Here is a 144,179-nt window from a genome sequence, read left to right on the forward strand (position 1 = left end):
CAAATGTAGCTGGAGTGTGTACTTGGTTAAGATGGTGAACACTCAGTTCTCAGAATCTCACTCTTGTGAAATTATTTTGAGCGTTTCCTGTTATTTCAGAGACGTTGAAAAACTGGGCTTTCGTTGTGTGTTTGAACTTTGAAGCAGTTGTGTAGATTGTATTTAAAGTTAAAAATTAAATAAATGTTTTATAACAGATTAATCATTTGCTTTAACTCACAACATGATTTGGGCTTGAGCATTAGTAAGCTTTTGTGTGTGTGTGATAAATAAAAAAATCCTCTGCCCCAGGTTCTTGCTAATATCTCAAGAGCAATGCCATACAATGAAGGAAAAGCAAAATGAGATCAAAACAGCATCCGTAGCTGATCCAGGGCACTCGCGATGTCACTTATTAACATGTGAGAGGAAAATACATGGCACATGCTGGAAGTTCTCTGGGACAAAAACACATTCTAATGTAGAAGAATGTTCAGTATGATGATGAGCGTGTGAGGGCGGAACGCAGATTATTGAATAAGAGTGGGACGACCCAAACTTGAAGGATGAGTAGGTGAAGATTAATGCTAAATAATTTGACAGTTCTATAATGGCTGATTGTTAGGCAGAACAGAAGCCCGCTGACCACAGATACCAAAAGTAGGCCTATATAGATTCCACAGATGGGGCTGAGCTCACATCAGACCTGTGACTTCACAATATACACTGCTCTCAGATGGTTCCCACTCCTCTTTAGGCAAAAATGTGACCCAGGGTCCTACTTGTTGACACAAAAACAATCGCATCCATAAACTAACACCAACACACACATCAAACACACAAAAGGGACTTGTTTGTAGTTGTATAATCTTAACGACTGCTCAAATATATTATACTAAGAAATTAGGCTATTCATCAAACAGTAAAAGTATCATTGCATCTATTTCATTTTGAACTGACTGCAGGTCCTGGTAACCACTCCTAGTAACCACCAAGCAATGACCTAACAATTAGGGCTGCACAATATATCGTTTCAGCATCGATATCACAATGTGATCATTCGCAATAGTCACATCATGAGCATTCTCAATTTTGAGTCTGGATTATAATTGATCATTTTACAAGTGTTTTGGAGACATGTGACCATGTGAAGGTTTAAAAAGCATTCAGGCCTAAGAAACTGTACCGTTTGCAACTTTGACAAATTATTATCGACTGAATTGTTTATAAAACGAAGACTATGCGGTATTATTTGACATTTAATTATTCAATTTCTGTATACCTAAATACAGCTTAAATAATCAGAAAACAATCAAATGCTGTTTATTTAATTAGTATCTTTTTTACTGAATTTATCAATTCTTGTAGATTGTTTTTTTGTATTTTGTATATGTACTTTAGCCTCCTTGTTAGAGCAACGGGCTCCCATGCGGAAGGTTGCAGGTTCGATCCCATTTCAAAGAGGGATCGAACCTGCGGGATAATGACATGGATTTTATTGAGTAAATAGCTGTCTTTATGTGCTTTATGAAGGCTGAAACCAGCATTGATTCGTTTGAAGCAGTGTCTGAGTCCACTAGATCCATTCAGAGGTGCACCCAGTTATGTGAGGCCATAAATTCATCCAGAAACTATACCTGGGTGATGGAAGCTTTCAACCATGCTTCAGACTAAGGTGATCCTAGTTTGAAGAACTGTTGTCTGTGTCGGGACTCGGCAGGAGGATTTTCCCCCAGGACACCATCAACAGGCGCTATGTCACAATCACTCCCCTACGAAAGAAAATTCCCGATTGTTTACCCAGCGCGAATGTCCACTGAAGTTCATATTTTCCAACTCGAGCAATTCATGCGATACGCATGTTAAGCATATCAATTGTGCAAAACAATCAACTCCCACCGCTTTATTTGCGCGAATCGCGTCATTTGCACCGCCTCATTAGTGCGTATAGGTCTATTCGTGCCTTTGCATTGACTTAAATCACTCATGCTTGATGCTTCTTCCGCGTCTTGTGTGAACGGAGTTTTAGGTTTAGGGTGGTGAGTGTAGTGGAGGCTAGCTAGTGAAGTGCTGTGCAGGTAAACCTAATTTCTCTGACTTCTAACATTAGAGGCCATGGTCTTTAGCCTCCTTGTTAGAGAAACCGGCAGGGTTACATATGCATATGTACTCCCCTACAGAATCATACCAATCAAATTAAATGACAATTCTTCCAAATGTCTTAGTTATTCAACTCGTATAGTGAAATTTTATTTATATTGCAATATATAATTAATATCATGCAGCCCAACTAACAACCACCCAGAACTTTCTAGCAAGTGCCTAGCAACCTCCCAGAGTACCCTAGCAACTATTTAGCAACCACTCACATTACCCAAGCAATCGCACTGCAACAGCCACATTACTACCTACCTATAGTATCCTATCAACTGCCTAGCAATGACCTAAAATACTCTACAAACAGCTTAGCAACACCCTAGCAACTGCACAGCAACCACCCAGAACATCTTAGTAACATTTTCATAAATAAATGAAAAAAAACATGTCACTTACCTGTTTTTAAGAAGATACATGTTTGTACCTAAAGAGTGCATATAGCCACGTTATAGCAACTCTATGTAGTTTTTGGACCTTAAACTGATTTCTCTGATAATGTTCCACACACACACACACACACACACACACACACACACACACACACACACACACACACACACACACACACACACACACACACACACACACACACACACACTCTTTAAAAAATTAAAAATTTAGGGATTTTTCAAAATTGACTTAACAAATCCAAAGATCATTCTCAACTGATTCAATTATATTGCCTCCTGCTGCCAAAAACCTTAATAACCTCTGTAACTCTGTAGTCCGGGTTGGTACACACACACAGTTCTGCACATCTCCTGCCAGTGGGAGAGTATGCTCTGCTTTACAGCATACGTCACATATTTTACATGTAGCTTAGCTAACAGCTGACTTGAAGGAAACAATCTAATATTCAAGTCTCAAAACTAATGCTACAGCAGAACCAGGATGAAATCAAAGAGACAGAGTAATGACATGAGCCCGAACAATAACCGATATCAGATGGGCTTACACTTGGTTTACTTCATGTCTGAACAGTTGTTTTAATGAAGATTATGAATAAATTAAGATTATAACAATGCAAAATGCAGAGGCTATTAGCATAATATGTGTAACAAACATTACTTTACGTTGTTGATAGACATTTTTCCAAAACAAGCTGGGAACGCTTAAGGCTGATTTATACTTCTGCGTCAAACGCCGGCATATGCTACGGCGCTGACGCATAGCCCTTCGCCGTGACGTGCACCTCTCAAAAAATGTAACTACACGTCGCAACTACGCGTAGCGTAAGCTCTGTGATTGGTCGGCTTGGTAGCGCTGACGAGTCTGGGCGGGACCGAGAGCCGAGCGAATGGCGCGAGCGATTGTTTACAAGTCTGGAGTCCCGTGAAGGAGATCCGGATGGAAAGTTTTGTTTTGTGTTTACCTCATAGTTAAAGTTGTTGCACATCCGCCGGTTCCTGCCTCAAAATGAGCGAGTTTAAGCCACTTGTACATCCCGAATGTGTTCAGGAAAAGCAAAAAAGCAGCGAAGAAACTAGACACAGAGGAACATTTACACTGCCAACTAGCGTTTCGGAAGTGTTAATGCAGACCAACAGAGACAGCACGCAGAAGTATAAATGCACAGCTACGCGCGTTGCATGCGCCGTTGGTTACGCCGGTCACCTGACGCAGAAGTATAAATCAGGCTTTATACAGCAACTGTATTCACAGTACCGGTAGTGGACAATTACACTTTTCAACCACACGGGAGAGTGTGAGCAAAATGTTGCATAGTGTTGTTGCTTTAAATTTGTCTTTAAACAGATGTTAAGATCGTCCTTTTCCCCTTATTGTGACATACCTTCAATTGAAACTCTTTCCGAAATGAGAAAAAAATGTGGGCGGTGCACAATTGAATCCCTTGAGAACCGATTGGATCATTGGAAGATGTGTATTACTGAGAAAATGAAGGAAGATTAGAATGCCAGTTTGTAGTCAGTTGTGGAGGATTTTACTGTCTCTGATGCAAAATATTTTGATGCCTGATGATAACGAGAACGAGGAGCTAAGCTTTGCAGTGATAGCCCCACACTATGGACATTCGTATGACCAGATGTATAGAATAAATTCTGGTATTTGATAAAGGATTTTGAGGGCAAATTTTTTATTTATTATATATATATATATATATATATATATATATATATATATATATATATATATATATATATATATATATTACAAAATAATGAAGTGTTTGAATGTGTAAATTTGAACAAGCACTAATATACATACATTTGACATTTTGATTTGAAGTGACTTTAAGGTACATATTAGTCAGGGTGTGAATTATACATTGGCGATCAGGGTGTCAATTATTTTGTTAAGTTTTCGGTGAATTAAATTTATCTATTTATTTAAATAACATCAAATTTGTTACTAAGATGTATTTAAGTTTTCAGTGTTTTGATTGATATTAAATGTATTCTGATTATTTCAGAGGATACCAGCTCAAACTATTCAAATTATGCATCCAACTTTACTTTAAGGCTATATGTAAATATAAATACCTATTTTGAAAAAACAAAAACTGTCTTGTGAGCACTTATGATATCCATTGCTGCTCTAGATCTGCTTGTTTAGACACTGTTGAATAATTCTTGCAAAGACTGATTTGTGCGATTATGCATGAACCCCTAAAATGGTATAAACCTTTATCAGGGAGGTCAAATTTATATTTGTTTTATTTATTACTTTAATTAATAATATTATTATTTAAGATACAGATCAGGGAAAACTATTTCTCACTATTAAAGAGCTGACGCCCCTATAAATCTTGTTTTGATGTCCTTCAGGAAGGATCAAGCAATAATTAGGGAAGTCAATCCCCTTAAACCCCACCCTGATATTAATACCAAAAACAATGTTTTAGTACTTTTTTGAAAAGGTATTTTTGAAGCAGTGACAGCTTTTTAACTTATATTTTTAAAAAGTGTATAAATCACCCAGCAATTACACTAATATCCATCATATCAACTCCCTAGCAACTAGTTAACATTGCAACAACTAAGCCTTAGCAACTGTCTAGCATGATTGGACCCAGAGTACTCCAGCAAACACAGACAACTCAACAGCCTAGCCACATAGCTAAACTACTTCAAATCCAACTATTTAAACTACAAAATATTTAAAGTAAGGGGGTTTCAACAAAGAAACGTTAAAACACGTTCTATCTTTTACAACTAATAAACAACTATTTATTTACATTTTAATCTCTAAATATTAGACAGAAATGAGCATGTGAGTTTTGCTTTTTTAAAGAAAACCAGAGTACAATGGCTCCATATTTAACGAAGCACGTGCAGATTACCTGAACCATAAGCGATGAAAACTTCTATAAACGACATGGGAATTTACAGGATTAAACACCGTTGTGCAGAATCAAGAGTTCTCACACGAGTCACTTTCTTTGGTTTGTCATCTCAGCCAGCACAAATTGGGACACAGCGGTCTCTAGTGGTCACACTGGAAAATTTTCCTTTGAGTAGAATAGTTTTTATTACTAAGTTCAATAAATGCTTAAAAATAAAATATATTTATATAAGCAAATGAACAATTCAAGTAAAAAATAATACAAATTTTACTTTATTAGATATTAAATTATAAAAAGAAAACTTAAATTATGCTTAATAATATAATATAAACTTAATAATATAAATAAATACATTATTTATTAATGGCCATCAATCAGATTAAGTTTCCCTTTAATACACTAAAAAATATCAATAATATATATATATATATATATATATATATATATATATATATATATATATATATATATATATATATATATATATATATATGTATATATATAATAACTACAAATAACTTAATGTGCAATAACTTTTTTCCCTCAGTTTAGTCTCGTTTATTAATTAGGGGTCACCACAGCAGACTGAACTGCCAACTTATCCAGCAGATGTTTTACACAGCGATGCCCTTCCAGCTGCAATCCAGAACTGGTAAACATCCATACATATTCACATGCACACATATACACAACGGCCCATTTAGTTTATCCAATTCATCTGGACTGCATGTCTTTGGTCTGTGGGAAAAACCGGAGCACCCGGAGGAAACCCATGTGAACAAGGAGATTACATACAAATTCAGACAGTAATGCCAACTCACCAAGCCGGGACTCGGGTCAGAGACCTTCTTACTATGAGGGGACACTGACAACCACTGAACCACCATGCTGCCCTATAGGGAGAAAAAAACTATCAGAAATAAACATTTAAAGTCAAATATAAGTTCAAGATCTTTGCCTAATAAATAATTGTCTCTGAAAACATACCTTTCAATAGTTTGGAAGCAATAATGTTTCTGAATGCTTTATGCAATATCTTATCATCAGCAATACATTTTATTTGATGAACAACGTATTAAAAGCTACAATTTATTTGTTTTAACATATTTTAGATTTGCTTTTTGTTTATTGATTACTTATTTTTCATGCAAAGATGGTAAGTGAGAAGGATGACAATTTAACCCACAGATTCACATATTGCTGTTTATCACAGCTTAAACAAACAAACAAGCAAACAAACAAACAAAAAAGCCAGATTTAAAAAAAACATTTTAAATATGTTTTCAATTATAATAAACATTTTCATTTTTAAATTTAATTTATTCAATTCACTGTGGCGACCCCGGATTAATAAAGGGACTAAGCCGAAAAAAAAAAAATTAATGAATTTTCAATTATAAGAAAAATAAAATGTTTCTTGAGCAGCAAATCAGCTTATTTCAGAAAAATATCTGCAGGATCATCTGACAGCTTTGGCAAATTGCCATCTTTGAAGATTTTGCTTTGCCATCACAAAAAATAAACTACAAATAAAGTTTACAAATAAATACATATTTAAACTTATTAACACAGAAAGAAGTTACTTTAAACTATATCAATATTTCTGTTTGACTGTAGTTTTGATCAAATAAATGCTGCCCTTTGATGAAATAAATATTAAACATATTAAAACTGCTATGTTCAAATTTTGATTTCACATATATATATATATATACATACATACACACACACACACATATATATATATATATATATATATATATATATATATATATATATATATATATATATATATATATACATACATATATATATATATATATATATATATATATATATATATATATATATATATATATATATATATATATATATATATATATATACATACATACATACACACACACACACATATATATATATATATATATATATACATACATACACACACACATATATATATATATATATATATATATATATATATATATATATATATATATATGTGTGTGTGTGTATATAAGCAAAACTTTATTTATATATATATATATATATATATATATATATATATATATATATATATATATATATATATATAAAGTTGTGCTCATATTTAAAGCATTAGGGGTCATTAATGGTCGCCACAGTGGAATGAACCACCAACTTATCCAGCATATGCTTTACACAGCAGATGCCATTTCAGCTGCAACCCAATACTGGAAACATACACACTCACTCACACTCATACCCTATGGCCAATTCAGTTAATTCAATTATTCTATACTGTGTCTTTGGACTGTGGGGGAAACCGGAGCACCCGGCGGAAACCCACGCAAACACGACGAGGACATTCACTCTCCACACAGAAATGCCAACTGACCTTCTTTCTATGAGGCGACATTGCTAACCACTGAGCCACAGTGTCGCCCCTAAGGGAAAATATATTTGCTTTAATCAAATTGAAAACAAGTGCATTAAAAGAGAGTACATCTTAAAAGGACGTGTTTAGCATTGCGTGTTAATACTCCTTGTTCTACACAGGTGCATTAAGATCTCGCACATGCGCCTTGGCATCAGTGCAGTCTGCAGCAGTGTACGTCCTGCGCGTGCCCACCAGACTCAAGCAGCGAGGCGTCACAACAAAGCTGGTAAGCAATGCACAGGTACAGCATATTTAATACAGAGAGCATAAGGCAGACATAATCTAAATTATGGCATTAAATGTTTTTCCTAAGCGTTGCGACGTAAATCTCCGTTGTGTTGTCAGAGAGCACTTGGGCTAACTGCGCGTGCAGTTTTAATAATTGTGGCAAGTATTAACGCTATTAAAAACAAACATGGATATAAGGGGCTTAACCTAAATGCACGTCGAAGCAACGTGAAGCGTGTGTTTGTGACCTTAACCTACCCCGTCAGAAACTGCTTAGCGACAGTGCCAAACGGGGTTTGTTTTATTTAAAGGGCTGTCAGACATCGCAACATGTGCGCTCTGACTGCTCAACAGACATGTTTACGCGATAATACCCCATTTAAATACTTTAACGTAATCGCTAAGCAATGCATTATGTGGTGTAGTAAATATTTGCGCAGCAGTATAATTTTAAATAGGCCTGTATGATATTATAAACCGCTGCTTGCGTGTTTAATCGATTACCCGCATATGTACATGAATGCGGCAGTTATGGGTGCATTACGTTATTTATTGACCATTGAAGACAATTGATTCGCGCGTTGTCATTGTTTTGACAGTGTGTTGTTTGTTTACTTAATTGGGACGCCCTGTGAATGTGACCCCAAAGTGCGTCTGTGAAATGAGATTATTAATATTAGCTTGGCTAAGGTTGTCTGACCCCACCCACACCTCCACAGGTAGACTACAAATTGTAACTTCTTTTACGGTCTGTAGATCTTCAGCCACGTGTGATTTCATTTTGTAATACAGCAACGTTTATGGATATTGCATATAATATATGAAATTACACCAGATATCTGTCATTTTACATAAATTATTCAGATATCAAATTGAATTGATAATGTGGTCTCACTAAACGTGTTGGAAAAACACTGCTGTGTGGTGTGTTTTCCCTACAATTTGCTCAACTCATCTTATTGTCCTACCTGTGTTTAAATTAAGAGCCATTGACGGTATTATGATTTCTTAAGTAATTTATGCTTAGCTGTTATTCGCTCATTAATTAATGATGAGATTGCTTTTATGACAGTGTGTTTCCCTGGTTTAGTAAAAGTCGCTTTTTTATCTGACACCCAAATATTAAATTATCCATTACACAGACAACAGACGTACATTCTGACATAAATCGATACAGTGCTTAGCATATATAAGTACACCCCTCACAAATCTCTCTTTTAAATTAATATTTTTAATAAGAAGATATACAATGTTATATTTGTGCATATACATTAGATTAGTCTGTACTAAAGCCAAATCCTTTGCTTATTTAACAAAATAACTTACGATAACGGTCCAAAAATGAGTACACCCAAATTTATGTGTTGTAGAAAAATATTAATAAAGAGGAAAAATCAAGAGAAAAAAAATATGGAAAAACTTGGTTGAATTTTTGTAGGTTGTAATTTATCTTTTGCAATATTTTGCTTGATTTAAATTGTATCATCTTTCAATTTCCTAATATGTTTGGTGACTAAAATTTTATTTTTATTTTAATATATCTGTTTGATAAACATTGCATTTATTAACAGAGAAATGGATACAAATATTCATTTTTAAAATGGGGATGTACTTAATTTTGCAGAGCACTGTACATATTGTCATTTTAGTGCAGATTTGCCTTATTTTTATCTTTGAACGCTTTGTTCTTGGGGTTAGTTCAACCAAAAATTAAAATTCTGCCATCATTTACTCAACCTCTACCTGTTCCACATAACATATATTTCGACTTGTACAAAACATATCAATAAATTAAGTTTTCCTTTTAACCAACAGGGGGCCTCGCCTGCAAATCCAAGATAGAGGACAATTAAGACATGTGGAGATCATATAACAGTAAGTTCGTTTATATCAGGGGTGTGCAAACTTGTTCCTGGAGGGCCGGTGTTCTGTATAGTGTACCTCCAACTTCCTTCAACACACCTCCCTGGATGTTTCTTGTATAAGAAAGAGCTTGATTAGCTGGTTCAGGTGTGTTTAATTGTGGTTGGAACAGAAAAAGATAGATAGATAGATAGATAGATAGATAGATAGATAGATAGATAGATAGATAGATAGATAGATAGATAGATAGATAGATAGATAGATAGATAGATAGATAGATATTTTCCATGTTTTGGACAATAATAACACTGTAAAATTCTTCAGTGTTATCACTGGCATATTCATATTTTTCAGGTGTGGAAGAAAAGAAACATACTATGCCAACAGAGGTTTTCCTTCAAGATGCTCATCACTCTGATGAAGCTGCACTTCATAGCATCTCAGAGCAAGAAAATTGTGAGACAGAAAGAGGAATAGAGGGAGGAACTGATGAGAAGATGGATTGCAAAGACAAACAGAACACCCAATTGTTCCAGAGCACAAGCCAGCCTGTGTCCCCAAATCTAGCTAATGAAAATCAAGCTTGTCAGCCAAGTCTGACTGAGCATGCAAGCATGATTACACAGAAATATAGGACTGATTTGCCTTTAAATGTCATTAAGGCTGACCTTGACCCTGGTAGTAAACCCCAGGGGGAAATAGCCTGTCCTCGCTGTGAGAGAAGGTTTACGAGTAGTCAAGACCTTGACCGCCACATACAAACACATGCTCTTTCAACATACCACACACAGCGGTTTAAATGCAGTCGATGCAGAAGGACCTTCAGTACATTGTTTAGTCGTCGACGACATGAGAAAAGACATGAAAATGGAAATAAAAAGATAGATTCTCACATAAATACAGCTTGCACTGCTAATCAGAATATCCCTGGCAGAGGTGAGCCTTTGAAAACATCACTAAACCCAGAGCCAAAGAAATGCATTAATGCAGCTGATGCTGAACAAAAGAATGATAAAAACAGTGATATAAAAGCCTCACACATCTGCAAGTACTGCAAAAAGGCATTTAGGACTTATATTAGTCAAAGAAGACATCAGTGCAGGATCCATGAGCGCCAGCTTCTTCCTAGAGGAGAATTTAAGAAAGTTACAGTAACTCAAGAATCTGAAGTACAGCAGCTTGTTGAGACAGCACAGGATTCCCAGACTGCTACCCCTGAACATACAGATATTCAGGAAAGGGAGTACATGGTTGACATCTCCAGTAATATCTCTGAAAACCTCAGCTTCTACATAGATGGTAAAATTGTCTCAACAAGCGCTGTAAGTAACTGCGAGGTGATAGAGATGAACTCTGGGGGCTCTGCTGTCATTGGATTGAATGCTGTTATAATCAGTCCAGCTCAAATAACACAAGCTCTTAAATTAGAAACTAGTACCAGCAGTTTTACCAGTGACCCTTCTGAACAGCCCTCAACCAGGCGTAGGACGTCAACTCCACCTTTACTCCCACAAATAAAAACAGAATTAGAGTCTGAATCCATCCTGAGCACCTCATCGTCTTCCTTGTCAACTTTAACTCTGGCTTCTACATCTGGAGCTCCACTAGTCACTGCTCATTTACCTCAGTCCATTGAGACAGTTGCCTTTTCCAAAGAAAAAACTGTTTATCTGTCACCCAAACTCAAGCAGCTACTTCAAAACCAAGATGGAAGTAAATCAACATTTGCACTGATTGCTGATGGCCACAAAATGAGTCCACCCTTATCTCTGACTGTTTTACCAGCAACAACAACAGCTGCTAAATTTAAGAGGAGGACAACTTCCCCTCCAAGCTCACCTCAGCAAACCCATGATCTGAGTGTAGAAGATCAGGATCAGGATTCTACAAAAGCAAAGATCCCAAAAATGGAGAGCTATGGGTTAAACCTCTTGAGCGATGAAGAAACAGAGCCTTTGAATTCACCCATGGATAGCTCAAATGAAGCTCAAATGCAGCAACAGATCTTGCCAATGGACTGCTCATTATTAAGAACTGGTGGAAGCTCCTGTAATCAACAACCACTAGACCTCTCTAACTCTGTGGGTAAGAAAGAAGGAAATGAAGAATTTGTGGAGTCCATTCTGGACTTGAGTATAAGTGGAAAGAATTTAGACTATGACTCAGCAGGCATCTACCTTTCTCAGTCTACTTTGAGGAAGAGTAAACCTAACTCTAGCATGCTTAAAAAGGTGCTTATGAATGAGTATGGTGGGGTAGATATCCCTTCTGTTGAGGATCCAGCTGGTGCTGGAGTCTTCAGTGTTAATGACATAACAAACATTTCTGTTGTGGCAGTGTCTGATGCAGATCTACTAAACCCTGAAAAGCTTTTGTTTGAGTTGGCTCTTCCTCCTGCCTCCATCAATTCGACCCCTCCATTGCTCACTCCTATCAATATTCATCCAGGGCCCCAAGTCCCTCCGACTCAGTCTTCACCTTCTTCATCCCCAACCTTTGTATCCTTCCTTTCAAATCCAACAGTGGAACCCAGTAAGGACATTCAAACTCTTCATTCTACCATCTTGGTACCTGATAGTGTACCACCCACAGGGTCTGACGAAGGCTGCATTGATAATTCTGTACATCTCTCACAGGGTGATCTGAATATGACAATCCCTGACTGGGTATCCTCTGCAACTGGTGCTCTGGAAACTCTAATACCTGCAACCCATTCTCTGAGCTTACAAAGTCCTCAATGGGTCACTGATCCTTGTGAACTAGCTCAAAGAACATTAGTTGTAGACTCTGTTTTGGCTTCTGATTCCCAGATATTTTCTCCATCTTTGCCTGTAAACCAGTCCAACGTCACATCTTTGGCCTTTCCCCCAAACACTGTTATCATTGAGTATACAGTTGCATTACAATCTACAGAAAATATTCTCCCAGTTCTCCAAGCTAATTCTGTTCAGAATCTTTCAGATAAAATTCCTGTTGATGCATTAAAAGAAGACCATTATGTCTCATCTGAGCCACAACCTCTTAGTCCAGAAACCAACCTATTGCCAGAAACTTCCACACAGCTGGCACCCGCAGAACAGACATTAAGCTTTACAAATGATACACCAACCCTTTCTGCTTTAACCAGTGTTTTGAAAGGAGAAAGCAACAAGGAAGGACAGGAAGATTTTGAGCCCTCTGATTGTTCTAAGCAAGTAAACAAAGTCAAAGAGGAATTACCTTCCATGCAACCTTTTTGCAAGAACTTTACATGCAATGTTTGTGAAAAGCCTTTCCAGTCAATGAAGATTCTCAGTCAGCACATCAGCGAACACTCTAAGGAGTGGCCCTATAAATGTGAATTTTGTGTGCAGTTGTTTGAGAGCGACACAAGCTTGCTGGAGCACCGTTCCAGTTATCACGGCATTGGTAAAATTTATGTCTGTAAAACATGTTCTAAGGAATTTGCATTCCTTTGCAATTTGGAACAGCACCAGCGCGATCTCCATCCGGGTCAAGAATGCTTGCATTCTGATGTAATACATGGTAAGTTAAGACCTGAAAACCATAACAGTCCTAAAACTGAGACATCTGATCCAGGCATCCCAATTGCAGAACTTAAGCAAGAATCTGAAAACTCAACCTCAAAAGTGGAGGAGAATGAACTGGACAATACCTCTGAAGAGCTGTTCACAACGATTAAAAGCATGGCATCTGGAGGTGTTAAACCAAAAGGCATAGATGTACGCTTGGGCATTAACCAACACTACCCAAGCTTTAAACCTCCTCCATTTCCATATCACAATAGGACACTTACTGAGACAACATCTGCATCAGCCACCAACTTTACCACCCACAACATCCCTCAGACCTTCAGCACGGCCATTCGTTGCACTAAGTGTGGTAAGAGCTTTGACAACATGCCTGAACTGCACAAGCACATCTTAGCCTGTGCTAATGCAAGCGACAAAAAGCGATACACTCCTAAAAAGAACCCTATACCACTCCAGCAGTTTGCAAAATGCCAACATGGTGTTTTATCACCTGCAAAGTATGTTAACAGTAGGCATAATCTCTATCAAAAATTTGGACAGTTGAAAAAACTGAACTTTCACGAATCACCCGTTAAGATAAAAATGAGTATCTTGAATAAGAAGAAGTCTCAGCTGGTGCAAAGGGGTAGGCCTGCTGGAGGGAGAAAGGCCTTTGCTCAGGGTGACCTGAATGTTTTTGCATGCCCTCATTGCAGCAGAGAGTTCACATACAACGCTAGCTTAAAGAAACATGTAGCGTTTAGCTGCCCCATGAGGCCGGCCAATAGAAACTCGAAGAAGAGAACATTGAGTATCGTTTCAACCCAGGAGAACAATGGGAACCTTCAGAGACAAATTGCAAATATGAGCTCAAAACCACATGGGTCAACCCATGGGCCAAAAACTATAACAAAAAGTCAGATCATTAAGCAAAATGAAGCAGTTGTTACCACTCAGGATTTTAGGCTCAAAAGGTCTACCATTCTGTCAACATCTGTGGTTGAACCCAGTAAAAAACGCAAGCCTATTTTAAGCAGTGGGTTTGCACCGCAGTTGGCTTCAAATACAATAGAACTCTCCCCTGAAGCTCAGGTTAACTCTCAGGAGCCAGGTGTTGGTGTACATATCTTACGTAGAAAAATGGAGCTGAGAGTTGGTGATGTAAAGCCCAGAAGAGAGGACCATATGTCTCAGAGGCTGAGAGAGAGAGTTGGAGGACCTGTTACTCGCAGCGTCCAGCAAGCCACCACCACAACAACAGTCCTGAAACAGCCAGACAGTCACAACATCATGCGTCCCGTCATTCTAGAAGTCAAGAAATGAGAATTATGAAATGATTATGATGTCAACAACGTTTTCCTAAATGCTTCCTTAGTTAAACACTGTAAATATGGTCCATCTAAATATTGGACCTTGTTTAAATTCATGCAAAATGATGGGTAACATGAGATTGACCTTTGTTTTTTCTGGTCATTTACATTGTATGTTTTATGACATGTCATTATTTAATGATAAGAGAACTCAATCAACATATCAACGTTTGCACATGCTTTTGCCATGACAGAGGGCGCTGTTTGGCTTTACACTTTTCATGTGCACCTTACTGTAGTTTTGACATGATTTGAGGAGATGGTTTAGGTGTTTTAGATTTAAGTCTAACAGAAATATAGATGATCAAAATTGGAAAACATAAATATCAAGCCCAATGTCATGTTAAATCAGAGTATGCATGTTTTAAAAATGCTTGAAAAGTTAAGGGATTGAGGGGGCGGGGTTTGTGCACTTTATGCTGTAGTTCTTTTTTGCTGGTGTCAAAATATATGGCAATACATTTAATCATTGACTACTATTTATTACTGTACATATTCTGTGTTTAACCGAAGGTCTGTGAGTTTCACACTCAAAAAAGGTAACCGTTATAGTAACTTGCTTCTATTTTTGTAGATTGTGATTTTTGTGTTTTATTTATTGTATAAATAGTTTGGTCTATTCATGCATGTCAGAGTTTTCATGTATGATTGATAGTGTGATGGTTTATTTATTGGATTCTGCACTGTACCAGAAAAACAGGAGAATTAATAAAGGATACTGTTTACTTGAAAACACCAGGACATTAATAGGCAGAAAAAAAATTAAGTCCTATTCACAAGGAAGATTAATAAATAGTGTTAAAAGTCTCTCTCTTTGCATTTTTTGTTAATCTGAAATCAGATTTGAGTCCCCATTTGGTGTATCGATTAAATGATTTATGACATAAGACAGGCTACTGTTATATTGTGCTTCACTTATTCTTTGCTGATGGTAAACATGGTATTAAACTAAACAGAAATTCCTAATAGGATCAGCGATTGCCAATCATTGTGATACAGATATGTGTTGTAGTAGATCAAAAAGGCTGTTCCTTATTTAAGTCTACTGTAATAAGAACAAGTTAACGGGTGAACACGAAGGCAAATATGTACACTGTGAAATACACTATGATGGATTGTTTGGACTGAAAATGTTACCAAAGCTTGCAAGCATTAAGTCACTTAGGCTACTTTGTAATCTATCAAAATTGATCATATATCTGAACTTGTCTTTTGTACTATAAGTAGTCATGACATGTTACAAAGGATCCATTGTCATTTTGTTAGAAATTGTGATAGTGGTGTAAATTTCAGCACAAACCAACTTTAATCTTTATACTATTGTAAGCCTACTGACATTTATTTTGTAATATTGTTCACATTTTTAACCCCCTGTTAATCTCCAGATAAAAATAACATTTCGTTGTAAATGTGATTTGGAAAGAGGTAAAATACTGTTGAACATCTCCAGAGTTTAGTTGCATTAATATACTTGTTCTTGAATGATTAAACTACTCTGTTTTAAAGTTCATTTGATGGATTTGTGTTTGTTCAATTGACAAACTGCTTCATAAACACTTAAATGTACCAGTTTTTAAATGTATTAGCACTCACAAGCCTTATAAACATTATCTGAATTGGGATAGTGCATTTTGTATTTCTTAATTTGACAACAATTTATTTGGTCATTTAAAAATCTATCAATGAAATCAAAATGCTTTTAAAAAAACATGACATTGCTTATTGATTAGTCCACTATTGTACAATGTTTATTTACACATTAAACCACAGATTAAACCAGAGAAAGTGGAGATGCAAATAAACCACAATCAAATTTCTTTTCATAAAATGTAGAGCTGATTATTCAGAAAAATCCTAAATGTAGGAAATATGGACCAGTTTGAGTTATGCGAACAATAACAATGGCCCTATTTATTTCCTGATTTACATTTTGAATTTCCATAGCTTCCAAGAATTAAAAAAAGTCCACATATTGCTAAATAATGTTATGGCAGCCGTTTTTAACATTAAGAATTTGTCAAATTGTCTCTTGTTACAGTTATGAAGTAGTTTGGCAACAAGCAGGAAATGTTCATGGGCCAGTGACATCGTCACAATGAAACGGTCTATATGTATAATTATTATACACTTCACACGCACGACTTATTTCTATGTTAACAAGCTTAGAGCCAATACATTATAATGTGGTGTAAATGATGTTTTACAAAAAACATCCACTGAGTGGCAGCATTGACTTGCCGCATAATCGCAGCACCGCCACATTTACATCACCTCGCCCACATCACTGGCGTCTTGTACTTTTCATTGTTTAGAAATGATGTATTTGTAACCAATTTGATTAAGAAAAACTTACATTTGTCCATCAGATCAAATGACATAGGTAAGGTGAGAGGGTCACCTTTCTTAAGGCTGACCGATGTGCAATGTAGGTAAAGATATATGAGAAATAAATAACATGTATCACGCCATAACGGTTCCGCCCCAAAAGTATTTAATGAAATCTGATTGGCTAAGGAATTTGGCGCTGGGGGTTGATGGACGTGTTATGTCGAAATAAGGCGGGACAAACGGGTGAAATAAGGATTTTACTGCACCGTTCTATTACAGTGTGAACTTTCCTGATCATATTTCACAGCGTAGAGAGAAAATTTCATTTGAGTCAGCTTTGATTTTACTTAAACACCTCTCTTATTTACCAGCCAGATTAATGGCTTTTATATGCTGTAATGCCTATTCTCTCCCCCCCCCCGCCCCTCCCGTCTCTCTGGGAGTAAACAAAGCCGAAGTGGGTCATTTGTTGCGGTATGAAAATATTAAGGGTTCTGCATCCCTGAAACGCATTTTGTGAACAGCCTTGAGTTATATGTCGGTCATTAAAACACAGCAGGATTTAAACAAAACCTAGACGTTGCTATGAGGCATAGTTATACATTGACCCAAAATGTCTATCCTGATAAACTATCCATATCCACTTACAAGAAATTGATCATTGTTTAGTTGTTAGGGGGATGCCACAGCACCAAGAAAGCGCGAGTCGAGCAACACAAAAGAGCGAGGATGCGCCTCGGACGCGCTCATTCTCCGCCTCCACGGGCGTGGGGATTCTTCTCTCAACCGCTTTTTCTTTGACCGTTTCAACACGTAGCATGAGTGAGACAGAGGCGTTGATATCCAAACTAAACCAAACCAAACCTCCCCGCGCCCGGTCTGAACCGGTTCGGGGGCAGTGCGCGCTCTTGCGGACTCCCTCCCTCTCCCGTCTCTGAAATATCTGCCACGCGCTCACACATGCACAGAAAAATCCTAGCATTGAGCGAACACGCGCGCGTTCACGCATACGTCAAGCCCTCCCCTCTGCCTCGTTCCCTTCGCATCTGCCATTGGCTCGCGGGGACTCTTCGAGCCTCCTCTTGTTCTCTTTTCTGATTGGATCGCGCCTAAGACTCTAGTCGATGCGAGTGCGAAATCTGCTCGCTCATTGGCTGGCGAGGGCCGTGCATGAGTGCGAGGGAAAGAGTTGTAAACGCAAAGCGCGTGCTGGAAAAGCCGAGGCGTAGCGTTGAGAGAGCAGCGCGAGCACCGGAGATCAGCAGGGGCATCACTCGTCACAACATCCAGCCTCTCATCCGCCCTCGCTCCATTTTGTCGGGGTTTTTTATCGTTTAAGTCTAAATCGTATTGAGCGACAGGACCCGAGGCTTTTGTTAGCCCGTGACGGGGGCAGTTACTGTTGCCCCTCAGTGGGGGAGCGCGCTATCATCTTTCGGTTATTTGGGAGGCAATACCGCGACCCCTCAACCTGTTTTCTTTAACAGTCGATTTTAGCTGCGTTTTTTGAGCAGTCTCGCATCTTTGTAGACCGGAGGATTTGGATTTTTTTAACAACCGCTTTGCGGCTCTTTGTGTGGCATCAGCTTCGTGTCCCTGTTGCAGCCAGCGTTCCCCGAAGTTCCGCACTCCAGAAACATGTGCTCCCGGGTGTGGTTCATCACTGACCGGCGGATCAGCCAGGAGTATCCGCAGATCCAGATCCTGCGGGCTCTGAAGGAGCGCTGCGTCGAGGATGATGTTGAATTCCGCTATCTACTGATGGATGAGATCGTCCTGACCATCACCGACGGCCAGCTCGGTAAAGAGAGCGCGCACACACATAAGCATACCATCTGCACTGAAATTGTTTTGTGTTTAAACTGTCGAGTTGGCTGAATATCTGGTCAGTGTGTACGGCTGGCGCGCATGATTGAGCGGATGTGCATCACCGTGCGAGTGTGTTTTGTGTAGATGTGCGTGTGGGTGACCGCCTAACCCAGTTTTCAGCCAGTCAGCTACCACAGGATGAGAGGCCGTTGAGAATATTTGAGAAATCGTTGTAATCTTTCATCAATGACTTGATATGCAAATGCTGGCGCGAATGTATCGATATTACCGTTTATTGTTGCACCATGTGCGCGCGAACAGTCACGAGTGTGCGGCGCGAGCGCGTTCATTATCAACACATAAAGCCTCGAGCGCAGATGGCGCGACGTTCACAAAGACCCGTTATATTCAGCCGGTACACTCGCGATTATTTAATGAGTTTTATCTCATCTTTACGAGGTTTATATTTGATTTGGTCGAAATGAATGAAACAGGCGTTGTGACGCATTCGCTCGAGCTTCCACATACAAAGGGCTTTAATCGAGATCATCGATTCGTCACGTGCACACCTCACCATTAAAATGTTTAATCAGCCGGAAGATGTTTGCATCGTCTTTTAGACGATTATTTATGTATTAGCATAATGGGCTGGTAGCAACAGCAAGCACATAGCCTGATGAACATGTGGTGTCTTGGATGCTTTAATGTACTCACACCTATGCTGAATCATTTAAGTCATAAATATGATCTAGTTTAACCAGATTTAATAGCTACTTAATCATCTGAAACGACTATTCTAACCAAGTTGATTCAGGTAACCTTGATGCCAATAGAACATACAATGTGTACAGTATAAAACAATGGAAACCTATGTCCCCACAATTCACAAAAACAAACGTGTCTGTGTGGGGGAGAAACTGGAGCATATATATATGTATATGTGTGTGTGTGTGTTGTTACAGGGACAAAACACAAATAAATCCATCATTTAATGAACCTTTCTGTTTCAAACCTCATTTATGTTGCACAAAAGATGTTGGCCAGTTTGTTAGACCTGAATTTTGTTCACCTGAATTTTTTTTCCCCCATATTAAAGTGACCGTTTTTAGAAGTTATTTACAAACATGAGGCTGAATGATGGGGATATTCTCATCTCAACTATCCCTATGATAATATAAGCTCACCGCGAGTTACAAAGTGTTTCATAAGACAATGATCTGAGTCATTGACACCAGGGTTGCCATTGTGGGTGGGTGGGGCTGTTTTGCTTTGGCCCAACAGCATATTTTGAAGGGGGTGGCAGATGGGGACTGGGACGGTGCATTTTGCATGGGCCTGAGTTAAAGGGAGTGGCTATGCACCAATGCAGCTTTGCTTTGAATCAGCTACTTTAAGTTTAGTGGTGTGACTGCAACATGCATAACAACAACGAGACCTGAACAAACAAAAGTGTTGTTGACCGTATTGACCTACTTTAATGCAAAGGTAGACAGCTGTCTGGACTGCATGACCGCAGCACAAGTGGAGCAAGTTGTTGGCCTGTCATGTATGTTTGTGTGTGTGTGTGTGCGCATGTTTAATCTGCTGGCCTGGATCCTGTCTTGGTCCGATTAGGTGGTGGTTGACAGTTGGTCAGCTCTGGGATTTAAACCCCTAGAGATCCTGACATACTGCTGAGTTACATCATCAGCGTGAGACACATAGACTAGGTCAGCACATAATCATGATCTTTTGTGTCAGTCAGACATTGCTGTTAAAGAGCAGGATTTGAAGATGGATTCTTCGAATGTGCTTGGGAATCTGTTGACATGCGGCAGAAGAGTGTATAGTTATCTTATCTCCTGCTGTGCGTGTTGCGCCACATGCGGCAATCAACCAATCAATAGGCAATCAGGATTCAGGACTTAGCAGCGTGATTTTTCACTTCATATGATGGTGTGAACCAAGTGTGTGCGTGTTAGTTCTTGATGTCAAGTGTCCATTCCTCTAAGAGATGCGAAATCTATCACTGGTTTACTGTGCACTGGAAAATACAATAGAAAAACATGCAGATAACGCACATGTGACTGTTTTGGACTCTAGTTGGTGATAAGTGAAACTTCACACCAGTATCATTTAATCAGCCACTTCCCAAGACCATTCATTTTATCAATTGAGAGGTGAAGTGTTTAATTGATATCTGCTGTCTACCAAGGCTTTGTTTACATCTAGCATTAAAGTGCATTTGGTCAATCAAATCATGGATTTAAGAGGGAGATACATTCTCTGTTGTTAAATCAGAATTTTTTTTTCTCAGTGTAGTGGACACTTGCACTTTTTTCCTGATCTTCCAATCTAATATATCAAAACAAACCTACTTATTTGTGTATGGATGCAAAAGACGGCTCTGGAATGCAGTTCTGAGAGTGTGGTTTTGTGTTCGAAGAATTTGTAAATGAACATGGTGCTTTTTATAATTTGTTGCCTTGAATTTAGGATTTCATGTAGCAAAGTGTTATTCCCATCTGGTTAGTGTGCTTCAAAAGCACGTAAGTAATGTTTAGGAAGTGGGTCAGTAGGTGGACTTTTGTGGCTGAATGCATTCAACTACATGAGCATTTAACCTAATTGCTTCAGCAGCATGAATTCAATTCTGACTACCTTTCTGAAGTGCTGTTTAAGTCAGATTTAGATTGGGTTAGGATCTTCCTTGTGTGACACTTGTGAATGTGGTGGCTTCAGTTAAGAGTTTCTGTTATGTATGCTAACGTAATAAAGCCTTGGTCAGAATTGAACTGGAATGAATGCCAATTCTAGTCTCGTGTTTGGGGCTGTATGTTTTATGCAGTTGTTTACAGTGATCAAGCTTGATGTTGGATGGTCAATCTAACCCTTTTATTTTTAATATGTAGTTCTTCATAATGGATTTAAATTGGCAACTCATTGGCACATTTTAATTCATGAAGCATTTTGATTAACAAAAACAAATGTACAATAGAGTTAAATAAGTTCAAATTAGTAGAAAGTTTATCCTTTTTCGTGAGGATGCACTGTCAAGTCCATTTTTAAGTTAAAAAAAAAAAAAAAAAATATATATATATATATATATATATATATATATATATATAATTATTTTTTTCTGTTTATCAAAGAATCTTAAAAGTTTTCACACACATATTTGCAGTATGTTTTCAACATTGATTATGGACTTATGCACTTAATCAATATACTATTAGGTGTTTACAATATTTGTTTTGCATTTATTGTTGTAATCATTTTAAGATTGAGCTGATATTGAGTTTTCATTTAAGATCAGTTAGTTACCTTAATAAAGACACTGTATTGTTTAAATAAATGTAATCATTCTAACCCCAAACAATTTAATGATCGTTTATTTATTAATTGTGTGGTATTTGCCCAGACACTGATTAGCCGTGGTGTCTGTTAATGAGGATTACTTACCTTGTGTTTGTTTTGTCTGTTTAGCTACCTGTATCTAAACCAGCTCACCTCACCCTCCCAGAATTCTTCTGAAGTAGGTTAAACCTCTGTCTATACTGTTCTTAACATAGTAGGTTATCCTGAAATTCTCACTTGCTCTGGATTCGTTGTGTATGTATGTGTGTTTGTGTGTGTGTGTCACCCTGTTAGTCATGTTTCTTAACCAGCTGCCACAGAAAGGGAAGTGAGCGAGCTAGACGCATGTGTGCTACAGTATATGTTCTGACTCGATGAATGCAATTATGATTGTGCCTTGGGCAAATACAAAAAAAAAAAAAACTTAATACTAAACAAATTTGTCAACCATCATGTAGTGGTGTATACACACCTTTTGATTGTTTTCTAACAAGTGCTCGAGGGCAGATTCTTGATAATGCAGTGAGTGCATGACTGTCATTTCCTCAGGAAATTAGTCAGATCAGAATGAGGGTTCGATCGTAAGATAATCTTTTTGCTTTAAGTTGGTCTATAAATTGTACCCCAAATTTATTTTTTGCAAAGTTACCTTTTTAAGGTTGGGATAAAGTTAGCCCAAACAAAAAATAAATGTGCTGCCATGTTTATGGGTTTTGTGAAATGGGTGACATAGAATTTTTTTTTTGGTAGTTCTTCCAAAAATGAAAATGAACTCACAATTTACTCACCCTCAAGTGGGTGTATAAAACCTTTTATAAGTACTTTTTATAAGTATAAACCTTTCTTTATTCCATGGAAAGCAAAACAAATATTCTTAAAGCTGAAAATTTGTAACCATTGCCTTCCCTTGTAGAAAAAACAAATACCATGGAAGTCAAAGGTTAGGTTTCCAGCTTTCTTCAAGCAGGAACAAGTGAAGGGAGAGTAAAGGATTACAAAATAAAAAAAAAATGGGTGAACTATACCTTTATGGTAACTACACTACTGCTTTTATTTATTTATTTTCATTTTAAGAGTACAGGGTATCCATGGGGTCTTAGTCTTAAAATGTCTTAAATTTCAAAAAACAAAAGTTTAGGCCTTAAAAGGCTGAAAAATAAAAGCTTAAAAGACTTTTTTAGCGGGTCATAATTTCCCAATGTCCATGTAAAGCTACCCCATCAGGCTAACACCTGTATAGAGTATACAGTCACCAACTGTACAGCTCATTAAAACTTAGTAAAACTCTATTTACAACTCTATCTAACAATATGGTTATTCACAATAACATTTGTAAGTTCAAAAGGACACTGACCTAAACAGACTGTCGTACATTTAGTTCATTTTAGTTTTTAAAGCTTGTCAAAGAAAAGTATATATGGTTTGCTTCTTTTGACACATTAAGTATTATTCAAGTAAATACATTTATTTTATTCAAGTAGAAATTCTTACGGTTTAGCCCTGTGTAAGTATGAAATTTCATTTATAATGGTCTTAATTTCTTAAATTTGACTTGGTGAAACCCTAAAGTATCATTTTCAGCAAGAACATAAAATTGATAATTGTTGTTAAAAATATATATTTAAAAAAAAAAACGTTGAATGTATTTTCAATTAACTATTAAGATGAACACAACTTGAATATATTACTTTACATTTTGAATCACACACACATCTTAGACTCTTTAAAAGCATATGATGTGAATCATAGTGAAATTTGCCTTTTATCTTAGTTTGTTGTAATTAAATTAATTATTACACCTAATATGTGTTTTCTTTCTAATGATTATTACACTTTTAGATTACACATTGCAGGTTGATCACAGGTAATGCATCAACCATAGTTGCTGTCTAACATTGGCTAACGTTTGAGAGGCTGTCTATATAGAGAATGCACTAGGTTTTGGGATAAGGTGCAGTTCAGCTAGGTGGAACAGAAAATTCAAAGCAGATGACTGTCTGTTCAGTCGGTATTAAAAATTCAAATCTAACCCGTGTTGTATAACATTATTTTTTTTTCTTCATTTAGTTCTTTGCCCCTATAGTTCCGTCATGTCTCTTTAACTGCATGCATTGAAGTGCTCTCCGCTCTGATCCATGAGAGGAAGAGGGAGTGCTGATGTAGCAGTTGCGACTGAAGATGCTGAGTCGTGCTGTGTGTGTGTGTGTGTGTGTGTGTGTTGCTCCATCCTAAGATGGCGGAGAAGCAGGAGAGATGAGAAATTCTGTGACGCATTCATGTTTTGTTTGTCTCAAGCCTCCCCTGTTTTATATTTCTCAAAATACGCATGCTTGGCTTAATGTAGTCTCTGAAATCGCTTCTCAACGTCATCTGCTGTTTTGTGTTCTGTTCCAGCCATACACCAGACATATTTGTGATTTTTCTTAATGTTCGACAGCTTTAATCTGCTCTTGAATTGGTGATCTGTGTCAAAAGGCATGATTTTTGAACCCTTATTCAATCCGCATCTGTGTTTAAAACCAGATTTTTAGATTTTATAAGTAAAGTCTGGTGTTAATTGAGCATAAAACCAAACTGGCATCTTAATTAAAAGCAGAAAGCAACGCAAACTGGGTTACTAGGTCAGCAAGAACGTTGCAATAGTGAAGCAAAGCGACAACCTTCTGCATTATTGTGTAACGGCTCTCAGAAAGAGATCAGCTATTTAGTATTACACAGACGCCGTCATGTGTTGTTTTGTGAACTAAGGCCAGCTAATCTGTCATACTGAGCGTTTCTAAGCGTGTGTATGTGTGTGTTTTAGAGAAAGGGGCGACGCATCATAATGAAAGTCTGGCTCTTATTGGTTGCTCGGATACACAAGTGTAATCCTTCCACACAATACTGTGGCGGCCAAAACACAGACTGCACTGCCTGTCCTGCAACATGTGATTTATCTTCCTTTTGCTTTCTCTCTCTGTCTCTTTCAGGTCTGCGGGTTGGGCAGGAGATTGTTACCTCATACCCGCAGGTTGCTGTGGTGCGCGTTCCTACCCCATGGGTCCAGTCGGACAGCGACATCACAGTCCTGCGTCACCTGGAGAAGATGGGCTGTCGTCTGGTCAACCGCCCTCAGGCTATTCTCAACTGTGTCAACAAGTTTTGGACCTTCCAGGAGCTCGCTGGGCATGGAGTCCCTCTGCCAGACACGTACTCGTATGGTGAGAGCTCATCTTTGTGTTGGAAACAAGTCCATGACTAGTCTGTGAAGTAATCAAGCAATTAGGTTTTCTGTTTTTACTGGGAAAAATGTGCTGCGATTGGTTGTAGTATTTCTGATTAAGTTGCTTATGGGAGAAATGACTAGGAATACTAAACATTATCATAACAATATAATACAAAGATATCAGTTTGCAAAATCAAGCAGCATAACAAGCTGTTTTTAATGTCTAGAAATCAATGGAAGTGAATGAGACCAGAAATCTTGAGCCAAAAAGATTCCAGTGGCTGCTGTCAATAGAAATTGTGGCGTATAAAGCTGACTAAGTTTACATGGTTAAACTTTTTAAACAATTACATTTAGGCCATTTATTTGCTCTTAAATTGGTATGTTAGAGGGCTGAAACTAGGGCGGTGCTGATAAACTATATTATATTGAATCGCAATAAAATGTATGTCTTTAACAATAATAAGCTTTGGACTTTTTGACTCCATGTTGATCAAAGAGCCAATCACAGAGCAGAAATGTGCATCAATGGAAGTCTAAAAGGGTGTTGATACTAGAGATGCACTGATTTTTCGGGCACCAAAAATTTATCGGCCGAAAATATGTTTTGCTATTTAATGGACCTTTCATTTTTGTGGCTTCAGTCATTGTTGGGGTACTCTTAAATCTGGAAGCATTAACACTTTTTTTTTTAAAATCTGTATCATCATTGTTCAATATGGAAAATAATTTTTGAGATTGCATTTTCAAATGGCAAGTTTCTGAAAACGATACCATTATTGTGTCCATGTAAAATACAAAAACAAATTTGTAAAAACACTGGAGTATGAGTCATAAAAACTCAAACACAGGAGGACTATAGGACTGTATGTGTGTAGTCGTGTAGGGTTTCCTCACAAGGTGACATCACCCGCTATTGGCCTGTCATTAATAATACAGCAGTTTTAGCGGTTTTCATGGATCAGTATGAAAGAACGTTTTCACATATCCCTATGCTTTGGAGAGATCTTTCACATCACACTTTTATGTCCTTTTTTATATTGATAAATGTTTACTGACCCCAAAATCGACATATTATAGGGATTTTATGAAGGGCTTGTAAATGTAAATACTAAAATGATAAGTAAAATACTTAATGATAAAAATACTTTAAACTATATAAAAAAATAAGTTATTTACATGTGTTGTTGAAATACCGTTTTTTACAGTTTTTATAGTCACACACTGTAAAAATGCAGGGTTTCACAGGCTTAATTAAATTTTTTTGAGACATCATGAAATAAGTTAACAAATCTAAGTGAATTAAACTTAAAACAATTAAGTTGGCCCAAAGAAATCTCAAGAATTGTTGAAGCTGCTTATTTACAATAAGCTAAAACAAGAAAGAAAGGGCTTTTTTATTTTAATTTTTTAATTGACTAATAATGGTCACTTACTCTAAAAGTGACTAAATATTTGAATGGTTGCATGTGTATGTATTTTACATTCATTCAGCCAGACAATGGTTTATGTGACAGTCTCTTGTTTGCAGAATGAGAGGGGAAGCCCTATTGATTAACCAAAGAAACCCAAAAAGAAAAAGCAGCAAGGCAAAGAGAGAAAAAAGAGGAGAGGGGGTTTAGAGCGGCAGTTACAGCTGCTGTACGGACGTGTTGCTGGCAGAGCCACTTGGACATTGCCTTTATTTTCTTTTCTCGACCCTTGTATACACATGGGTGTCCAAACACAATATTTCAGTGAATTTAAGACTTTTTAAGGGCTAAAATTTTTTTGTCATTTTAAATGGGTCAAGCTACAAGTAAAGCTACCCAATCCGGCTGACACCCAAAAACCATTAATGTATCTCAAAGCTTTTTTAATTATAAAATTTTTAATGCAAAGAGTTACACTTCACAACAACTGTTAGACATTTTTACAGCAAATTCTTCAAATTAACTTTTCTAATCTGGGAAAGAAAACTAAAGAGACACATGAACTTCCAATAATACAAAAACATTATTGAAACATTGGGGAAAAAATCACTAGTGTTTAGCCGTGTAAGTGTTAAATTTCATTCATAACTTAAAGTCTTAAATTTGACTTGAAGAAACCTGTAGAAACCCTGCATTCAACATTTCTGGTGCTCATCTGCTCTGCTCTGAAAAAATACATATTTCAGCAGAAGACTGAGGGATATGCATATACAGGGTATAGATGTATCCAGTAGTTATACTTACTGTGGTTTGGGTTTGAGCTTAAATTATATTTCTGCCCACTGCTTAGCCTTTTCTTCTGTCTATGAATGCACATTGTCTTGTTTGTTTCATCTTAGGCTGAATGAAACCAGTGGTTGTGTGTTAACTGAAAATGCTGGTCTTTACCAAACACTGAAAGCTAAATGCAAATAAAAAAAATTTCATATAAACTCAAGAAATGAAAAAAAAAGTTCTGCAGTTTTCTTAAAGTTTTCTATAACTTAAAACCTGTTTGTCAGATTCTGGTTGTTGAAATCCTAAACAGGCTGACATAAAACATACAGTTTTGTAGTTTTTAGTGTTAAAATAAATAACTGATCGTTTATGTTCCAAGATGGAGTAACAGACTAACTGAACTAGGCATGGGCCAGTACAAGATTCTGACGGCATAATAACCTTGCTAGGTTAGATCTTTAAATTGCTGCCATTCAAGCTAAAAACAAGCATGTTCACCATACTCCATTAACAAACAATTTAACTTATTTTAAGTAAAAACTTGCTTAATGTTGACTCGTTTTTTTATGAAAACAGTTTTTTTTTTTTTGTAGAAAATGCTCCTTGATTTTAATGTTTAGACTACAAACAAGACAAAAATATTATTTGCAGTGTAGTGTTAATGTTAATAGCTGACTTAAAATGACATAAGTTGGCTATGCAGATTAATGCAAGTTATGCAAAAACTATTCAAATTAATATTGTGCATTGTTTTAGAACTTTGTTGGTAATTACAGAAATCTTGTCATCAATTAATTGCACAGGATTCAGTCAGTATTTGTGTGTGCACTAAAAATCCAAGCATTGTCAGTTTGTCAGTGGTGACTAAACTGAAGGCCTCTGATTGGCTACTGCATTCATCACTCAAAAATGTGGGTGAATGATTGTCACAGCAATGCACTCTGTTTAAAAAAAAATAAAATAAAAAACACACCCTGCAAATTCACTTTTCAGTTTAGCTGTGATGGCCATAACAGGTTTTGTTTAACTGTGTGTCTGCGGGGTCTACTTAAGTATTAAAAGTTGATGAATCAATTTAGAAAAATGTAAGGCCCTTAAAGTCTAATGCTGTTTTGCATGTTATTCAATTTGATATGTTTATGCAAAGTATCGTTGTATGCTTAAGTTTGCCTGAGTTAAATCTGCGAATATCAGGATGCTGTGTAGTTTATAAAATTGATGAAATCCTGCTAAATTTGACATCATGCTGCTTTATTTACTGCAGTAACCAAAGGAACACCGTTATTTCTGCAGATCCATGGGCACCACCTGCAGAATTAGCTAGATTTAAAAGATTTTTATTCAGTAAATGAAGAATGTTTTAGTTCTGGATTAGTTTCTTACATTAATATTTAGTAAATATACTGTTAAAAAATAAAATCTTGCCAGTGTTTCCGGTTGAACTGGCAATTTTGCTCTTTTTACCTGCTGAAAGTGCTATTTTTAAAATTGACATGAAGACAAATAGAACAGCATATCTGTCTTTGAATGAAGAATTTTAATTTAAATGAAAATGAAACTCGAGTACAAAAATAGACCATGAGAGGAGTTTTTCAAAGTGACGTACAATAATTGTTTATATTGCAGCCTCTGGGTCAAACATGTGGTCATGGTGTTTCATCTGAAGCACGTATTTTCCAAAAGAACATCTGAGCTGTTGACCTTCAGAAACTGGCCACGTAGCTGGACGGAGTGTAGTTTAGGAAACATTGTACGAGGCAAAAAACAATCTGTCAGTACTGCAGTCCTTCTCATGTGGATATTGAATGTCTCAGTGTTGCTCATTTCATTAGAGCTGTTTGCATCTCACTCAGGAATTTTGCACTCCAATTGGATCTCACTTTTTTTAATTACATTGTCACTAACCTGTGTCTGTGTTTGTGATTCCAGGAGGACATGACAACTTCCGCAAGATGATTGATGAAGCTGAGCCGCTGGGTTACCCTGTGGTGGTGAAGAATGCTCGCGGACATAGAGGTAAATCACTGATCCTAAAACAGCCGCTGTGCATAATGGGCCCTTTGGGGACTGAAAGAAACAAGGCCACATTAGACTTCAGATCTGAGCGCTGACAAACCTTCAGGAGCCCTGAGAACATAAATGGATCTCCAAATAAAGAAATCGGGCAGCTTAGAAACATCATCTCTTTTTACCTTTAAAACAAAGGTTGTCTTTATATGCACTGGAAGAAGGAAAGAAAGCGTCTTTGTGCTATTTTCTCTTTTTTTCAAACAAATTTGAGGTCTGTGAGTGCTGAAAGAGCAATTATTTTACAACTGCTGTTGTTTTCAGGGTATTTGCTGATCAGCGATCTTCCAGAATTACGCAAATGGCTCTGAATGAGCTTAGTCTCTAAGATGAGATCTCGCTTCTTTCATGATAAAACTAAAAGTTATAAAGCTATCAATGCCATTCACTTTTCTGTGATTTAATATGTGACCATGCAGCACAAAATTGTCTATTGTGTTTTAATTTTATTACTATTATTACAATTTAATTATTTATTTATTTATTTTTTTTGCTATAGTGTAAAATACATTGTCACAATTATTGTTTTTTGTTTTGTTTTGTTTTTTCTTCATGGCAAAAATAATTAGATTATTAAGTGAATATAATGTTCCATGGATATATATTTAGTACATTTTTTTTTTACTGGAAATGACAAGTTAAATGAGATTTTCCTCAATATTTAATTTTTTTAACTGTCAGATTTAAAAAAAAAAAAAAAAAACACTTTGAGTGGTCAAATAAAAAATAATTTGGTCGTTTGGCTTAAAATCTTTCAGATTAATCCAACCAGTCTGTACATGGACGGGTTCAAGCTTGCTGAGTAAATAATTTATTGCATCCTCTTCCATTCATTATGCAAGTGACTCCCAAAGAGGTAAAAAAAAGAGAAAATCTATTTAAAGTATAAAGTAAATTGCTATTTTTAGTTGTTAGCACGAATAAAAAAAAATCTTGCTGTAGTAGTTTGTAAATGAAAACACCATCTATAAAATACAAATGGTCCCAAATGTGTGAGAAATGGGCGGGAAAAGCTAATCGCTTATGAACGTTATTTTTGTCACTGATATAACAAGATAAATTTGACTGACAATTATAAAGCTGCTTTAATCATACATGCCTATATCTAAAATGTATTGTTTTATTTGCTTTTTTATACAAAAAAGTTTAATATAAATATGCATAATAATTTTTTTAATCCATTTATTCTGCTGGGTCAATGTGACTGGAATGCATTGAAAGTTAATAAGTGTCCGGTAATGACCATAAATTGTGAATGTATTGGTTAAAGGGAGTGGTTTGTTAAGCAGAGCTTGCGCACACATTTTAGCAATTTGTTAAAAGGCTATCAGTTCACTAGAATTGCAGAAGTAAAACGACACACAACGCTGACCTTTGTCAGACTGTAGCATGTTTTGGAAGGTTTCCTCTGACCAATGGGAAATTGAGTGGAGTGACTGCAGCCTGATGGTTGAACATCTGCAGATTTCCCAGTCCTGCTGAATCACATTTGCACCTTTTAGCAAAAGGCTTGACCCTTGGTTTCTATAGGGCCTCCCTGCTGTCTAACATGTCTTTTCTGAGCTGATAGATTACACTTACCTAAATCTCTTCTTTTGTCCCTCCTCCCAACTGTGTAAAACCTCAACACTGATAAATCATAGCTGGTGCCATGTTTTAATCTGTACAGGTAAAGCCGTGTTCCTGGCCCGGGATAAGCACCATCTCTCTGACCTTTGTCATCTGATTCGCCATGAAGCCCCATACTTGTTCCAGGAGTATGTGAAGGAAAGTCACGGTCGAGATGTGCGGGTGGTTTTGGTTGGCGGGAGAGTGATCGGCTCTATGCTGCGCTGCTCTACTGACGGACGCATGCAGAGCAACTGCTCACTAGGTATGTAGTCATGCAGTTCTACTGAAATATTCAAAATGTTGTAGTTAAAATTTCATCATCTTGAATAATGTAGTGTAAAATTAATTTTAGCCAGGCAAGTAGTATGCTACATTAAGTGCATTTTAATGTTATTTTAAATAAACAGTTTAAGACAGAATTATTAGCCCTTCTGAAATATTAGCTCCCTGTATATATGTGTGTGTGTGTATATGTATATATGTGTGTGTGTGTGTGTGTGTATATATGTATGTATATATACTTTTTTTCCCTCAATTTCTGTTTAACGGAAAGATTTAAAAAAAAAAAAAAAAACACACACACACACACACACAATTCTAAACATATTTTTAATAGTTAATTTCTAATAACTGATTTCATTGACCTTAAGTTTTTTTTTTGAAAACTTTTAATTCTAGGCGACATAAAACAAGACTTTTTCCAGAGGAAAAAAAAAAGGAAAATACTGTAAACAATTTTAAAAAGAAAAGGTAAAAATTTTGACGATGATGATTGCTGTAGTACTAATAATATTTATTTATTTGTCTTTTTTTTATTACCTTTAAGTTGCAATTAACTAAGTTACAGTTTATAGATTTGGGTAGTTTTATGCGACTTTTTATTTATACGAGCAAATTTGTGCAACAATTTTTTTTAATTAAACAATAGGAATTGGTGTACTTCAACTGACACCATTTACACCTTCTGTTAGGGTGGTAAGCTAAACTAAAGCTTTTTGTGCCTGTTCACTTTTAATTACGTCCAAAGTGTAGTCAAAAACTGATTAGATTGCTTTCGTATTGTACACATATGATCATGTGGTCATATGCATTCGAAAAACCACAAAGGTAAACTCCATCTACCAGTGTTGGGGGTAACACGTTATAAGTAGGCCCACACGGAATCTGCGCATACAGAAGTCCACAGATTTTCCACAGATTTCCGCAGATTTTTAGCCCATCAATAATTCTTTTTATTCACTTTAAGTTAATGTGTGTAAATCTATTTTTATTAAATTTTTTATTTACAGTAATATTATTGACTAATATGAAAATGTTCATCTGATTTATGTACAATGCAGTTTGTACAGTAATATTTTCTGTCTTTTAGTAGATATATGAGAGATTTGCTTTGTTTAAAATGAAGTTAATCTAATTGGATTTGCATTTTAAACATTAAATAAGATATTATTTTTAATTTTACATATTAAGGTGTTCGTTATGATACTCCCAAAATAATTCTGCAGAAATCTGCAGATTTTTAACTAAATTCTCCACAGTAATAGCAAAAAATGTTCACAGATTCTGTCTGGCTCTAGTTATAAGTAATACATGTTACATAATAATATTACTTTTCCAAAGTAACAAGTAAGCAAGTTACTTTTTATCTTGCTTAATTGGCTTTTAAAAAATATTTTGCTAAATAAAAATGACGTAGTCAGGTTGAATCACACTCCATGAAAGAGCGTGCTGCGAGGGAACATAGTTGATTCGCACTCATCATCATCATCATCATCATCAGGTCTCCTTTTTCACAGCAGATGAGTCAGTGTACTGTTCTAGTAACTGAATAACTCGGGATTTAGGTTTATTTCGAGTCAGAGGGGTATCCGGTATTTTAAGTATTTACTGAAGCCGCAAATTGTTTACGAAAACTGTTCAATTTAATGAACTTATTCGACCGGTTTACTAGAAGGTCCGGTTAAAACAAATGATTCATTCGCGAATCACCCGTCATCACTACAGACAGTCAGAAAGAGAAACAATTGCAGGCCGGGGACTTAAATTTTCTTACATCTTATTATTTTGAACTCATCTAAGAGAAGAAGTAAATTGTTTTCAAGTGTAGATTATGTGCAAGTAAAACTTTTGACAACTGCAAGATCCAACTGGATGCAAAACACACCCACACCCCACCTTTAGCTAAACAACAAAAGATAGACATCAGTTCATGTTTTCCAGGTAAAACAATTATTTAGACTTAAACCTCCTAAAAAATGGTTATTGCTTTTATTGTTGAGGAGATGCAGCCACTGACTAATGTAGAAGCAACTAAATTTTGTAATTTAGTACATTTTTTTTTTCTTTTGGGAAACGATTTACACATTTATTAAGGCCACGTAAAGCAATTTATTCAATGTATAAAGCTCAGATTTATTTTGATTTAGGGATTTTTTTATGGTCTTGCCATTTTGTTATTTAACATTTTAAAGGTTTAAAATCTGTTTTTGCCTTAATATAAATGATTTCATGTTAGTACTCTTTGGCTCTACAGCAGTCTTTATCTCAGTGGACAGTGAATTTACTTAATTAATAACACAAAACACACAAGTAGCAAACACATTACTTTACATGCTTCATATAATCTGTATACAGCATGCATAGCTTTGGACTCAGGTCTCAGAATGTAATTTTATCCTACATTTTTTTTAAGGAAAATGAAGGTGGAGGTTCTGTACTGTAGGTGGTTGTTAAATGCAGAGCTTCCCTATAAAGAGGTGAAAAAACACCTGCAAGTTCTTAAAGAGTTCAAACCTTAGCCAGGTAAGGAAAAGTAGCGCCAAAGTAACTCAAAAGTAATATAACGCATTACTTCTATAAAAAGTAACTACGTAACACAATTAGTAAATTTATTTAGGGGAGTAACTCGATATTGTAATGCATTACTTTCAAAAGTAACTTTCCCCAACACTGCCTTCACTGTCATGGTGCATAATTGTTATGGCATGCTTGCAAAAAAAAAAAGTTTTAATAACAGCATTGTCCATAATCTCTCATCAGCTTCTTTGCTCATGATTTCCCTCTTCTTTCTTTTGTCTTCTAGGTGGGGTGGGAATGATGTGCCCTCTCAGCGAGCAGGGGAAGCAGCTGGCCGTGCAGGTGTGTAATATTTTGGGGATGGACGTCTGCGGAATTGACCTGCTGCAGAAAAATGACGGTTCTTTTGTAGTGTGCGAGGCCAATGCCAACGTGGGCTTTATCGCGTTCGACCAGGCCTGCGGAATGGACGTGGCGGGCATCGTGGCAGACTTTGTGCTCTCCCTCCTGCCTAGCCGCCTCAGCAGGAAGATGTCGCTGCTCTCTGTGGTCTCCAGCACCAGCGAAACCAGCAGCGAGCCCGAGGTGTGCATCCCCACTGAGGTGATCATCCCCTCAGAGGTGTGTATTCCCAACGAGATCTGCCCACTCGGCACTACCTGTCCCATTCCGGACGCCATGTCCACCATGAGCACAAGCTCCACCTCCAGCGAGAGCGAGGCGGATCTAACCGAAACGGGTCCCACCCCTGTTGGCGCAAACCCCGCCTACAATATCAACTCCCTCCTCGCTAGTGAGATGAAACTGTTGACTGAGTGAGCTGGAATCACAGCCACAAACGCACACACTTACAAACACATCATACACACGCATTCAAGAGCGACACACTTACTCAAAGTGGACATTTATACATACACATTCACATGTGTAATCATACTAACCCTCCCTGTAAACCCGCACCTGAGGCTGCTCCCCTGATGTTTCTTCTCCATTGACAAACTATAGAATCATACAGCGCAGTTTTGGAAGCACACTAGATGGTGTATACCTTCCAGCCTGGCTGTAGTGCACCAGCTGAATATGCATTTGCCACTATTTGAAGGTGCATGCACTATAGAGTGGTTTTATCAGGACAAGATTCCCAGATGTAACCTTTCAGCCAACTGGATTCTGATGTACATTCATATTGTGGGTTTTAGGGTACAAACACACTGACATACACATTAAAGTCTGTAGTATAGAGAGCGAGAAGGAATGAATGAATGAATTTTTGTCTGTTACTTGTGGTAAAGCCTGGCTGAAGGTATAACGCATTGCTTGGGGCAAGAGTAAAAACACAATGGACCCAAATATCAACTGCCCACCAGGATATACAAAGGCACATACCTCCTTGCCCTCAAAATGACCCCCCCCCAACACACATATATAGAGGGACAGAAAGAACAAAAACTGGAAAGCTGTGAATATTTTCATTCATCCCCACTCTTTTTAAAGCATGAGTGAGTTATTTTAGTCTGTTGCAAAGGCTGCCTGTAGTAAATGAATTACTGCTGATCAGACAAGTGTAAAGGTTTCATTTGCTTTGCCGGTAAAATTGAACGACTGAAGTGGCAACCGTTTTGAATTACCCTCCCTAATGGGTCAGCAAGGATTTGGCCCTTAGGAACTTGACTCTCATGTGCATCATCTGCTCGGTAATTCTGTAAATGAGGCGGCCATTTTAGAACGTCCACCATTTTAAAGTGGTTAATGCACTTTGTTTACAGATCAATAATCTGCTAATGACCACATGCCAGTCTGCATGTCTGCCACCCCGAAAAGCAAACCTCCCACATATTAGAGAGTCTGACCGGTGAGTTGCTTAGGAATAGAGCAAGTAGACTTTTAAATACTAATGTTTTTACCACAAGGGCTGAACGGTTTGCCAACACTAAGCGCTGATGATGAATAAGCTATTTGTCTTCAACGATTTGTTTGTACAAATTTACTGCAACAATAAAACTGATGTGTCAACTGAAATGGGTGCTACAACTTCTCTTAATTCAGCCCGGTGGTCGAAAAAAAGCCAATCGTAACTCGAAAGAGAACCAGGAACTGTATTGATTTGAGCTAAATATACATTCGCTGTAATCTTTTGTTTAACGTAAGCAACCCGATTTGATCTGGAATGTCTTAAAGTCCTGTATTTGCATATCGAAAGTCTTACAGATCACAAAACCTCAAGTGGACCAAACTCACGATCCAAACCAGCTCGGAATGGTTTACAGTGTTAGATGCCGTAGAGTTTAGATCAATTGAATGCGAGTTCGACTTTAGATGAAATCTAGTTTACATTTTTAAAATGCAATATAGATTTAAAGTTTAGAGTTAACTCAGGGAAGCAGCCTTGATCAAATTCCTCTCCTTTGAAACATGACACATTCATGCGAGACGGTCCTGCCTATGTGTACCAATAAACAGAAGGACAAAGCGTTATACAATATTGAGAAATAGATGCTGTGAGACCATGCTCTCTTGTTCGTTTTATAATTTTTTAGCGTTCTGATGTCTCTTGTTGTCCTAATTTATAATTATTATTTTTCTTTGTTAGCGGAAAAGGAAAAATAAACTGGTTTATTAGCGAAAATCTTGCTTGGGGAGAGTCTGAAGAGTGACGAAGGATTTTAGTGTGGGTTTGTCTGAACAGATGTAGTTCACCTGAGACATGCACACTCTTCACACCTCCACCCCCTCTCAAACGTTGTGATTTGCCGTCTTGTGTGTGTGCGTGTGTGATGTGATCCATCAGTCCACGCAACCAGAGACTTGCACCCTCAACCCACACAAGAACGAGTGTCCCTGAAAACTCTTGACACTTGGCATTTGCTGTAACACGTCATATGGTCTCTACGAACTCTTACACACTCTGCCTCCACTTCCAGTAGAATGCAACAGGAAGTTTCTTCACCCCTTATGTTTAGCATCAAACCTGTGTGACTCTAAATCTCAGTTCTTAATCAAACACAGAGTCTGACAGCAGCTCAGAAGCCCAATATGTCTTCATCAGATCTACAGGAGTGGAAAACACTGACTATATGAAGTAGAGCTCATTCTCATTGTCCTCTGGCTTATGTGAGCTGCCGATTATTTTAGCGTCTCATGTCTAAAAATGACAAACAACAGTTGCTGCTAATGAACACTTAGCTCTCTGGTATGGAAAAGGGAAATGTTTTAAGACTCAATCTGTTCATTGCTTCTTCTTTTCTCCTGTTTTTTATTTTAGTGGGAAACTAAATGCCAAAAACCAAGCAATGTTGTATAATTTAAAACAAGAAATTACTAGTGATAGAACGCTAACGTTGATGTTATGTGTTATTACGTAATAATACCGATAATACCAATAAAGACATTTTAAAAATGTCCAAAACATGAAATTGTGTCGGCTTGTCTGTTTATCACACATTACATTTTACAGTGGTCTGGTCTTTTACAAGAACTTTTGTATTTTACCTTATTTTAAGGTGCAGTTGTCATGTATTCTAGATTAAGATCCAGTCACAGCTGGGCAAGTATGGCTTTAAGCAGTGTTTGAAACATTTTAGGCTTGTTCACTGTAAAGATTGAGTGACTTTCAGTGTAAACGCTAGGGCTGTGCCATTTAGGGAAAATGTCTAATTGTAAAATATTATTTTATTTTTGTGACAGATATTGTGATTGCAATTTGTTTTGCAAAACATTTTTTGTCAAGCTTCAGCTCAGTAATGTGTGTGCTGTGGCAACGACAGCTCTTAAAAATGACCAGTTTTTGTTTGGTGTCTGAGTATGAAACCAAAATATTCCCATATTTCCCATATTTTTTTGTTGACATTATTCGTCAAAGCAACAACCAAGCAGCGGAACCATGCATGAGTTTATCTCCTTAACCAATCACCAACTCCCTGAAAACCTGTTTAGGCAGACCAGCCCTCTAGCACTGTTCTTCGTATTCCCTCAAACCCTCCCTCCATTTTCTTGCTTCCCATTAACAATCCTATAACCCTCTTTTCACTCCTAGGTTGAATTGGGGGTTCCAATCACTCTGAGTCTCTGAGCATCATCATCATAGGATGCCAATCAACCCACCTACCTGTTTACTGTTTATCCTCTTACTTCCCATTTATCCCACTGTTTCCTTAGGGCAGGGGTATACAAACTTGGTCCTGGAGGGCCGGTGTCCTGCAGATTTTAGCTCCAACTTGCCTCAACACACCTGCAAGAATGTTTCTAGATAGCCTAGTAAGAGCTTGATTAGCTAGCCCAGGTGGGTCTGATTGGGGTTGGAACTAAACTTTGCAGAACACCGGCCCTCCAGGACCAAGTTTGGACATGTCTGCCTTAGGGCTTACTCACACTATGCTATCCGAACTGTGCCCAGGCCTCTTTCCCAGATCGTTTGAGACGTGCAAGTGCTCTGATTCGGGTTCAGGCACTGTTCAGTTGGCCTTGGCCCGGTTGGAAGAGGTGTGCCAGAACGCGGTTCACTTGGGCTTTGGCGTGGTATGCTACGCTTGACGTGTGAGTGCAAATCACGCCTGAGCCCGAAACTGAAGACACAACGTGATTTTTACATACTGTTTTATATGGATCATATGGGTTTATTAATCAATCTTACTGTTTAAACTCAAACTGTCATAGATTATTAAAGACGCAAACCCCTTACTGCACAACAGCTGCACCTTCAGCAAACCTCCTTATTCCTGAGGACTTAGCGTCAAAAGTGGCTGATTTGTTTGGTGAAATATTTGCGTGTCTCCACATCCCAAACGACTAAAACAATATAACTAAAGAAATCTCGACTGTGTTGAGTGAGAGTGCTTCTGAACAGCGCATCATCGATGACGTAAGCATGCTCGGGTGCAAATGCAATGTGAGTGCTGGCCGTTGGAGAAGATGGAAGGGGGGACTGAATTGAATTGAATTTTATTTTATTTGACAGATTTTAGACAAACTGTATAAAAAGTATTCCATACACTTTGTTAAAAAAAACTGTCGAGGATAAAAACACAATAAAGCCCTGGGCTTATTTTCCTCTGTTAAATAAAAACAATGTATGGCTTCAAAATACTAATGAAGAAATAAAACAAACAGACGCCACAGCGGTACGAACAGCCAACCTATCCAGCACATGTTCCACACAGCCAATGGCCTTCCAGCCGCAAACCTATTCACACTCAAGTAACATATAATTTAAAAGATCCTCATCCACCATGCAAACTTATTATCCTCATCAAACAACCATCTTTTGATAGCTTTTTTGAACAACCTTAAATGTTTTATTTCTTAATTGATTTTGGTAGTTTGTTCCACATGATTGCACTTGTATATAAAAACATATTTTTCCCCACTAAGTGAAGTTTAGTTTTAAACTAATTTCGAGAGAAGCATGTGCTCATGATTTACCCAGCTGGTCCACATTAACTAATTATGATCCTCCAATCAAAGGATCCCAAACCACTATATATATCCTCATTTCCTTTCTACAACTATCTTCGTCTGGAAGAAAGCTTCCTGCTTCTAAAAAGCTTTAGCTCTAAAAGCTTTTACAGCATTGCACTTTTTAGCCCATCAATATGGAAATAACCAACAATATCTACAACTGCAACCAGAGCCCTGCTCTCCCTGAGACTTCAGCCACTGCAATGAAGCCAAACTCTCACCGCTCTTCGCGGTCCACCTGTGGTAACGTAGTATGCTTTAAGGGGAAACTTCTCTCTTTAAGGAGAAACTACTCTCCAAAAGACTAAATATTTCTTATGTCTTTAGAAAAGCAAGACTCTCATAAATAAAAAATAATTTAAACCATTTTAAAGACACAAACACTATGGACAACGTCCTCCTATAATCTGTAAACAAGCAGAGATTATAACAAACCAAATAAACCCACCTTTCAAGCTTGCTGTCTGTTCACAGGTCCATAACATTTTAACAGCCTGGCTGATTTGACTGCAAGGATCAAAGCAATCCAATCCATAAAACTTTAGTCCACAACATGTTTACATGTTTATAAACATACATGGATACACTGCTGTCATCCAAACTTGTTGCTGGAGTGCTTTCAGTAAAGTAGTATCTTTCAGACAAAAACACTTGTATTATGGTCTAACAAAATGGCTGCAGACCTTTTGATTGACACTTCATTGAGCCAATAGCTGAAAAGAGAAGTGTCACCATCCAAGCTGTCAGAACATGAGATGGTCCCGCCCTCTTTTATGATAGTTATGAACAGACTTGGTTGCAAAGACCTTGTGAATGAATTGGGCCAATTATGCTTCTGATTTCATTCATGTTAAGATTCCAAATGTAATGTTATTTAATCAATCAGATTAAAGTAAAGCCCATAGTAAACATTTAATTGACACAGTTTAATAAGTATTGTTCAAGTGCAAATTAAATGACAACATCATTTTAGAAGTTAAATAAATAAATTAATTAAACAAATAACTAACATAAATAAATAAACATGCATATAAATAAATAAACCCTGCCACTTCCAATAGCTATTTAACTTCTAAAATAAAATCACCCACCTAATGACAATAAGCATCCATCGATCATAGAAGTCCGATCGTAATATGTCACAGGAATTTAAACTTATCACTTCACCTACTCCACTTTAAAGAGGTATTTTTAAGATCACCAGCCAAGCCATGCTCAATATCCTTGGCCCTCCACTATCCTGGGGGGGAATGAACGTCTACCAAAACATTTAAAACACTATCTGTCTGTCGATTCCTCACCTCGCTAGAGAACTGCGTTCTCACCACTAATTTTTCTGATTTTCTCATTTCAGGTCTAAACTATGGATTCCACCCGGGCACCTCAGCTCTCCCTTCCTATCCTAATATTCAGTCAGCTTTTGCTGATTGAACCAGAAATTGTGGATCATCTTATTTAAAAAGAGATCGACAACCACTTTATGTTTGACCATTCTCTGCCCCACCACTCAAGGTTTCACGCATTTGTCCCATAAGCAGTGCAACTCGCAAATTCTCCATCACTGGCTTCTTTCTAACAATCGCAGAATCCCCCACCTTATCCAACTTTAGATGATATTCTAATCACCCCCCCCCCCCCCCCCCACACACACACACACACACACATTGCCTCCAGCCAAACACCTAGAGATCACCAAAAGGTTTTCGCCAATCTAGGTATTCTGCTCGCAGAAGGCTGGACCCAATACATTTATCGAATTTCTAGGCATCAACTTCGATTTGCTCAAATTCCAAGCTTCTCTTCCTAAAGAGAAAATTGGCTGAATAATTTCTCTTTATCTTGTATTATAAGAAAGAGACTTGAATTAAACACATACTGTTATCCATCCTCGGCCACCTAAAATTCACAGTGCAAATTTACCTCAAACTTGCCTACTCCAGCTCCCTACCACAAGTCACGATTTAAAAGGCACAATTTCTCTCTCAAAACCCACCCACAATGAACTCCGCTTATGGATTGCTTCCTTAAGCTATGGAACGGCTGTTCCTTCTTCTGCAGAGATTGTTCGCACCCCCATTAGATATTTGTCTATTTACTGGTGCTACCCCATCAGTTGGGTTCCAAGGGTACTCAGAGGCCACTGGTTGCCACCACATGGCCCCCTCAATCTATTTCCACTCTAGAAACCATTGTTCATCAGCTTTCTTCAAACTGTACCCAATAGTCGCTGCCACCATACTATGGGGAGACGAATGGTCCACCTCTAGGATTCTCATTTATTGTGTTGAGGAAGAAACAATATAATGCATAGACAAAGGCGTTCCTACTCTCTTAGCTTTAATGCTACTTTTAAGATGTCTTATTTGACATTAGTCAATTTATCATGTCTGCATAATACGTGCCAGGTTGCAAAACCAAATCACTGACTCTCTCTCATTTTCTTTCCAGAAACTTTGGTCACTGGCTACAGAAGTGGACCCCAACTCAACGCCTGTCCATCCCTTTCCACAAATGACATTACCTTAAGCCACCCCCATTATAACCTCCACCAAACTCCATATCACTTACCATTAAAGTAGTAACCTTCAGACCCTTCAGTCACACATCACAGCATGAAACATTCAAACTCAACCCTCACTCCAACCCACCATAGCAGATCTAATTTTGTGTGATGAGGAAAGAAAGGGTTTCCTCGTCCTGCAAAGTAAGATAGATCTATTGACAAAGAACATTTCATTTACATCTTCAACATTCCTGCCCTCACCCACCCAGTCCAAACTCTCTAGTATACCTACACTCGAGGATTATAAGAAACAAACCCCCTAGCCCCCCTTTTTACTGATGACGCTAATCGTCCAGTATCACATCTCTGGTTCCAGAAACACCTCAAAGTTGTCCACCTCTCAGGATTTCCTCCCGAACCAATCTCCAGCCATTCATTCAGAATTGGCATTATTAAAAGGCTTTCCCAGCACCAGATCCAGACCCTTGGTCATTGGTTCTCTGAAGCCTTTCAAATCCTACATTCGCCTCAGTCTTTTCATCTCAAAGAACCCAAGTTGTTTCTTTCAAACCTCTCAGCCCAATCTTGGCCACCCCTTTATTCTCAAGCCAAAGCCATCTATCTGTCCATCCCTAGCAAACCCCCTCACGGCTCAGACTCCCGTTGGAGTAAATATGAGCTTCAGCTCTCGCAGAGCTTAACATGACCCTCTTTCTGTTCCCCCTGCCAGCATTGAGTTCCTCTGCTGTTTCCTCCTAGTTCTTTACTCCCTGCCTTTGACTCTCATGTAATCTCCTTGCTACATCAGCATCACCCTAAGCTCAGATTTCGCAGGGGTCAACATGAGCTTTGGCTCTGACAAGAGCCTACCCTATCACCCTCTCCTTTCTGTTCCCCCTGCCAGCGTTGAGTAATTCCGCTGTTCCCTCCTAGCTCTTTACCCCTTGCCTTTGGCTCTCTGGTAACCTCCTTGCTCCATCTGCATCACCCAAGCTCAGACTCTCGCAAGGGTCAACACGAGCTTCGGCTCTCGCAAGAGCCTCACCTTTCACCCTCTCCTTTCTGTTCCTCCTGCCAGAGTTGAGTGCTTCCACTGTTCCCTCCTAGCTCTTTACCCCTCGCCTTTGGCTCTCTTGTTACCACCTTGCTCAATCTGCTTAAAGCTCAGACTCCTGTAGGGGTCAACACAAGTTTCGGCTCTCCCAAGAGCCTCCCCTTTCACCCTCTCTTTTCTGTTATCCCTGCCAGCGTTGAGTACTTCCGCTGTTTCCTCCTAGCTCTTCACTCCTTGCCTTTGGCCCTCTCATAACCTCCTTGCTCTATCTGCATCACCCAAGCTCAGACTCTCGCAAGGGTCAACACGAGCTTCGGCCCTCGCAAGAGCCTCACCTTTCACCCTCTCCTTTCTGTTCCTCCTGCCAGTGTTGAGTGCTTCCACTGTTCCCTCCTAGCTCTTTACCCCTCGCCTTTGGCTCTCTTGTTACCACCTTGCTCAATCTGCTTAAAGCTCAGACTCCTGTAGGGGTCAACACAAGTTTCGGCTCTCCCAAGAGCCTCCCCTTTCACCCTCTCTTTTCTGTTATCCCTGCCAGCGTTGAGTACTTCCGCTGTTTCCTCCTAGCTCTTCACTCCTTGCCTTTGGCCCTCTCATAACCTCCTTGCTCTATCTGCATCACCCAAGCTCAGACTCTCGCAAGGGTCAACACGAGCTTCGGCCCTCGCAAGAGCCTCACCTTTCACCCTCTCCTTTCTGTTCCTCCTGCCAGTGTTGAGTGCTTCCACTGTTCCCTCCTAGCTCTTTACCCCTCGCCTTTGGCTCTCTTGTTACCACCTTGCTCAATCTGCTTAAAGCTCAGACTCCTGTAGGGGTCAACACAAGTTTCGGCTCTCCCAAGAGCCTCCCCTTTCACCCTCTCTTTTCTGTTATCCCTGCCAGGGTTGAGTACTTCCGCTGTTTCCTCCTAGCTCTTCACTCCTTGTCTTTGGCCCTCTCATAACCTCCTTGCTCTATCTGCATCACCCTAAGCTCAGACTCCTGCAGGGGTCAACGCAAGCTGTGGCTTTCATAAGAACCTCACCTATCAACCTCTCCTTTCTGTATGCCCTGCCAGCGATAAGCGCTTCTGCTGTTCCCTCCAATCTCTTAACTCCTTGCCTTGACTCTCAACTAACCTCTTTGCTCCATCTTAGCATCACCCAAAGCTCAAACCCCCACAGGGGTCAACACGAGCTTCGGCTCTCGCAAGAGCCTCCCCTATCACCCTCACCTTCCTGTTTCCACTGCCAGAAATGAGTGCTTATGCTGCATCATTTTATTTATTCTGTATTGCCATTCATCAGTTTCTACATTTTGTTTAATCTGTATAGTAGTTTATTAGCATTACATGTTATCATATTCTGTATTTTGCATAGTAATCTCGTTATCTCCAACAGCTCTCCCCTTTTTTCTTTCCCCCCTGTCAGCGTTGTATGCTCCCTCTGCCTTAGTATCTTATTGCATAATTTGTATATTCTGTATAGTACTTGCGTTGGATATTTGTGTTTCTTACAGCTGCTCTCCCCCCTTTTATCTGCCCTGCAGCATCAAGCACCTTTGCAGCTCCAATTAATTTATTCTGCATAATGGTTTATTGTTATATCTTGTATTGTATCATTTGCATAAAAATTGTTTATTATATCTGTTACTTCCAGCCACCTTGCCCATTTCTTTTCCCATTCCAGTGTGGAGTGCTTCCGCTGCACCAGTTTATTTGTTTTCCATATAGTTATTGATAAATGTCTACATTGTGTTCATTCTGCATAGTAGTCCATTTGTATTTCATGTATTATATTGTGTATTTCTGGATAATAATCATATTACTCCCAGCAGCTCTCCCCTTTCCACTTGCCAGAATTGAGTGCCTTACTGTTTTCTACCAGCTGTTCACTCATTGTTTTTGACTCCCATCCAACCTCCTTCCTCCACATTAACATCACCCTAAGCTCTGACTCCTGCCGGAGTCAATAGGAGTTCTGGCTCTCGCAAGAGCCTCACCTATCGCCTTCACCTTCCAGTTTCCCCTGCCAGTGTCGAGTGTTTCCGCTGCATCAGTTTATTTATTCTTTATAGTTATTCACCAGTATCGGCATTGACATGTTTATTCTGCATAGTAGTTCATTAGCATTTCATGTTCTGTATTTTGCATAGTAACCTTGTTACTTCAACAGCACCCCCTTTTTCTCTCCCCTTACCAGCGTTGTGGGCTCCCGCTGCATTAGTATCTTTCTTATTGATTATTTTGCATATTATGCATAGTAATTGTATAGCATATTTTTGTTAATTACAGCTGTTTTTCTTCTGCCAGCGCTAAGTGCTTCCGCTGCTTACTGCATTTTATTATGCATAGTATTTCCCTAATGTTTCATGTTTTGATTTTATTGTTAATATATTAAATCTGTGTTAATACCAGCTTCCTTCCCCTCTCTTTCTCCCTGCCAGTTTCTAGCAACATGCCAACATTGAGTGCTTCTGCTGCATAGCAGTTGTATATTCCATACAGTAATTTATATAGCATTGTTTCCTCCAGCTTCTCTCCTTTGTTTACCCCCAACAGCTTTTATGCTTCCGCTACCAAATCTCTTCCCTCCTCTTAAACAGCCAGCTCCACACCCTTCATTATTACATCTCACAAACCTTCTCTTAAGCACTGACTCCCGTAGAGGGCCCATTTAAGCCCCAATTTACAACCGAGTCTCCACCCACCCTCTAAGCCACTCAGACTCCCTCAGACTTCCTAACGTTATTTCTTAGCCACCAAGCCCACCCTGCCCTTCACACACTCCCTAGAAAGCTTTTCCCCCACTTTTTATCAGTTCTTCACATATATATCCAGCAGCCGGATATAGCACTTTTTCTTTGCACTTTGGGGAGTTCCTGTGTAAACACGCGGCTGCTGTCCCGAGCGCTTATCATTGGCTTTTTGGGGAGTTTGAGATAGACCTGAGCTCAATCTCCACTCGCCCTGCAAAAGGGGGGGAGCCCTGGGCTCGAGGATCCCTTGAGCTCAGGGCTCTCTCCCGGGACAGCATGCCAAACAAGCTATGTATAAATCATGAGCTAAGTGTGAACTCTTGAAGTGAAGTTTAGTTTTAAACTAATTTCGAGAGAAGCATGTGCTCATGATTTACCCAGCTGGTCCACATTAACTAATTATGATCCTCCAATCAAAGGATCCCAAACCACTATATATATCCTCATTTCCTTTCTACAACTATCTTCGTCTGGAAGAAACCCCCCCTCCTCCCCTTCTTCCTCCTTTATCCAGAATGGGCGGCACGGTGGCCCAGTGACTAGCACTGTTGCCTCACAGCAAGAATACCAATGGTGTTGGGTCCTCGCTGAGCCATCTGGTATTTCTGTGTGGAGTTTGCATGTTCTCCCTGTGTCCGCGTGGGTTTCCCCCGGGTTCCCCGGTTTCCTCCCACCATCCAAATGTGCTCTATATTATAGATAAAACAAGCCTAAACCTTTTTTATAATGTCTTACTCTCAGGAAGTTCGCCTTGGCCTCAGCAGCGGGGGAGTTTGAGATAGACCTGAGCTCAATCTCCACTCGCCCTGCAAAAGGGGGGGAGCCCTGGGCTCGAGGATCCCTTGAGCTCAGGGCTCTCTCCCGGGACAGCATGCCAAACAAGCTATGTATAAATCATGAGCTAAGTGTGAACTCTTGAAACTAAATTTAAATAAACAAATATTAAAATCCCAACTCCTAGTACTGTATGAATGCTGTTGCTTCACCATTTGAAAATAATTCATCAAATAGCTAAGAACCACATTATTAAACATTTTACGTACCATTCCCAGTTTTAAAAAACACACTCTATTACTAACAGTTAACATACCTAATTTATTAAAAGACTCCTTGTGCAAATGTGCTCAAGCATGCTTCGACCTGGTTCTAGGCAACTGAACACAGTGTAAGTACGCCCTTACTATCCCTTTCATTCCAACATCCCTACAATAAAGTATGGAGTGGTCCATGCTGGTGAGTATTAATGCTTCTGAAGCTGCAGACGCCATTATTCCACTTGTCTGCGCTTTCCTGTTTGTTTATTTCTTTCTTTTATTTTATTGTTGGTGTTTCACATAGTTTGGTTGCGCAATTCTGATTGGACAGAACAAAAGTGTGCTCACTATTGGCTAGTAAGACTGTGACACAGATTTGCTTTTCAATATCGTTTGTGACACTCGCGATCAGCAAAGTGTCTCCTCTCTCTGTCTTTCTCGCTATGCGTCTCGTCTGAGTGATGTCATACAGAGCGGCCACTATGTGGCCAAACAATACGTTTTTCTTTTAAGTTAAAATATAATTATTTTAATGTTTCACTCTTCAAGATAACTTTGTTTAAACTAGTATTTAAATAATTAAATATCATTTAGTAGGGAGAAGCAGTAGCGCTGTAGGTAGTGCTGTTGCCTCACAGCAAGAAGGTCGCTGGTTCGAGCCTCAGCTTAGTTGTCGTTTCTGAGTGGAGTTTGCATGTTCTCCATGCATTTGCGCGGGTTTCCTCCGGGTGCTCCGGTTTCCCCCACAGTCTAAAGACATGCGGTACGGTGAATTGGGTAGGCTAAATTGTCCGTAGAGTGTGTGTGTGTGGATGTTTCCCAGAGATGGGTTGCGGCTGGATGGGCATCTGCTGCGTAAAAACTTGCTGAATAAGTTGGTGGTTCATTCCGCTGTGGCGACCCTGGATTAATAAAGGGACTAAGCCGACAAGAAAAGGAATGAATGAATAAATATCATTTAGTAAAAATTATTTAATTATAATTTGGGTTTTATTTATCTAAACCAGTTCAGTTTTGATCTGTGTTACACCCTCCCCGCTTAAATATATGCAAGTCCCTTTTGCTTTTACTTAAAGTCTAGGGTTTGGAATGTCTAGGTAATCTGGGATGTTCTGCAAGAGATTCAACAAAGGCTGTGTTCAAACCTTAAGGCAAGGATTGAATGATGGATATCATTTTTTTCCCATTTCTGGGTAAGTCAGTCGTTTTGACTTCTGCTTCAGCTTTTAGACTTTCTTAGTTGACTTTCACTTTCACTCTCATCTTTATGTTTCTTGCTCAGGTTCATTTTTCAGTGATTTCCTCAGTGATTTTTCCTTTTCTGTTTCTGTTTTTTCAGGTGTGTCCAATGTTTCCTGTTCTACTACAGGTAAGTGGTTTCTCTCTTGCATGCTTTCTTTTACAGGTTCAGCAGTACCAGGTTCGATCTCAGGCAAGTATTGTGAATCAGGCAATTTCTTTGTATTTACTGTGTATTATGTTCCAGGTGGATCTCTTTTTCCTGACACACTTCCTGCATTTGCATGGTCCAAAGCAGTGTTGGGAACAGGCATTGGGTCGGGTAAGGTTTGGTTTGTGGATTCACAATTCAAGGGAATTTCTGTGGAGCTCTTTATTATGTTGTACTCCCGGATAAACCGGTCAGAAGTAATCACTGGCACATCAAAGTTTTTGGTGTTGGTAATCATCCTCATCAGAATTCAGATGTATGTGTATCACAGGGTCCCACCTGTCAGGCAGTTTATGTTTTCCGCGTATCCTCACATTTCTGACTAATACGCAATCACATTCTACAAGAATTACCTCAGTTACTTTACGGTCAAACCGGACTTTATTTCTTTGCGCAGTTTTTTCTGCATTCTTCTGAGCTAACTTATATCTTCATAACTGAAGATGAGTTTTTAGCGACTAAACATTTTGTGAGTGGGATCTGGGATTAACATGGTTCACTGAAGTGTTGAAAATCAAATCTACTGGCAGTCTTGGCTGGCGTCCGAACATATGTTCATATGGTGTGTAGCCAGTTGTCTCGTGCTTTGTGCAGTTATAAGCGTGCACAAGTGACTTTACAAATTCTTTCCAATGAGTTTTATCTTGGGTTTTCAATGTACTCCAACAATGTATTCCCAACAGTCTGATTAAAATGCTCAACTGGATTTCCTCTTGGGTGAAATAGTGTAGTTCTGATCTTTTTAATACCTGAAATTTCACAAACACATTGTCTTAGACTCAAAGTCAGGTCCTTGGTCACTGTGGAGCTTTTTAGGAATGCCGTGGTGAACTAAGAAGTTTTCCCACAAGCTTTTCGCAACTGTTCTGGCTTTCTGGTTTGGTGTGGGGACTGCAACTGCATACTTGAAGAAATCTGTTATTACTAGGATATCTTTGGTGTTGCTACAGTCAGGTTCGAGGGACAAGAAATTAATGCACAACGATTCGAGTGGGCGGGTGACTTCGATGTTCACCAGGGGTGCTGCACTTTCTGGCAAGGTCTTTCTACATACACAGCGACTGCAGGTTTTGACTTTATTCTGCACATCAGTGGCCATCCTGGGCCAATAGAATTGTGACTGGATAAGATCAAGAGTGCATTCTATTCCCATATGACCCATGTTGTCATGCAGACTTTCCATGGCTACAGCTCTTAAATCAAGTGGAAGAACAAGTTGGTATGTAATGGAATCTCCAAGAGTTCTTTTTCGGTAGAGGACACAATTTTCAGTTCAAGTCTTCTCCACTCTCTCAGCAGGATAGGAAGATCTAATAGCTCGTGCCTCAGTGAAGGTAAGACTGTGTTTCCTGTTTCCATGTGGATTATAATTTCTTGAAGTGCTGGATCATTTCTTTGTTTTTCTCTCAACTCTTGCTCTGACATACAAGAAACAACTGAAGATCCTCCCATGTTCTCATACTCCTAAGGAATTGCTTCTGGGCACATAGTGAATGAGAGTGAGGCTGTTGCTGGCGTCGGCTTGATATAAAAGCTTATAATAGACTGCTTGAACTACATGAGCAGAAACCAGGGTGGACTTTGCTGCTTCAGGTGAGTGTGACTGTGAACTGGTGTATTCGGTCTTGCTCTTTTTGGGATGGTAAGTTATTAACTAGATCACTATGGGGCTGTCTGGAAAGTGCATCCGCATCAAGATTGCTTTTTTCCAGGGTGATACTGGAGGGTTAAATTGAAAGTTGACAAAGCAGACAACCACCTATAGCTGGTTGCATCCAACTATGCTGAAGTTAAGATGTGTGTAAGGGAGTTATTGTCTGTAATGACTTTAAAACTGCATCCATAAAGGTAATCACAAAACTTTTCGGTAACTGCCCATTTCAGGGTGAGGAATTCCAGCTTGTGGGCAGGATACCAAGGCTTCGCTCCATGACAAACCTCTACTGGTATTTGCAATTACCCGTGACACGTCTTGCTCTTGATAGAGTGCTGCGCCTAGTCCAGTGGTACTCGCATCTGTATGCACTACATATGGCAACGAAGAATCTGCAAATCCTAAAACTACTTGGCACTTGGTCCATAATAATTGTCCCATGCAGCTTGGCGTTCCTTCAACTGTTTCCTTTTCTCCGTCACTAGACACAGGTTTGGTATGTTCTCAAATTGATGTGACATGTCCATCCTCACCGCACAGAAAACAATAGCCTGGCTTTGGTCTGTGATTTGGCTTTTGACTGGCTGGAGATCGATTCTCTTTGGGGAACTGCACATTATTTTGTTTTGCTCTGTTTGAATTGCTCCTTGACTTTGGGCTCTTTTGGACTTTAAGCCTCATCATTTGATTCTGAAGCTTGGAGACTTGTTGTTTTAGCTCACGAACAGCGTCGGCTTGTGGCAACACAGTTGGCTGTTTGTTTACTCTTTTTAGCAAGCTGGTTTTGGAACTTGGAAATTAGTTTTTTTTCAACTCAGCAAGCTCAGTTTCTTCTTCTACTTTATGCTGTTAAAAGGTGTTAGCAGAGACAATGTGGGAACACCTTGTTTCGGTGTTCCTAAGTACGGTCTCATTCTGCTTTCTCCTCACTGCGCAGCTGCAAGAGTAACTCTGGAAATAAGGGTGGATTACTACCTTTGTGCTCAAGCTGAAGATTTGCTATAAGTGCATTGTCCCAACAACAGAATTGTTTTAGAAACTGTCGATCGACCTCATCAGTAACAATACCATCTCTTTTTATCACCTTAATGTTTGTGTGTAGTCTTTGCAAATACAGGGAAGGCTTTTCACCTGCATTTTGCAGTGTATTCAGAAACTTGGCAAAGAAATCATCTCCGTCTTCTACTGTATCAAAGCTGAATCCCAGATCTCTAGATAAGCAGCTGGTAAGGCTTTTGCACCTAGCTGTTTGACAATTTCTGATGCTGGGGGCAGCAGGCTGACTATGATCTTTCTGGATCGATGTAAATCAAACAGTGAAGAGTTTTGAAGAATTAAATCGACACTGTTCCACCAAGTGTCATAGTCAACTTCGCCACTGAGGCGGGGAATTCTGCCAAATAACATTTTTAGTCTGAAAGGTGTACTAGAAGATAAAGCTCCATCACTTCTGACAATGTGCTCTACAACCATTCTTTACACTTCAGACAGACTGAATCTAAGAACTTTAAACTAACAGGAAGTACATTTTCAGAATTTAATTTTAAATTACAAGGACAAACATGTTTTTATCTTAATGACATGCACAGATGAATTGCTCACAACAAAACTAGCAATGTGAGCTTACAAAATCATACGTTTAGTTTTAATTTCATTTGTACTTTAAAGCAAGGGTTACCAAACTTTTCAGCCCACACACACACACACACACACACACACACACACAAGCACCCACATACATATATATATATACATACACACACACACACACACACACACACACACCAATAAGCCCAAGTCTATTCTTCAATTAATTGTTAAATGTATGAGAGTGCTGTAAATATGTCAGAAAGTTTAACCTGGTGCCATAAAATTAATCTGCTCCATCTGTCTTTTATACAATGCATCCCCCCAATAGTGACAGTTCAATAAAAAAAAATCAAAAGGCTGTATCTATAAACTACTATTTTAATCTTCACTAGGTTATGGATAAAATATTGTAACTCTAATGGTTTCATTAAAATTAATTAGATTTTTGGAAAACAGTAAGCAACCTCCCTATCCTGTGACCCCCACTATAGGAACCACTGCTTTAAAGGATAACAAGCTGCTGCTTACTCTCCCCTTCTCTAATGCTGGATCTCGAATGGCTGGTACTGTTCACCGCACACAAGAACTAGCTTGTTACATCACAACCGGCATGAAATTCCATCAGGTCAAATGATGGCACATATTTCCACTCGGTTTATTAAAACTGTCTGCCTTTTTTCTTTTGAACCTTTCTGAGCAGATAGACTGCAGAAACTTAACTATATACAACAAAACATCTCTACAAAGATGAAAATTTCATCCAATGTTATTTCACAGCATATGGTTCTCAATTGCAGTCCTTGGGCCCCCTTGCCGAGGACCGGAATTGAAAACAATTAATGTTTTATTCATTTTTACAAGTCAAAATACAGGATATTCAGTAAAAATCAATGTGACTGACACATTTTGAAGGTACTTTTGAATAAGGATGAAAAATGACCAGAATGGGTTTGAAGTGATAAATTTACTGCACTGGCAGATTCAAATGCATCAGTGTTTATTTTATTTTATTTATTCTTTATTTGTACACAAAATTTTACTATATCTTGTGGTTCACTTACACAACAATATACAAAAAAAAGGCTTTCCTTGGTTAATGGTTAACTGATTAATTCCAACTGACACACTAAAAGGAAAAAAGCTAGTAGGTAGGTTAGTAGCAAGTTGTATTGAAACATTATATGACTTCACATGTATTTTTGTAGTTTACATGACTCAATATTAGTATGAATGAGGGTATATGGGTGTTTCACAGTGATGAGTCGCAGCTGGAAGGGCATCCGCTTTGTAAAACATATGCTGGATAAGTTGGCTTGTAATTCCGCTGTGGTGAACCCTGATCAAAAAAGGAACTAAGCCGAAAAGAATATGAATGAATGAATCTTCCAATTTATACTGACAACATCAACAAATCATTATGAAATGAACCAGGACAGCACTGCACAGTCAATGTTTGTGCTGTAAACTGTACTCTGTTTTGATTTTATTTCAATGTGTATTGCAGTCTGCAGTGTGTAAGTTAGCAGTCTCATTCATGTTTTTTTCAGCATGTTGTAGGAGATTATGGATCGACTCTCTTAGTCGGTTTTGTTCTTTAACTCCCTGGATCAACACTTCGGCTTTCTTCCCATATTCCAGAGCCTAGATACACAAACGAAAACAAAAAACATGCCAATAAAGTGCTCCGCATAATTGAGTACACTCCATTTTGAAAATTAATATTTTTATCCATTTCTCAGTGAATATAGGCAATGTATTTTGGTGTATTTAAACAAAACAGATTTATTAAACAGATATATTTATCACAATATTATTTTAGTCACCAAACATACTTAGAAATTAAAATATGATGCAATTAAATTCAAGCTAAATATTGCAAAAAAATAAAAATAAACTACAAAATTCAATGACATCAACTAAATAAAAAAAAATTCTCTAGATTTTTTTTCTCTTTTTTATTTTATTTGTATTTTTCTATAACATATACAGTTGAAGTCAGAATTATTAGCCTCCCTGTTTATCTCCACCCCCCCCCCCCCAATTTCTATTTATCGGAGAGAAGATTTTTCTAAAGAACACATTTCTAAACAATAGTTTTAATAACTTCTATCTAATAACGGATATATTTTGTCTTTGCCATGATGACAGTAAATATTATTCGACTAGATATTTTTCAAGACACTTCTATACAGCTTAAAGTGACATTTAATGGCTTAACAGGGTAATTAGGTTAACTAGGCAGGTTAGGGTAATTAGGCAAGCAGTGGCGTAGCACAAAATGCGGAGGCCCCCCTGCAGGGATCGCTGACGGGGCCCCCTGATGAAGGGGGGGGGGGGGGGGGGGGGGGTACGTCATACGTCAATTTGCATATCACTGACGTCATCACGTTCTACCGTTTCTGTTTAACAGCCTATGGTTAATAAAGGGGTATTTATAATTGCACTACACTTTATATAAGGATGTTTATTTAACTACATATATTGCTGTTTGAATACAGTATATCATTATAGATGTGTAACGTTAGTGAATGTGCAGTAATCTCTCATATGAAATAAACTCAGACAAGTTCAGAAACTGTCACTAAAATATCTGTGATTGTGAACAAGAAAAGAATAAACGGTCCAAATAAATTGTTAAAATAAAGTGGAAGTAGATCAATTTGACATTACAAGTGAAATACCTTCACACTGCCTGTGCTAAATCATTTGTCGTCGGTACGCAGAGGGGTGATCTGCTCTCGGGCTGCAGGTGGGAGAGGCTGCTGTAGAGGACTGACTGGGCCGCCTGTCAGTGCTGTGAGGCGGGGGAGGGGCCGGCGGCATCACACGCAGCTCGTTGAGAAGAGTAGGGACGGTACAGTATGGAAAAATGACAGTCTAAAAAAATCTCCAATAACACACAAAAAAGTCGCTAGGGGGGTCTGAAAAGTCGCTAAATCTAGTGACAAAGTCGCTAAGTTGGCAACATTGGCGGCAAGCAATCAGAATGAAGTAGTCCACCGCTTGAGAGGTGTTCAGAGAACACAGACGTGTGAACTTTGGTTCCGACCACAGTTGTTCCCAACAGTTTATTGAAAATCGCGACGACGCGGGGCCCCCTAATCACGCGGGGCCCCCCCGCGGTGCGTGCCCTGCGGGCCCGTCCGCTACGCCACTGTAGGCAAGTTATTGTATAACAATGGTTTGTTCTGTAGACTATTGAAAAAATATATAGCTTAAAGGGGCTAATAATCTTGACCTTAAAATGACTTTTAAAAAACTGCTTTTACTGTAACTAAAATACAATAAATAAAACTTTCTACAGAAGAGAAAAGATTATCAGACATACTGTAAAAATTTCCTTGCTCTGTTAAACATCATTTGGGAAATATTTAAAAAAAAAGAAAAAAATCAAAGGGGGCTAATAATTCTGACTTCAACTCTAAATTTGTGTGTACTAATTATTGTTTGTGTTATTTTGTTAGATAAGCTCCAAATTTCTCTTCAGTCCTGACTAATTTAATGTATATGCACACATATAGAATTGTATAGCTTTCTATTACAAATCTGAATTTAAAAGAGAGAATTGATGGGGTGTACTTATGTATGAGCACTGTTTACACCAAAAACAAAAAAGATCTGATTTCCAAACTAATAAAAAAAAAAAAAATTTTTTTTAACTATTTATTAATAGTGCAGAGAAGTTTAGCACAGTTTGATGAATAATACGATTTTAGCAGTTTGATAGAGTTGATGAGTTGTGAGGCAATAAATAGGTGAGTTTAGTAGTAGTTGATCTTGAGAACAGGTAGGTTGAACTAGTTTGTGATAAGAAGCAGTAGACGGAGATGTAGGAATCCTAATGGAGAATCCCATTACAACCAGGAAAGGAGTGGGACAGTCTTACTGTCAATTTCCATCATGGACTTTAGGCTTTAGTGTTAATCTGGTCTGAATTTAAAAGATTTCATTCACACATTCAACCACGTCTGAATTCAAACCATTCAGTTGACAAAACAGTTGACGTCAAAATTGTTTATTATTATTATCAAACTATAATTCATATTTCCCAAATTATATTTAACAGTGCAAGGAAATTTTCACAGTATATCCTGTAGCATTTTTTCTTCTTCTGGAGAAAGTCTTACTTGCTTTATTTCGGCTAGAATTAAAACTGTTTTTATTGTATAAAAAAACATTTAGTCATTATTATTATGTTTTATTCTCTATATATATATATATATATATATATATATATATATATATATATATATATATATTAAAATATATATTTATTTTTCAATAGTCTACAGAACAAACCATCATTGTACAATGACTTGCCTAATTTCCCTAACTTCCCTAATTAACCAAGTTAAACCTTTAAATTGTACTTTATGCTGTATATTAGTATCTTGAAAAATATCTAGCAAAGTAATATTTACTGTCATCATGGCAAAGATAAACAAAATTAGCTATTAGAAATTAGTTCAACACGAGGAGAATATGCAAACTCCACACTGAAATGCCAACTGACCCAGCCAAGGCTTAAACCAGCAACCTTCTTGCTGTGAGGCGACAGCGCTACCCACTGCGCCATCACGTCGCTCAAGAAATTATTTATTAAAACTATTATGTTTAGAAATGTGTTGAAAACTCTCCTATTTTATTTAATTGTATTTAAATTATTATGTTTTATTATTTATTTATTTTTACCATGTATAACATTAGTGTACATGCGCACAAAAGGAAAGCACATACTGCTGAAAGAGAAAGTTGATGTAAAGAATTTGTGCTTATATTTGAGTGTACTCAGATGTGTGACCTCTAACATGTACCTAATCTAAGTGTAAGGGGCTGATAATTGTGACTGTATCTACACACATTTAATAAATGTTTGGTTATTTCCTATGAATTGCTTATGCAGAGCAGTGTCGAGGAGGTGAGTGTTGAATTCAGGAGCATATTGTGAATGTATCACATGAACTTTCTGAATGGAATATTTAATTAGTTGATCTCTATTGTTTACCTTGGTGTAGTTGTCGCGTAGCAGCCACAGCATAGCCAGAGAGTGAGCCAACATGGTTAGTTGTTCAGGCCGAGGTTTCACACACTGTTCCTCAAACTCTAGAATACAACTCAACATCTGATCAGCCTCCACACACTGCACTTCATCTGCACAAACACACAGAAGAGGAAACTCACAGGTCACGGCTCAGTCTAGTGGTGTGATTCTGTGAAAGCAGATCCACTTTTCTTCTGGGGCGAGTGAACCGGGGAAAATTGATGTGCATTGCTGAATGAAGACTTCTGTTGAAGAATCCCTAAGAGATACACAGAAACACAATCTACTGTTCTCTCTAATTAAATAAATATTTGAGCTACCGCTTACAGAATGAAGGTATTGTATCGAAATGAAAACAGGCTTTATTCTAAAAACATAACAGCACATATCATTTGAATTTGCCGAAAAATCTAAATTAAAGCTTTATGGGTTATAGTGTCTAAAGTGCTATTTAATTAGTATTTATTTATTTATATTGCAATTGTGTTTTGCAATAGATTTTTAGATTTTGTGTAATAATCATTTTTATGCTCATAATAATTTGTCAAAATAGTGGTCATGTGGCCTATGAAAAAAGATTTGCAAGTGATCTGACATTTTTTTAACACCAAAAACTTTTCACTCAAAAACTGATTGTAAATTGAACTAATAAGGTAAATGTAATAAAACAACTGGCAAGTCATATTTAATTAAATGTTAGCATTTTAAGTGGAGAGACATTTTTACAAGATACATTTTTTTTCTTGTAAAATAATGTTTAATTTACTAAAACGTTTTCGAACACAACACCATTCAAACTTTTTAGGTCAGTAGAACTGTCTATAAGATTGCAAGTCATCTCTCTCTCTCTCTCTCTCTCTGTCTATTGCTGTCTCTTAGCTTAAATAAATAACTGCTTTATTGGCATGACAAATGTTACAAATGAATTACCAAAGCATTTGTAAAGTTTGCATTATACTATACATATTAACACACACATATATACACACACCTATGTAGTATGAGTAATCATAAATGCACAATGAATAATTAAAATAAATTTGCATTAAATTGATTTAACATCACATTTATTAATTTATTACTAAAATAAAAACAATTATGCTGATACTTATTGCACTACCCGATGTAAACAAACCAAGTTTATAAATAGTTACAGATCCGCCTGACTAAACGGATCTCATAGTATGATGTTTGGCTGGACTGGCATGATCTGCCTGTCTGCCCTACTGAGGCAATAAGAACAGCACTGTGTCCCTGATTGCTATCAGGTCATGCCTGTTGTTGTTGTTGCTCTGAGGTGCTGCATCCACAAGGCCGGCTGAGCTCTTTCCTGCTATACAGTCATCTGGTCACAAGTTATAATATGATGTGGCTGCCTGAGGGCGGAACCGGCGCCAGTCGGCTGACCCCGGGTCAGTTGTTAGGAGGCCAGAGAACATGAGGAATCAAGCACACTGACCACTGACCAGCCGGCAGGGAGGCTGAGTTAAACTGGCCACGTCACTGACAGACTTAGCCAAAACAGCACTGAGGTTAATAGGCTTAGAGAGAGAGAAGTAGGGCAGGAGAGCAGCACGTACTCACGACAGTGTCACGTTTGATCTTAGTTATCAGAGAAATGAAGTGGGTTTTGCTTCAGGACTCCACCTCATGACATGGCTCTAAATATAAAGCTGATCTCAAACTAACAAGATAAAGTCATGCTGGTATATAGGCTGTTTAAAAGCTTACAAACAATAAACTCGCATATGTGAAATTTTTTATGGTTGACAAAAATGTTGTTTTAATTTTATTTGATTTAGGTATTTCTTCTAATAGGTAATAAAAAGTTCTTTGCTTGTAATATTATGAAATATTTTTACAATTTAAAATCTAATTTATTCTTGTGATGGTAAAGCTGAATTATCAGTACCTAACTCAAATCTTAAATATCATATTTATTTATTCATGAATTAAAATATTTTGCTGATTTGCATAAAAAAAACCTTATTATTAATGCTAAAACATGCAAAAATGTATTTAATTTTTTTTCTAGGTTTCTAAAATATGAGAAAATGTGTAATTTGAAAAACATGTTATTACTTTTGATGAATTGAATACATCCTTGATAATTAAAAATAAAAAATATATACATATACTGACCTAAACTTTAAACTAACAATGTGTGTAAAAATATCAAAATATTGTAATTCATACGCAGTTTATATAGTAGTTCAATAAGTATTGAACATGTCACCCTTTACTCAGGAAACTTCTAAAAATTTCTACATCTAGTGACTTGAAATTGTCAAGAAATCAAAACTAACTAGTTTAGAAATTAAATTATGGAAAAAAGTATTGAACATATGAAGAAATTAAGGTGTAAAAAGGCATGGAAAACCCAGACAGCAGCTGAAATCTCTCAGTTGTTATATAGCAATCCTGACCCTGGTCATTGTAATAACTGCTTCAGTCCCAACACCTACATTACCAGGATGATAAAATGTAATTAGGGTGGACATTTCAGCAAGACATTGATCCGAAATACAGCCAAAGAAACTCTCCACTGGTTTCAGAAAAAGAAACAAAGCTGCTAGAATGGCCCAGACAATTTGATTTGAATACAATAAAAAAACAAAACTAAGGATCAGAGTTTGTAGACGAGACCCAAGAAGTGTCAACATTTGAAGCCTCTGTTGAAGTCTGTAAAAACAGAAAATCACAGCTGAGCAATGCATAAGACTCTATTCTCCATACAAGAGGCATCTTGAATCTGTCATTACTTAAGTATTAAATAAGTAACATCTTTTATTATTTGGCTTATTTGTGTTTGGATTGCTTGGGTTTTTACTAAAATCTGGGTCAATTTCATGTCAACATCTTTTTTAGGAATAAATTTACCAGGAGAAATCACGATGTGTTCAATGCTTATTTAACTCGCTATATATAGTTTGTGCGTGTGTGTATATACACACAAACACTCATCAAAAGTAAGGCGTTATATATAGGCTTCCTGAATGAATAATGGAACCTTTTTGAAAGATTCTATTTGCAGATATGCCTTTGTCTAGCTTTACAGCTTTTATGCCACTTACTAAAACACTCGTCTGGTTGAGTGGCACTCTGACTGATACCATCCATCAGCTTACACAGGTGGGTGTGCCATGAACCTGCCACCTGTACACACACATGCAGACAGGCAACATGATGAGAGACTTTTACAGAGAGAGAGAGATGTGCCAGTGTGAGCGTCTACCTCTGTGTAGAGCGAGTGGGCAATGTCAGGCTTGTTTTGCTTCAGAAACACATCAGCCATGAGGAAATATCCTCCAGACGTCACAATACTGTCCAAACCAAACATCTCAATGGCATAGTACACCTACACACAGAAAAAAAGAAAAAATACATTCTGCGTTCCAAAGTAAACTGTGATGAAGGAGGTTAAAAAAATATATAAACACCTAATCAGCCAATCACAAAGCAACATCTCAATGCATTTAGGCATGTGGATGATGGCAAGACGATCAAACTGAGCATTATAAAGAAAAGTGAATCTGTCATAGTTGTTGGTGCCAAACAGGCTGGTCTGAGTATTTCAGAAAGTGCTAAGCTAGAGGGATTTTCATGCATAAACATCTCTAGGGTTTACAGGCGCTTCTTTAAGAAAGTAAAAAAAAATCCAGAGCACAAATTTTGTGTATAAAAAAGCCTAGCTGATGCCAGAGGTCAAACATGTTCAAGTTGATTGAAATGCAACAGTAAATTAATTTGAAGAAGAGCATCTATAAACACACCTTAAAGCAGATGAGATACAGCAGCAGAAAAAGGGCACACCGGCCATGTGGTACTGGATGGATATGCAAGAAACAAACGGGTTGCAGGAAGGGGTGGTTAAAGGGTGGTTTGAGGGGCCTGTGGGGTTAGGGCCCCTGTTCTAGTTATCTTTCCTACCCCTTAGAATGTGCTACCCACATGTACTGTGCATGTCCAAAACCTTTTCAAATATCTTGTCAGCTTCTATTGTCTAGAAAAATGATCTACCACTAAAATGAACATAGTGAAACAGGGGTAGAACATCTTGTCAGCTTTAAACGTCTATTAGTGTTTCTACATTGTTTATTATGGTGGCTGTTCATTCTGAAATTTGAGGTTGACCATTTGTGCTTCCCCTATTTTATTGCATGAAACATGACAATAAGGTAATTTATTTAATTGTTAACTGATGTTTGTTAACTGATCGTTAACTGAAAAAAAAAATTGTTCAGTTAGATTCAATAACCACTTAACATTTCACAAATGTTTTCTTTCTTTTGGTTTGTTTTTGTATTATGTATGTCTTAAGTTATGTCAGATTTATTAATATAGTAAATCATATGATTTTCATTGAGCAGGTGTAATATTAATTAATATTAATTATTCAAATTCTTATTTCCACTAAGGTGCTGCTGTTTGGGGTCAAATGATAGTTATGTCATCATTAACCTGCAGGCTGCATTTTGCTCACGGGGCCGCGAGAAAATAAATAAAAAGAACGGAGCTGCGGCAAAATAATGAATAAAAAGAGTGAAGCTATCGTCAAACAAATAAATAAATGAAAAAAGTGGGACTGCTGAGAGTGCAAGCAGCTAGGGACACCGGCCCTCAGGCTAAAAACGGAACAGCCCACCGGGAATTCTCCCGGTCCTCCCGATCAGTCAATCCGGGCCTGTTTGTAATGAATGCAAGTATAATAATGAACTTTATCAGACTCTACTATGCCACTGCACAAGGACACTTCAGTCAGCTAACAACAGCAAACATTGGCTAAAATTCACACGATCTAAACAAAACTGAACATCAGAAGACTGGAAAAAGTCTCAATTTTCGCTGTGAGATTCAGATGGTTGGGTCAAAAATAGTTTTAAACAAGATAAAAGTATACAGTATAGTCAACATTTGAAGTGGATCAATAAGTTTCTAAGACAATAGATTTAGAACAACTTTGGTGAAAGGTTTGATCCATTTTAAATGTTGACTACTTTAGATCTCTCCTGCTTTGGATCAGCAGTTCAGGCTGAGGTGATGAGCCAGATATTTTCCAGCCACACTTTGTTTAAAATTTTTTTTTAACTCAACTTAGCATTGGGTTTTGTTGCTGACCATATCCATCCCTTTATGCCACAGTGTCCATATCTTGTGATGTCTACTTCCAGAAGATCAAATGATCTGAAACTGGTTTCTTAAACCTAAAAATGGCCTCCAAAGTCACAACAGAGCACTTAAAGATGTGGTGGAAGATAAGATTTACATCATGAATGTTCATGTGAGAAATCTGCAGCAACAGTATGATGCTATCTTGTCAGTATAGACCATAACCACAAAGGAATGTGTCCAGCAGCATGAGGAATCAATTTCATGGAGAATTAATGTAAAAGAGAGTCCAACCTGGTACTAGCCAGATATACCTAATAAAAAATCCACCAATGAGTGCATACAACACAAGCATGCATCATCAAGCTGAGGTTAAATTATGTACATGCAATCTAAACCCAGTGTTTTGCACATATTAGGACTTACGTCATTGGCAAAGTGAGTAAGAGCAGATGCTTGTTTTCCCATGGCAGCGTGCAGACGGCCCAAGGTTCTATGTAGCTGATGAAGGACAGTATGACTGCAGTCTGCTGTTTTCATTACTATCCACTCAGCCTTAGACAGATACTCTTGTGCCTGAGAGAGAGAACCTATACCTACACACACACACACACACACACAAACACAAACAACATGCGTTATGAACAAAGGCTTGCTTGATTCCTCTCAAGTGAGTCTGGCTATTAGAGGGTCTCTCTGCCATCTTTGATGTTTCTGTTGGAACAGACAGGCTGGGTTTTAAAAATTCAGGGCTGGTTCCCTTATTTGTCAAACAGGTTGACTGCAGTGTGAATTGGAAAACATCTCATCTATCCATATAGACAAAAGCTTAATAGAGGTGTGTCTTGGTTCGCTCCCAAGTTCAACAGGGCACTGCCCAGGGTGTTGGCAATTCCTAGGGGTGTCTTACTGGCAAAATCATTACACTGAATGGAAATGTCCGCTCCCAAGAAATCTTCTGAATCCATCATAATACTAGGCATGAGCCACTTGCTACTTTCCTTTCTGTTTTCTATTTGAAGACAAGGTGTTATACAATGTTATACATTTTGGTTTTTAAAATAATGTTTTGACAAATATACTATTGTTCAGTAAAATGTACATTTTAAAAGTAATAATAATAATAATAATAAAAATTGTATAATAAAAAAATAAATAACAGATGAACAATTGTTCTTCCATATTTTCATTTTAAAAGAAATAAAATGGAATTCAAGAAGAATAAAAAAATAAATGCCTGTTAAATTCTTAATAAATGGTTGTTAAATTTAATAATACGATTGAGGATTCAGCTAACTGGCCATGATTTTTTATTACAAAAAAAAGTTTTAACAGTTGAAATGGAGTCCATAATGATAATAATAATAAACAAAATCAAGAAAAATTGGAAGAGAAACAGAAAGAAATGTGACTCGATGGCGCAGTGGGTAGCACAATCGTATCACGCACAAAGGTCGCTGGTTCGAGCCCTGGCTGGGTCAGTTGGCATTTCTGTGCGAAATTTGCATGTTCTCCTCGTGTTTGTGTGGATTTCCTTCGGGTGCTCTCGTTTTCCCCACAGTCCAAAGACATGCAGTATAGGTGAATTGAATAAGCTAAACTGGCCGTAGTGTATGGGTGTTTCCCAGTGTTGGGTTGTGGCTGTAAGGCCATCTGCTGCATAAAACATATGCTGGATAAGTTGACGGTTCATTCTTCTGTGGCAACCCCAGATTAATAAAGGAACTAATCCGAAAAAAAAAAAAGAATTTTCTTGTTTTGGTTAAATGTTTGTAACATGCTACGCTCACCAAGGCTGGATTTACTTGATTAAAAACATAATAAAAACTGAAATAACATAAAATATTATTGCAATATTAAATAACTAGTAATTTCTAGCAATGCATTTAAATATACAATCTATTTTTTATGTTTTTGTACCAAAAATCATTTCAACAATAATTAGGCGCTCTGGGAAAAAAAAAATCCATATAATGATCAATGTGGACAACAGTTGTGCAACTTACTATTTTTGTATCAACACATTGATTTATTGTTGAAAAAAATAAAGTGCTAAAAACATTTTTCTGGGACAGAAATCTTTTTTAACGTCAACATCTGCAAAATATTCTCATGCTGAAGAGTTTTCCACTCAGACAGAACACATCTGCATGACTAGTCTGCCATATCCTGAATTACATAACAAGCGTCTCTCCTCAATTCGTGTCCAAGCGCCGCCCCTAAACTCCGGCCCACCAATAGACCATCCCACAGGAAGCACACAGGGCTCCATGCCAACTTTGCATTTCAGTAATCTCTCCTCAGGTGGAAATAGAAGTTATTGCCTGTCAAACTTTAGAGAGCTTCAGAAAGTGAAGTCTGATAGTGTCTTTTTATCTAACACATCATATTATAGAAATTTCGCAAATGTGTTTCTGTGTATGCCTCACCTATATTAGCCTGTGCAAGCAGTAGATATGCTGGTACCAGTTCGACAGTACATGATCCGTAAACCCGCATGATCCAATGCTGGAATAGAAGAGCGGCAGGTAAAACATCCTGAAACCTCTTCATGGACACCCACTTCCGCGCCTCCAAATGAGCCATCTCTATAAGACACTTCTAAAATTAAAAACACAAAAAACACATACTAATAATCAGCCTTCTGTATCTGACCCATTTGATGTGCTGGAGTGAATGTGAACCTGTTTCTTTAGTGTTTCTTTGTGGTGATGGTTTTGGTCGGACAGTGTTCCGGATGGTACAGGTGTGTTGATAGAAACCAGCAGCGGACAAGCTTTTTCATGAATACTGGTCCAGTCGGCCTGCTGGTGGTCAAGATTACTACATATAGACACACACACACACATTACAAATGGGGACACTGCCAATATTTCATATGAAGGGCCAAAGGTGTCTACATAGTTGAAGTCAGGATTATTAGCCAACCTTTGATTTTTTTTTTTCTTTTTTAAATATTTCCCAAATAATTTTTAAAACAGAGCAAGGACATTTTCACAGTATGTCTGATAATGCTTTTTATTTGGGAGGAAGTCTTATTTGTTTTATTTCGGCAAGACAAAGCAGTTTTTAATTTTTCTAAAAACATTTTAAGGTCAAAAATATTAGCCTCTTTAGGCTATATATTTTTTGATAGTCTACAGAACAAACCATCATAATACAATAACTTGCCTAATTACCCTAACCTGCCTAGTTAACCTAATTAAGCTAGTTAAGCCTTTAAATGTCACTTCAAGCTGTAGTGTCTTGAAAAATATCTAGTCAAATATTATTCACTGTCATCATGACAAAGATAAAATAAATCAGTTATTAGAAATGAGTTATTAAAACTATTATGTATAGAAATTTGTTGAAAAAAAATCTTCTCTCCGTTAAACAGAAATGAGGGAAAAAAATAAACAGGGGGAATAATAATTCAGGGCAGCCAATTATTTTGACTTCAACTGTATATCAGACTTTATTAAAGTTGACATTGGTAATTTCAAAGAAAACTAGAATTAGAAAGCATTGCTTTATATTAACCAACGGAGTAGAAAAAAAAATCCAATTTATAAAAGGAGCTATACTAGTCAAGCTGCACCTGTTTTTGCCTTAAGTTGCTTGCCAATGTCTTCTGCATTGTCTTCTATCCATTGAGTGACAATTTGTATATTTTTAAAAATCAGATTCATTTACAGCATTCAATTGAAACATTTATTTTTGGTTTGTTTTTTGTAGCAATAACCTATAAAAAATATTGTAGGAATAAAACAAACAAAGAAACAAACAAAAAGACAAAATAAGTTGTGTTAAATTAAAAATTAAATCACTTTTAACCCTTTAACTACCCCACCAAGAAAAAAAAATGTTTGGATTGCATTTTTTTTTTACTTCTAATGTCACTAGTTAACACACTCAATGCATTTTATTGAACAAATCTTATCATTTCTAAAATAGCAAGCTGAATACATATACTATGAATCTGAAAATATGAAATGTAAGACCAATTTATTTAAAAAAATATTCAAAATAAAACATATTTGAATGCTTAACCACCTTTATTTTTTGAAGTATGGCATAAGATATCAGATTCTCATTTAACATGTTTTCTTTCTTTAAAAAAAATAATAATAACAATAAAACCAAAATCAAGTGTAGTAGTGCAACATGATTATGTTTGATTGTTTTGTTTTTTAAACCAACAATGCTGTGTGTGTAAACCATTATTTAAAATAGTCATTCTTTAAATTATTTTCATTCATTCAATCATTTTCTTTTCGGCTTAGTAACTTTATTAATATGGGGTCGCCACAGCAGAATGAACCGCCAACTTATATAAGTTTTACGCAGCGGATGTCCTTTCAGCTGCAACTCATCACTGAGAAACTTCCATACACACCCATTCACACACATACACTACAGACAATTTAGCTTACCCAATTCACCTATAGCACATGTCTTTGGACTTGTGAGGGAAACCAGAGCACCCAGAGGAAACCCACCCGAACACAGAGAAAACATGCAAACACTATGCAGAAATGCCAACTGACCCAGCCAGCCATGGCTCGAACCAACGACCTTCTAGTTACGAGGCGACCCACTGCACCACAGTGACGCGCTAAATTACTTTAACAGTAATTATTTAAAACATTCAAAACATGGTCTATCTACCGTTTAGAAGAGTGGGCAGTCAATTAAAGGCATTTGACCCAACCCTCCCCATCATTCTCACTCTCCTCTCATGTGGGATGTTGGGCCAAATCAAGGATTTTCATGGCCCAACTTTAGCCCGTGGGCCCTACATCTTTGATATAAGACGTACATTTTTGCCATGACAACCACTAAAATCATATTCAGTGTAACAGTAGTTTGTATAAAAACTATTGTTTTAAAGACTCTGATTGTTCACGCCAGTAATTTTTTTTAGTATTTTAAAAACAGTAACATTTAGTACGATTTCTTATTTTTATATCTATTAATTATCTACAGATAAAAATAAATAGAAAAACGTGTAACAACGAAAGTTTATTTCACCCATATTTTGACATTTTTTCAAAACATTAATTGAAACATTATAGTAGATACTTTACTTCATTAGTATGCTTTACTAATTGACATTTTTGTATATTCTATTCTTATTTCAAAGCAAGACGTTTCCTCTTTGACCTATATACTGCTAGTCAGAAATACCTTCACCCTTACCCACACCCTTAACAAACTAAGAGACTTTTATTATTTTCATATAACTTTAAATTCAGCTGACTTTAGGGTATACTCAACGTTTTTGAGTATAAATACATAAATAATGTAAAATTAAGACATACTTGAGAAGCTATATGGCTGAAGATAAGCCTTGTTATCCAAAATAACAATAAATATAATCAATTTAAGTCATGTATGTTTCTATAACACTTTTACAATGTAGATTGGGTCAAAGCAGCTTAGCATAGAAGTTCTAGTAAACTAAATCTGTGTTAGTACAGTTTTAAAAGTTGAAGTTCAGTGTAGAGTAGTTCAGTGTGGTTTAATTTTCACTGCTGAAAGTCCAAACACTGAAGACCAAATCCACAAGTCCCAACCAAGCAAGCCAGAGGCGACAGTGGTGAGGAACAAACTTCACCAAATAAATATATAATATAAATTCTGATATTTTCTTTCTTTAGAAAACAAGACTAAATTTAAAATGTTTTTTTTTCTTCTCGTGTAAAATTAAGACTGTTTGCAAATAATATGCATACAATAATATTATTATATACACACTACTCAAAAAATAGGGAACACTTGGAGTTACATTGTGTTGTTTAAATGTTCCCTTTATTTTTTAGCAGTTCATATATAATATAATTTTAATGTGGTAGAAACCCTATTTTAAGAGTATGTAGGAACAGACCCGTGTTCCAACTTTTTAAGGTGTAAAAAAAAAATCACAAACAAAACAACCTGTCTGTAAATGAAGCCAGAACTGTTCTTATTTCATTTAGCTATCTCTTTAAGAGCTGCCCGCCAGAGAACATTCTGCTTATGAGCAGAGGAAAAAAATACCCTGGCTGCCCGAGTTATAAAATGGACAGACATTTGCATGCTGCCACTGAGACGCTGTGAAGATAAACGTCGTGAGGATGGTGGAGCAAGTGAAAACTCCGATTCACACAAACACATATATTTTTCCAGTCATATTTCTTTCGTTTTTTTTCTGGTTGGGTTTAAGCACGCATGGCTGGCTATTCTCTTCCCTCTGCACATAATTTCTCCTCCAGCTGTTTGAACTCGTTCAACCTTTTCCATCTCTGCAGTAACACAGTCACAAGAATGTGTGCCACATTTGCGCATATAGTGCCACCTGCCGTCTGAATACGCTATTACACGACGCGTATTATCTGCTTTTTAAAGTTCTATTTTATTGTGTAGTATAGTTGAAGGAATACTTCAGCTAAAATGTCAAATCTAACGTTCCCTACCGGTTCTTACTATTTACGGGATTCTATTGAACATAAAATAAATATTTGACAAATAACTTAACCAGTAGCCTAATTTAACCGTCCATAGCATAAAAAATGGGCTAACGTTACAATGATGTCAAACGGTCACCGGCTTCTGGCTTTCTTCGAATCATTTGTGTAACGTTAAGTACTAAAGTAAGCAACGCAAACAGTTTTTATTATTGGATGAACTATCTCTTTTAAAAATGTGCTTATTCGGTTAATATTAAGACGACAACACATAATGAATAACTTTAGGTCTCCAGACTCACCAGTAAAATGTGACGAGGCATTTTGTGCACTGCAGTTTCGCTGGTTTTTGGCAAATTTCGCAAAGCTTCTTCTCTCCTTTAGGATTTGCTAGCGGGTAAATAGAGGCCGACATCGTGAACGTACAAATCTGTAACAAAACCACTTCTGCTAATTAAAAAGTGTCTAAAACCAAAACAAAATACGTAATTTGGCTGTCGCTTTCACAGTTTTTACAAATCTGGCTTCCGCAATTATTCTTGTGTTTGAGACAACTAGTGTTTTTAAATTGGGTTTCCATGGAGTAGACCTCGTGGCAACAGATCTCCTTGAGGTTCTTTTCTTTTAAACTTGATACTTTGGGTGTGAAACTCTTATTGTGCTTCGGAATGACTTTTCAGTATTGTATTTAAAAACACTTAGCTACATCCATATTTAGTGTATTTACCTTTTTTTATTATTTTGCTTAATACTTGAACCCTCGGTGTAAATTTAAAGTAGACCTATAGTGCTTTTTCTTCCTCAATTTTACATCTTGAACACTTTCAAAAAAATCCTTTTACTTTTTTATTTTTCAGAAAAGATTTTATGCCATGTGAACTTCTAACTCTATTGAAGACTTGTTCCTGGTGTGAGTCTTATAACTTACATAATATTCTGTGATTTCAGTTATGCAACCCTCCTCGACTCTTTGATCATAATGTTTCATCTTTGTAAGTGTTTTTTTTTTTCTTTTGAAAAACAAAACCTTGAGAGAAACCAATGAGATGATCTCATTGCTATATTAAAGTGTTATCCTTCAGGAAGTTGCCATTAAATATGGACAGGGACAGCAACAATGATCTGGTAAAAGAGCATCAGAATGGGGAAGAAAGGTGATTTAAGTGGCTTTGAATGTGGCATGGTTGTTGGTGCCAGACGGGCTGGTCTGGGTACTTGAGAAACTGCAGATGTACTGGGATTTGCACGCACAACCATCTCTAGAGTTTCACAGAAAATGGGCTGAAAATGAAAATATCCAGTGAGCGGCATTTCAGTGGGCACAAATGCACTTTTGATGTCAGAAGAGAATGGCCTGCTGATAGAAAGACAACAGTAACTCAAATAACTGACTGAGGTCTGCAGAAAAGCATCTCTGAATGCACAACACATATCACCTTAAGGCAGATGGGCTACAGCAACAGAAGACCAAACCAGGTGCCACTACTGTCAGCCAAGAACAAGAAAATGAGGCTACAATTTACACAGGCTCACCAAAATTGGACAATGGCAGATTGGAAAAATGTTGCCTAGTCTGATGAGTACTGATTTCTGCTGTGACGTTTGGATGGTAGGGTCAAAATTTAACTTTAACACAAAGGCATGGATCCATCTAGCCTTGTATCAATGGTTCAGGCTGGTGGTGGAGGTGTAATGGTGTGGGGGATATTTTTGTGGCACATTTTGGGCCCATTAGTACCAATTGAGCAACATTGAGTATTGTTGCTGATCATGTCCAAAGTTTTATGCCATCATGTCAGTACGGACCAAAATCCTTGAGAAATATTTCCAGTACCTTATTGAATATACCCCTCGAAGGATTAAGGCAGTTCTGAAGACAAAAGTGAGTCCAAACCACTAGTAAGGCGTAGTTTTTCTCCCATGTGGTCTCCCATCCAGGTATTAACCAGGCTCAGCTTTTCAATTATTGTAAAGTATTGGGGTGCTGTAACTCACCTGTTTCAAGGTTTAATGTGCCATGTTTTCAGAGATGCTCTTTTGCAAACCTCAGCTGTAATGAATTTGAGTTATGGTTGTCTGTCTAATAATTCAAACCCATTTAGCCATTCTCTCTGACATCAACAAGGCATTTCCTACATGCAAGGTGCTGCCAAATTAGCAGCAGATATATGTAAATATTAACATTAAATATTTGTGCTCATTGCCATTTACATTAACAAAGACGAATGTTATAAGTTTTAAAAAGCACAAACAACCAATCTAATTTACAATATCTACTGAAAACAATGCATTTTCTTTTTTTTTTTTTTGTAAAACGTAGACTCTAAAAACAAACAAAATAACTATTAAGCTGATTTACCCTGTAAAAATGAATGATAGTCATTTCAGCATTTATACAGTATCCTCAGAATAAATGCATTCATATTTTTATAAAATGTTTATTGATTTGCTCATCCACTCAAATAAACATCAAAACATACCAAAATTCACACGATATTGTTTGAAATACCTAAAAAATACACATTTCATTTGCTTTGAATGCCTTATAAGGGTCAAACTCTAACCTCCTAAATTAATCATGAAATTGTGAGCTTGCATGGAATCTCTGTGAAGACATCAGACATACACACTCTCTCTTACACTTACACACTTACACACACACACTTACACACACACACTTACACACACACACACACACACACACACACACACACACACACACACACACACACACACACACACACACACACACACACACACACACACACACACACACACACACTACAGTCTCTCCCTTAACCTCAGTCAATTGTTTTTCTTTTTTCTGACAGAAGACATTTTAAAAGCTCACTAGTTAGTGTTACTTGAGTGTTAATCGACCCACAAAAGAAAAAAGTGGTGGGAACAAGAGGATCGAACAACAACAAGAGAGTGAAAAGCTTTACCCCTTACATGGCATTTTCTCAGGGTGGTCCATTTTCTCAGTACAGCAGTATTTTCCTTCACACTAATAAGGAATCCACCTGCGCGCACACACTGAGTGCAGTTCAGATGGCTCTGATCCTGTAAACAGAAGTGCAGTCCGAGCAGCGATACTGATCTTATCGGAGATACTGAAATTGAGTCGTTAACACTGCGTTTCTGCTCTTTGTCTCGCAGCAGCAGTCATTCATCAGAGCTCGGAGATTACATTACAACACCAACTCCATGGTAGCACATTTCTGTATACAAGCGCACACCTTTCAGGTTTCTGACCAATCCATTTCTACTCATAAAGAATGCCAAATAAACTGTTACACTGTGAATGCTGCACATACAAACAGGAACATGAATTACACCTTAAAATGTACCTAATTAAAGTGCACTACACAAAAAAAGCCATCTGCTGTGACTTCACATTGATACTAGAACATAATTACTCACAAAAGTTTCTTAAAAATACGAGAATGAAACTGCAGTGTACCAGCCTATTTGTTAGGCCTGCTGTTGAGCGGCAATGTTGCAATGAACAACAACAGCCAGCAGGTGACGCCGTTTTCACCCTTTTCCGTTACACATTATCACTTCATAGTGACTGCAGCACTGTTTTGAGATCTGCTAAATCTCGAGTTTGTTGTTCTCTTTGCAGCCCTGAAAGTCGTGTTCCACATGCTCAGCAATAGTAGTGTGAAAAGCAGAAGGATTAAAAAGGCTTTGGGAACGTCAGAAGCACCTTGTCTTTTTTTAAAGGCTTAAAGGGCTAGTTCACCCCCATGATGGAAATTCTGTTATCTAGTTACTCCAAAACCACTCTTCTCAACACAATTGAAGATGTTTGTAATGAAATCCGAAGCGTTTCGGTGTCCTTGTTAAAAGCCTGTTCATTCTTGCCCTAAAAGGACTGTTCACCCAAAAATAAAAATTTACTCTGTTCACCCAGCCCTTGGTCAGCACGGTGGCGCAGTGGGTAGCACAATCGCCTCACAACAAGGTCTCTGGTTTAAGCCCCAGCTGGGTCAGTTGGCATTTCTGTGTGGAGTTTGCATGTTCTCCCTGTTTTTGCGTAGGTTTCTTCCGGGTGCCCTCGTTTCCCCCACAAGTCCAAAGACATGCACCATAAGTGAATTGGGTAGGCTAAATTGTCTGTAGTGTATGAGTGTGAATGAATGTTTCCCAGTGATGGGTTGGAGCTGGAGGGGTATCAGCTGCGTAAAACATATGCTGGATAAGTTGGCGGTCCATTCCACTGTGGCGACCCGAGATTGATAAAGGGACTACGCAGAAAAGAAAATAACGTCCGTTAAATTACAGAAGTTTACAGTTGAATAATGGATGTTAAATTACAGAAATTTCCTTACATTTAAATTTCTGTAATTTAACGTCTTATTTTACAAAAAAATTCTGATTTTTCCTTTTTTTAATTTAAAATTACAGATTTTTTTTAACAGTGTACTTGATGGCGAGTAAACAGAGTAAATTTTCATGTTCATAAGTTCTCATGTTTAACAGATGAAAGTAAGTCATAAAGGTTTTGAACAAGTGAAGGGAGAGTAAATGACAATTTAAATTTTGTGTTAACTATCCCTCCAAACATTTGATCAATTCATTCATATGAATTAAGTGGTTTTATAAGGGATACAGTTATAAATGTACAGCATTTACAAAAACATTGAGCTAACCATGTTTCCAGCATTCAGATTTTAATCACAGATGCTCGAGCATGCTTTCCTGATGTGTGAGTAACCAATAGGGCTCATTCCTGCATGTCACATGGCACGTTTGAGCTTTCATATGAGCCAATGATGTATGATTGAGCATCTGCTTGCGGATCAATGTTATATGGTAATCAAATGCCACAATTCAATCTTTTCATCACATAATGCTTTGAATAAATTGCTTAATTTGCATAGAATCATTCTTGACCACATTGCAAACATTTTCAAGTGTGAACAGGCTTTCAACAAGGGACAGAAATCTATGTTTTCTAAAGATGAACCGTTTGGAACAAGATAATGAGTAAATGATGACTGTTTTTCATTTTGGTGTGAACTATCCATGTATATATAAAACACTAGCAGAATTTGAAAACCAAGTCTATTTTTAGCCAACAGAAATTCAGTACTATTTTTGTTTGCTGGCTCAGTTAGAATTGACTTCACTCTCCCAGACAATATGACACTAAAGTGATTTAAAAAAATCAACACACCTCCTCTCTTAGCGTGTTATGGAGTTAGTATTGTTACACGTATAGCCGTTAATTACAAATACCTGGATATAGACAAAAAGGCACCCGATCAAAGGCATAAAATCTGTAATTAAAGCAGTTTTTAGATGCCTAAAAACAACTTGGTCAGAAATATTTTTTAAAGTCTCCCCTATCTGAACTCTTCACTAAATGATACAAACTAAAACACCACTTTATGAGAAGTGAGAATAGCCTGTCAGACTAAACAACAGCAACAAAAACAACAAAGAGGATGACTTTTGCAAAATTCTGTCTACCGCATTTCCTAGAAACTGTAACCACTGAAATCTCCATAGTTAAATAGGCACAGTGAGATTGCAAGACAGTCAAAAACATCATATAGGAACGAACCTTCCATTTTTGTACCACGCAAAGAAAAACAAAGTAACTGCATATGTCACCCTAAAGATCCTCACTCATGGTGTGACAAAGCGGTTTCACTGTTTCAGTCTTGCTGTAATTTCTGCATTTTGCCTTTTTATGGCAGTGTAGCAAAGCATGGCACCATTGTTTTTCTCCCAGCCAATCAGAACTTGGAAGACAACAACTACCAAACACTAAAACAAAATCTGCATTCAACCTTAAAAACAACATACAATAATGACCTTTAGTCTAACACTATTCCTACAATGGAAACCGACTGAAGAATGAAAGACCTTTCTTTTTCCCCATGTCTTGATTTGACAAATTCTGTGCACATGAGTCACCTTAACTGTCACGAATTTGACAAAAATCGGCTTCGTATTTAAATGTGCATTTTGTAGCTGCATTTAAAGGTGGATAAACAGTATAATTTTGGAGTCAAAACACTAGGAATGCTCATATAATGCTTGTAATAGGTCAGAAAATAGGGGAACTGTGAAAAGGTACAAGAGCCTCCCTTATGAACATTGGGAGAATGAAATTCATATTTGAGACGCGCAGTCCATTGTGCTGTTCTATATTAGAAGGGAACTGATTTCACCATTTGATGATTTGGACAGTCAGATCTGGAAGACATGGATTGCTGGTGTGTGCACGCATTATTAGTGTCTAATGTCGGCTCACACATCCTATACGACTCCATCTGCCTCCTTTTCCTTCTCGTTTAGGGCATTGTCTAAATTGGTCTCCTCGTCTTTGTCTTCCAGTTTGGCTCTTTTCTCTTCCTCTTTCTTCTCCTTGTCTACCAGTCGGTAGTTAATACCCATTCCCACAAACAGGAAGATGCTGGCAATCACCAGAACGATTCCACAGCCCTGATATGTGTACTTATAGTCATCATAGATATCGTTGAGTCGTCCTGCAAGAGAAGAAATGATAAAACAGGTTGGTCATGCTCATTATCTGGGACATTACCTAGACTTGAAGAATACAAGTCTTAGCCTATTGGTGGAGTCAATGCTAATAGCACCATTTAAGAAGTATAACAAGACAATCAAAAGCACAGGTGTCAAATCCAGTTCCTGGAGGGATGCAACTCTGCACTGTATAGTTCCAACCTTAGTTAAACACATCTGGTCAAACTAATCGAGTCCTCAAGTTAAGTTTGAAACCTACAGGTAAGTGTGTTGAAACAGGGTTGGAATTAAACTGTGCAGAGCTGTGAATCTCCAAGTCACGCTCTTATTTTTTTTTTTTTTAGTATATTATATTAAAATATTAACATTTTAGGCAACAAGAAAATTCAAACACTTCAAACAATGGTAATAACAGTAGTAATAGTAGTATTTAATAACAACAGCAACAACAACAACAATAATAATACATTTGTTTATTTACTTAAAGATCTTGCTCAAAAATCCTTTAAATATTGTAACTTTCATATTATATTTTAATAGATGAGAATATGTGGAATTGAACAATTTCATTTGGTTTGAAATTTTAATAATATGATATTTGTAATATACATAAAACCTAACATTTAACATATTATATCATTTCAATAAAAAAATTAATGTATTAATTTAAATAAGACATATTAATCCATATTATTACAAAAATTAAGTTCATGAGAACATTCAAGCATTTAATACATTAACTAAAACATGTATTAACATTTAATAATATCAACCAGACATTCCTTTATTTAATAATTCAGTATACTGTTATAATGAACAATTAATTTTGTGGTCACTTCAAAATATATAAGACTTTAATGTAAAAATAAATGGTGATAATACCGTACATCATGATAAAAGCTTTACCAATTTATCGCACCAAAAAAAAATTGATACCAGTAAAAGCTAATATCAATGTGAAATCTTTAAATGCCATACTCCATTTTAAATAAAATTAGACATTTTTCCTAATGTTTATCCAAAAACTGCATGATGTTGTCTGTGGAACACAACACTGCAACTGGTAACCAAATATGATATTGGAATGTTCTTTAAACATACAAGGCTAAGCGTTGACAGTTTTCTGTGAACAATCCTATGAAGTTGAATATGTTCTTTCTCAGACTTACCCAGCAGTGGCGGCCCGAGCAGCACAGGCGCACATTCCACAATGGTGACCAACCCAACAGCACTGGAGAACCTCTGAGCTCCTACAAGATCCATGAGCGTCTCGAAAAGCACAGAACTGAGCCAGCCGAACGCCACTCCGAAAAACACTGCATAAATGGCAAAGCCCAAGTAATCGGTGGAGAGTGGCGCCAACAAGTGGCAGACGCCATTATACAGCACAGACGCAGCGAAAAAGTATTGGATACGCGGACGAACCCACCGTGTGTTTGCCACCAGACCCATAGACGGCCGAGCGATCATGTCTGTGAAAGCCAAGATGGACAACAAGAATGCAGCCTTGTCTTTGGAGATATGTTTGCTTTTTGCGTAATTACTGAGGAACACAAGAGGCGCGAAGAGGCCAAAAAACATGATGACGTTTCCTAGCAAGTACAGCAAGAAGCCTCGGTGGGTGAAGAGGGTCAGATCCAGGAAGCCGTTTATGGTCTGCATCACGGTTTTTTTCTCTTGTGGTTTGATTTCAGCATCCTCTTTGGGTATGGCTGGTTGTGGTTTTGGTCCAATGGGCCGCATTAATGATCCAGCGACGCAGCAGTTGAGCAGAGCTCCGCCTAGGATGAGGAAACTGCCTCTCCACCCGAACTGATCAAACAGCCAGCTGTTCAACGGGGCCAGAGTCGACAAGAACACTGGGCTTCCTGCCATGGCGATGCCGTTAGCGATTGGCCGACGCTTGTAGAAGTATTTGCCAATCATGGTTAATGCCGGATTCAGATTGAAAGCCAAACCAAGTCCTACACGAAAAAAGAGGAAAGAGAAGTGAGAAATATTACATTTATGATTGAGGGTATGTTTACATATACTAAAAGCAGACGTTTTTTGCTTTTTTGGATATAAATGACAACATTGGAAGAGTTGTCACCATTTACTAGGGCTGAGATCCAAAACTTACATAACTGGTATGTATAAAACTTATATAACATGTAATGACATGTAAATTTCAGTGTAAATTAAATGCCTGAACGGTCAACTGAAATAAAGAGTTGCAGGAAGCGGAGAATTGGAAACATGCTTCTTTAGATGAAAAAGCTTCAGGGGTTATTGAAGAGTCCTATATCCAATATCTAACAGCACCAATACATTAAAAAGTTTGCAAAAAACAAACAAACAAAAACAAAACAGTCCAAGGCACTAAAAAAGTTAAAAAGTCTTCATGAAGGCACGTGTACATAAGGTAAAGGTGCACATTGGTGGTGTTTTTTTTTAAATAATAGGCATGTAATAGCCATGTTGGACTCTTAATTTTGTTTTGCACTCTAATATGTAACCATTGTTAAAAGATAAAGATTACAATTGTGAAACGTTCTTACTGTATGTGTTCAGTTCAAACGTGTGTGCATATGGTGGTTGAGCAGCTTACATTGTGCTTTGAATCATTTTATTTCTCAACTTAGTTTGTCCACCAGATGTCAGTGCTGAACCAAGCCACTATTTCATACCAGGACAGAAATTGAGACAAGCCATTTCAGCAGCACTACTGAAGTACAACAATCACTAGACACACAAGTTGACAAGTACATTTGTGGAGGGAATGATTGATATCTGATATTGTACTATAATATAGTTCAATGGCATATTTATAAATCATATCAATTGTAAAAAAGTGCAGACAGGTGATTTAAAAGAGTTATAACTCTGACATTGCACCTTCTGTCAAAATACAATATTAATATTGAAATATACTATATTTTCCATTGACTTAAATGGGTTCAAAACGGAGTAAATATGGAAAGGCACCATATTCTGCCAAAAAAAAAAAGTAAATAATCATGTTTCTGCAAAATAATTGGTGAAATTTGAAGCGTGTTTCTAACATAACAAAGAATACTGACTAGTTTGTTGTTTTTAGAATTGTAACTAACATTATTGCACCTGGGTTAGGTGGCTAAAGTGCCTATAGAGCATTTTTTGTAGTTTACACAATGACACAATTACACTGAAACATGTTTTCAAAAACTTGTATTTTAAGGCTCCCAAAATACCATTGCAAATAATTTATCGCCAAAGCCATTAAATGTATAATTTAAACACAATGGTATTTGTAGCTTTCATTATTTAATTGGAATCTCTCAGTCTATGATGAGTGTACTTACCGCCTATGACTCCCACACAGAAGTACAGCCCCTCCACTGTGTCACAGAAGGATGCAGCAACTAATCCCGTGCCTGACAGACATCCTCCAGCGATCATGATTGGCCGACTACCAAACTTATTCACAAGAATACTGCTGATTGGTCCTGTTGACAGAAAACAGATTTTTTTCAATAAATTAATTTGCAAAAGGATTGGGCCGATAGACGATGTCATCATCCATCGCCGATGGCCAATACACAACACGATGCTGAGCCGGCATCGCCTATCCTCCATCCGGCCCCGTCGCAAAGCCGCTCGAAAAAAAATACACATTTAGGCCCTGTTTACACTAATACACACTAAAGCCTGGTTTATACTTCAGCTTCAAGTGACTGGCGTAACCCACGGCGCAGGCAACGCGCGTAGCTGTGCATTTATACTTCTGCGTGCTGTCTCTGTTGGTCTGCATTAACACTTCTGAAACGCTAGTTGGCAGTGTAAATGTTCCTCTGTGTCAAGTTTCTTCGCTGCTGTTTTGCTTTTCCTGAAGACTTCCTGAATGTACAAGTGGCTCAAACTCGCTCATTTTGTGGCAGGAACTGGCGGACGTGCAACAACTTTAACTATGAGGTAAACACAAAAAAAAACTTTCCATCCGGAGCTCCTTCACAGGACTCCACACTTGTAAACAATCGCTCCATCGGGGTCGCGCCATTCGCGCAGCTCTCGGTCCCGCCCAGACTCATCAGCACTACCAAGTCGACCAATCACAGAGCTTGCGTTACGGGTCGTTGCGACGTGTAGTTAAATTTTTTGAAAGGTGCACGTCAGCGACGTCGACGGCCACGGCGTAGGGCTATGCGTCAACGCCGTAGCATAAGCGTGCATTTGACGCAGAAGTATAAATCAGCCTTAATACGCCATGCAATATTCTGCAAATATTTATATATTTATACCACAGAAACTGGTATTGTTTGCTTTGGCTTTTTCATGATTAATTATTGTGAAATCCTGATTGCAACAGAAAAATGCTGGGAAATATCTCTAGACTGATGGCATTTCATGCTGTTTAGCCTCAATCTTAAAGGGCCATGAAACCCCCTCGTTTCAGCAGGGTGTTTTCACACCTCTTCTTTGGAAAAAGTCAGAAAAGTGGGCGTGTCCAGCTCTGTTTAGGGGGGAGTGTCGGAGAAACTAAAGTGGGAGGGTGTGGGAGTGTCTATTTGGGCACGCGCGAGTTTCAGTCAAAATACACAGGAGAAAGGGATGGTGTTTAACCTACATGGACATCTGTAGTCGAATTATTTGCCAAATTATTAAATGTCGGACTTTAACTGCAGTTCGGCTCTTTCATTCAGGGAATTCATTCATGCCCCTCGCGACAAATGAGATATTTGATTCGAGGATCTGCTCTAAGCGTGTATTTTTCATGCAATGTTTGATACCGCACGGCGAATGACGGAAAAAAAACTCCGCATTTCCCGGAAACTTAGATGCACACGGCAGGTAGCGTCCGAAAGCCGCGTGTGTTATTCCGGTCACAAAATGCGGTGCTAACATGTTTGCACTCAATGCAATAGTTAACTTATTTGATACGAACAAACTGAATATACAAAGAGCACTGGTCGCTCACTTACCAAATCTGTAGAGACAGGACAATCACCAGCAACTAGAGCCGCGTCTTTATGAAGAGAAGACTACATCCGGAATCCGGATTTCAGCGTTTGCAGATGAGAACAGCTCTCAGGTAAACAATAATCCCCCTTAGACACGTAAATTATTGTTGTCGAGCGTCGCGTACACTGTAATCCACACGTGATCCAGATAAGCTCTCACAGAGAGAAAATGAAAACGAAACTTAATGGCAGCAAACTGTAAAAGCAACACTTCACGCTTGTTTTGCCAACACAACGTGGCGTCTCTGTGGTGTAAAGACGGTGACACTAATGAATATTAATGAAGTTGCACAATAGAGCGCGCTGATTGGTTTGAACCAAGCCTAACTCATGCATTAATGCATCACACTGTAAGACGTAATAAGGCACACTCTGGCACAGACGCCCAGTCTGCACGCTGGAATACAACGCTATTATGTCATGACCGTGACGCAGCTTCAAAAATTCGTTTCAAACAGGAAGTACGAATTTGCTTGAAATAACGCAAAAACAACCAATTTACACTTTTTTGTGAAATATAGGTGTCCTAATAGTGTTTTTAGCAGTGTGGGACACATATACCACTGTCAACAGCTCAAAAAATGTGTTTTGGTGTTTCGTGACCCTTTAAAATGAGAGCAAAATTTACCTGTAGACATTACATGAAAGAATCAATCAAAAACTAGCTTTAAAGTAACCTGTGAATAAGCAACGGTTTCTGTTGTTGCTGCAGATTTGAATGAGCGGCTAAAGAAAGTAGTTATTCGTACAAGAGTTTGAAACTCTGTGTATCATTTTCTTTTTTTAAACACGCGATTATGCCGTCGAACAGTTGTATAAACACAACATCACACTCAGAGCAGTGTGATATGGCTGTATTTTGGCACTGGTGTTGGCCACTAAGGCACTCTGGCTGTGGCTTGGAGCCAACGCATGCCTTCCACCAGTGCAGATATGAAGCCATATCGCATTGCCAGTAGTGTGATATTGCGCTCGCTCGCGCTCTCTCTCTCTCTCTCTCTCTCTCTCACACACACACACACACACACACACACACACACACGCACGCACGCACGCACGCACGCATCTATCTATCTATCTATCTATCTATCTATCTATCTATCTATCTATCTATCTATCTATCTATCTATCTATCTATCACAAACAATAATCAACAGACCAGGTTGGATAATCTTGCAATTGCGGTTTTACTTTATATAATTTATTTGATATGAACTTTAGATTAATCTAAAATTGTCTAGTCAAAAAGTGCTTTTTTATTATAATAATTAAAATTTTTTAGCTAACAAAACACAACAAACTCGTACTATATTTAATTACACTTTCTATGGCTAACTTAAAGCAGTCAAGCTAAAATGTGTAACTTTTTGAAACGCTGCAATAAGGCAGTTCCTCCACAAGATGGCATCACAGCAGCAGTCATTGCCTACACTGACACAGCAGACAGTAGGAGGACACATGAAACCACTCAAAGGAAGGAAACTGTGATGGGATCTGCACACACTTCACTAACAGGACATGTGACCAGCTGAGGAAAAACTTCATCAGCAGAACCAAGCTGACCTACGGAACCTGCTATTTCTGTGAGTGTGCTTGTCTGTGTGTGTGTGTGGGTGTGTGTGTGTGGGGGGGCAAACTGCTGTTCACTCCAGTAAAATTAGCTCAAACATTATAAATGCAGACAAAAATAGCAACCTAACACTTCTTCTCCCTAGCAGTTCCCTCACAAATATATGACTGCAATCTATATTAAAGTGATACTTAACCCGGAAATGTATATTTGGTCATCTATAAGTTGATTTTTTCCTGTTAAAAATATTTTAATTAAATATTTAAGAATGCTGTCAGTAAATGTAGTCTCTGGCTTCCATAGTAGGACATAAATTACTATGGAAGTCTTGGCCCGTTTCCACTGAGTGGTACTGTACGGCATGCTTTTATGGCCGTTTCCACTGTCAAAAGGCGTACTGAACTGAACCGTACCACTTTTTCAGCACCCTTTCGAAAGGGTACCAAACTTGAAAAAGGGTACCAAAAGGCGGAGCTAGACGCGCAGCTAAACGCTATTGGTTTACAGAGATATGTCATTCGCTTACGCAACAAGCCAGAATGAAAAGAAAAGAATCTCCATGTTTGAAATACACAGCCGAGAGATTACAGCGAATTTATATATACATATAATAACAAGCCATGGTCAACCTGGGCTCAAACAAACCTTGTCGTCATCTTGATGAACAGCCACAAAGCCGAATCTACCTTGTCCCTCATAGTTTTTTACGAGCCAGTCTGAAGCCAGAGCGGTTTCGCTTTCTTCTTTGTGCTCACCACGCATCTGAAATAACAAACGTCTTGAGCTAATGATAATAACATGTGCTTGATTATTGACGTGCTTTTGAAACCCGATCTTGTTAGACACTGACAAACGCGAGAGAGAAGCGCAAAAAAAAAGGAGAAGCCGGAAAAAGGAGGAAATTATTTCTTTAGCAAACATGAACAAACTGCCTTGTTTTAATTTTTATCATCACCTTTTAGACTAATATGAACTGGGAATGACAGAATGACTCTAACAGAGGCTGCACGAGCTGCTGAAGATTACAGACACAGATGAGAGGTTTTCACTGACTGTTGGATATATTTTGTGTTGTTTTGAACCTAATTAAGGACGAAATGTCTGCAGTGTGTAGTTTTTCTGTAGTTGGTAACATATCGGAGACTGTAAGGTGCTGTATGTGTTCATATATGTTTGTTTATTTATTTATTTATTTATTTATTTAATATAATTACAGACGTTACAGTAGGCTACTTCGCGCTGTCATTGATCTGCAGTTATAATCAAATCCTGTTTTTAGAAAAGTTAGTAATAAACATTTATACAGAACTATTTATTTGTGCAAAGCGTTTGTTTTGTGACAAGTGCTTTTCATATGATATGGGAGCGACCTGTAGAGCTTCATTGTAGACATTTCCTCGAGTGAGAATGATGCGACTGAAAATTTTGCCTTGTTTCCACTGAATGGTAAAGTACGGTACGGTTCGGGTCGGTATGGGTCACCTTTATCAGGCTTGCGTTTCCACCACAAAGGGTACCCTTTTGGTGGGCGTGGTGTATGACAAAGTTTAAGTTGACTTCATGCTCGCTCGAATAAATGTCTACAGTAAAGCTGTATGGGTCGTTCACATGTCATAATGAGCAGCACTTCTCACAAATCAGATGCTTTATACACATAAATAATTGTTTATAAATTTAGATATTTTATATAACTTTTCTATAACCATGATTTGATTATAACTGCAGATCAAAGATCGAAATAGGTTATTGTAACGTCTGTAATTATATAAAATAAATACATAAATGCAACATTTATGAACACATACAGCCCCTTACAGTCTCAGATATATTATTGAATTACAGAAAAGCTACACACATCATACATTTAGTACTTATTGGAGTTCAAAAACACACGCAATATAGCCCACAGTCAGCGCAAACCTCTCATCTGTGCCTGTAATCTTCACCAGCAAATGTAAGCTTTTTTAGAGAGTAATTTTGTCATTCCCAGTTCATAATAATCCAAAAGACAAAGATAAACATGACAGTTTGTTCATGATTCAGGTCCCTAAAACAATTTTGCTCCCGTGTTTTGACGACTTCTCGTTTTCCGCGTTTTACTCCTGCTTCACTCTTGCGCTTGTTCTTTTTTTCTGAATGGATCAGATGACGGAGACACTTCAATAATCACGCACACGTTATCATCAGCTCAAGAAGTTCGTTATATCAAATATAGAAGCGATCGCGAGCTCCCGGAAGAAAGCGAATACCGCTCGCACTTTTAGACGGGCTTGTAAAATAACAGGACACGGCAGATTTTTCTTCTTGGCTTTGTGTCTGTTCATCGAGACGACTGCAAGGTTTGTTTGAGCCCGGGTCATCCATGGCTCGTTATTACATGCATATAGTATTTCCATGTAATGTCTCGGCTTTGTATTCAAAAAACATGGTGGTTCCTTTGTTTACGTTCTGTGTAGCTCCACGAGCTTGTGATGCATCTCTGTAACCAATCAGCGTTCAGCTACACGTGTAGCTCCACCTTTAGGTAACCTTTCTCCCGTTTGGTAACCCTTTCGAAAGGGTGCCGAAAAAGTGGTATGGTACTGTTTGGTAAGCTTTTTGACAGTGGAAACGGCCATAAAATCGTACCAGACCAAACTGTACCATACCGTACTACTCAGTGGAAATGGGCCATTTGTCATACACCACGCCCACCAAAAGAGTACCCTTGGTAGTGGAAACGCAAGTCTGATAAAGGTGACCCGTACCGACCCAAACCGTACCATACCAGTCAGTGGAAACGAGCCATAAAGGTACAAGTTTCTTGTAGATGACATTCTTCAAATACTCTTCTTTTGTAATCAACAGAAAAAAGGGGATGACATGATAAGACAATGACAACTAAAACTATACATTTCCATTAAAGGTTGTCTGAAAAACTGTCCCTTTAATCATTTTCAAATGCAAAATGTAATTTATTTATGAGTTGTACTGCGCTTCACATTAATAAATTAAGTTGCACAGAAAAAAAGAGAGGACGAAATAGTCAAGTTTTTTTAGTGAACAAATAAAGCTTTTCATCAGTGCTGTCTAGTAAAAGGCTCCATTTAGAGCAGGTCACCCTGAAAGCAATGAGAGTTGAATAACTTCACTTAAAAGGCAAAACACTTCAGCCATTTACAAGAGTTTGTTTGGTCAACATGCTAACTAAGACGTTTACACGATAAACACAGAAAAGATGAAGTGATATTTGGCATAATTCCTACAATGACACAACTTACATCAGTCATATTCATCACAGTTGTAACTATCACAAACAGATAAAAACGTCATAGCAAACAGTATTGTGTGCACACAAGCTAAAGCTAACAGGTCAAGTTAAAGTAGGTATAAAGAAGCACACAGAAACGTAAAGACAAAAGCACTTTACAGTATTGCTATAAATTATCTCAGTATGGTTAGATGTTTAGTTCAGTAGTCAATATCTCAAAATGTTATATGTGCTAGTTTCCTATAAATGCTAATCTATCATCGTCATAATCAAAAGGAGGCAGAGAGACTTTGCCATTCATTTCATTTAGCCAATCAAAGTTCAAAGCAATCTGTTCGTCCCCCAGTCACATTTTTTCAAATTAATTTATTCTGACAGGCTTTGTGCAGCTGAGAACGGGCCATCCTTTCCAGCCCCCTTGTGTCGTAACATAAACTGGTTGAGGAGGACATGAGAGTCAGCAGAGGACAGGGTTTAGATACTTGTCATGTACTTTAGAAGAGATGAAAAAAAAAAAAAATAAATAAATAAATAAATAAATCAATCTCTGCCAAAAAAAAAAAAAACAAACAAAAAAACTATCAGAAAACAATTATAATGACTTCCATAATTCAAGTCACCAAAGCCCAAAAATATGTCAGTAAAAAAATTAGGGTCAAAGAGGTAAAAAATAAATAAATAAAAAGGTTTGGGAATCCCCATTATAGAATATTCTTATTTTGCTGCATACTAAAGTTCAAGTTTGGTGAACCCTCACCTAAATGGTATTGTATAAGGTGGTTGACCAATAAATACTCGGTGTGATTTATTGCTCAAAAATCAAAGATGTAAATTAAGTTTTGTAAAAAATATATTTAATTTAAATATTAAAACTTTAACAGTTATTAAAAACTTGCAACTTTAATTTATCTGCATAGATGGCATTATGAAAGTCGTATTTTGTGGAAAAAAATAAATAAAATACACACATTTTTATTTTTCTTAACGGTAAAAAGTGTACAATTATATAAAAAAGTTTGTGGTTGGTGAGACATAATAATTGTGAAAATAATTTCCAAAAAACGGTATTTTAATACATTTAAAAAATTTTATGACATTTAAAAACTGAGTTGTCTCTGTTATATGATTCTGAATCTGAATTACAGAGTTGAAACTAAATAAATAATTGATGCATATTGCCATGTGTTGATAAGTATTCCTTTTAATTACATCCAATTACAAATGAAATTTAAAATAAAAAATGATTACAAAATAAATAAAAACAAAAAAAAATTAAGTAAATAATATAATAAACAAAATATCAAAACAATCAATTTTATCTATAGTTTTTTATACTATTTATTTTTTATTTTGTTTATTTTAAATAATTTAGGTTTCCTCTCTTAAATGTCACATATAGAGACAGAAAGTCTTTCCCTCTGTCTCTCTCTTGCTCTCAGGTTATGTGACTGGAAGAGCCTCTTTGTTGAGTTCAGTCTACGTGCAAAGCCACATGAGCATAATGTAGTCTTTGTGGTGGAAACTAATGACACGTTCACCAGGAAGTGACATCATTTGCATACACAGTCCTCAAGAAGCACACTGCCTCTGACGTACAAATATTAGCCATAATACATAGTTTGTATCCTCCTATGTAAGTGTCAAGTGACTCCACCAATCTCAAACCATTCAGCGTCTTTATACCACCAGTCAAACCTTGCTAGTCCCATTCCACCCACACACTTCCAAAGCGTTTGACTTAATATTAGATGAAAGTAAATAAGTGTGGTTTAACGGTCTGATGACGAATCAGCATAGCAATGTGGGTGATTGCCTTTAAGGACAGGCAGATTTAAACTGGTTTTCCAACTTGATCCACCTAAGCAACTTAATTACATGGAAACTTGTAAAAAAAAGACGTGCAAACACACACAGATGTGTCTTTCAGTGCACATCAGCAGCTAAAAGCAGGTCAGAGTTTAAACACACAGCTGTTTCAGTTCTGACCTTATTTTACTTTAGCAGCGCAAATAAAACAACTAGAAATAATGGGTTAAGCAAATTTTTCCTGTGATGTGACTAGCAGCGAACCACACAACTGAATCACAAGCCAGTCAATTTTCTATCCATTTTGAAACCATGGATTCTTAGTTTAAAAGAGGGAAACAAAGCCTTGGGCACTTGCAATCCATGTACAGCAGTATTTTAAATCACTAAAACCCAAGCATGGTTAAAATGATAGCTGGAACCAAACACTAGCTTTTTGTGAAGTTTATTTATTTACTAATTTCGAGAGGATCACATGCCTATGATTGCTCGCGACTGGCCCCGCATTATCCAATTTATGATTCATCAGACGACTAATAAGCCACTATAAAGGCTCTAGGTTTCATACCACAGTCATCTTCAATTTGAAGAATCCCCCGTTCCACCCCTACTACTTCTTTCCTAGATGGGTGGAATGATAGCCCAGTGGTTAGCACAGCAAGTTCTTTAGTTCTGTTCATTACCAAGCCAGCTAATGTTTCTGTTCGGAGTTTGCACATTCTCCCCGTGCTCGTGTGGGTTTTTCCCGGGCCCCCCGGTTTCTCCCACCATCCAAAAACATGCAACTTAAGTTAATTGACCAATCCAAGTAAGTATTTCTCAAGAGCAATCACTATCTGTTTAATAGCTACTACAGCGGGGGAGTTCTCGAGATTTACCTCAGCACAAACTCCCCTCTCGCCTCAGCAAAACACGAAAAAAAGTGATGGCAGTAAACTGAACTCACCTCCAGCATACATGACAGCCAGCATGATTGAGGAGATCCATGACACCTGGCTGCTGGTGGCATTAAATATGACCTCAATCTCCTTGAAGAACACCGTGATGGATTTTGGGAAGGCATAAGAGAAGCCGATGCTGATAAAGGCTCCGACCACCACTGCCCAGCCCCAGCCGCCCTCTGGAGGAGTGTAGCCCACTGGACCTCCTGTTGCTGGAGGCATCTTCACACTCACAGATGAGGGTTGATGATGGAAATGAAGTACTGAAGTAAGATCAGCTGAGCTTCAAGCACACTGTATCAATCTGTAAGAGAAAGAATGAATAAACAAGCATGTTTTAGAGAAGAGCGCACACAAACAGAGTGAAAGACAGTAGTTCTCAACTCTGTGAACTGTGTCAGACCCAAGTGGAGTTCACACTGGACGAGGTCCAATTGAGGAAAAGCTATCCACGCGGACAGAGCAAGAGAACAGCATGTGAATGAACAAAGCGTGAACACAAACACTGTGTAAACAGCTTGTAGATTGAGCGTAACTGCTTTAGTCAGTTATTTTTTAACTGAGTGGATGTCAAAACACAAACATACAAGCTCCGGACACATCAAATGAACTGAAATGCCTTTACACACACTCACGTTCACACAGAGCTATCTTAGTGAGGACATTTATCAACTAGATTTCCATCTAAAATTATTATAATGAACACTGAATACTTATTATAAAGATACCGAATTAAAAAAGCAGGAAATTATTAGATTATTCTTTTTTTTTTTAATTGGGTAAGATGGATGATAAACTATGATGGAAAAATAACTCCACAAATGTCTTCTCTATATCCTTACCCTAAAATGAACCATCACAAATGAAAAAAAAATCTTAATATCTGCTGATAGTAATCAAAAAACTAATTGAAATGTAGTAAATAATACAAGTTATGTATTTTAGATTTAGCATTAAAGGTCCTGTGAAGCACTTTGAAATGTGCATTTTTTATTCGATATTTGACAGTCTCAACTGAATGAAGAGAGGCTGGGACAGAGAAGCTCCTCCCTTTAAAAAAACAGCAAAAAGCATTTTGTTTTTATCACAGATCTGCTAGTGCGAGTGGTTGAGATCAAGAACATCAAATAAAAAGCGTCTTTAAGAGGGTAAAATGGCATGTCAGATACTAGACGGCATTTGATTGGTCAAGATTGTATGAGAATGAGAACATATGAGGTGACATGAAAACAAAACCGTTGACCACTTTAAACACAAGTGACAAACTGTAATCTTGGAATTTTTATATCAGTTTATATTTTTTAAATGAAAACTGTTAATTGTCACCTGTTTTGGAGCACACTAGCTAATAGATATCCTTAAAACTAACAGAATGAAACTAAAATCTAAACATTTAACAGGACGTTTGAGGGTGCAAGTTAGGATGTAACGATTCATGACTCGATACGATTTAACTAAAGACTCAACTAGACTCAACTAAAACTGTGATTTTGCTAGGATTTGACATATTTTTAAAAGTCTTTGCACATTTACAGTGTCCCCTGCTAAAAAAACACTTTCACTGAGGACTGAGATGGCTGCTGTGGAGAGGAAAGCCTTTTCTAAACCAGAGAGCAGGGTGTACAGAGGTGGTCAATGGGCCCTCTGCTCCAGGGAACTGGCCACCGCAATAAAATACTGATTATTAAAGGACTAATTACATCGTAGGATAGAAACAGGACATGATTATTTATTTATTCATTTTCATTTTGGCTCAGTCCCTTTATTAATCTGGGGTCGGCCCAGTGGAATGAACAGCCAACTTATATAGCATATGTTTTACCCATATGTATGCCCTTCTAATCACAACCCATCTCTGGGAAACATCCATACACACTCAAACATTACAGACAATTTAGCCTACCCAATTCACCTTAACTTGTCTTTGGACAGTGGGGGAAACTGGAGCAAACCCACGCGAATGCAGGGAGAACATGCAAACTCCACATGGAAACACCAGCTGACCCAGCTGAGGCTTGAACCAGAAACCTTCTTGCTTTGAGGCGAAAGCACTACCTACTGTGCCACCATGTCGCCTTGAACATGATTATGAAGGCAAATAATTAATATTACTTGTATAATTAATTAGTATAAGTATCAGTGCGATACACTTATGAAGTAGGGTTGGGCATCTAAGCTATAATGCCGATCCGATACGCATCTCGATACAAAGAATACGATCCGATATATTAGCGATGCATTTGTGACATATTGCGATGCAACACGATACGATTCACACCCATATCACGATACGATGCGATATTTCAGCACTAACTAATTAGATCAAGTTTATGAGATGATGTGAAAGAGGATGCTGTGCCATTGAATGAGTTTGATTATTTATAAACCAAGCAAAACCAAGACTTTTTTACAAACTGGCTCTTCTCTCAGAGCCAGAGTGTCAGTTTACAGTAGAGGGCCATTTTAGAACCTACAGTATAGCACATATTATTTAAGTATTTTCAAGATAAACAGAATGTATAAGTGCAATATATATTAAAAAAATATGTATATATTTGCACTCTTTCAACATAAATAAAATTAGCATTGCACAACAAGAATTGTGATTTAACTTTTCAACTATGAAAACAAGTTTTACAAAGATATATTTTGCCACTGATTATTCAAAACTTAAGGCTGTGAACTAGCAGTGTTATGCTGCTTTGAAACAACACTGTCACTGTAAACAACAGGCTAATAAAAATATAACAAACCAGCAATCTTCTTGCTGTGAGGTGGTCAAACTACCCACTGTGCCACCGTGACACCCAATTATTTTTATCATTATTATTATTAATATTATCATTATTATAATTAAATAAAAATTAACAGGAGGAGGTGTTTAAAACCTTCGTTCTCCGTGACACTAGGCTGAATATCTTTGCAGGTGAATAGCATTCGTTATTGGCGTAGAGCGAGCAGAACTGTTGCGCATGGAAAAAAAAAAACTTGCAATGCTTTTCTCACCACTTTTGGAGCTGGTTGAAGCAGTGCGAAAGCCGGGGATGCAGAAACACTAGAAGATGCTTCCACAACAACACCGTGGCGCCGCTTCAAGTGAGATATCAGATTAGTCGTACTGCCCGCGTATTTTACAGATGCGCGGCACATTTTGCAAATTGCATCTGTCCTGTCATGTCGTCCATCCTTAAATCCATAATGTTGCTTGCCATACTTTAGATTTAAAACTCAGTGGGGAATAAAATGTTTGTTTTGCTTCTCGCGCTTTCTGAGGGCGCTCCACTAGCTTCATCCGCACACCTGATACACTGAGTTGTAGTGTGTGCACATCCGCAAATCCGTTGCTAAGGCTTACTTTAAGTAGGTCGATTAAATTATGCGCCAAAAACAGGTTGACAACACTTGTTAATAAATAAAAAAATACATTCTATATTAAAAATATAAGCTGTATCTCGGAAAAATCGATGCATCTCGCAAAAACTGATGCATCTCGATTTGCTTTCAAAATTTCATTCATCCTCTGCTGCTCAACCGATGCACTCGCATCGTGAACGCGCATAACCGCGTATCGATACATATCGGTTAATCTTCCCATCCCTATTATGAAGAGATAACCTTGAACATTTGATGTGCAGGTAGAGAGTTTGTGCTTGTAAACAACACTTCTACCAATTTGATTGGTTACATATTTTAATCAATTTTCAACCTGCTCATGTTAAATTCCTAGGTGTAAGTGGTTTTTGCCAAGCTAAAAATGCCAGCGTTCTCCTAAAAATGCTCAGCTGTGAGCACTTCTCCAACATTCTCACCATATTGTTCTAATAAAATGTGGTGCTTCCATTGTCAACAACTGAAGATTTACACTTGGTTCAGGAATAAAAACACTTTGGAGCACATGGACCCTTAAAAATGTGAATAACAATGTATGTTCTAGTTGGCTGACTCAAACAAGCCCTCAGTGCCTGAATGAGGTGTGAATGCACACTTAAGGTACATTCATTTAATTTCCATCTCTTTGATAATGTAGATGTCTGAGTGATTGTCAATGGTTATGTTGATTGAAGTAGGGCTGTTAAGACTTCTCAATGTGCAAAATCCTTTAACTGCCGTTTGAATTCACATCCTGTGTTTAAGTTCTCACTCAAAGCTTGCCCCCTAAAATGTATCTAAACTATGCCACTGTGCTTCTTTAAAGGTTCACGAAACCCTCAAGTACTTTTTTTGAGATTTTAACAGATTTGTGAGAGTTAAGCATCAGTTGAGACAATGTTAGCACTTGTTAGCTTTAATTGTGGGGAAAACTGGGTAATTTTGAGCTTTTGTCAGCTAATTTCTTCTTCCGGGTTTAAAATGATTTTTGGGGCGGGATCAAAATGGGCGACGTAGCGCAGAACTGCAAGTGCAAAGATAATGCGTTGGTTTCTCATTTTTATTCATAGTGGAGCTTTCTTATCCTATGAGAAGAGCCTGCTTCTTAATTATTCATGAGAGCACATGCTTTCTGAAGACAAAGCAGACCTGGCTGCCAGTGCCAAGCTCAGCTGTGAAATTCTATGTTGATGACTGGGTGAGACGCATCCGCGGACTCACTGTACGCATTATTCAGCTGTTCATGAAGGGTTGTATGTGTTTGTTTCCATGATCCACGGGGTTTGTTGCATGTGAACTGAAGGTGGGGGTGTCATGGCTTTTTAAGATAAGAATACTGCTTGAAGACACCTCAAAGTCTCCAGGGGTGGGTGCCAATCAGTTCCCTTTTTAGGAAGTCATTTAAAGGGATGTCTCTATAAATGTTTGCTGCCTGAAAAGTCCCAAAATGCATCATCAAAAAATCAGGGAGCATCGATTCAATGTTTCCTTAACAAAATTCAAAAGTGCGAATTCCATATCACATAAACCAAATCACCACACATAACATAAGACTTTCTCCATATAAATTTAACTCTAAATGTACACTCACCAGTCACTTTATAAGACAATTACTAGTAGCGGGTTGGACCCCCTTTTGCCTTCAGAACTGCCATAATCCTTAGTGACAGATTCAACAAGGTTCTGGAAATATTCCTTAGAAATTTTGGTCCATGTTGACATGATAGCATCATAGTTGCTGCAGATTTGTCGGCTACACATCCAAGATGAGAATGTCTTGTTCCATCACATCCAAAAGGTGCTCTATTGGATTGAGAAAAAGGCCATAGGAGGCCATTTAAGTACAGTAAACTCATTGTCGTGTTCAAGAAACCAGTCTGATATGATTCACGCGCTATGACATGGCGGGTTATCATACTGCAAGTAGCCATCAGAAAATAGGGACACTGTGGTCATAAAAAGATGGACATGGCCAGCAACAATACTCTGGTAAGCTGTGGCAATGACATGATGCTCACTTGGTACTAATGGGGCCAAAGTGTGCCAAGAAAACATCTTCCACACCATTACACCACCACCAGACTGAACCGTTGATCCAAGGCAGGACAAATCCATGCTTTCAAATTCTGACCCTACCATCCAAATATTGAAGCTAAAATCAAGACTCATCAGACCAGGCAACATTTTTCTAATATTCTATTGTCCAATTTTGATGAGCCTGTGCAAATTGTAGGTTCAGTTTCATGTTCTTAGCTGACAGGAGTGGCACCTGGTGTGGTCTTTTGCTGCTGTAGCCCATCCGCTTCAAGGTTTGACATGTTGTGCATTCAGAGATTTTCTTCTCTTCTGCATACCTTAGTTGTAACAAGTGGTTATTGGAGTTAATGTAGCTTTTCTATCAGCTCAAATCAGTCTGGCCATTCTCCTCTGACCTCTGGCATCAAGGCGGTTGCGCCTACAGAACTGCCCCTCATGGGATATTTCCTCTTTTTCGGACCATTCTCTGTAAACTGGAGACATAATTGTGCGAGAAAATACCAGTAGATCAGCAGTTTCTGAAATACTCAGACCAGCCCGTCTGGCATCAACAACCATAGCACGTTCAAAGTCAATTGAATCACCTTTTCTCTCCTACCTGCTGAACTGCAGCAGATCGTCTTGACCATTTCTATATGCCTAAATGCACTGAGTTGATGACGTGATTGGCTAATTAGAAATTTGCATTAACAAGCAGTCGGAGAGGTGTATCTAATAAAGTGGCTGGTGAGTGTATAAAGTTAAACAGGTACAGAACAATCAAGCAGACATTCATGAACAATTAATGGTTGGAATGTTGCTAGTACATGAAACCAATCAAATTATTTCACCATAACTGATCTGTACCTTTACGAAATATATAAAATTACTATATGAAAAATAGTTCACTTCTAAGATTCCAACAACACCAACCCTTACCTTTACCACATTCTAACCGTAACCCTAAATCCATCTAAATACCCAAGCAGCCATTGAAAAAGAGAAGTGCCAGGAATTGAGGACCAGCTAAAAATGTTTAACCCTGATTTTGTTTTTCCTCGTTCGAATGGTCTAAAGCTCAAACTGCCCCTAACAAATATAGTTTTTCAAATGTACACGCACAAACAGTAAACTGAGTCAGTCAGGATTCAGAACAGAGAATACGTTCACTGGCGCGTGAAAGTCATGGTCTCAGGCTGTTATTTGTGCTTGGGGAGGTGAGGGCTAAATCACTGGTTGGGCCTCAGAGAGGAAGAGGGTTCATACATTAGTGAGGATGGAACAGTTGGGGGTAACCAGACATATTTTAATTAAGTCTTACCTTCATGTTGCTTCAGACAGAAACTTAAGCACCTGAGCACTCATAAAGCTGTCATGATGCAACTACTACTGTTTTTCTTTATAGACAACTAGAATAAATTCTGTTTTTCATTAGTGTTATTATAGTGTCACTGAACTATTTTTGTAGTTTTTATTAAATAACTACATTCATCTTTTGACAACAGCAGTGTTTCTTCAAAATTATTCATAATTAAATGAATATATGGCTTAGGGTTCCGAAACAGGGATTAAAATAGTTACAATGTTGCTCTTTGTTCTTGGTGTGGTTCACTTTTACACTGCAAAGCTTCTAAACAGACCAAAATAGCTAAAACAAGTCATGTGCGAGTAAACTCTCCTCACATTGGTCAGAGTTCCACGGTTTATTTTGCAGTCCCGCTGAGCTGAGGCGTCCCGTCTTTATTTTATTTTATGACGATGAGCAATAAAACATTATAAGCGGAAAGCTGCACTTTTTTGAATAATGAAACACACAGACAGTCACCAAAAATTAAAACAGAGGCAAGACCTTCTCATCTATAGCCGTTGGCTAGAATTTATAAATAGAGATAAATGACAGTGAACCAAGACTGCTGTTCGGTCAATTTTGCTAACAGATAAACAGCTCTCATTAATAGTTCAGCATGCTTTCACTTTTGTATTTAACATGAAACTCAGATTTACCGGTATAGGGATGACATCCCACCCACTATACTCAATTCTCTCTTCGTATAGCCGTATACATTACTATTACATATCAATAATACATCGATATAGCCTGGTTCGTTAGTTCATTCTGCCTTCTCTCTACAATCGATCCACTACAAAGTCTGTTTCAATTGAGCAGAGACCACCTCCTTCTGGTGATCTCGAACCCTTTGTTTTGCCATGTATCCATCTGTGTTTGCTGGTTTCACATGTCAAATGAACTGCGCTAACAGGGGAAACGCGCCAGGGTCCGAAACAAGTCTAGTTATGAAAGCATCCTTAGAATTTTTTTTTTAAAAGAACATGGGTTTCCTTTCTAAAAGGAAATACTATACATCGAAGCAAGTATGTCAGCATAGTATCTTTCGGTTAAACCGGTTTCAGAATATAGTCAGATGCTATTTGCAGAATCACTGGACTTGTCAAGGCCTACTGTGCACATCTGAAGGAATTAAAAGCATGACAAGGTACAATAGACTCCAGACATTCAAAATACGAAAGTGAAATTAAACAGCTTTATGTAACTGTTGTTAATTTTTGGTGAAATCTAGTGCAGTGAGCAGTGTTTGTTGGCATAAACAGTGTAGAAAGGATTGCTTTCTCAAGATAGCAGCTGCCACTAGCCAAAGTGTGAAGTTTAGCTGCCAAAGGTTTAAGAGTGCCGAACTGAGACTAATCTTTTTACTGCTTGTTAAGTTTGCACATACATAAGCGATAGCAAGATTCACCCGACATCTTTTCAATTCAAAATTGTGGAAAACACAACTTCTTTCTTACGACTGTAATCCCACAGAGCCAAATCTTTGACAAACGACAAAGTCAGGTTCACACAGAGGAATCTGGCCAAAATTCTGGGGGAGTTTACAAAAGAAAAGACTGCCTGACCAACATCTAAAGTGACCAATCTTTTGGTTTTATGCAGCATTTAAAGCAAGCTTGTGTCTCCTCTGAGAAAAGAGGACGCATGCGGTTCGTATGACAGCAAAAATGTGATGTACTAAAGTATTAAAGAGTTGCAGAGAAAACAGTGAATTAAGAGAAAGAGAGATACTGAAGCAGCTGTTCATTCTTCAAGTATTAAGAGGACTTGATTGCCAGCCCTGATACATTCTGAGAAAGACACTCCCTTTGAACATTTTTTAAACAGCAGTTTTACTGGCACCCATGAAAAGTTTTTATCTGCTCCCAAAAATATTTACACAACTAAATAAATCTTTTACTTTGCAAAATAATAAATTGCAATGAAGAGAGTAAATAGGACCTATTTGGAACTGTAAAACATTTTATGCACTTCTGCATTTGTGTGTGAAAAGAGAATAAAAGCGGGATTTGTCTTTCTGTGGAATAGAGTAGAACATGACAAGTAGGCATTACATACCAGAATGTGCTCAAGTTCACTAAAATATCACCTAAAGGCTATTGGACAATATTTTTAACATTATTAACATGGTTCATAAAAAAGAACATAAGAAAAGTTAGAATAAAACAAGTTCTAAGGGTACACACACACACACACACACACACACACACACACACACACACACACACACACACACACAGACACACACACACACACACACACACACACACACTGAGAACTGCATTGAGAGGATTTTTTGCAAATGCATTTTAGGGTCATTTGCATCAATCCAGGATATGATTTCACTGCATTAATGTCTGTTTTCACACAAGCTCAGAGACATTAGCTTAATTACACAGAGCAAAATTAAAGTTTGAATGTATTAACACCCATCACACCACATTCACTGTAATATTTTATTTGTTTATTACGGTCTAATTTCTGTTTGAATGAATGAAGAGATGCATTAACCCATCTTTTTAATTTGATTTAAAAACATGCCAATCAACAGCATTTCACTAGGAGTATGTTTACATGGACACCAAGAAAACGATTTCAATATGATTAGACAATGCTTTGATTAAGAGTCTACCACGTAAACATACATTTTTGATTAATTTATTCCGATTAAGGTCATAGATGAACTAAACAAAGCGGAATAAGTCAAGTGGAATATGCAGATTTTAATCACATTGAGGTACAATCCAAACATGTAAACATCTTAAATCAAACCATTACCTTTGTGTAGAATTTTCACTGCATTTTGCATCACGATAGTCTATACACACAGGCTGTTTGACACAATTCTCTGCACCTACCAAGTCATTGAAAGACCACAGAAACCAGCATTGCGAAATGGAGAATGTTTTTGTTCCATACAGTGTGTGGTATCAAATTCCATTAAAACAACACTTTCAGCAGTTCATACTCGCATCTAATACCTCGTTTGATATAGGGGGCATGCATGAAAGTTTCCTGAATGAAAGTGAAAGGGCCAAACAGCAGTTAAAGTTGAAATTAAAAATAAAACATCCAAAGATTACATGAAACTATAGACAAAATGTGGATAGTGTGGTGATGCAATGACATTAATTATGCGCTATAACATGTAAAACAATATCATGAAAGGAACATTAAAGAAGCAACTCATGTAAAGACCTTAATGATATTATTGTCTTCTTTAGATTAAGGCAAATATTCCATTTCCGATGTTTATGTAAACGTAGTCACTAAGAACTACCAACCAGCTAACTAGAGGTGAGATTTTAGGTGATTTTAATTATATGACTCGCTATTATGGCAAAGGAGAATCACTACTATGGCTGAGGAGATACCACATGTCAGCGGCAAGTTCTTTCTCCTTAAAAGTTGTAATTTATCAGAAAATATATCTTGCTCAGGTACCCTGATAATCTATAAAAGTTGTCACAAATAAGTATTTTTTGTCATTGTTACAAATTTTTACAACAAACATGCACATGTTTTAATATATTCATAACTACATTTATGTTTTACCACGTCAACCTTAAAAAAACAAACAAACAAACAAAAAATTCGCTAAATGTTGCAATTGTCTGATCTCGTAAGAAGCAAGAGATTGTGATGAGATCTGATGACATGTGCAGGTGCTGTAGTGCGGTCCCATTTCTTAGGGGTACATTTTGAAGCCCTTTCCCTTCACACTCTGTTTTAAGGGCCAAGGGGAAGGGGTAGAAAAATAGAATTGGGTCTAGATGTGAAAGGTGACTAGTTTTCAGCGTTCTTTAATACATCTTTTGTGTTCAACAGAAGAAAAAAAGTTGAATGGTTGGAACAGGGAAACTTGAGGGAGAGTATGTTTTTATTATTGTATGATGACAGCTTAAAAATGCTTTGGTTTGAAATAGCCTTGGAATTACACTTAGATTTAGAACGCAATAAGAACCCATTTGTTTTTTCCCTTCACACACACTGTGTGCTAATGAAACTCTTGTGCTCACAAAATCAGTGTTTGGAAACATCTTTATACTTGAGCAAATGAAAGTGCTGATCTGCTTTCTCACACATTCCAATAAAGCCTCCGAAAACCACAATCTATCAGAATAGCATGACAGCAGGAGCCAGATCATACATAAGACGTGCATTCTTACCCTCAGTTCTTTGAAAAAATATGCATCTTAAATCAAGAACAGGAAAAACTGAAGTGCTTATGCGTTACAAGCTCACCATAAAATGAGTTTTCCTGCTGACTTTGCATATGCCCTTAAAGGCAGAGTGGCTCAACTGCCATACAGTTAAATATAAATCATTGATAAAGAGTATGACAACCTTGCAAAAACATATGAGCAAATATTAATTCTACTTGGTTACTGAAGAACTACCATGTTGTAATATTCAGAGGTCTGAAAGACGTATAAAATTAGTACAAAATTACAACAAAACCCCCATATTTACGTAAAATCATTTGAGTTTAAAAATTGCTTGTTCTGAAATCAGGTCCTTTTAAGGACCTGGAATACCAAGCTAATATTAAATTCTTCAAAAATCTCCCAAAATACTTCAGTTTGGTCTAATTAAGTCATGAAGAGGCCGTTTTCTCAAGAGACTGCAGTGTTGGACAGGCTGCTGGTTCAGCGTCTCCTGAGAGTCCATGAATGTTCTGAACTGCTCTTCATTGTGGATGTGTGTGTAAAGCAGCAAGTCACTCCACAGTAAAGGTTACTGCCTTATATTTGTCCACTGGGAGCTGCAGGATGCTGACTGGTCATGGGTTAAAAGATGACAGTCTTGTGCTCTTGAAAAAAGATCAGCACTAAAGGAGTAGATGTCCATTATGGCTTATACCACAACGGTGAAGGTCAGTTGTTTTGCTCAAACTGAAGTAGACTGGTCAGGATGGGTTAATGAATGATCCATCATCAGCCAGCAATGATTAAACCCTATTAAATTTGGCTACACTATTATGTTGGTTTCTAAGGCTGCCCAAGATCAAAAATACATTTCACAGTTGACTGCGATTCATACATTTAATCCATATGTCAGCTAGTTGCACATCTATATTAGTTTAATTTGATTTTACATTAAATAGTTGTAAGGCTATAACTAGGTAGGGCTAAAATAATTGGTTTTAAATGCAGTAAACAATGAATATACATGATATTAAGTTAAATATTGTTTATCGTGAAATGTGAGCAATACATTTTGCTGATGTTAGTGTTGCATAACAGATCACAGTAGTCATGTCAGATCAAGTTGTATGTGTGAACACGAACTGATCGCCTCTTCTTCTTTACTACTAGTTATACAGTATACAAAACAACAAGTAGGGTAAAATCAGTACAACTTAAAATATATAATGTCTACTATTAGGGGTGTAACGATACACAAAAGGCACGGTTCGGTTCGGTTCACGGTTTTGGAGCCACGGTTCGGTTCGGTACGGTTCGGTTTCTGTTTGCTGTGGGGTTAGGGTTGATGTCATGTTAACAGCAATGCTAAGAGACAATTCACTTAATAACAAGAACATCTTACCTTTTTCTTTATTAACTTTGTCATCGCATTTTTAGTACAGTCAGGATACCCGAGTAAACAACTAGAATTAAATAAATACCTCCAATATAGACTAGTCAAAAAAAAAAACTATTCTCTTTAGTGCAGCCATCTTAACTAAGTAAACTAAAATTAAATAAATAACTGCAGTGTAGACTAGTGAAAGATCTTCTTCAAAAACACCATAATATCCACATTCTCCGATGAGAGGCTTGATCGCTGTGCTGACAAGGACGCTCATTTTTGATTATATGGTTTCATTTAGATAGATAGGTTTCCGTTTAAATTAATGAAAAATATACATATAATGTGTTTGTAAAGTGTTTTTTCATGACATATTCACCAGTAAAATACATTGCGGTTGTGTCTGAAACTAATGTTAAGGTTGTAGCCGGCTGTATGTTTGCCTCCCGATCTCTTTCTCTCCCGCTCCCTCTATGCCGGTCATTTCTGTAGGTCCGCCTTTTTGACAGCTGATTGGTCAGGAGACCGATCTATCATCATTTGGCGACACAGCGCGGGAATGTATAAAGCATGTCAGGAAGAGCAGGAGAGAGAGCGCTTTTTCCTTTGATCTCGTTTTTCGTGTATTTTTCTGACATGATTATGATTTTCGTTGTTTTTGCTTAACTTTCGTTTGGATAAAATTATTTTGCATTACTTTTGCCCACTTTAAGAAATTTTGTGAGGTTTGTACATTTTTATTTCAATTGATTTGTATAATATTTTTTAGCTCCGCGCTCCTTTCTGACAATATAGCTGCTCAATCTCCTCAAGTTCAGTCTTAGTGTAAGGTGGATAGGGAAAATGTCATACGATTTCCATTTTGCAAACACGTAGAAAATGTATTGTTAAAGACATCAGGTAAGAGGTGAAGGTCATCTTTGTTTATTTTATTCAGTATAGGGAAGAATGCGGCGCACGGCGCTGAAGACCTTTTTTTTCTTTTCATCAGTTTTAGCGAGGTAAGAGGGGTTATTCATGAGATAGAATTGTTTTATTATATTGATTTCTTTTGTTTGTCTTCACTATCACCCCCTTGCTCGAGTTTAACAAATTTTTGTTTGATACTTTTGTTTGAATTTGTTACTTTGTTATATTAATTTTATTAGTGTAAATATTTCTCTTTTTTGTATATTTGGGCATTATTCTGGTTTTACTTTTGTACATTAAATCACTTTTGTTGGCAGTTTGTTGCTTACACCCTCACATTGTGAAATTACCACACTTTTTAAATGTTTTTCCTTACAAGTAAGTTTCGTGAAACAGTTGAGACAGACAGGTAGGCACTTTGTCTACGACACGAATTCTATTCCTGTACTCAACTGAAAAACCAAATGAGAGTTTCGCGATACGTATCGTGGTTGGTGTATCGCGATATTTCGGTTCGGTTTTAATATCGTTACACCCCTATCTACTATGATTACTCTGTTTCAACTATAAAGACATCATCAGCCAAGCTTTGAAAATCCCATAATTGTCCATTGAATCATGCAACTTAAAAAAAAATTTAATTAAATGAAGAAACATTATGCTAAAGTACATGTACAAAACTACATATTTATTATACGTCATCTAATCAGAAGAATTTATTCAAACATTATTTGTTAATCCAGTGTAATCAATCTGTCCATCATGGACTGCAACTTTACCACTTCCTGTGTAGTTTATTTTTATTTTTAAAATTAGTCAACCAAGCCACTTCTCATAAACAATTAGAAAAAAATTACCAAATATTAGTTTCCATATTTTTCTTATGGCATTTTCACCAACAACAAAAACATAAAATATATGGGCTAAAAACACTGCTTTAATCTGTAAAAATTAAATTCAAAAGTATTTATGTAAGTGACGTGGTCATTGCTAACCTAATCACTGAATTTCCCATACTAAAGAGTAGAGCTGCACGATTCTGGCTAAAATGAGAATCGCGATTTGTTTTGCTTAAAATAAAAATCATGATTCTCTTACGATTCTGTAAATGTTAAATAACATATGGTAAAACAACAATATTAATATTATGTGTAGGTCTACTGGTTTCTATAAATAAATATATTTTACTTATAATAATTCTGATGTTGAATCATGTTTGAGATATAGGCCCATGCTTGCAATCTGTCATTGAGAACATTATTAGACCATTTTTACTGATAAAATCAACATTATATAGGCTAGAGTAGTTATACTGACACTGTAAACATTTATTTTCATGCACAACTGTGTTCACTATGAACGAAAAAACATTTCAAATGCTTGTCGCAAGCATAACTCTAAAATGCAATATGATTATTTAAATGATGTGCAAGCTTTCAGTTTTATTTTCACTGCTAAGTGCTGTTCATACTTCGCGCGCGGCTCTCAAACAACCACTATAGTGTCACTATAGTAGACGCGCGTCTATAGGGAGTTGATTTCAAGGTTTCCATATCTTGGACCAGGCCGTATCCTGAGCAGCTGCTGCAGTGGTCATGGAGGAGTGGAGAGCATGAGAATGATTCCTGTGACGCCCCAAGGACAGACAAGTCTTTGCTGAGGCCCAGCTTCAAGCCTCTGCCGCTGAGACTCTGCACAAGACGTTTGGCCAGTGAAGAAATTAAAATGGTGGTGCCCAACTGAGTCTGGTTTCTCTCAAGGTTTTACTCTTCACTTTTGCCAACTTGTGAATTTTTTTTCCCTCTCCGCTGTCGCCTCTAGCTTGCATGGTTTGGGATCGGTAGAGCTATGCATCGAGGGATATGCCCTGTGTTTAGACCCTCAGTAATGATTATTAAACCACACTGAACTGAACTGAACTTAAACACTAAAAACTGAACTACACTGTTCCAATTTACTGTGATCTTTTATGTGAAGCTGCTTTGACCCAGTCTACATTGTAAAAGCCCTATATAAATAAAAGTGAATTAAATTGCATTGAATTGGCCTTACATCACTGTGACAGATATCAATACAGATACACCAGAAAGACAAAACAAATTTAATCTGACGTTGCAAATCTGGATCATAATTTTTAAAAATAATAACATTTATGCTAATAATTTTACATGTAATAATATTTATACCACTATAAGGGTTGTCAAAATACATTGTTTCTTCAGTGCACCGCAATGCCGATGGGGCAATTCGATATCGGTTTAGTAATAGATCATAACAGGTTATTCTTTATTGATGTCATTTATCCGATATGCTTGATATCGTGGTAAAATACTATGGCGAAGGAGGAGAGTAAATATAATGCTCCAACTACTTAAAAAGCAGATAATTGTGCACAATTCACTGCTTGTGAGTTTGCTGGACAGTCTTTCACTGACAAAGAAGAAGGTACAGCATGAGCTGCAATTTCACTACTAGGGAGAAATGCTGTAAAACTCCATCTCTGCTTCTCTCTCTCTCACTTTGGACATTTGACCTGCTGCAATGTTCGTGAGGTAACTTAGGGCCTTCTCACACTATGCTATCCGAACCGTGCCCAAGCCCGTTTTCCGGATCGTTTAAGAAGTGTGAGTGCGCTGAATCGGGCCCGCCCTGGCCCGGTTGGAAGAGATGGGCCTGAGCACGGTTCACTTGAGCTTTGGCGCGGTACGTTTGTAGTGTGAGTGCAAAACGCGCTAAAGCCCGAAACTGAAAGCGATACGTGACTTTTAAGGGACTGTTTCATATGGATTTATAAATCATTCTTACTGTTTAATGAACGCAAACTGCCGTAGTTTATTAAAGACGCAAACTCCTCACTGCACGACAGCTGCGCACCTTCAGCAAACCTCCTCATTCCTGCACCACGAGGGCTTTATGATTGTTTACGAGTGCCAAAAGTGGCAGATCTGTTCGGCGAAATATCTGACTGCATGTCACCGCATCCCTGAGGACTGTTTGGCGAAATATTGCATGTCACTGCATATCAAATGACTGAAACAATATAACCAAAGAAATCTCCACTGTTCTGAGCGAGAGCACTCACTGAACAGCGCAGCATCGATGATGCAAGCGTGCCCTGGCTTGATTGTGGTGTGAGTGCGGGCCATCTGGGGAGACGGGAGTGTTTTGGACAAGCGTGCTTTGGCCCGGTTTTAGGCAACTGTACCTAGTGCGAGTACGACCTTACTTTCCTCTCGGCGGTTAAAGCGATGCTTGTGGATCCAAACACAAACATGCCTGTGGTGCGAGTTTTCTCCACTGTGTCTATTATGGATTACCTGTGATAATCATGCATTATGCGTATATGGACTGTAACCACAGCCGTGCTTCCTGCATCAATCATCAGTGAATATTGCTTTCATTTTAAAAGCAAAGCACAGGCCTTTCTTTTACGCGAGTAAAGGCAATTACCAATCATAGGAGTATAAGAACTTGATTCCGCTCAAAAAGCAAGCTGAACAATATTTACATTCGTTTATTTGCTATAAATGCTCATGTTGTCTTCTGTGTATGCACTGGAGTTTTTTCTAAAACATTCAAAAAGAGTGTTTTCTTAGAACAGGTAAAAATTAAAGATACAGTTCTGACTGCATGTATTAAATAACAAAATTGTATTACAAATAATAACTAAATATATATTATATAAAAAATTCTTGTGTTGTGAAGAAAAAAATCTAATTATGTACGGAAAGCATCGTCAATGCAGCGTGATGCACCGAGATATTGAATTGAAACGAATCTATGGCATAATTGTAACCGAACCGTGAGACTAGTTAAGGCTCACACCCCTAAACTAATAATTATGTTACTATAGTGTTTATTCATACTTTTTTCAATCTTTGATTTGCCCGTGTGTGATATTTTTTAGTAATTTTTTTGTAAACCAATTAAGTTGATTTAAATTTCAGATAGTTATAGGATTATAATTTTAGGCTTTTCATATAATATTAGCTTTAATTAAAATTGAAAAGAAAATGAAACATTGGTTTAGCAATCTAAGATAGATAGCAATCACTGATTTCCTTAAAAATAACACCACTATCTGAAGCTAAAAGTTCTTTAAAACAGGTCATTTTAAGAGGTCAAGTAAGTAGTTCACTAATTCAACTGTCAAGTACTTCAGTACACAAAATTTCCAGAATGCTCATCCCTAGTTCATTAATGTTATTGACTTTTTTTTTTTTTTTAGTACTTCTACATCCTCATTAACCACCTGGGAAATGATCATAAACACCAAATATACCCAGAAGCTGTAGACCTGGCCCCTTCGGTGAACATCTGTCCTGTCATCACACTATAAAAGATCCCCAATAATAAACCCATTTTGTTCATTTATTTATAAGCCAGACATTCAAGTGCATTTTGAGATGCTTGAAAGAATAAAAAAAAATCCCAAGAATTTAACAAATGGCCTTAGAGAATCTAAGCAAAACTTTAAATCAACTTTCATCAAAACATCTGTAAACTCTGGATGTATTTTCCTGCTATGGAATGTTTAAACAGTGCAGTAAAGCTAGTGTCCGTGTACAGTTAAATCATATCACATATGCAAGAGTACCATTTTTTACTTGCAGTTTTGAATTAATGATTCAATAACTCGCTCATTAAAAGGGTAGGTCTGCCAAAATCCTGCCATTAATTACTCAGGCCTCAGCATAAAAACAATATTAGAAAGAAGTATCATTAATTTTTTTATTAATATTGCACACAAGCTTTTCTACGATGTCCTTTATTACAGATTTGTAGAAATATGATGGTCAGTGTAGTGTAATTGCGTAGCTTATAAATTTGCATACAGTTGAGTATGTCCCTCGCTGCTTCTGAAAGAATTTTGACAAGTCTTTAACCTAAACCAAGGTATACGGATGTATTTTATGGATGCACATTTCCTCTTAACTAAGTATTAAAACATCTTCGTTTCCCAGATCAAGACGTTTCAGGAAATGCTCACTTCCTTGAATCGAAATGTGCCAACTGTCATGGCTCTATTGTGTTTATTGGAAAGATAAGATCATTTACTTTAGTTTTACTCAGCAGACATGAGCAAAACTATTTACTTAACACCAGCCGCTTTGTAAAAATGTATTACATTTAGACAGTGGAGTACAGTTTGCACCTTAAAAAGCAAAATAATGATTGCACATTGTCTTAACTCTGGGCAGTCCGATCATGAGTCATGCAACGACTCACAGTCTGCAAAACATAATTTATCCATCACAAAGGACATAAAAGGTAAAATAGAGCACACTGCATCATACTGTATCCCCTCAGGCTGAGGGCTCTTATGGCAGCTGTGAACTGGTTTGCAGTCAAGAGATGTCAGACTGCTTAAATTTAAGACCTCAGTTAAAACAGTCATGTTTTATTTTGTTTAATCTGCCATACCATTTCTAATTGTTCTTTTTCTAATCAATTTTAAATACAGGATTACGTTTTGTTAAATAGTTTCTATCATACAGTCAAGTAACTTCTTTCTTATACAAAGTAAACACTTTTGGATAGTTCAATTCAAGCATTTTTTTTTACAAAGTGTGTGATGATTTATAATGTCAGCTCATATATTAAGAAACAAATAGCCTACAATATCATCATCATCGTCATCATAAAAACAAACAATATATGCATCTTATAACAGATGACTTATAACAATTATAAGTCATCTGAAGCCATTTAATTATTGTTTTAAACAGACTTTTTATCATATAAAACATCCTTTCCTTGATGGCCTCATGAAAGAACCGATTCCTGAACAAACCAATTATAGTCTGCCTTTAAAAGACACTTTTTATTGTGTTTTTATGTTTACTTTGAATCCTAAAAATCTGAGCTTTATTATTTGTCATTTAATTGTTTTTTTTTTTATAATTGCATAAAACTATCCGGCACATTTACAAATAATGTTCTGGTAATCCAATAAAACGCAATGAAATAAGTAAAAAAAAAAAAAAAGATTTCTTTTTTGCAACATTTGATAAAATCCTCACCATTTCCTGTTTTTAAAAAACTACTGGACACACCCAAAATCTGTGTGATGAGAACCAAGTGAATCACTTATGAAATCAATTCATTTTTGCTGAATAGATTGTGGCCTTTAGTCAGAGACCTGACTGTTCTGTTTGCAAAGCCTTGCTGTCATGGATTTTTAAAAATTGTGTAAACGACAACTTTTACAGTTCACCAAGTTGAAATTCAGATCAAATCTCTAAAGGCAATTATCAATGCTCCATAACTAAACCATACACTAGACTAAAATGCACACAAACATTCAAACCAGGATATTTGCCTCTAGAAACTGTTGATTCCTTATAAGAACATCTCATGGAAATCTAAAAGTGGCCCACAATTTACTTATTCCTAGAAGAAGAAAAAAAAAAAGTTCTTATGACCCTGGACAATTATTAGCCAAGTCATGAAACAAGTAGCACATAATGGTAATACAAGAAGAATGACCATTGTAAGCAAATTCAGAGGCTCTTTCACAAACAAAATAACACCACTTGAGGCCCGGGAGGTGGGCTTAAATACTCCCCCATCGTTCATTGGTTTGACTGCTATACCATGGCTGCCTCCTAATGAGAAAACATCTGTCTAACATTAAATGTTCACATGTGAAAAGAGGCTGCAAGAGAGTTCCATTCTATTGATAGTCAAAGAAATAATCTACCCAAAGATGAAAAATACATTGACAATATACACTCAACATTTTACGCTTCAAAGCAAAATTTCTCAACTATTAGAAAACTGGTCCATATTTTCCCCATACACTAATTTTTTTTTTAAATTGCTCAAACTACTTATTTAAAAAGAGCTGAGACAACACAATTTGAGAGATTACATTGGGACAACTTAATAGTTTTGTTCAATGCACATAAATTAGGGTGTTAAAAGTGTTAAGTTAACTTAATCGATTTGTGTTGGGACAATATGAATGAATTGTGTGAAACCCTGCATTTTTTACAGTGTACGTGAGCCAGTTTTGTGTGAGGAAGCAATAAAACGTATGTCGCTCTGCACTAGGGCTGAAGAATTGATTGTTTGAGCACCATTGATATCACTTATATATCTGCAATAGTCACGCCGCAGGATTGGATAATGATATTATTGATTAAAATAGTTTATACAATGTTTAACACGTTAATTTATGTTTGATTGTTCAATTTCTATATTTACTCGCCAGAAAACCATAAAGCACTGTTTATATTACTTTTATCCTTTGTCGTATTTAGGGTTGTAACGGTATGAATTTTTCACGGTATGATAATCGTCTAAAACAATACCACGGTTTGACGGTTTCGCGGTATACGGTATGTTACAAATGTTACAAAATAATAGAACAGTGAAGCAAATTTGACTTTTTCCAAATAATATATTTTTAGTTACTATAAGCAACACCACTTACAATGAACAAATAAAAATAAGAAAATAATAAATAATGTGTCGAAGTCCAAATAAAGTCCAAATAAACATGGTGCAAATCCTCAGTAAAAAATAGATATAAATATTTACTATACTATAAATAGTTACATAACGAAACTAGATTCAATATGGAACATCCTTAGGTTTTATGTGCCAGCATGGATATGGTTGTCTATGGATATGGTTGTCTGCAATGCAGACAAACAGCTGCATCTTCATTTGCGTCTTTTGAAAACAGCAAGAGCAGCAGTTCGTCTTTGCTGTGTCACTGTTTTGTCATGTTTCTGTGCTGCTGTGCATGCAAAAGTACTTAGTATGAGAATTATTTCATGCAAAACTTTTTTTTTGCGTTTTATTTAGCCGCGCATAAATGTATGCCTTTCTCTCATTCCGTGTTGTTCAAAAAGCTTAGTCCACAAACAAAAGCGAAACCTATGCTTATTGGTTGTGATATAGCGAGTTTGAACCAATCTGGGCATGGAGGAGGGACAATGCATCAATGTATCATGTCTGATTTGTCCGGAGACACAGTGACGAGCGTTTCTTTGTCAAATCAGCGTTGTCAAATGTTGATGACGTAACCGCACTGATTCCGGAGCCTCTAAAAGTCCGCGTTATGTGATACAGCACTGGAAAGCTGAGATTCTCTTCTTTATGCCAATCTTTGAATTGTATGAATCGGATCAGCGGATCAAAAGTTATTAAACATTTAAGAGCAATACTTATTTTTAGCCGCGGGCGGCTGTCTCGGTCTTTAAGGGTTAAAACCGTTGATATGCAATTGTTCATGGTATGATAATCGTGCACGTTCAAATCGTGGTAAACCGCCATACCGGTATATTGTTACAACCCTAGTCGTATTACACAGGCGTGTTTTTTATTAGCTTTTTTGTGCAGAGGCACTGTGCAGATAAGAGACTTGATCACCCCAGCTGATCTAACTGAACGAGATCTTTCCAAACAAAGCTACTGAAATTTAATTTATATTGCGGCAAAACAAAACATCGCCAAGTCATGTTTTTCCAATATCACGCAGCCCTACTCCTCGCTGATAAAAGCAGTTATATCACTTGCAAACAAATAAAAAGTTTGCAAGGGAGTTGGATATGAGGCTTACTCCAACTAGTAAAGAAATCAAAGTGTTGAAAGTTTCCTTTCAATGTAAAGACCTACATAAACATTTAAAAATTATTAATTTTAAAGCCGTTTGAAGAAAAATGTACAACTGCAAAGAAACAAAAAAAACAAATTTCCACATGCTGATAAAACTTACAGCTCATAGTACTGTTTTCAGCAATGTGTAACATATACATCTTAACGTCTTTAAAATACATTAGGGGTTTTCATGTCCCCCATCAAAGACATTGGCAGGTCTTTATCACAACAGAATAAACAGTTGTCAACAATAGAACTGTTGAAATGCCAGACGAACTGGCACCAAGCCATACACACCTCCCTTTGTCAGATTCTTATTTAAATTACCTTGCTTTATCAAACATGACTTCTCACCCACAGTATAATGAGCATAGTCATGTCTTCAAGCTGCCATCTTCCTTCCCAACTATAGCATTTTTATTTCATCCTTCATCAAACCTCAGCCTAAAATGTTAGACAATATTCTCAATAGCGCTGTCAAGATTCAATGTCACATCCAGTGACTCTGCGCACTCAAAGAGTGGACGCAATTAAAATCTCTGACGCGCAACAGTGAGTTTGTGACATTCAGAACTTGCCAACAATAGAATGACCTTTCTTGCCACCTCATACATGGGCATAACACACACACACAGTGAAACCATTCATATACCTGCAAATTACCAGACTGACACTACTGTTAGTCTGTGGTTGGTCGTAGCTCCTAGCATCGCTAAACAATACCTGTAAAGAAAAATAATATTCATAACTGTGAGCTAGACGGAGAAAGTTTGGCATCTTGCACATATCAATTCAATTGTGAGCTTTTTATTGGTCTTGTGACCTTTTGAAACACTGAACTGCTTTACCCCCTTCCACAACCTGTGTGTGAACATTGATCAATTAACATTGATCAATTACAAATCAGACTTGACCACTGAAACTTACGTCAGTCAACTACATATCAAAGAACACAAAAACAACTCTGTCAAAGGGACTTTTAAGCAAACATCACAGACACAGTCTTTGTGATGCAAGTGTATCGTCACAGTCTCAATGAAGGCCAAAGTTGAATGAAGAATTGCAAAAGACGGCATCTACTGCTGATATCAGGTAGAAGTTGCTCTTTGAAAAAAATTGAACAGTTAAACAGAGGATTTTGGTAACTGGTGTGCAACTTGTGCCTCAATTCACTTTTCATAAAGGCACAATAAAGATATATCAAGTTCCTGCCATGCAAATACCTGCATTTTGTACCACTCGCAGTCCAGCATGTCACCAATTGTACCCTTATAATTCAGTCTGACCTCACTGACATCTCTCTACCAACCATTGTTGTTCTCCATGCGTTGAGTAGGGATCGGTTTGATTTAATCTAAGGTGACTTTGTCAGCTATGGTTAACCTTTTAATATTAGTTCACGTCACTGAGGACACCAATAAGCTTCTGATGCAACGAAGATGTTGAAACTTTAACCCGCAATAAAAATCTGATAAACTTAATATCACGTTCTCGCCTCAGACAAAGAACAAGATAATGAAAGGCTTCATGCAGTTTTTTATTCGCAATGTGGATCCACATAGACAAATAAAGCAGAGTTGGCTCTGAACCTTCAGCTGTATATTCAAGTTTTGGTTTCATGTCAGGAATTAAAACAATTGCAATTTAGACAAAAGCAAACATATTTTCCTAAAACTCACTGAGTGTATGTTACACGGTTTAGAAGAAATATACTTAACAACTGGCCAAAATAATGAACACGATGTCTTACAATCATTTTAGGGAGCATGTATTTTAAAAATTGCGCGTGATTACCTAGATGGATATGCGAGCATCACACACATCTTATTAAGGAGTGAATGTGTTTCAAATATCCACCAAAATATAAAAGAATCCATACAGGAGAACCTCAATAGACATAAGCTGCGTCCCAAATCGCATACTTATGCACTATTCTACGCCATTTTGTAGTATAAATAGTGTAAGTAGTGCGTTCACACTGAAAACACTAAAAATAATAAGAGCACTTCAATTACCCGGATGATGCACTCATTCAGCCGCTAAAATGAAGTGTGTAATGATGGACACTTCACGCACTCAACGACCGCAGGTTTGCTTACGTAGCGGAAAGGGCGGAGCTATCGGACGCACATGTTGAATAACTTTATTTATTTTGGATGGTTAAAGCAAAATTCTCCTACGAGAATGATTATAGCGCCTCCCGATGGTGAATGCGGCAATATTCACGGCAGGTTTCATTTGATAGTATGGTCATTTATTTCAATGATTTGGCAACCGTCAAACGTCATCAGGGAAACGGTTTGAATTTACGCTTAGTAAAAAAACATAAGTGTGCCATTTGGGACAACACTACATACATATACTTTCCTGTTGAGTGTGTAAGTGCATAAGTACATAGTGCATGAGTGCATAGTGTATAGTGTGCCATTTGGGACGCAGCTTGTGTTTTCGTTGTTTACAATTTCACTTCTCCCAAAATCATCTCCCTTATTTGCGCACGTGACCGCGCGTAACTACAGACACCAAAGGGGTCAAAAGCGAACAACGTGACAATGGCCACCAACTTCTTTCTCTAATACAATGAACTGGGGTATCACAAACTAACTTTTCAAACAGCAGTAAGTTATTTCTTAAACGACCATAATGTGTCTATCTTTAGGTATGCGCGTAGTGCGACATCACGAATGATGTAGCTAACCCGAAACAGTGAAACGACCACAAAGAAAGTGTGCTTGTACCCTCCAGAGTTCAGGTTAATTCATTGTGTTCCTAAAAAAAAACCGAGATGCACAGTTAAATGGACCCCTACTCTCTCCAGCAGGACCATGCGATCCAAATCAGAGGTCTGTAAACACTTCTGTGAAACACATACCTGAGAGTTTCATTCACCAGCCCGGTTGTAAGAATGTGCTACACGTTTGCGACCTGGGATCCCGCTTCACCGAGCAGCATGGAGAGCTCTGAATGGCTCCGTAAATTTGTGAGTCTGCGTGGCGTGAGCTTCCCATCCGTCGTGTGATAGAAACCGAGGCGCATGCGCACAACCGCCTCGCAGCGCCTATGAGCGGTATGTGTTGCAATACTCTCATAGTCTCTCCAGTTACAAGGACATTTAGGAGTTATAACTTTGACCGTGATGTTATAATCTCACCGGGACCCTTTGAAGCTGAAGCTATTTATTACTTATAATATGATTTAATGATAACGTGGAAAGGCATGATTTAGTAAAGTTATAAGGAACTTTTAATTGTCTTTAACGAGTTAAAGATGGTTTGGTATTGATTTTGAGTAGCCTAAAATATTTAAACATTGTTAAAGTATGACATACACTATGGAAAATACTTAAGTGCATTTATTTGTGGATACTTTGTTAGTTACCTCTATTACTTTAACTCAAGCTTGGACCTTAAGATAAGTACAAATTGGCAGATTAATTAAACAACTTTTGTGTTTAGTTTATTTGTTGTAAATGCTGCAATCCTGGTGCATACCAAACAAGCAGACATAGCTTAAAAGAGGAATACCCTATATAAAAAAGTATATATTTGAGGAGTTTGGGCCCCTTGCGAGGATTTGTATTACTAATAAAGCAGATCTCTTGGGGTGGGGGGGGGGGGGTATTTACCCCCGCTTAGCAGTGCCCCTCTACTTTTAAATTAACTTAAAATGGGAACATCAAACAATCTGTATTATACAGGACCATACCTTTTTGTTTATGGGAATGGATTAAGGAATTTCAGCCACTGTTTCGATTTTTTTACACACTTTTTAAGCATTTCATGAGCTCTCATTTGATAGATTCAATCAAATGTATGTAAAACCAACAACTTTTTAGCCCAGTACACACTACAGTTTGGATTATAAAGTAAGTTTGGTTTGTTTTACAACTGGCAATGTGAACACTGTAAGTGAAACCAGGGCCAGGTGTTTCACTTTCTTTTTCAGTATGGAGTGGACCAAACAAGCCGATAGAACCATTAATGTGACCACAACCTTAAAGGGCACCGTTGATGAAAATCATCTTTTGTAAGTTGTTTTGACAGAACAGTGTGTAGGTATAGTGTGTCCACAGTCATATTGGGGTAATATAAAGACATTGGCTGCGTCCGAAACCGCCTACTACTCAGTAGGTACTGCATTTGAATTTAAACAAACTACTCAGCCTTTAGAAAAGTACGTTCTATACAGTATGAGTCGAAAAAGCATGAATGGAGTTAGGACGTACTACATCCGCCATTTTGTCATGGTCACGTAACCTACCTGCGTCAATCACGTCGCTTTACTCCTATTCATGAATTCGCTTGCGAGGCATCATGGGATCATAGCACAGCGTGCATGGGATGCGCACTCCAGTATGCTGTTTCGGACGCAGCCAATAAGTCTCTCTTTTGTTTTTTTATTTCCTGTTCCCTAGGCTGGTTGGTTGCACCAGCAGTGCATAAGGTAAAATGTAGCCTAGTTGTGACTTAAAGGTATTCTACGTTACAACCTACTTATGCACTACTAAATATTTTTGTCGTCTGTTATTATGTCTGTAATTTAATGTGCTATTAAAATGTGATTTATAATTTCATTTTATAGGACAGATATATAGATGCATTAGTTGGCAAATTTTAAAAAAAGTTTAATGATTTAAAGGCTTTAACCTACTAACTAAGGTTTTCTGAACATGTGCAACCGTAGTGAGTCCAAATTTAGTTACAGCTAGTTACTAGCTAGTTATTAAGCCCCTAGAGTGGACTTTACATTCCAGTTTAAGAAGGAACTTACAATTAGCTGGTGAAACCCAGATGCCTCCCATTTTGAGGCCTGCTGTGATGTAGGTTTCCTCCCCCAAATTGATTGACATCCATGTCAATACAAGACATGCCAGTACAATTATAAAAGAAGATTCTTCAATCCTGATTTGTGGACATTTGTACATTAGCATAACTAATATCCATACAGCCGATGATATTAACATCCATGCGCTTTGTGTGTTTGAGTCTGTGTGCATGAACTTTGTATTGGCATTGTGTGTGATTCATAATTCTCATCGACTCATTAAATCCACAACAAATACATAAAATAATCATTGGGAAAGTTCTTACTGTAGTATTTCTCACAAACGTTACATGAGATCTGCTTCCATCATGTCTGTCACTGTGTTGTTTATCTGATGCAGCCGAGGTGGAGTTTGAGGCACACTCTGATAGGCACATGGGAACAGTGGGTGGGGAGAACTAGCATTAAAGGCACAGGCAACAAAAACAGCTATTGTGTTCAGAGCAAAAAAAAAAATCTTCTGAAAGGTATAAAATGTAATTTAATAGGTTTTAAAGCTGAAACTTCACAAACACCTTCTGGAGACTCAAATGGTTCATCTAGATCTTGAAAAATTACGAAAATAGGTGCCTTTTGAATTGTATTTTAAGTTAAATACAATATCTTAGTACATCCATTCCTTGATAACCTAATGTTGGAGGGATGTTAGGATAGATTGAATATCCAAGAGCTTCTTTGTGTTCCCCAATATTCTGCTGTCTCCCTTTCTTTCATTTCCAGTTGACTGCATGTGAAATTGCTCTGCTGTACCAGCAGAGATTAATTAGTGTCTTTTGTTAATAAGCATGAGCTTCGTCACAGCAGTAATGAGAGCAAATTCATTCATACTCAATCAGAGACTGACATATGAAAGAACATTGAGACGAAAGAGGAATGTTGAAATAAGTCTTGCAAACCACTTGTTCTGCTTCACGAATATTTCAAGAGTACACAAACATGCAAACACAGATTGTGACCACAGAGTCTTTGACCAATGAAGCTCTTTGCAGAATCAACATATATAAACAAGAAAACACATTAATCACTTGTGACAACAAATCCAGTTACTCCAAATTACTTTGCGCATTACGGTCTAGTTTAGAGTTCAAGTCGGGCAGGAACTGAATTAGTTCCTGCCACAAATATCCAAAATGTGCTTTGTGAACATTTGTGTAAACATTCCACAGTCCTGCAGTTTACAAAAGTCGCCTTTGTGTAATGGGTGTGACTTTAGTTTATATATGTTAAACAGTAAGGGTCAAGATTTGTTACAGGAATCTATATGTCCATAGAAGTCTCCTGACGTGTTCCCGTATATCACACCCTGAGATCAGTTTTCATAAAACATTCTTAAAGAGAGCATTTGACCTAACAACATTAAGCTGCGAGTGTTTGTTGACAATCTATATTTTCATTAAATTTTTGAGCTTCTGAAAAATGCGACAGGAGTGATGGAAAAACCCCAGGAAACTCCCTAGTCAAGCATTTTAACTTTAAACAGGTGTGGACATCAATACATCAAGTGGAATCTGTCAGATAACTGATCATGCACTGCTGACATTGAAAATATAAAAACATTATAGCTAACATGGTCTATGCACTATATCAGTTCGAATCAAAGGTGAAACGACTACCAATACCACCCTTACAACTGTAGTTCAATAATAGCATTCGATGTATATACATATACGATTCTTGCACTCTCGCTTTTCTAAACAGATACTATATCCTGCTTTCATCATCATCTTCCAGGGTTCAAAGTTCATGGGCACAGCTTTATCATAGGTAAACAAACCTTTCAGTGCCATCGTTAAAAGCTTAGATTTCATCTACTACAGGAATGCTACAATGTGTCCCCTTATTTGACTCCATGCATTGTCTTGTTTCTGTCTAAATCACCAATTAATCTGGGTGAATGTTAGTTATTTGAAGATTGAAAGGGATGCTGTTGAGAGTCAGAACAAAAATGTCCAACAGAACAGTGAAAACCTTTTGTTTACACATCTGGCAAAGGTAAATAAAGGTAAATTCACATAATGTTGTTCTGGCAAATTGTTCCAGTGATTTCCATAGGTTTATAGGTGTTTGGTAATTTGGTTTTCTCCCAATGCACAGCAAAGATCAAATCTTTTTTAAAAGAACAACAATTATTATTAAACCACAACTTCAGACCCTCCCATTGGTGTTAATCTGCACCTGCTGGTAAATTTGGTAATTATTTGACAAACCCTATCAAATTGGGCAACCAGTTTTCCAGTTTTCACACAGTTTTGCAAGTTTCAAAAATGCCTAAAATCCCCTGAGAGCAGGTTGTGGACAAATAACTTGTCCAAAGTTCACTTTAGTGTTGAAAGCAAGTTTAAAGTTTTTAGGTCTGATGGAAAACATGTTTATCAACAAACTGGATAAAAACTGGATGAACCTATAGTGTGAGAAGTTAGTAAAAGGTGTCGGAAGAAGTGTTATGGTTGGGCGATGTTTTCTCCAGCAGGAGTTTAGCCTCTTATATAGAAACCTAGTAATGTAAATGCAAATATTTAGCAGAAGCTGCTTTGGCAGCTTTTGGCTGCTTTTTCCTTTTCTTTGTTCATTGCCCAATCAGTGAGCAATTTCCAGGAAAATAAGCCCCATACATTAACAGCTAAATTAGTCGAAGCAGTTCCTTAAAGGGTCACGAAACACCAAAACACATTTTTTGAGCTGTTGACAGTTGTATATGTGTCCCACACTGCTAAAAACACTATTAGGACACCTATATTTCACAAAAAAGTGTAAATTGGTTGTTTTTGCGTTATTTCAAGCAAATTCGTACTTCCGGTTTGAAACGAATTTTTGAAGCTGCGTCACGGCCATGACATAATAGCGTTGTATTCCAGCGTGCAGACTGGGCGTCTGTGCCAGAGTGTCTTATTACGTCTTACAGTGTGATGCATTAATGCATGAGTAAGGCTTGGTTCACACCAATCAGCGCGCTCTATTGTGCAACTTCAATTAATATTCATTACTGTCACGACAGACACACCACGTTGTATTGGCAAAACAAGTGTGAAGTGTTGCTTTTATAGTTTGCTACAGTTAAGTTTCGTTTTCATTTTCTCTCTGTGAGAGCTCATCTGGAGTCACGTGTGGATTAACAGTGTACGCGACGCTCGACAACAATAACTTGAGTGTCTAAGGAGGAACATTGTTTACCTGAGAGCTGTTCTCATCTGCAAACGCTGAGATCCAGATTCGCTTGTAGTATTCTCTTCATAAAGACGCGGCTCTAGTTGCTGGTGATTGTCCTGTCTCTACAGATTTGGTAAGTGAGCGAGCAGTGCTCTTTGTTTATTCAGTTTGTTCGTATCGAACAAACTATTGCACCGAGTGTAAACATGTTAGCACCACAACTTTAACCTCGTGTAGGGTTTTTACAGCATTTTGTGACCGGAATAACACACGCGACTTTCTGACGCTACCTGTCGTGTGCATCTAAGTTTCCGGGAAATGCGGAGGTTTTTTTTCTCTCATTCGCCGTGCAGTATCAAACATTGCATGAAAAATACACGCTTAGAGCAGTTCCTCGAATCAAATATCTCGTTTGTCGCGAGGGGCATAAATGAATTCCCTGAATGAAAGAGCCAAACTGCAGTTAAAGTCCAACATTTAATAATTTGGCAAATAATTCGACTACACATGTCCATGTAGGTTAAACACCATCACTTTCTCCTGTGTGTTTGTGTGTGTACTTTGACTCTGAAACTTGCGCGTGCCCAAATAGACACTCCCACACATCCCACTTTTCTTCCTCCGACACTCCCCCTAAACAGAGCTGGACACGCCCACTTTTCTGACTTTTTCCAAAGTAGAGGTGTGAAAACACCCTGTTGAAACGAGGGGGTTTCATGGCCCTTTAAGCTGAAAATGATGAAACAGTGAAATGGTCAGTCCAGAGTCCTAATTTAAGCCTGATATAAAAGTGTCTAGAAAATCCCTGTCAGTCATATGTGAAAGAGACTGGAAGAACAGAGGAGCAAGAAATCTTGAATGTTGACAACAGAAAATCTTTTGAAGTTTTAACAATTTTTTAAATGAATATTTTGGGGGGAAAAATCAAGTTTTAATAAACAGTTTTTTCCAGTTTAGTAATATTTAGCTAATACACATAGCAGCTTTAAAGTGTAGGCATATTTACTTGTCCTGTCAATATTACCATGTAAAATCCAGGAAATAAATAAAGAATTTAAATAAAATGAAGTCAGTATATCTAGTGTTGTCTTGGAGCTCAGTAAAATTATTATATTGACTTATTCCTTTATTTTGATTTTAGGAATTTAACATTTTTTATCTTATATTTTTTCCAAAACACAAATCAGTGTTTCTGCACAAATTCTCTCCCTTATCTGTAATTTTTTTCACTACTGCAGATGCTGAATGACCCGTCTCTGTTTGAACAGATCAGATATGGGAACTTTAACCCATAATCCCACAACACAAGCAAACTAGCCCACAGGCCTCTTTTCTACTACTATTATTCGCAAGCCCCTTTCAAAACATCTATCCTGCTCTATCTTCTCATGTTTCTATGCTATTAATGATCCACAGAAGCCTATTTTTACGTGTACAAGCTAAATATTTAAATCAGCAGAGAACAGAATAATATGATTAGCACTGGAAACAGCTACAGCCATTAAAAAGGTGGATGACTCTCCAGTTTAATTTGGGATGGTTAAACTTGCATTAGCATGTTCTAATATCCCTTCTGCTGACCAAAGCATCATTTCCAGAATTTGTTAAATGACAAACATGCAGCAAAATTCATAAAACAGCCTGTTTAACTCTGCTTGTATAAGTGATTGATTTTCATGTGATTTTATTTTGTTTTCTTAAGAAACATTATAGAACGTGGTATGTTTTTAAGGTATCACTTTAAAGGTTGTGTTAGATTATGCATTTACTAACTTTAACAAACAATGAGCAATACATTTATTACAATATTTGTTTATGTTATTCAAAGAAAATGCAATTGTTCATTGTTAGCTCATGCTATTTTACGGTCCATTAACTAATGGTAACAAGCATAAATTTAGATGCAAATAATGTATTACTTAATGTTGAACTTTGATTAATAAATGCTTTACAAATTATTTCCGAAATTAATTAATCTTATTAAATACATTAACTAATAAAACCTTATTGTAAAGTGTGGTATGATTTTGTGTATGGTTTGGGCACACAATTGAAAATACAAACTTTTAAAATAAACTTCATTCAAGAGCTCACAGGCATTCAACATTTAAAATAAAGTTTAATCCTTAATTAAAGGTTATTCCTAATGCAATCAAATTTCTTAGTAGCAATTAAACTAGATTTGCAGATATTTTTTAATCCCCTCACACAATGTTCTACAAAGTATGAATGTAGAATAAATAAAAGATTTACACACGCTACATCTGCCAAGTCGCCACTAGCCTGGTTTCCATTACAGACTTTTCTGAAATTTTAAACAACCTCATTTCAATGTAAAAACCTGTTTGCGATTTGGCATGTTTTATTAGGTGAATTGTCAGTTTACTATTTAAGTTTTTGTGCAATTGACAATGCAGCTATTGTCATGTAGCCTATTATTAGTTCTGTTGCTTCACTTTCATTCAAAAATGCTTTCCCATGGCTCCATGTGGGAATAAAATTTGCTAAAGTTACATGTACTACAAGCAATACAATACTTGCTTGTTGCACTGCAGATTTTTGTCTCATCTGCTTTCTGGAACAGTTCTTTACCAGAATCAAACCTCGTGGGCATGGTCAACTCCTCTCAGCATCTCAAGTCCGCCGACATACATGACGAGCTAACTGAACAAACTGGTTACTGCAGGAAAGCCTGTAAGCAGTCAGCTGGTAAGAGCGAAACAGAATGGCTTCATACTGCCCCTTAGCATTCGTTTAAAAAATTTTATGCAGCCATACGTACCTCTGGCTACATAATTTGCGGTCTCCTGAAACGTAAACAGGAATACATTTTCAGAAAGCGCCTGTGTTGGAAAATCGAGTTGATGTCAGAGCCTAACATCGGACCACTGTCAGTGTCCAACATCACTGTTGGATTTTGGTCACTTTTTAATGCAACCTTAAAAAAAAAAAATATCAGAGTTGTAATGTGATGGGTTGCTGACAACAGAGTAGGAATCCAAATTCAGGATTTATTATGAGAATGGTCAGGCAAACAATGGAACAAGCAGATGTATACAGGCATTTCAGAGTCATGGTCAGTAAATGGTCAATGTATTATGCGAATGGTCAAAGGCAGGCAGCAGACAGGAATAAACAGTAAACAAAAAAAACAAAGCGAGGGTCAAAACCGTCAAGGCAAGCCAAGGCAAGGAAAACGGCTCGTTTAGTTCACTACAGTTAAACAAGACTCACAACTAGTGTGTGTCTGTGCTGCTTTTAATGTCCATGTAATCAGTTTTAAACAGCTTCAGCTGTGTGTGTTGGTAATCAGCAGATAACCGGAACTGGTGTGAATGTGTGGTGAATGACTGGATCTGTAGTTCATGTAACGGTGTACTTGTAGTTCTTTAGCGATCTGTGTTTTTACCAGTGATCTGCCAGGATTAAATCACTGGTGATTGTAACAAATGGCTAATGATGTTACAGCTTGATGTTGTGTGGACGTTAACCACTATGACCTCTATTAGATGTTGGATTTTGGTTGCCATATCTGACAAATAAATGTCAGTATTTGATGTTAATTAGACGTTTATGATGTTGGCTCAATGTTGGTCACTTTCAAACACAACCTAATATCAACGTCATTTTATGTCATTATTGGACATCAAATAAATGTTGTCCTTCGACACTGGCTAGACATTGAATTTTGGTCACCCGACATTATGACCTAAATCTATAATAAAATTAAACTTTTATGATGTTGTGTGCCTGCTGGGATGCTTGAGACAAAGGTGAACAATGCCATTTCTCTTTTTTTTTGTTTGTTTTTTTGGAGCTTCACATGATTAAACTTATTCCAGCATCACATTAAATATTTTGACAATATTTTTGGTTCCTTTTTATCTCTGGATCAAACCTATTTATTGTGGATGAGTGAGTTCTCAGATTTCATCTAAAACAAAATTCTTAATTTGTGTTTCGAAGACAAACGAGGGTATCAGAGAATTTGACTGGCATGAGGGTGAATAATTGCTGACAGAATTTACATTTTTATGTGAACCAACCCTTTAAATGTGAAGGAAAAGCCCAGCCTGCCTTATTAAAATCTACAGTAATCATGCATATGAGGACATTTGCTTTACAATCATAGTGGTGAACCATTGAAACTTAACTTAAGAATAGTATCCTAATGATGCCTTGTTTGTTGAAATCATGCGTCAGTATGATATGTGTTTGCAAGACTAAATTGGTTTGAAGCAAATCATTTGCACATTTTTCAGAGTAGTGGTCTCATTTATAAACATAGAGTACACACAATATAGAAATGGAAAGTGCATATGCCACTTACCACACAGAGGTTGTGACCAACACAGGCTCATTCTGAATATGTAGTCTTGTGTACGTTTCTACAAACCGTGAATTATGTAGCCGGAGGTACGTATGGCTCCATTTCATTTTTTTTAACGAATGCTACGGGGTTGGGGCGGTATGACGCCGTTTCTTTTTGCGCTTACCAGCTGACCACTTATCTCCATGTGGAGGGCTTTCCCGGCCCAACCAGTTTGTCCAGTTAGCTCGTTGTGTAAGTCAGCGAATTTGAGACGCAGAGAGGAGTTGACAACAACGACAAGGTTTAAGTCTGGTCCCATTAGTATCATTTAAAATACTTTCAACTGTCATGTGCGCGATGTGTCGCAGCGCATCCGGTGTGTGATGCCCTTAAGTAAAAGTACAGTATTTAACCTAAACGTTGGTTTAATTGATCAACTTTAGATCAGCATAAGAGCCATAATCCTTAATACATGAATAAAAATGTTTTCTGGTGTACTCTCACTTTCAGGAAGGTTTCTATGTTCGAAGTTTTATAAATGAGGGCCCAGTTCCTCAAAATCACTACAGAATAAGATGCTTACCCTTTTGTATGCTTGAAAAATCATCATATACTTTAAGTTTAAGACCTCATGAATTGTGGTTGGGCTTTAGAGCTCTTGTCCAAAGCCATAAAATGTAGAACATTGTGGCCATTTTTAGATTAGGTCACACTTCCACTGAATACAAATGAACTCTCCACCCCTGGATCACAAGACCTTCAGCACAACAGAAATATCAAGTGCAATACGAGTTTGAGAGTCGTGGATTTAGATAACCGTCTACAGGATCACAAACTGTCACCATGACACTGACCAGAGACATGCAGAGAAGCTGTGCACTTTTTCCGTTACTAGGGGGAGGCGTGTGGAGTGAGAAGCATGTGACAAGCTCTAGATAGTACAGAATGCACTATAACACATCTGATTTAAACTTCTAATTCAATAGCACACATATTTTCCACCAAATCAAACAATGCTAGGGCCCCTGAGGATTTTATGTACTCTTGTGCTAGAAAAAAATATCACCAGCATTTGTCAATGCCAAGTAACCATCAACACGTATTACTGAATTCAGATCACAGTTAATACTAATGGAATTTTTTTTTTTATCAAAATCTGACATGAAGAGTGCCTATCAGACACACGGAAAAATCTTGTTTTCTTTTTTTTATATGCAAAAGAAATAGACAGCAGTGAGTAGTAACTGATTACATGTAATCTGGAAAGCATAATTAGATTACTGTTATTGTATTGTATAGTATTTTAATAGATAAAGGAAAACAAGGGAAAATTGATCTATTATGAATGATTTATCAACATTTATTGAATAATTTGTTCAATAAACGTTAAATAAAAAAACAGTAAATCATTCATAAAGATTAATTTCACTTATTCTTCTTTCACTATTAAAACATCTTTCAAAAAAGGTCCATATTGTTAATAAAAAATAAGCAAGTTAGGTTAAAAGTAATCTAAAGATAATCCAAAAGTAGTCCAAATATATTACCTAAATGAATACGATTACATTATTGACTGCAATTTTTTTTATCTAATCCATGTCTCAAAACACACCCCCCCTCTCCTGCTTTCACTTCTGATTCTAATACATCCCTGTGTCTCAATGTACTTATCCACCTTTCTGATCTAAATTGTATAAAATTTGTAATATTTAATAATTTAGGGTGGAGAGTATACACATTGAGGCTAAGGCATTTTTATGTTATCAGGCATCTTTATAAGTTACTTCAAAAACTGGCCATTACTTGACTTAACCGACAATAATACAAGAAATAAAGATTTCTGGTACCAAAGCATCTTGTTGTCATATTTTATTTGCTGATTTTATTAATCAAAACTAGCATAAGCTTAGTATTTAGTGTAAGTTGGTACTACTTTGCCTTATGGTCAATGCAGTAAGTGACTGTATGTTCGTAACAAAAAAATTATAAAAAACTAAATCTTACCTATGAAATGTTATGCCTTTATGTTTTGTTTTCTCATTCCTACACCCATACGCAAAAGTCTAGAATCTTCAGATTGGCTTTAGTCTTGACTAGTGCAGTTGAATGACATTTGTCGTGGGAGCACTGTACAAATATGGCGGTGCTATTAACGAATGCTCAAGGTCCGTATGCGATATCTAGTGTATATATATCTATGGTTCTCAACCAGGGACTTTTAAGATGACTTAAAGAGATTCATAAGCCATCAAACATTTAAATGAGTTATAAATGATCTAATATTTAATTTTTGTTTTATTTTTGAAGAACTAAAATTTTATAGTGAAAATAATTTTAAAAATTTGATTGATAGACATGGAAAAGCCATGTTGATCATTAAATTTAAAACATCATAAACATTTGATAAAGAATATATATATTTTATACAAAGGTTTCATTTAAATTTAATTCATCTTTATTTCTATAGCGCTTTAACAATGTAGATGAGAAGTTCTAGTAAATTAAAGTTGGGTTGGTCCAGTTTTTTTTTTTTTTTGATTTGATTTGAATTCAGTTCAGTGTGGTTTAATTTCTCACTGCAGAAAATCCAAACATTGAAGAGCAAATCCATCGATGCATGGCTCCACAAGTAAGAAACCAAACAAGCTAGTGGTGAGGAACAAACTTCACTAATAGATGAAAATAGAGGAAAAAAAAAAAAACCTTAAGAGAAACCAGACTCAGTTGGGCACGACCATTCCTAGTTAACGGAGGCTGGAAAATGTTGGACGTTCTTCATGAAGGAGCTGCAGGTAGGTCACCAGCAAATGCTCAGGCTGACCCACGTGAACAATGCAGAGACTCGTCTGCCTCTTGGTTCTTTTAGGAGTCAGTCTCATGCTCACCACTCTTCCATGACTGCCACAGCATCTGCTTAGTATCCAGGATCATGGAGACCTAGGGAAAAGAAAAAAAAAAAACGCATATATAAAACGTGTATATATACATACACACAAACACACACACATATATATATATATATATATATATATATATATATATATATATATATATATATATATATATATATATATATATATATATATATATATATATATAAAACAATTATAAAAAAATAAGCGTAGATGCCAGTCAAAATATGTCTTTTGGGAAGTGTTTGATATTTTTAGAAATTGTTAGTAAAAGTGTTTATCCTTATATTAATTGGTTCTTAAAATGTCTGTAATGCAAAATTTTATATTTGCATTTCTAATTATCATGACATTATTATGGACCTTGATCTTTGTGCATCACAATTGCAACTCAATATAATATCAGAATTTTTTATCTTACATTAAACATTATCTCACAATGAGCTGTTTTAATTTTTTTTAAATTCTGAATCAACATTAATAACAGCTAACAATCATAAAAAAACTAAATGTCAAAAGATTTAATGTCTTATTTCTTTGCATCAGTCTAAAAACCCAAAATAAATGACTCTTAAACAGGCTTTTTGAGCATTTCTTTTTGCATAACAATTAAAATTAAAATGTAAAAAATTTAAATTAAAATTTTAATCGCTTAAACATCCAAAAAAAAAAAAATCCTTTATATATTTATTCAGTTTCGTCTACCTTACATTCTTTGAGTAGTTTTTTTGAAAGCAACATGCGGGCCGCCTCATCCAAGCTTACCGTCAATCCCTGTCATGTGTGTATAGGTGCGCATGTTTATTATGACTGTCATGCTTGTCATATTTACAGCACAGAGGAGCTGTTTCATCTCTGCATGCACTCTTTTACCCTTCAGTCCTCTACAACTAGAGGCGGAGCTTTTGCCCGCCTCTGCAGTGATTGGTGGACAGGAGATGGGTGTGTTTCCATCTGCAACTGATTTCATGCAGGGATTTGAGTGTCTAGGGGGTGGTGGCTTTTCAAAGAGCATGTGAAGGAAATGAGAGATCTTTACTGCCGGCTTTGACCTTTAACAATGTATGCATGAGTGTGTGTATGTAATAACGAAGGTCTAATATTTCATTAGATGTGATGTATTCAGTCGAGATCTGATCATGGAATGAATGAGCATGGGCATGACAAATGGGCTTGTCAACAGTTCTCATAAATCACCTCTAAACATTTCTTGAAGTGTTTCATATAACTGCATGTGTTATTTAGTGTGTTTGTATAGCTTATGCATGTGTGCATATGCATGACTGTTTTTGCATGTCATGTTCCTCCTAGAGTGACTGGGGAAATTTTACCCTGAACCAACAGGCTGGAGTTTCAGTTTGTGTGTGTGTGTGTGTGTGTTCACAGTGCAGTCCTGGTGGAACACTGCATAACACAGTGTATGAGATGGTAAATACTAATTATAGCAACAGTGCTGCAAACCTTCCAATGCGTTGACAAGCACAGTTAGCATGAGCAGTTTGTCATTCAGTATCTTCTCTTAATGTACTAAACCAGGAGTTTTCAATCTCTTGGATAACGTGGACCCCTATATTAAATCATCCACCTGTGAGGGACCCTAATACTAACAATTGAAAAGAAAAAAATAATAATAGATAAAAATAACTTGCAATTCTTAGTAATAAAAATATAATTAATATAATAATAATTTATTATACAGCACTCCTTTGTGGCTCCCTAATGTGGAAAACTTGTGTGCTAAACAAATAACACAGAATTAAGGTCAAGTTTTTTTGTGATATTATTAGGAACAAAGTGACCTCATCTTTCAAGTATGAGGCATTATTAAGGTCTGAATATACATAATATTAATATTATTATTAATAATTAAGATAATACATATTCATTTCAATAATCCATTTCCATGGACAAAAAAATAAATAGATATTTGCATAAAAACAGGAGCTGTCACTCACAAAATATGTCATACAAAATGTTATTTAAATGCTTAGTTGTATCATCAAACCTCTTTATTTTTATTTTAGGGGAGCCAAACATGATTTAATACAATGACGAGCAAACTGACAACAAGCTAACTTTAACGCATGCTAACAATATAACAGTTACTTTTTGGGTAATTGTGCAGGGTAGCTCTGCCGCCTCACAGCAAGAAGGTTGCTATTTTGAGCCACGGCTGGGTCAGTTGGCATTTCTGTGTGGAGTTTGCTTGTTCTCTGTGTTTGTGTGGGTTTCCTCCAGGTGCTCTGGTTTCCCCTACAAGTCCAAAGACATGCACTATAGGTGAATTGGGTGATTAAAATGTCCGTAGTGTATGTGTGTGTATGTCCTGGTCCTCCAGGTTGGGGTTTGAGCATTGGGCTAACGACCCACCTCATAAAAATTAGATGTTATTAAACACCAAAAATGGTGCGGCTAAATATCAACGTCAATATAAAACAGCCCTGGGAGTAAGTATAACATTACTTTTATGTTTTAATTAGAACAATCTCTACAAATTTTGCTGAAAAATACTTGTATTAAAACCTGAAGGGGCTAGTTTTAATATGTATAACAACCAGCCGTACTTCTAGTAGAGCTAGACTATTCTGACAACTTTCAATCAAGAACAAAACAAACTCATTTACCTGTGACACAGATAAGAATGAAGTTTGGTTTAACATGACAAGTTTATCAATAAGAATTATGCAGCATTTTGGCCAGATGAGGAAATGGAAAATTGGATTAGAGCTCATTTTGAGTCCCAGATTCGAGTCAGTTTTGGTCATTATTGATGTGGTCCTGGCTTACATTTGACATTGACATGGCTTGCTTGTTGCCCAGATCTGTCAAACACAGGCAAACCATCAAATACCATCATTCCACATGGTTTGTGGGCCACTGCAGATATTCTATCTGGGGAATAAGACTTTATAGGTTAAAGCACAAGTAAAGTTCTTTCTCTAATTACAGCATATACGATTGCTTTACGTGGGATATTCCTTGAAAATGTTGAAGTGCAAATCTTAACTGTGTCCATGTTCAAACATTCATTCCTTCATTTTCTTTTTGGCTTAGTCCCTTTATTAATCAGGGATCGCCACAATGAAATGAACCGCCAACTTATCCAGCACATGTTTTACGCAGCTGATGCCCTTTCAGCTGCAACCGAACACTAAGAAACCATATTTGAACATACAGATCATAATTAAATTTAAGAAGAAGCAATAAAAAGCTTTAATTTAACTTGAGGCAAATTGGAGTATCATGCACAAGTCACATGGAACTCTTACAGAGCCATTTTCTGTTGTAAAAGAAGAAAAGCCATACTATACCTTTTAGGCAAATTTGTCCTCCCAATCATCTTCATCCAGCCAGAGGGCATAAAAAATATGCACTGGTCAGTGGGGCCGAAGGCCATGAGAGCAGAGCGAGGCTACTGGTCCCAAGTCTTACGAAGGAACTCTGGAATCATAAAAAGGGGAGAAATGAGAGAGGACCAGGTCTGGAGGCTGATTTGGTTTTGTTTTCAGTTTTTTTGTGTGTGTAAATTGATATATTTAAACTATCAGAAGACATCTTCAGCATTACAGTCACACAGGCATCATGGATTAATTCAGCACTAATCAGTTTGTACACAAGGTGGCAACGTTACCAAGGGATGATTTTTCACATCTAAAGAAGAAAAGGAAAAGACAGATCCTCAGTTCAATCAACCTAGCAGGGAGACAAAAAGGGTTAAAGTTTAAATATTATTGTAAATCTAATTAAAAAATTGTAACTGAAACTGAAAAACATGTTACCAGTCAAAAATCTTGTGTCCTGTACGAAGCTAGTTAAACAAACTCAGAATACCAAGCAGGTTTAGAGTTGACAAAACCAATCAAATTCAGCCTGGTTTTTATCAGGTACAGTGGTTAAACAACACATGGTATACGTTTTCTTTATACCATAAAATTTTTTTCTTTGCTCCGTTTAAAATTTCTTATGTGTTTAAAAGAAGAAATGAATTAATAAAGGTCTTAAACAAGGGCGAGTAATTGATGACAGAATTTTAGGTGAACCATTCCTTTCACATAAGTTTATCATAAAATGACTTTTCTCTGAATGTGTGTGGGGGTAATGTGAGGGTGCATTTATATTTATATATATATATATATATATATATATATATATATATATATATATATATATATATATATATAGATATATATATTATATATATATATATATATATATATATATATATATATATATATATATATATATATTTTATATATATATATATATATATATATATATATATATATATATATATATATATATATATATATATATATATATATATATATATATATAAATAAAGAGAGAGAGAGAGAGGTTATTATATATTTTACCCTAGTATCAGCTTCTTTTACTGCTGAATGTACATTTCACTGTAACCTCAAATTGATTATCCGGCCCTCAATCGGAGTTATTTAAATAGCCAGACGCTAGTTGAAGGTCATAATAGTCGTAAAGCAAGCCTCTGCATACATGATTAAATTAGCTTCAGAACACCCCGAAAATCTAGAAAGACGTGAAGAAAGTTTCACGTATACGGCGTCCTTGAAACTCCCAACTTTTAAATCTTACTTAAAATAACAATACGCAGTATTTAAATGAATAAAAGTTCTCTAAATAGTCTAATGAAATCAGACCTGACAAACAGATTGAGGATGCAAAAGCCAAATGTGATCCAAAATAAGCATTTTCCCCCAAGAATAGTAACCCATGCTCGCCATCGCAGCAGTTTATTTGACCATTGCGACATCTAGCGGAGATCAGGAATTACTACGTGCAGTCTGTAAACGTGCAAAACCGCAAATAATTACACCTTCATAGTGAAAATGTAAATAGGCACGCAATGGTAGCAATAATATTGAGCAAATTGTAAAATAATAAAAGTGGAACAGTATGTCAGACTCCAGCATGCAAATATGAATTATGCTAACGTAACGTTACATAAAGTAAACAGATGATCGGATCGTCACAGGTATTTTTTTCAGCTCATGATTTTTCTAGAGGTGTGTGTTAGCCACTGGGTTTCTTCCTGTTCGACTGGCAGCTTCAGGCTCATTATTTAGCATCAGATGTTCACACCAGGTGCAACTCGCAGAAATGATGATTCATATTTCAGCTAAACAGCAATGACTCGAACGCTCTCTCATTCAGAGTAGGAAAAAGGCTTCTCTTCACCTTTTGAAATGGAGTAGGTCTACTTTTTCCAAGTTTGTTGCAGTTCGTTCGAGTTATTAATGTCAAACTGTGAGATTATTTTTGACTATGTGTGATATTAGCATGTCATTTTCTTTTAAAGCAAATGTGAAACAGTAGTCTGTTTGATGTCTTCTTACATAAAAAACAAAAAAACAAAAAAAAAAACAATAAAAAAAAATTAACAAGCTAACCAAATTGAACACTGCATGACAACACAAACAAAGGCAACATGAGGGCTATATATAGCAAGCACTAAGGATCACATGACAAGATACAAGCAATAGGAACAAATACAGGACTAAGACAACCAATCAGATATGAGCAAAGCCCAGCACATGTCAGGAAATGGGCCATTTGCTCAGCCAGGGTGTTTCAGCCAATTACAAACTTCCGGTGAAAGCTTAATGTGACTATTGAAGGGATGGAGGTATGGCAGCTGTATAAAGTCCATAAGTTTACATTCTTAATCACGTGTTTTTAAATGGTCTGTATCTAAAAATGAGAGGGACGTATTGAAATTAAGAAACTAAATTGATTGTAGTTTATGAGTTTGAAAGAGTGTGTATGGATGTTTCTCAGGCCTCGTTTACACTGTCAAGTCTTGATGCCAAGTTCCGATTCGTTGCCTATATCTGATTTGTTTGCCTGTCTGTTTACACATTGTTTTAACTGTGACCCATATCCAATTCATGCGTTTACACTTGCCATACAATTTACGATGTTGCGCATGCATAAAGGCGGGTTCTAGCATCTGTGCCACACTGAGAAGGGTCTGGATGCAGACCTGGTGCAGTGCAATCTGGGCTGCATCCAATGCTTTTTAATGGGATCACCTAACCCCACCCCTAACCCTACCCCTCACAGTGACGTCACTCGATTCATTAAAATGCATTGTGTCTGATATTGCATCGCTGAGTAATGCAATCTCAGCTTGCATCATAAAGGCTGCATCCAGATACTATTGCACTGGTGTTGGAGAGAACAAAGTTATTGTGAAGCCCGCAATGCGTGTAGTAATAGCGACAAAAACAAAAGTTACAACACAAAGTTCGCCCAACTTTAAAATTATTTTGAGGCGGAGGTGGGGAAAGGGCCATCATCGCAGCTTGCGCTTATGGTTTATATGCTTTAATGATGTCCTCCACCATTCAGAGAAATGTGTGGGTACGAGAGATATCTCAGGTCTGGTGGGAGCAAATTGTGGCGATTGACCACTTTCCTCCTCTGTGTTTCCTCTGATGTTGTTTTCTGCGTCGGCATTTCAACACAAGCTCTTCCTTCTACGTCATTAAACTGTGGAAAAGCACCACATTGTCGCAAGTTTAATGATGTTCAGAACCTCAATAAATCTGATCTGCCTGTTTACATGAAAGTTGCATTGTCACATATCCGATCTATATCTGCATATGTTTTACACAGCCAATGCCTTTCCAGCTGCAACCCAGCACTGGGAAACACAGACACACACTCATTCTTACACTCATACACTACAGCCAACTTAGTTTATTCAGTTTATCTATACTGCATGTCTTTGGGAAACTGAAAAAATGAAAAATATATTTATACATTTTTATAATTGAGAAAATTTTTACATTGTAAATATGTATATTATAAATCATAGATTTTATATCACTGTTTGAGGCATCCACAGCTGAACAGAGATTCTGGTCACACATTGTCTGCTAAACGTAACAAAAAACATAGTTGGTAAGAAACAAGTTACATCTTGAAAGCTGAGTTGTTTAGAAAAAAAAAAGAATTAGAGTGAATTCAGTTTTATGGGGACAGTTTTCCTTGGTCATCTCACTGGCAAAGGTGTCTCAGTTATATTCACCCTTATTTACAGTACCTTTTGAGAGAGTGCTGACACTCTGAGTAGTTGAAACAAAAACCAGTAGCCAGAAGTGTTTTCTCAGAAATGTGTAGATTTGAAAAGTCAGAAAAAATCAGAGCCCTAAAATCAGACAAATTATAATTTTAGCATAAAGGTTTTTCTTTACATGATGATATGGTTCTAAATATTATAATAATATAATATAAGTGCAAAGAACCTTTTACGAAAAATCTTTTTAGAGTCTATTGTACTGATATGAAAAACTTTTTTATATTAATATATTAAAGGTGTTTTATTGTTACAATTTTGCACTGTGTTTTATGGCTAAACAGGTACCTGTAAACTAAAATTCAATAATGTCTTGTCATAAAATAAATGATATAAAGTACAGTTAATTTTGTTTCTTTGTCTGTTTTAATTGAGTCATATTGACATAAACAACATTTCTAAGCTCATGTTTTTGTCCACTAAAACACTATTTTTACTCAAATAAACATCTGAATCTGAAACAACGAAATCTGCCATATGCCACTACATCTATTGTTTTCAATTTTGGCTAAAAGTACACTGTGCAGAAAGTGCAACTCCTCTGAGTGCTGATTTTGGCTTTTCTATAATACAACAACTAGATGACAGCGAAAACTACTTCCAGTGAGAGCTGGTAAAGGTCAGATGAGGCCAGTGTCTGACTGCAGACCTGCAGGATTAGATTAGAATAGATTAGATTAGACGAGATTAGAGGGATTAGTGCAGAAAGTCTTGTCAGACAGTCCCGAAAAGCCAAAGAACAATAAGTCATCAGCATATTCTGCCTTTAAGGCCCTGTTTACACCTAGTATTAAGATGCGCTTTAGCTGATCAGATCACAGGTACACGGGGGAGACACATTCTCATTTATACCTAGTGTTTCAGGGTTTAGTTTTGGTCATTTGTCCACTTTTGGCCCGTTTCCACTGAGTGGTACGGTACGGTATGGTTTGGTTTGGTGCGCTTTTATGGCCGTTTCCACTTTCAAAAGGCGTACGGAACCAAACCGTACTGTACCACTTTTCAGCACCCTTTCGAAAGGGTCCCAAACACAAAAAAAGGGTACCAAAAGGCGAAACTAGACGCGCAGCTGAACGATATTGGTTTACAGAGATACGTCATTCGCTTACGCAACAAGCCAGAATGTAAACAAAGGACCCGGCATGTTTGAAATACACAGCGAGAGATTACTTGTGCTCGCCGCGCATCTATATCTGAAATAACTAACTTCTTGAGCTGATTATAATAATGTGCGCTTGATTATTGACAAGCTTTGGAAACCCGATCCTGTGAGAAGCTGACAAACGTGAGAATGACACATTCAGAAAGAAAAGGACAAACGTGAGAGAGGAGCACGGAAAAAAATGGAAAGCCAAGGAGCACGTTATTTCTTCAGCAAACGTGAACAAACTGCCTTGTTTTAATTTTTACAATTACCTTTTTTGACTAATTTTCACATACACAACAAATGCTAATGTAATGGAGGCCAGTTAGTAAAGTGCTGTGCAGGTAAACCTCACTCCTCCAACCTCTAAAATGTGCTCTAGCAACAGGTGCAAGAGGTCAGGCCTACTTGTTAGAGCAACCAACTCCCATGCGAAAAGTTGGCGGTTCGATCCCAGCTCAAAGCAGGTTGGAGAATTAAGGACTGGTGGTGTTAAATTCGTTCTGTGACTCGGATGGGAGTGAGGTTTAGGGGGATGAGAGTAACAGAGGCCAGTTAGTAGTGCTGTGCAGATAAACCTCGCTCCTAGGACCTCTAAAAGGTTCTCTAGCAACATACACTAGAGGGCATGGTCTTCAGTCACTTGTTAGAGCAACCAACTACCATGCAAGGAGTCGTTGGTTTGATCCTAGCTTGAAGTGGGTTGGGGGTTGTAGAATCAGTGCCTTAACACATAATTCTAAAGGACACTAGAAGCAAGCTAGCAGTGTGTTTAAACATGTTTATTTAAGACTAATTGGCCATGTCAGGCTAATTGCATGACAAACATATTAAAACATGTTAGCCCTTGTAAAAACTGATAGCAACATGCTAAAATATGCTACGCTTACTAAAAACATAATACAATTTTTCGCTAGAAACATTACAAATGTTAGCCCTCAGGGACAGTAACATGCTAATGCATGCAAGTAACATGTTAAAACATGTTAGCCAAATGATAAAACATGGTAACAACCTGCTAGTTTGTGCTAATTCATGTTTTACCTGTGGTAAAACAAGAGAGCAGCATGCTAAAATATGCTATGCATACAATAAACATAACATTATTTGTGCTAGAAACATAATACAAATGTTAGCCCACTGGTACAAGAAGTTAGAAACATGCTAACAAAAAACTAATTCGTGCTAAAACGTTCTCACAACATGACAGCATGCTAATGCATGCAAACATGATAGCTAAATGACACCTATTATTCTGCCTACCTGTTTAATTTGATCTAATCCGAGTCCTGAAATACGCCTCTTCTGGTTTCACTTCTAATTCTGATAGAGGGAGCGATTTGTTTGTGAATGAATGTACGTTATGAAGGACTCATTCACTTAGCCGACATTAATACAGTTTCTGCACTCAAAAAAAAAATTGTTGAATAAACATGATTTAATCGTGGCACCCTTTATGCATCTAATCCAATCAAGTAAACCTGAACTGCTTTGAACATGTTGTATGAACACAAAGCACATTTGTAGATAAAACATGGTTTCAATATGTCAGTCTAACTTCTTTGCAACTAATTGACTCAAAATGTTTGTATTGTGTTATTCTAATTAATATGATTCTAATTTACTCAATGTAACACTAAAGCTTTACTTTAACAAAATTATGTCTTGTTAAATCAGCAATATTGTTGTTTAAATTCCTTCATTTTCTTGTCGGCTTAGTCCCTTTATTAATCCAGGGTCGCCACAGCAGAATGAACCGCCAACTTATCCAACGATGCCCTTCCAGCCGCAATCCATCTGGGAAATATTTACATACACACTCATACACTACGGACAATTTAGCCTACCCAATTCACCTGTACCACATGTCTTTGGACTGTGGAGCACCCGGAGGAAACCCACGCGAAGGCAGGGAGAATACGCAAACTCCACACAGAAACACCAACTAAGCCGAGGTTCGAACCAGTGACCCAGCGACCTTCTTGCTGTGAGGCAAACGTGCTACCCACTGCGCCACTGCCTCACCCTGTTGTTTAAATTACACTTTTTAAATGACAATACTATGAAGCAAGATTTAAAATTAAGTAATTCAACACAAAAAGGACAGAAAACATGTTTTATATATATATATATTTTTTTTTTTCTTTTATTATAGCCTTTAGCAGGCACCAATCACATTTAAACAAATTTCTTCTTTAATATTCCGATACAAAATGTTATATAATATCCAAAATTGTAATATGTAATATAAAATGTATAAGAAACATTTAGCCAACAACATAACATTCAAGCTCTTGGGAAAACCAATTTCCAAACTGTGCCGAAAACACGCGGTGATACTTCTTCTTGTTGTTTTCGTATGGTGACATCCAAACGCACTACCGCCACCTACTGATATGCGTGAAGTGACTCTCCAGAGTGAGAGTTGTCGATTTGAAGCGTCTCAGTCTCATTGAATCAACATGTTCTGATCAAATTCATTTGATTATTTCTTGATTCAGTTTCAAATAACACGAATTAATCATTTAACATACGTAAACTTGATTTGTTCTTTTCAATCTGACAAGTTTTTATTTTGTAAATCCAATACATGCCTAGTTGATTTTTTTGAGTGTGACACCGCAGCATCTTGTTGTCAATATTTCATTTACATTGTTTGCTTATTTTTTTCAACAAAAAAAGCATAAGCCTAGTATTTAGTGTGAGTTGTTGCTGCTTTGCCTTATGGTCAGTGCAGTAAGAGACGGTATTATCATCCAAAACTTTACTTGTTTTGCACTAAAGTTCATAACATACAAAAACATGAAAAAGAAATCTTGAAATGTTCTGCTTTTGTGCTTCGTATTCTTTGTTTGCTTGTTACTACACCCATACACAGCGCTAAAGTCTGGCTTCTTCACATTGGCACACTGTCTTGACTAGTGCGGTTAAATGACTTTTTTCCTAGGAGCACTGTCCAAATGTGGCACCCTATTGATGCATGCTCAGAGTCCCTATGTGATATCTTGTGTATATTTATGGCTAAATGATAAAACATGCTAGCAATTTGGTTATTCATGCTAACAACATGTTAAGTCGTGTAGGAAAACATTTAAAAGCTATTAAACTTTCTAACTAAAGTTAACAAAATGTTAAACAGGCTGAAACCAACAAAATTTCTCTAAGTAAAAACTTTTAAAAAGTGATTGGAAACTTTCTGGCATTATTAAGCCAATCATTAAGTTTTCTTTAATCAAATATTTACTCATCCAGTTTTATACACTTGTTACTTTAAAGTTTCATTTTAGTTTAAAAAGCATTGTCATTTTAAAAGCTGTCAGATCCACAAAGATTTCATTCACAGGCAGCTAGAGAAAGAAAGAAAGACAGAAAGAGTGAGACAGAGTGGTCTTCTCTTGAACAGTGGCCCTGACAGACTCCGAGTCCCTCCTGATGAGGAGATTAAAGGTCCCAAATTCAATAAATGCAACACACAATTGCACACACACAGAAACTCACAAACACACTCCTCACTGTCACACAGATACGCTCACTGACACGTAATTAAGATAAGTGGACAGGGGCATTATTGCAGGCCCACAGAGACAGACAGGTGAGAGCAGGAAATTAACCCCTGTGTGTGAGACAGAAAGGCAGAGCGAGATCACTGGGCTAAAAAGAGACAGGTAAATTGACCTTTGGAAGAGGGGGAGAGTGCGTGTAATTGAATATAAAAAAATAAAAGAATGCAAGAGAGTTTCTGTCTGACAGTGATAAAATGGCTTCTCGTGACTCAAAAACATATTTCAGAGATAATGAATAATAATGGATGGCATTTTATGTAAGGGAAACTCTCAGCAGGAGTGTTCTGCTCAACTGCCCACTGTCTAAATTCATCTACATAACGCACCACGACTGCAAGCGCTTCTAAAACCAGACAAAAATTTACACCTTCGCCTATGCAATTTCCTCGTCAGCTTCTGTTTTTCATTATTTTCATTTAAAACAAAAACCGGTATACTGTGTATTGACTATTAATTTGAAATATTGACTCATTTGCAGTGGATGCAGCGGATGCGTTTACACGTGAGTGTGTGAGAGTGATGTGTGGAGGTCTCGGATGTCAGGCCGTTGTTTAAAGTGCTTTCTGTGGCCTCAGAGGTCTGCAATATTAACCAGCACTTACCAGAGCTTCTCCACCATCACCTTCTGTCTTTAGTATTGTCACAAAGACATTCTATGTGTTGTTGCATAAGTGGCAGTTTACATTTACGTTTAATCATTTGGCAGGAGCTTTTATCCAAAGTGACTTACAAATGAAAATGGAAATAATCAAACCAACAAAGATTATAAGAATTTAGAATAAAGAATATATGATAGTTCTAGTTTGTGTGTTCATAGTCAACCACCCACTCCCCATTTTTGTATTTCTTATGATAAATAAATACTAAAAAACACTATAACTATAATACTGTTGGTCACTTTTGGGCTGTCCAATATTTAAACAAATATAAACAAACACAAACACACACACACACACACACACACACACACACACACACACACACACACACACACACACACACACACACACACACACACATATCCAACAAACACACACACACACACACACACATCTCACAAGTAGCAGGCCGCAGTGTCCCACCAGTGACAATATACAGCCATATCGCACTGCTATAAGTGTAATATTGCGTTTACTCAAAAGCTGGATGGCATAATCGTGTGTATAAAACAGAGAAACAAACACAGAGTCTAAAAATCCTTTTGTATGAGGAACTACTTTCTTTCACTATTCCTTCACATCTCTCCAGCCGACGTCAAAACAGCAGAAAGCTTTGTTACTTCACAAATGCCATTTTATAGCTATTATTTGAAAGATTTTCTAGCATAATATCTAAAGTAATGACAAAGCAGGTGATTTTGCTCACATTTTAACATTATAAGGCTGAACAGCATGAAATGCCATCAGTCTAGAAACATTTCCAAGTATTTCTTTGTTGCAATCAGATCACAATTAACCCTGAAAAAGCACTACCAGAAACACTACCAGACTATAGTATAAACACAGCACTACATTGTACAAATTACAAAGAGATTGACTTAGAGAGTCACTTACCTGCCTTAAAATGATTTGATCAAGTTGGAAATTACTCTGAGTTTTTCTCTCCTAAGAACTTATTATATGGTTTCTGTCACCATTTTGTGGCGGAATGTCAACCATCTTTGCTCAGCTCTGTATGACAGACTCATGGAGACCGACACGCTGCATCAATAGGCAAAAAGCTGTAAAATAGGCACTATCCTTATAAATAAACTGCATAGTTGCAATCTAAACAACTAGATTACCCTCTGAAAAAGCCTCAAAAGTACGTTATGTTGTCCAACAGCTGCAATATTTGTCAAACTGCATTGTGTTTATTCATGTCTCTTTATAGGCAATGCAATGGCGCAGTAGGTAGTGCTGTCGCCTCACAGCAAGAGGGTTGCTGGTTCGATCCTCGGCTCAGTTGGCTTTTCTGTGTGGAGTTTGCATGTTCTCCCTGTGTTCGCATGGGTCTAGACATGCGGTACAGGTAAATTGGATAGACTAAATTGTCCGTAGTGTACGAGTGTGTGTGTGTGTGAATTTGTGTGTGGATCCACCCCAGAGATGGGTTGCGGCTGGAAGGGCATCTCTTGTGTAAAAATGTGCTGGATAAGTTGCCGGTTCATTCCGCTGTGGCGACCCTGGATTAATAAAGGGACTAAGCCGACAAGAAAATTAATGAATAAATGTCTCTTTATGTGGGCGGAGTAATACAGATAGGGTGAGGAGGCTGTATGTCTAAATACACAGTAGGCCTGGTGCATAGGTTTAAAAAAACAAAACAAAAAAAGAGTATTTATGTAGAAAAAGCGAGTAAACCTGTTGTTCCTAAGTTGACTTCAGAGTTTTAACATTTCTATGAAATTGGTATGGTATAACTTAGCAGGTTCAGGTTTGTGCTAAAGAATTTTTCACTCTTTCAAACATTGTTCATGTTTTTATGGGCTGTGATCGTGCACTAAACAAACAAACAAACAAACAAACAAACAAACAAATAAATAAATAAATAAATATTGCGGTCAGTTGGCATTTCTGTGTGGCTTTCCTCCAGGTGCTCCGTTTCCCCACAGTCCAAAAACATGCACTATAGGTGAATTGAACAAACTAAATTGTTCATAGTGTAAATGAGTGTGTATAGATGTTCTCCACTACTGAATTGCAGTTGGAAGGGCATCCGCTGCGTAAAACATATGCTGAAATAGTTGGCAGTACATTCCGCTGTGGCGACTTCTAAAACAGAGACTAAGCTAAAGGAAAATGAATAAATGCATAAATAAAATCAGTGGAGATGGAATCCCTGCATAAACGAGTCTGGATATGATTTTTTCGTGTTAAATTAAATTTTCAAACAAGTGTAAGGTGCAAATTTATTATTAGTAAACCAAAACAATAGATCTACTGTAAAAGTATGCTCTGATTTATATAGCTAAGTAAACGTGTGTGTATGTGTGTGTGTTAAAGGCTCCTCTGTGACTGACTGAGTAAACGTCTGTTTCTAAACAGCTCTGCATCTGTTCCTGCTTTAGCGAGTTAGCATGACAGCAGGACAAAACTCATCACTGAGACGCTAAAGAACAGCAAAGAAGGATTTGATAGCTGTGATACACCGACAGCGGATGCGGAGTGGATTACTGTGGGATTCAAACAGATATTATAAAGCTAAAGCTCTGGAAGAACACAAGATGGCGAGATGCTAAGCTTATTGTCACTTTGTAAACACCAACAGCTTTTTCCATTTAAAAGTGTGATTTTAAAACAGAAACTACTAGAAACACAGGACACTTTCTAAAGAAAATAGTGGACTTTTCTCTGATTTGTGAGGGCTCGTTAGCTAGCAGAGGTTAGTGCGGCCTCATTAGCTTGGGCAGGTTAGCAAGGGCTACTCAGCTCTCTCTATGGGGGGTCTCTCAAGTCTGTTGGCTAATTACTCCCCATTCATCTCTTCTTAACAGTCAATTAAATAATTAATGTTTGATAAAGGTGTGATGTCAGGCTGATCTTGCCTGTGAAATATTAATTAGATCAGGAAAGTAATTTATGAGGGTAGATTAGCAGAGTAATTTTCCTCACCCATGAGAGAAGGAGTCTGAATGCTGGACAGAAAAAGAGACAGAGGGAGAAAAGAAATGAGAATACAATTTTTGTCTTTGTGAGCAACTTTATTCTGGCCCTTGCAGCAAGAGTCTGTGTGTGAGGTTATATTTGATGTTTTATTTTTGGGAGATTTAACTGTGTATTATTGACTTTTCTGTGAGTTCATTTTTACATACTAAAACCAGTTGAGAATTACTGGATTAATATGAGATTCTACACCCTACTGAAGTGTTGAAGGAGTTATCTGATTGGCCCTAATAAAACAGAATAAAGCTTTTATAAGTATGTACATTTCTTTAGATGTTTGAAAGCAAACTTCCTTCACGAGCCTCAGAAGCATAAAACCTTCTAATGAGCCTCAGCCATCTCTTCAAAAAAAAAAAAAACTAGAATGTTCTGTTTTTTTTTTTTTTTTAGTTAAGTACAATTTTAACTAAACCAAAAAATATCTCTCCACATTTTCAAACAATCCCCCAGCTGGGGAATCTTACAGTAGAATACAGCATAGCTGTATATAACACACTTCCTTAAAAAAAAAAAAAGTATGAAAGAAAAAAAGTACAAAGTAACTATTGTTACAACCTCCTGGCTCAAAAATGAAGTAACAAAACCAAAGAAAGACCCAAACCGGAAAATTGAATCAATTGAAATATATTTAATCTGAAATTAATTTAAATGATACATAAATTTAAAGAAAAAAAAAAAAACAAAGCTGAAGAGGAAAGGATGGATGCCAGCAGTCCAATTCTCAATATGCATTCTTCAGCATTCTTCCTTCCTCGTGTTCTCGTGTAACGTCATCATCAACCTCCAAAGTTCAGTTCCAATACTCAAGACTGTGAGAACAAAGGAGTCGTGAAAGTTCCCGGATGCATTCTTGATATTCAGGACGCATCGATGCAGACTTGAATGGAAAACTCGCCCGAGAAACCCCAGAAGTCATTGCGGCTGAATAAAGGAGGTAGGAAGTGCAGCATTTTATACAGATTTATTATTGAAGTTCGGAGATAGAGTTCGCATTTGTCTCAGGAGCTTCCCTAAATGAAACAGTGAAAGTAAACATTAACATGAAAATCTTAATAAAGGCATATACACATTAAGGGTGTTTTTTTTTCCTAAAATGTGTATTAAAATACATTTTATTTGTATTGTGCAAAGTATATTTGTAAGTTCTATATGTTTAGTATATATTGTGAAAAGGGGAAAAACAATAAATTGTTTTATGAATGCTATCATATTTAAATTATTTTCCATTAAAAACACATCATGTGACCATCAGGAAGAACACATCATCTCATTTCTCACAGGACGTGTTCTCTTTTCTCGCGGTCTCCCTGGTTCGTTATTCCAAGGTAACTAGGCAAGATTGCTCTCTACGAAAACACGAGTCCATTCTCTGCATTTTTGGTATTGAGAAACAGCCCCATGGGTCTTTGTCAAAACTCACATCACATCACTCCGCACCTGGAACAAATGCAATTGCGGCAAAATACTGCACCTGTTCAAAACACTCCAGAAAAACACTAGATCACAGAGCACCTTCATCTAGTGGATATAAGACAGGATCATTAGGGCTGTGACACTATTTATAGTTTTAAATCAACAATAATCTTTTAGAACATGGCATTACAAAGCGGTTATAGCAAAAAAAAAAAAAAAATCACATTTCTGAATAGTCTTTAATTATTTTCTGCAATATAATGTTATGGGTCAACCCATAATAAATAAAAGAAAACAAATAAACATGTAGCTACAAACATAAATCGTTTGAAACATCACTATTCAGTTCAATAAAACCAATGACTTCACTTCACTATTATGTCACTATTATTTGCCAAGCGAAAATGGCTCACTCTGTCAAATCTTCAAAAAGAGTCCACGGTTACCTCTTCCATCACATTTTCTGGCTGATTTGAGATCGCTTAGCTTCTGTCTCCGACTTTCCTGATCCAGGGGCGTAGTTTCATCTTTTCGAGATCAGGCTCATTTTCAGATTTACTCATGGTTTTAAAAAAAGAATATATGCTTGAATATCTCTGGCATTTTGAAAATACAAATATTCTTTAGGTAGGCCACTATACTATTATTTATTTTTTCCTGCTTACTGCGCACGAAACAATAATCATCAACCAATGGGAATGATTGCAAATGTGAGAACAGCTTTGCTCGCTGTTTTTCTCTCAGACTCATTCACATTCTCTCTCTCTGCAATGGACTGCAAAACACGAATAACTGACATTTTCCGGAACAGGATCCGGCAAGATCTGACTCAAATTAGGCACTGGTTGCACCCCAAAGTCAATGAGATGTTGCATTTTGTTAGGTAATGAAAATCTGCTTGACATCAGAACCCAATATTAGGTCGACTTCAATATCCAACGTTCAACCTAAAATCAACCAATTACCAACATCTAATGATCTTACAGATTGATGTTGTGTCACTTCAGTAATTTGCTTCAAAATCAAAAGTGTGAAATCTAAAATGCTCAATTGAATGACTTATGCACATATATGGAGTCAAATAATTGGATGCTGATAGCATAAGCTGTAGAGCAGCATGTGAGGAGAAGCAAAGTGTTGTGTCCCTTACACACAACAGTCACTGACACGCAAACAATTGTTCTCTGCTTCTGGGAAAGGATAAAATCAGCAGGAAGTGGTGGCAAGGGCCTCAGATCAATGCTCTCCTAATAACAGCACAGCGCAGAATTGGGACCCGGCGCTTCCTCAGAGCACCACTAACTCACACACACAGCACTGCTGGGCAAATGACAGAGAGAGTAAGAGAGAGAGACTGAGGGAGTTTATGTAGTGTGTGTTGATGCACGGCAAGTTTGGGCCCAAAACTTGCTCCAGGCTGAGAGTTGAGGGGAATAGCAAGTCAACAAACCACAGTATGTGTGTGTGAGTGAATGCCTTTCAATTGCCATGGAAACACATCTCCAACCTCCCATCTCTGTGGGCAACGGGCACCCTGCGAGATTTATTGGATTAGCATAAAAGCTTCTTTCACAATAAAAAGCACTTTTATTGCTCTGATCGTTTTATTTTCTAATGAAGTTATGGCCACTGGGAGATCTCTGACCCGACCCTGCATGGCCTGCTCATCCTCTTTGGCTCTTTCTTTTCATCAAGGAATTCTCGAGTCCTCTCACATAAGACAGCCAGAGTTTAATTAAAGACTGAGTCACTACACATCACTCCAGAAATACACTTGGATGTTGATGAGAGGATTTGTTTTAAAGGATACCAGCTGAGATTGAATTGAGATAGCAAACAGCATGTGAAACTGCAGTTGGAGTTTGCAATGGAGTAAAGAAAAAAAAATTGTAAAAACATTTAAAAAAATAATTAATATAATTGTATATATATGACATTTTGAAAATGAAATTTTTTTAATCTCCCGGGGAATTTAGATAATATATTTTATTGCATTTGAATAAACAGATTTATTAAACAGATGTTTATAAAAATAATATTTTTAGTCACCAAATTTCTTTAGAAATGAAAAGATAATTAATTTAAATTCATGCAAAATATTGGAAAATAAGACAAACTACAACATTTCAACAAACTTTTATATATATTATGTTTCTATCTTGATATTTGTTCTATTTAATTTTTTTTGTTTAAACATTTTCCCTAATATGTACATTAAGACTACCAATATTTCTACCGTTATCATATGTTATGTTGTTAGATTTGCTCCAGATTTGGCTTCAGTATGGCTAATCTAATGTTTAAGCACAAATGTAATATTGTACAGCATCCTATAGATTATATTCATTTAAATGAGAGATTAGTAAGGGGTGTGCTCATATGCTGAACACTCTCTCTCTGTGTGAATGTACTTTTAAATAGAAAAAAGCTTATTAAAATTTACAATGAAAAGAATTATTAAAACATGTAAAGCCCGGGACTAAGCCAACGTAAGCCAAAGAACTAGCGGCAATAAAAACCTACTGTGTTGTACCCCTCTGTTGATTTTGTCTTAAAGCTGCATGTGAGCACAACAAATGGATGACAGCTGACAACAACAGCATACACTCACTGGCCACTTTATAAAGTACAACTGTCCAACTGCCTGTTAACACACATTTCTAATCAGCCAATCACTGGGCAAGGGCTCAATGAATTTAGGCATGTAGACATGGTGAAGATGATCTACTGCAGTATAAACTGAGCATCGGAATGGTGAAGAAACGTGATTTAAGTGACTTTGAACATGGCATGGTTGTTGGTGCCAGACGAGCTGGTCTGAGTATTTCAGAAATTGCTGATCTACTGGGATTTTAATGCACAACCTATTCTAGGGTTTACAGAGAATGGTCCAAAAAAGAGAAAATATTCATAGAGTCATCTCAGACTGGTTTCCTGAATATGACAATGAGTGTACTGTACTCAAATGGCCTCCACAGTCACTAGATCTTAATCCAATAGATCACCTTTGGGATGAGGTGGAATGGGAGATTCGCATCAT

At 37.3% G+C, this 144,179-nt stretch overlaps 4 protein-coding genes and 2 long non-coding RNA genes across 18 annotated transcripts; 2 read left to right on the forward strand and 4 right to left on the reverse strand.

Moving 5' to 3' along the window:
* Positions 1-8,055: 8,055 nt before the first annotated feature.
* prdm2a (PR domain containing 2, with ZNF domain a) lies at positions 8,056-16,345 on the forward strand. 2 transcript variants are annotated; one of them, XM_073910437.1, is made up of 3 exons: positions 8,056-8,103; positions 9,906-9,965; positions 10,308-16,345. In XM_073910437.1, the coding sequence occupies exons 2-3, from the start codon at positions 9,947-9,949 to the stop codon at positions 14,786-14,788; spliced, it is 4,500 nt and encodes a 1,499-aa protein (XP_073766538.1). In that variant the 5' UTR covers positions 8,056-8,103; positions 9,906-9,946; the 3' UTR covers positions 14,789-16,345. The 2 variants fall into 2 exon arrangements, with proteins under 2 accessions (XP_073766538.1, XP_001343122.2); XM_001343086.8 differs by having other exon boundaries at positions 8,056-8,088.
* Positions 16,346-18,377: 2,032 nt separating this feature from the next.
* Positions 18,378-37,589, forward strand: rimkla (ribosomal modification protein rimK-like family member A). 2 transcript variants are annotated; one of them, XM_073909336.1, is made up of 6 exons: positions 18,384-18,964; positions 22,438-22,486; positions 25,278-25,508; positions 29,632-29,718; positions 31,439-31,642; positions 34,463-36,195. In XM_073909336.1, exons 3-6 carry the CDS (start codon positions 25,394-25,396, stop codon positions 34,993-34,995), a joined length of 939 nt encoding a protein of 312 aa, XP_073765437.1. In that variant the 5' UTR covers positions 18,384-18,964; positions 22,438-22,486; positions 25,278-25,393; the 3' UTR covers positions 34,996-36,195. The 2 variants fall into 2 exon arrangements, with proteins under 2 accessions (NP_001004554.1, XP_073765437.1); NM_001004554.2 differs by lacking the exon at positions 22,438-22,486 and having other exon boundaries at positions 18,378-18,964; positions 34,463-37,589.
* LOC141375636 (uncharacterized) lies at positions 23,380-40,307 on the reverse strand. The gene is made up of 3 exons (XR_012384371.1): positions 40,079-40,307; positions 29,608-29,769; positions 23,380-25,550 (listed from the first exon to the last, which is right to left on the reverse strand). It is a non-coding gene; the product is annotated as an uncharacterized lncRNA (long non-coding RNA).
* A 12,340-nt stretch (positions 40,308-52,647) lies between these two features.
* On the reverse strand, positions 52,648-69,319 carry zmynd12 (zinc finger, MYND-type containing 12). Of its 5 annotated transcripts, none has more exons than XR_012383698.1 (9): positions 68,532-69,319; positions 64,486-64,624; positions 64,231-64,402; positions 62,228-62,397; positions 59,928-60,050; positions 59,767-59,848; positions 56,833-56,951; positions 56,657-56,754; positions 52,648-53,292 (listed from the first exon to the last, which is right to left on the reverse strand). XR_012383698.1 is itself a non-coding variant. In XM_073909361.1 (8 exons), the coding sequence occupies exons 1-8, from the start codon at positions 68,642-68,644 to the stop codon at positions 53,140-53,142; spliced, it is 1,005 nt and encodes a 334-aa protein (XP_073765462.1). In that variant the 5' UTR covers positions 68,645-69,319; the 3' UTR covers positions 52,648-53,139. The 5 variants fall into 5 exon arrangements, 3 of the variants coding, with proteins under 3 accessions (XP_073765462.1, NP_001007305.1, XP_073765463.1); XR_012383699.1 differs by having other exon boundaries at positions 53,118-53,292; positions 64,231-64,309; XM_073909361.1 differs by lacking the exon at positions 56,833-56,951 and having other exon boundaries at positions 56,657-56,802; positions 64,231-64,309.
* A 1,334-nt stretch (positions 69,320-70,653) lies between these two features.
* On the reverse strand, positions 70,654-112,053 carry slc16a1b (solute carrier family 16 member 1b). Of its 6 annotated transcripts, none has more exons than XR_012383584.1 (6): positions 111,936-112,053; positions 87,285-87,583; positions 78,057-78,200; positions 75,903-76,697; positions 70,948-74,735; positions 70,654-70,864 (listed from the first exon to the last, which is right to left on the reverse strand). XR_012383584.1 is itself a non-coding variant. In XM_073909206.1 (5 exons), the coding sequence occupies exons 2-5, from the start codon at positions 87,499-87,501 to the stop codon at positions 74,506-74,508; spliced, it is 1,386 nt and encodes a 461-aa protein (XP_073765307.1). In that variant the 5' UTR covers positions 87,502-87,583; positions 87,683-88,255; the 3' UTR covers positions 70,654-74,505.
* An 11,901-nt stretch (positions 112,054-123,954) lies between these two features.
* LOC137490328 (uncharacterized) lies at positions 123,955-129,707 on the reverse strand. 2 transcript variants are annotated; one of them, XR_012384370.1, is made up of 4 exons: positions 129,473-129,707; positions 127,890-127,951; positions 127,570-127,699; positions 123,955-124,283 (listed from the first exon to the last, which is right to left on the reverse strand). It is a non-coding gene; the product is annotated as an uncharacterized lncRNA (long non-coding RNA). The 2 variants fall into 2 exon arrangements; XR_011009723.2 differs by lacking the exons at positions 127,570-127,699; positions 127,890-127,951; positions 129,473-129,707 and adding an exon at positions 125,024-125,101.
* Between the last annotated feature and the right edge of the window lie 14,472 nt (positions 129,708-144,179).

This window comes from Danio rerio, chromosome 8 (assembly GCF_049306965.1).
Source record: "Danio rerio strain Tuebingen ecotype United States chromosome 8, GRCz12tu, whole genome shotgun sequence".
Lineage (NCBI taxonomy): Eukaryota > Metazoa > Chordata > Actinopteri > Cypriniformes > Danionidae > Danio > Danio rerio.

Coding starts and splice junctions, on each gene's coding strand:
- rimkla (NM_001004554.2), top strand. CDS start 18,802: ATGTGCTCCCGGGTGTGGTTCATCACTGACCGGCGGATCAGCCAGGAG. Junction 18,965..25,277: donor CATCACCGACGGCCAGCTCG/GTAAAGAGAGCG, acceptor TGTCTCTTTCAG/GTCTGCGGGTTGGGCAGGAG. Junction 31,643..34,462: donor GCAGAGCAACTGCTCACTAG/GTATGTAGTCAT, acceptor TTTGTCTTCTAG/GTGGGGTGGGAATGATGTGC.
- zmynd12 (NM_001007304.1), bottom strand. CDS start 68,644: ATGTCGGCCTCTATTTACCCGCTAGCAAATCCTAAAGGAGAGAAGAAG. Junction 56,803..59,766: donor TCAACCAGACGAGTGTTTTA/GTAAGTGGCATA, acceptor GTGTTTGTGCAG/ATGAAGTGCAGTGTGTGGAG. Junction 53,293..56,656: donor TACGCGACAACTACACCAAG/GTAAACAATAGA, acceptor TTGTGTATCTAG/GCTCTGGAATATGGGAAGAA.
- slc16a1b (XM_073909206.1), bottom strand. CDS start 87,501: ATGCCTCCAGCAACAGGAGGTCCAGTGGGCTACACTCCTCCAGAGGGC. Junction 78,201..87,284: donor GGCTGTCATGTATGCTGGAG/GTGAGTTCAGTT, acceptor TTCTGTCAACAG/GACCAATCAGCAGTATTCTT. Junction 74,736..75,902: donor GCTCGGGCCGCCACTGCTGG/GTAAGTCTGAGA, acceptor CTTCTCTTGCAG/GACGACTCAACGATATCTAT.